This window comes from Molothrus ater, chromosome 2, assembly GCF_012460135.2.
Source record: "Molothrus ater isolate BHLD 08-10-18 breed brown headed cowbird chromosome 2, BPBGC_Mater_1.1, whole genome shotgun sequence".
In the NCBI taxonomy this organism is placed as follows: Eukaryota; Metazoa; Chordata; class Aves; order Passeriformes; family Icteridae; genus Molothrus; species Molothrus ater.
In genome coordinates this window covers 111,325,522-111,466,409 of record NC_050479.2, presented here as the reverse complement: position 1 = coordinate 111,466,409, position 140,888 = coordinate 111,325,522, and the positions used below count along the sequence as shown (strand labels likewise).

General features: G+C 48.9%; 2 protein-coding genes across 2 annotated transcripts; one reads left to right on the top strand and one right to left on the bottom strand.

Moving 5' to 3' along the window:
* Positions 1-28,437: 28,437 nt before the first annotated feature.
* IGSF3 (immunoglobulin superfamily member 3) lies at positions 28,438-122,583 on the top strand. Its single transcript, XM_036404292.2, has 10 exons — positions 28,438-28,854; positions 55,390-55,767; positions 88,579-88,989; positions 89,801-90,190; positions 91,869-92,270; positions 95,790-96,194; positions 112,240-112,650; positions 114,240-114,647; positions 118,403-118,846; positions 119,671-122,583. Exons 1-10 carry the CDS (start codon positions 28,812-28,814, stop codon positions 119,919-119,921), a joined length of 3,543 nt encoding a protein of 1,180 aa, XP_036260185.1. The 5' UTR covers positions 28,438-28,811; the 3' UTR covers positions 119,922-122,583.
* Positions 122,584-122,842: 259 nt separating this feature from the next.
* ADPRH (ADP-ribosylarginine hydrolase) lies at positions 122,843-131,459 on the bottom strand. Its single transcript, XM_036404515.1, has 4 exons — positions 130,909-131,459; positions 129,860-130,206; positions 124,734-125,094; positions 122,843-124,047 (listed from the first exon to the last, which is right to left on the bottom strand). The coding sequence occupies exons 1-4, from the start codon at positions 131,259-131,261 to the stop codon at positions 123,660-123,662; spliced, it is 1,449 nt and encodes a 482-aa protein (XP_036260408.1). The 5' UTR covers positions 131,262-131,459; the 3' UTR covers positions 122,843-123,659.
* Between the last annotated feature and the right edge of the window lie 9,429 nt (positions 131,460-140,888).

The following is a 140,888-nucleotide window of genomic DNA, read 5'->3' as shown; positions in this document are numbered from 1 at the left end:
AACTGATGGTGGGTTTTTTTTCACATCACTCTTTTTTGTGGTTTCCTTATATTTCTCTTTTTCCATTGGTGAAAGACCAGTGCTGTTGTGCTATCACCTAGCCAAAATGAGAATGCATGGCAATTTCTCAAAGCCTGGCACGTAAAGTGCCTGGTGCACTGGGATGGAGAGCTTGTGAGTTTTCTGTGGGTGTGATGAGGGAATGGAAATTATCTGAGTTCTTGGGTGCTTTCCCAAACCCAAGCTAGCCAGTTTTCTATGTTTAGATATGGTTTACTTAGCAGCACTGCTAGAGTGGAGAGGAGAGGATTGTCAGGCACCAACAATGCCTCCTGATGCAGCCTGAGACTGTTCCCTGCCCCAGCTCCTCGCACAAATCTCCCAGCCACACTGCTCTTGGCTCTTTACAGAAATGCACAATCAGCTGGCCAATCTCCTCCCAGGCAGCTGGGCCAGCTTGGCCCCACCGTTGTTCTGACGCCCTCCCTGTGTCCTCCAGGATGAGCCTCAGGGCCATTGTCCCTCTCAGCAGCTGCCTGGGCATTTACCAGACTTGAGGGTAGGGGCTTTTTTTCCTTCCCTCTGAAGTCATCAGAAGATTTTGAATTTTTGCAGGGCTTCACAATCATGTTTTTATTTTCCCCTGAGCTTTCAGAGAGAGCTGTGAGCAATGCTTCCCCCTACTTTTGCTGGTCTAACTGCAAAAAGGAGAGGGATGCTCATCTGAGTGTGACCAGGATGACCTTTATTCCTGAGACAGAGGATCACCCCACTTCCCATCAGGGCTGCCATCTATGGGCACTGCATGTTGGAAAGGGAGGCCTCATCTTTCTGTGGATGACCCACAAAAGGTGCTTAGAAATGAGGGTAGTCCCAAGGGCTTGTAGTGCAGGAAGAGGCCAAGCTGACCCTGGAGCTGGATGGGTTTCTTGGCTTTGCCCCACTGGTGCCACCAGCCAGGACCTGTCTGTGTGAGGGTGAGAGGTGTGACAAAGTCCCAGGGGTGTCCCAGGCTGGTCCATTGTGGCTCAGGGCACGGGGATGTCACCTCTGTGCTGGTACCAGAGCTTGGGGCACCTCCTGCAGGGGACTTGGCTGCTGTGCTGGATGCCCAGGGTGATTCAGGTGGAGCACCTGCCCACGTTGGAGAGGGAAGCTGTCCTCCCCCAGACCCACCCCAGAGGGGATGTGCCTGCAGCTGGGCTGGGAAGTGTAGCTGTTTCCACCTTCCAGGCTGGAGATGCTCACTCCTCCCAGGGGATGGTGGTGGATTTGATCTCACCTCACTCAAATAATTTGTTTTCAATGGGCATGCTGTCCTGGCTGGAGGTTCACACTTCCTGGGGAACTTCTCTGTTCAGACCCTGCTTTGAGACTGCTGCTTCTATGCATGCCCAAGAATGCCTGGCTAGAGAACAGCCTGAAGCTGCCAAAGGGCAGTCTGCGAGGGTTTTGTTCTCTTGGTTTTGTGTAGAGGGTTTATAGGCTGTTTTGCAAGGTTGCTTTTGAAGGACTGAAGTCTCTTCCTATTATGCTTTTTCTCAGGGTGAATGTTAAAGGGCACTTCTTCCATCAGGAGACTCCAAAGCTCTCAGACTTGGCAGTGCTGTCCCTGGAGAGGGCACAGTGCTGTATCCCATCATGAAATCATCCCTTATCCCACTTGCTGCCACACACAGGTGGGCATTGACAAAATAATGCTTGTGAGTGACTCTTACAGGGAATTACAACATCTGCTCCCTCCTTTATATGGGTGCAGTACTCTAAGGACCAAGCAATTCCATGTGAGTCTGGCCCCAGCTGCAGTGACTCCTGTGCTGGCAGAGATGTGAAGGCCATGATGAAGGTTTCAGGGAGATCATCCCAGAAGGGAGGAGACTGGAAATAGCAGGAGCACTGTGTGCTGATCCCTGCCTCCTGCAGTGGAGTCAATGTACAGAGCATAACGCCAGGACAGGCTGACCTCCTACTCTTGCCTTCTGCAAAGATGACCTCGGGACCAGAGCACTCCCATCAGCAATCCCTGCTGGTGCTGAGACAGGGCAGGGTCCCAGTCAGGGCCAGGATTTGATTTCTCTCCCCTGTTCTGGATGTACCTCTTGGCTGGGCCACTGCTCAGCACGGGGATGCCTCTCGCGAGTAACAAACAACCAAAATGCTTTGTCAGCATGGAAGCCCATCACACCAGCAGAGGCTGTGTCTGAGATGCAGCAGCAGTGCAGTTTCTGCTGAGGAGCTCCCCCAGAGACAGACAGCTCCTGCATTATTAAGCAGGGTGCTGATGAATCCCTGTTAATGAGCCGTGGGGCCGTGGCCGTGCTGCTCTCAGCTCCACACTGCAGGCTCTGCCTTGGGGAGCAAGGGAGGATTGCTCTGGGGAGCACTTGGCAAGGCTGTGCTGGAAGGTTTGGCTACTTTCCCCAAAACTTGCACATGTCCTGCCAGACTTGAGCTAGGTAGACGTGGAAATCCAATGCTGGCTCTTTGGTGGCTGTAAAAAGTGAGGTAAAATGCTGCCATCCCCATGGGCTTGTGACTAAAGAGAAAGATCTGCATTGTGTTTGCAGGGACCCCTGTGGCAGGGAGGAACGATGAATCTGACTCCGTGTTCTCAGAAGGCTAATTTATTATTTTATGATACTATATTATATTAAAGATACTATATTATACTAAAGAATCCAGAAAGGATACTTACAGAAGGCTAACAAGATAATAATGAAAACTTGTGACTCTTTCCAGAGCCCTGACACAGCTTGGCAATGATTGGCCGTTGAGTCAAAACAACTCCCACCAGAATCCAATGGAACAATCACCTGTGGGTAAACAATCTCCAAACACATTCCAAAGGAGCAAAACACAGGAGAAGCAAATGAGACTTGTTTCCTTTTTATCTGAGGCTTCTCAGCTTCCCAGGAGAAAAATCCTGGGAGAAAGGATTCTTTTCAGACCATGTGAATGCCACAGATCTGTGTCTTGGTGTGTGCTCTCTGCTCTAGAGAGCAATGCAGGCCATGTTCTCTGGTCTGTTCTTAAATGGCTCAGCCAGGGGAGCTTCCTTCTTCTCTTGCTCAACAGATTTCCATGCTAGGAAAAATCTTTATCCATTTTCCATTATTTTTTTAAAGTTAATTTCATCTTGCTCCATTTATCAATTCTCCTTTTGGCTTCTGGATGCAATTACTCTCCCACTGTGGTCATTATACCTCCTAGGATACTTGTAGAAGAGGATTTTATACAGCCTTAGCTGATGTTTGGCCAGGAAAGGCATCTTAAACTCTTTCAGTTTTTGTTAAATCAAGCCTCCTCTGAGCTTTCCTAGCTGCACAATACTTTTTTGGCTGTTTAACACATGGGATGGTATTTAGGAGCCTCTGTGTATACAGAAAGACTGGTCAACCTCCAGTGCATCACACAATGCCTCTCCAGTGCAGCCTGCTCTGATCAGACTGCAATCTGTGTAAATTCCCCAGCAGTGCTGCCAAGACCCTTCACTCTGCACTGCAGACACTCTGATGCCTTCCAGATGCCACAGATGATGTCACATTCCCAATGTCATTGTTGCCTTCTGCAGAACAAATCTGATAACCCAATCTGTTTCTGCTGCACCCTTCTGTCTGCTGGTGGCTTCCTGTAACGTGACGTCTTTGGTGTTGATCTCCAAAGTTTGTCTGTGCAAGTGGAGGGCAAAGCAAACTCTGCAGGGGCTGAGAGGGCTGGGTAAGATTGCACAGGAGTAATTTGAGTAGCATTTTTTTCTGTTGGTGGGGTTTTTTTATATATTGAAGCAGAACTTCCTGCAAATCTTGTAAGGAGTCTGTGGAGTACAGGCAATGTGGAGCTGCAGAGTTGGGGCAATGAAAAAGGAGCTGCACTGGAAGGGCACCAAATCTTCCAACAAGATTGTGCAACATAATTGATAAATTTAAAATATTGAAATTACGCCTTTTATACTTTCAGATTTTAGGTGTGTGACAAGAAGGGATGCTAAGGTAGCCTTGAGGCCCTGGTTTTGGCAGCACAGTTTTACAATGTCCCTCTAAGCTGACCAAGAAACCCTGACAAGATCTTGGAGAAGCCTGCAGCAACTGATGACCAGACCTAGAGGTGCTTTGGACTGACCCAGAGGGAGGTGAGATGGTTTGTTTTGGCATCAAGGGAGGCAGAGCTGAACCTTTGGAAGGGATCACAAAAGGAGAGATACACCAAATGGACTCTCTGCCACCTGAGAGGAAAACTCTTACCTGTGTGCAAAGTGGTGCAGCCCTGGGTAGAACATCACTGGTGTAGGAGCTGAACAGATCAGATGTGTAACAATGAGAAACAGCACTGCTCATTCTGCAGGAACAGCACTGCAGAGACCCTCCTGTGCTCACTCTGTGTCCCCCAAGCAGAGGTGAGTTCATCTCCAGAGCAGCCTTGGGCAGTGCAGGGGAAACAGAGCCTGAAAAGGAGCCAGGAAGTCCCCGAGGGTGGGATGGGAATGGGATTGAAGCAGAGCAAGAGCCCAGCTTTCCCTTTTGCCTGCAGAAGCTGTAACTGTACTGACAGTCTGTGCCACGTGTTGAGTCCTCTGCAGGACTGAAATATCTTGCTTAATTGGTGGCAGCAGGTTATGCTATCTAAGTTTTGCAAGCCTATTGATCGTGCTCTAATCATCTCAAAAAAGGATCAGGTTTAAACGAGGCCTGGCACTGATCCCTGAGGTGCCCCACCAGCCCCTCCTCAGTGCCCTGCCTCTCCAATTACCATCCCCTCCTGCTGCAGCCGTCCTGCTGGCTCTGTCACTGTGCAAAGCACCTGGAAAAGCCTCTCTGAATTCCTTGTGAAGGCTCTGTTTCACCAGAGGGAACATTAGCGCAGAGCCTGGGCTCTAATTTGGATATTGCTACTCGTGCATGCTGTGCAGTGGGGCTGCTGCCTGCCAAGGGTCACTGTTCCTCCATCGCCCTCCCCACATTTTGGCACCATTCCCCAGGCTTGTGCCAGGAGGGCTCTCTCTGTAGGGCAGGGGATGCTGTGGGCAAGCAGCCTGTCCCCAGCACGCCAGCTGAGAGGATGCTGTGAGGATGCTGTGGGGAGGTTTTGGGGCGCAGGAGGCCCAGAGGTGCTGTCAGAGAGCTGCAGCTGTGCCGTGCCCATGCACAGTGAGCCTGCTGGAGCAGAGCTGGCTCCGTGCGAGTGCAGAGCCCCTGTTCCCAATTAGCGCCGCTGTTTGGGAAGGGATATCCACTGCTGCCGATGTAACCCATGGCAACCATCTGTGGAACCGGCCTTCCTGCTGGCTGGGGAGGGGGAGATGGGGGCCAGGGCAGTGCGGGGGGATCCTCGCAGGAATTGGGAAGGCAGGGGGCTATGAGCATGCCCTCCCTCCGGGTGCCTCTCCTGCCCTGGCAGCGGCGGGAGGTGTGGGTGAGCCCATGGGCATCCCACGCAGCTGGATAATTTATGGGCAGCGGCAGCAGCTCACCGGCACTTTGTTTGCAATCTGCCTCTAAATATAGCCGTGTTCAGGGGGGGCCGTGCCGGGTGGAGAAGGGGCCGGGCAGACGGGTCACCAGCGTGGCACCTTCTCCATCCCGCATCCCACACACGCCCTGCCTCCCTAGAAAAGGGCACTGGTGAGACACAAACCTCTCGGGCTGGTGGTTAAACACTGGCGACAGCGTCCTGCCCGGCTGAGACTGGCGGCTTGCCCGGCTGCACCGAGCCCGGCCGCTTCCCAGAGAATGAGCTCCCATGGGAGGCTTTCCCTCCTTTCAGCAAAAAGTGCAGTAATTGCATTAGTCCTGACAGGGGTGTGACGCCAAGGCTGGAGTAAAGGATATCACCTCAGCTAACTCCCAAATCTGCTCTTGTCCATCCCCCTGCTGCAGGTGCCAGCCTTGTCGCAGGCATGGGGACACGCTGTGGTGACAGCACCCCGGTGGGGACACCTCCCAGCCCGGGACAGGGGCCAGGTGAGGAGGCATTCCATGGCCTGGCATGCCTCATCCATGCTCGTGCAGGTAAATGCAAGGCTCTCCTTTCCAGGTTGTGAATTCTCCCCAGCCCTGTGCTGCAAACCACGGTTCTGGCCAGGGTGACACACCAGGGGCTGAACCCAGCTCTGAGGCTGGTGGGAAAGGAGAGGCACTGAACTGCTGACGAGGCATTATAGTAAGTTTCGAGCAGAAATAAGAACCTACTTATGTTTTAAACATACCATTAATTAATAAGGAAAAGGGTATGCTGTAGATACTAAAAGCCCTCAGATAGCGAGGAGAAAAAAATCTCTTTTGCCCATAATTTAGAAACTGCCAGAGCACGGTTCCCTAGACCTAGATGACAGCACGGTTCCATCTGGGGAGGGGATCCCTCTGCAGTGGCACACTGGCTCTGCCCCACAGAAGAAGAGCTCTCAGGAAAGGGTGTGAGGGTGGAAGGAAAAGGTCATTTTCAGACCGCACCACTCCATCACATCAACATTAATTCCTGCTGGGCCGTTGCTTTGGATGTAACCGAATGCAGTGAAAAATGACTCTGTCCCAGTCTGGCAGTACACTTCAGCAAACCTATCTAATAGGTTTATTATAGTTTATTGAGCAAGTGTTAGCCCAGAGTAGATCAGAGCAACCGCCGAAATGCTAAATGGTCTCAGGAATGATGGCATTCCGGGAAGAATTATTGTGGCAGGATGGGTAACTCAGTGTCTAGGGCCCCATGCTACCTCCATCACTGTCAGAAGAAATAATGGCCAAATTTCCTCCTGAGCCTCATGGCCCATTGGACTAATCTATAGGGGCCAGCCTGTCCAGCACTTACAGTACCTTCATCTCCACCAGCCTGGAGGATCCTTTTCAGTCCCTTTCTGTGAACAGATTATTATTCTCAGCATGAGAATCCATGATCCTGCTTCTCCTGCTACACACTGATTGGAAATTCCCTTCTCATGGTGAAGCAGCGAGTGTTACTGGGCCACAACCCCTGTGGGGAAAATGTGAAACTTGTGTCCCAGCTCTTGGTAATGACACAATTAACTCTGGCTGGGAAAGGCTTGAAAAACACTTTACTCTTTCTGAAAATAAAATCTCTCTAAGCCTTGTAAAAAAAAATGGTCTTGAAAATCTTCTTTATAGAGAGACCATATTTTATTACCAGACAGAGTTAACAGCAAGGATAGTTTACTACACCAACATAAAAGTTAAATGTCCAATTACTGTCTCTGGAAACAATGTTAGGGAGAGAGGAAAGAGCAGAAGGCTCCACCAGCATCTGCCTGCAACCTTAACACCATCCTGCCCACCAGATCCAGATTTCTTTCATTCAGTGTCCAAACAGAGGGTTTATTCTAGGAACACTCTCCCTGCAGAGGGAAGTTGCAAGAAGCCACCCCTCCTTTCCTTACAGTCCATTATTTATGTCCCTATCTTTTCAGGAGAGCTGTAGAGTGAAAATAGAGTGCTGAATGGCATCGTGGGGATTTTACAGCAGCTTGTGATGTTCCAGTGCAGGTCTCCAGAATCCCCTTATTTTAGGCTAATGCAGGGTCTCTGTAGAGGGCTGTGGCTCCAGCCCCCCAGCATTTGTGAGACTCCTAATGCAGTGCTTGCAGGCTTATCTAAAACAGAGAGCTCTGCTGAGGAGAGGGACTCTGTAATCCTTATTCTCCAGCCTCTGCTTCCATCCCTTCTCAGCCAGTTGATAAACTTTCACTGCACCACTCTCCCAATTACTGAGGAGTGTATGAGTTCTCCAGCATCCCACAGCAGTTTCTCTTTTGGATGCTCTGTTTCTCAGCAGAATGACTTGCAACATGCTCTCCTAAGTGATTTCATAACAACCTGCAGAAAAATCCTGTACTTTTTTCCTGATTACAACCCCCACCTCCCCATAACTAATGCACTATTTCTGACACCCACAACCTGAATTACCCTAGTGCACTCCCACAGAGACTGCATCAGATGTATTAATGATGCCTCCAACTGATTCAGCCCCTGGCACAGAACCATCTCCCCCACTGTCAGGTTATAAGGAACAGAGGTTTCCCTCACATTGGCCCAGCTGTCAGCATCAGCCTGGTCTGAATTTTAAGCTCACTGCCCCTTTCTGGTGTGCATGTGCTACCCAGGAGTACCTGCCTTGAGAAGTTTCCACTTGAAATACACCAGGATCAGGTATGGTTGTATGCCAGAAGGAGTGCAGAGGGTGGCAGTACCGTGTGCATATTCATATAAAAATCCCAGATAACAAATTGACAGGACAAACTCAGCTGAGCTTTGTGCCTAATGATGTTTCCAAGGAGTGCTGTTGCTGCTGCTTGCAGAACTGGGGGTGCCAATGGGGCGTGTAATTGAGGGCTCTACTTGGTGTGCCTTGGTGAGTTATTCCAGGCAACTGAAGGAGAAGGAAGAAGGCCAGAAGAAATCAAACGTGACCACACTTTTTCCACATGTGACCATAATTGTAAATGTTACTTGAGTGATAGCACAGGGCCTGATGGCTTCTGGTGCTGCTCTGTATTAAGAACCAAAGAGGAACTTTGAGGCAAGTTATCCTCAAGCCTTGTCTTGTTATCCCTCATATCAGCAGGTAAGGGTATCCTTCCCCTCATCCCCTTTTTTTTTCTTTCTTTGAGTAAGCAGTGAAATTGCCTTTTTCCACCCCATTTTAATGACAGGAGCCACGTGACCCCTCCTGGAGCAGCTGCCAGAGACCGTACTAGTGCAAGATCACCAGGCCAGCAGACTGACAGAAAATATGTAAGTAGGTTACAGGGGGGTGGGGGAGGCTATTAAACACAGCAGGATCCACTGAACAGAGCACCTGTGAGGGGAACAGGCAGGCACAGCAGCACCTGCAGGGCCCTCCTCTTCCCAACACAGCCTGGCCCAACAGCCTGGCTTTAGGCCTGGGCTCCTTTGTAAAGGCTTTGGGGGAGTTCAGGCAGACTTCATCTTTCCTCACAAAATGAGTTTAAATTCAAACTTTTTAAGGGTGGTGTTTTGACATTTCACTAAATAGCTTAAGGACTGCCTTGTCTTTTGGGGAGAGGTTCCTCTGGCCACCTGGAGAGCATCCCTGGCATTTGACTACCTGGGTAACGTTTCCCTTCTCCTTACCAAGGTAAAACTGCTCTTAGCTACATGCAGCATGAGGAATTTTTTTTTTCCTTCAAATCTTGTATTTATATAAGCTGTCTGCTGACAGATATAGCCAAATCAAACATCTAAATAGGATTAATGCAGGCAGCTTATTACTGGCTCTTGAGGAAGGCCAGGAATTATGGTTATCAACCATAACAGTGAAGTTGGGGTGTCTGACCTCAACAACTTACATGTGAAAAATGCTATACAAATATCTTCTGAACTGGTGAAAAGTAATTTCATATTCACTGAATAACAGAGAAGAGTGCAAACTAAAATAGCTAGATCTGAATATCAGAGTATATTTTGGTTTTTTTTTCTTGGTGACAGGAGGATGAACATAATTGTAAGTGAAATAAGTTTTGAGCCATATTTAACCCTCTCAACACACCATCAAGACCAAACATAGCTGTGTCAATCTTTCCAAACATAAAAAATTGCCTGACCACAGAAAACTACAGGCTCTGTTTAGTTTTGGGTCCGCTCTGCTACTGCAAGGGAAATATTCAGTGATGTCTCCTGCCCTTGGATGGGGTTTAGCTGCAAAGCCTGTGGAAAAGCTGCCTAGGAGCCTCCTGGCTGACAGGGAGCCAGGTGGGGTGAGGTGTCCAGGACACTCCACATCAGGCTTATGGCTGGGTGTGATGGCCCTGCACAGTTTTGTGCTGGGGAATGGAGTGCACAAGGGCATGGTAACGAATGTACGTTTTCTCCATTCCAGATGGCTCACTCAAATTAATCCTGCAGTCACTCAGACTGGAAGTACAGTTCTTACCTCCTGGTGGTTACCAGCAGCCTGTTTGAACAGAGCTGATGACTCCCAGTGGTGTTCTTGATGGGCAATGTCTCCATCTTTTAACACCATCCTTACAGACAGGTGATTAGTTCCCTTATTGGCATTTTCACCTGCAGGAATGAGAACTGAAAGGGCTGAATGATCATTTTGCACAGTAATTTATGCATGTAGTCCAATCTAGCTCATACTGAGGATCTATTCCTCTTTTATAATTGGGACAAATTCCATCTCTAGAAGCTCTTCTTCCAAGAGAGGATGAAATATCTAAGCCATCACCTGTCTAACACCATTCAGCTGGTATTTATTTCTGACATGTTCGTGTCAGTAGAAGGCTTTCCAAGCTCACAGAGATATTGGGAGGTTTCATTTATACAATAGTATGAGATTGCCTGATCAAAGGCATACAAGTGGAAATCATTACTGTTATTTTCAGACACCTCTTTAATCACAGCCTCTCCCTATTCATGGCAATCATTGCAATTGTAAATCAGAAGTGAGTTCCCTCACCACCTGGCCACTTGGTGCTCTTTTAATTTCTGCCTGTTGCCTGTACAGTGAAATTTCTCCTGCATCCTCCTCCACCTCTCCGTGACACAAACATGTGCACTAAAATTTGCTATGATAGCTCCACTTTATGTGGATTTGTTTCTGCAAAGAGAGGTGATATTGAACTTTCTGAGTCTCTCCCACTAGGAAATGGGGATAATGCTTGGAGCTGTCAATGCAGGGACCATTCACCAGTGTCTGGCAACCTTGCTGAAGTGACTGAATTATATTCCCATCAGCAGAAAGTAGGAAATGAGTTACAGTGATTTAAACATGGGACTAGAGGAGTTTGACCTTCTTACTGCAAAAAGAATGAGCTTGTTAACACCCTGTTTCCTTGATGATGAATATACTTTTTGTCTGATCATGCACTGAGCCCCAGTGCTGGGGTAGCTTCTGGCCAAGAGAACTGAACTTTCTCCTTTCTGCTGTTTTTAGGGGATTTGTGCACCTGATATTGTGGTAGAGCTGGTCTGGAGTCTCCCCCCAAACCAAGGGGCCCCTCACTTCAAGAAAGGCATTGAAGTGTTGGAACAAGTCCAGAGCAAAACAATGGAGCTGCAGGAGGGTCTGGAGCACGATTCTGAGGAGAGATCTGGGGGTGTTCACCTGGAGAGCTCAGCAGAGACATTTTCACCCTCTACTACCTGAAAGAAAGATGTAGCTGGGTGGGGTTTGGCCTCTTTTCCCAGGCAGCAAGTGACAGGAGAAGAGGACATGGCCTTAAGCGGTACCAGAGGGGGTTCAGGTTGGACATCAGGAAGGATTTATTGATGGCAAGAGTGGTTAAGCATGGGAATGGGCTGCCCAGGAAGATGGGAAAGTTACCATCCCTAGAAGAGTACAAGAAATGGCTGGATAGGGCACCTAGGGCTGTGGTGTAGTTGAGTTTAGGTGCCCTAGGTGCTGATTGGTCAAGGGCTGGACTTTATGATCTTGGAGGTCTTTTCCAACGTTAATGATTCTGTCACTCAATGCACTGCCACTTCTTTTTTACTGCTTTCTCTGTCATCTGTAGAGACTTAGGGAAGTGTGGCAGGTGAGGATGGAGAACCTGCAGAAAGGCCTATGTGAAAGAGCCCATTAGAATAACCTGACAACTGTGCTGGAGATCCATTGGGGCCAAAGAACATCTACTGCACTCCTGAGGCTTTTTTCAGAAGCTGGATCTTTTATTTCCCAAAGGTTACAAGCACACAGAGTGGGGTGGCTTTGCCCAGCAGCTCAGGCCAATCCAGCTGGACAATGGCAGTGGAAATCTGGTTTGGTTTTGAGCCTGGCTTTGATCTGGGGCACCAGAAACCATGAGGGTGCCAAGAAAACATTGACTGCCTCAGATGAGAGCAAATCTCACACATCCTGACCAGGGAAGAGCCTCCCTCCCAGCAGCTGCAGGTACTGACTGCTTCCATGTGTTTGTCTCATTTGGTGAAGTCCTCTGTGCCTTTTTTTATAAAGGCTAAGGTGTTTCCCAGCTCCTATGAGCAGAGATCAATGTCTCAGGAGGACAGGAACGGGAGGTGGAACTTTCTCCTCTGAAATCACAAATTCTAGTCTGGGCCTAGGTCATCTGAAAGTTGTCATCACTTAGAATTTCAGTCTACTTGTATTTGCCCTGCATGATTAAATATTCATGCTGGGATATTGTGCCATGCACGATGAGAATATTCAATGTAACCTCACTGGAAAAACTATTCTGCAGATGTAGCCAATGTCCTGCTGCTTTCTGAAATGAATTCTACATTTGTCCATTCTCTAGCTTCTCTCTGATGAATGTCAGACTAGTCCCAAATGTCCACATGATCATCCCATTCTGAGAGTGTGACTTTTTTACACAAAAACACCCCTTTTCTTGCCTGATCAGGCAAAGGGGGTAACATGCCAAATATCCTTCTCATTCCCAGAGGTGGGTGATCCATGTGAGAATGAGGAGACTGCTGGGGAGCAAACCCTTTGCCCAGGATCACAGCAGAACAGCTTCCAGTGCAACTAGCTGATGGCTAATTTGCTTGGGGCTGGCAGCCCGGTGCTTTCAACTGCCTGAACTTCGCTTAAAAAAATTATAGTGATTAAGTAAACACAGCTATAATGGAAATCTTTACTCTGCATATTACAAACCAAAATGGCCATGAAGGGAGCAATTATGAAATCTCAGGACTGTGGTGAGGGGAGGAATCGTTTGAGCTGTGCTGTTGTTTGTTTTTGTTCATCATTTATTTCCCCTGGGAAACTTGGCTCTGAAGCAGTCTCTGCTGCATTGAGAGATTCCTCACATTTTTGTTAACCCAATTTCCCATCCAGTCTTAAGCAAGATGGGAGGAAATATAAGGGTTTTGCATGAAATCACAAGACATGATGAACTACCTCGGGAAGGATTCCTAGATCCAGCCTCCCATTCCTATCCTAAGCCCCCAGCACAAGTTGCAGACCAACTGCCCTCTCTCTTTTTCTGTTAGTCATCACAGTGACATGACTGATTTTACAAAGACTTAAGGGAGTGGTCAAGATAATGCAGGAGTGGCAGTGTTAAAGCTGTACTAGTGGGGAATGCAGTGATGATTCAGACGTGGTGGTCTCCTACCCTTTCTGGAGATCTGTGATTGGTCCTACTGAGTCTTTGTACTTGCCTGATTCAGGACAATTATAGTGTAAAGCTGCACCAGGCTTGCAGCTTCAGCTGAGTTTTGCTGATATTTGTTCAAGACCAGAGAGAAATTAGCTGGTGGACTAGTCAGCTGTTAGTAGAAAATTGACTGTGAAATAGAGAACACAGCAGAGAAATAGTTGGCAAATGATGGGATGAGTGGTAATTCCTAGGTAGCAAAAAGATTGGTGCAATCCAAAAGCCCAACATACTTCCCAAATGTATATAATAATAGAAGTTTAAGAGCTGCTTCAAGGGCAGAAACCAACTTGGAGACCTTTTCCTTGACTTAACAGGCTTAAACAAAGACAGAGAGTCCAGCATTTCCATTTGAGCCCTACTTAAAGCTGCAGATCTCTCAGTGTGGTGTACAAATATGACAGCTAAGCAAAGCTACAGGCTACCAACTGCTAATGGTCCAAGATCTCCATAGGAGGGCAAACATTCCCAGGTAAGGACTGAGTGGGCTTCAGGAATGGAGAGCAACCCACCCAGGCTTGAAAGAAGAGACCAGAAAAGTCTGGCAATTCCCATCACGTGGCTGTGTGTTAGCTAAGGAAGAACAGTGCCCAGGTACCCATCCAGACTTTCCCCTGGCATCATGGTGAGCACATCCCAGAGATGGTGGTGTGTGAGATAAGAGAAGAAACTTTCCCCTTCTCAGGCAAAACACTCTCACTTCAGGTGCAAGGCTTCAGAGCTGAGCTAGCTGGTTGCCAAGGCAGTCTGGAGAAAGTGGGCGGTGTCTAGGGAGTAAAGGACCGAGTTTGGTGGGAGAGGGACTGAGGGATAAAGGAAAGGACTTAATTTTTAGGGATGGGAGTAAACATGGCAGGATTTTGACAGCAGGCTTCGGCTCTTGCCTCAGCAAACCAAGCAAAGAAAGGTAACCACAGCAAGCACACGCTAAAGGAATTGTTACTATTACTCCTATTGCAGGGTGATAATAAAGCACATACCTGCAGGTTGGTCTGAAACCACCTCCCCTGCTCACCCTCACTTCTTGTGGAAGCCAATTAAGCCCTTCCCGAAGAGATGCTACATGAAACAGAGGTTTTCTGAGATTGGTAGTGGCTGTCACCCCAGCAATAATCATAATGAATCACACTTGGGCTCCTGTTGAGTTCATATTTTCAAAGAGATGCTGGTTCTCCATCCATTCATTAATATTAATTAGCATGAAGTCACGTTTCATTTCCCACTTATGTGCCCAACCTGCAGCATCCTTGTGTGTCCTGTGCTGAGGAACCAGATGCCATTTATGGCTGGCACAGAATAATTAGCTAATAGTTGAAGAATACGTAAGTTATTTAAATATTTATGCCAGACTTTTTACATTTTGGCTCCCAGCCCTCATCTGGGGGTTGCAATGCAATTTAGGGAGAATATGAGAAAGTTTTCACAGTTGTCTGCAGAAAGCTTTAATTATACATTCTCCATATGGGTGCAAATGTTTGATGTTATACAGATGTTGGCACCAAGCTGACCTCCAGGTACCAGAGTAGAAATAGCAAACTTCAGCAAGCAGATCAAAATCTAACTCCCTTGTTGGGAGTGGATGCTGCATAATGCATCAGTCATTCTTTCACCTTCTGATCCACCCTCTTTTGCTCAGAGACCTCTTCTGCCAAATACTTCCAGTCAAACCCTGCTCCCAGGGGCCTCTGGAGGAGGCTGGGACCACAGAGATGTTATCAGTGAGAGCAAGGACACCTAGAACTCAGAGGAGCTGGGATTCCTGGTGTTTTGAGAAACTGAGGAGCGTATCCCCCCTTCTGACTCACAGTGTCACACAGGGATGTTTGTGTGTGTAATTCCTGGTGTGCCTCCCACTGAGGGAGCAGAGAAGGAGGCTGGCAGACAGGAATGACACAGGGCTGTCAGCTGGATTTCTCCTTGAGGATATGCATAGAACATCTACTCTGTTTACTACTTTATATGTGAATGGCGTTGATATATGAGGTCCCACTGAAGGCTGATTTTTGCTTCACTCGCCTACCTCTCCTGTGTTCTGACCTTCCACTCTTAGCAGTGTAGAGATAATTTGCTTTTGTATAGTCAAAAGCTCAGAAACCCCGAATTATCTGTAATGTCTTGAGCACATAATTATATTGAGCTTATCTCTGAGAGTCCTCGGCACTTTCACCTTACTGTGCCCTCAGAGAGGCACTGTCCCTGAACCAGCTCTGGTGGAGATCCAGTTCTGCTGAACCTTTCATTTTTTGGAGCAGGTTTGGGCAGGGAAACGGTGGGAGGTGGGAAGGGGAAATGTTGGTTGATGCATATGTTAGATGTGATACCAGGGGAAAGAGCTCTTGTGATCAGTTCTCACATCAGGGGTGTCACACCCTCTGATCAGGTCAGGCGAGATGGCTGCTGTGGGAGCTGCATCTGGGCCCTGAGAGGGAGCAGGGACCCACACCTTTCCTGCTGCACCTGCTGCTCCTGCCTCTGACACTGCCCCTTTCCACAGGTAAGCAGAAATGGGCTTACTCACTAGGTGGATGAAAGGGCTTCTAAGGAACATGTGGGTGCTCCTGCAGGTAGTGTTGCACTTCACTGAACAGAGCCCTTCCCTTTGAATCAGTCTCTGCTTTGGCGATTCAGCCTTTACAGGCAGCTCCCTTTTTTTTTTTTTCTTTGGGCTAAGTTATGAAAACCGTGAAGGATTTCTCAAGGTTCCAGTTAAATTGCAGTTTTTGCCATTCCAATCCGCTGTTCCATCTCTGCAGGCAAAAACAACTGCATTTTCCCTGCCACTCCTTCTGTGCTGTGAAATAGCTGTCAAGCTCTACCCCAGAGTTAGCTGCATTGTTGCGGGGGAAGAAATGGGTTTTTTTCTGTCCATGCAGGAAAGTGAATAGATAAATCTCTTTAGATGAAGAGGCAGTTATTTTGTCTCAAAGAGTGGGAAGTGAATGGAGGAAACAGTGAGAAGACTACAGCACGCTACAGCTCAAGAATCAGTTCAACATATTTATTCCTTGCAGAGGCAAAGGAGAGCAGTCCCACAATTTTTCCTCTCCTAGGTCAGGAACACAGGAGTGACACCACAGTAACTCACTTCTTCCCTCTTGAGGGATGGCTGTAAAGGCAGTGGTTTTAACTTATTGTATTTAATAAGGAGCTGAGAGACAATAAAGCAACAAAATGAAACTTCTGCCCGCCATGTAGCGAGAAGGGGAAAGAGGTTAGACAAAAGTCCAAATGCCAAATCTGAAAAGTGGAAAGCAGGGATGTACTGGTTACAAATCACTTACTCCACAGAGCTGGCCCTGAACACGATGGATGCAGTCTCTTTTTGGTTCCCTACAGCTAACATCACTCCTGTCAACATTTTCTGCCATGCCAGAAGATCCGTGCCCTTTGCATTGCAATGCAGAACTGCAGGCACTAGGAAGAAGGAAACCAAAGCAGTCCTGGCTGGGGGGTGAGACAGCCCTGCAGGGCTTAGTTCTTAAGGACTGGTTTGTGTGCTTTAATGTGTCCATCGCTAATTTGTAGTGCCTTGCTGGAAAGGATGCTTGTGCTGCAGCACTCACCAGGGCACCAAAGCAATGCACAGGAGAGGCTCCTCAGGCAGGAGAGGCTCCTCAGGCAGGCATTGAGAGCTGCTCTCTGGATAAGGAGGTAGCCAGAGACACCTGGGAATGCTGTAAGGCAGCTTCTTCTTTTCTCATTGCTCTATAAACGTCTGTAAGGGTGCAAAATAGGCATTAGCCACGCTGACCACGGCATGAGAGGCCATGGTGTCATTTCACTGGAGGCCTGTGCGTGTTTCTGCTATCCACAGTCTGCACTCCAGGGCAGAATAGCTGATCTGCACCCCCAGGATGCTAAGCAAGAGCTAGGAGCAGGATTTCAGTTGGGTATGTGCTTTCCTGCCTCTTCTGGAGAGTGCCTCCTCTGCTCTTGGTTGAGTTGGAGAGAAGAAAGCATGGAGGGCCAAAAAAAGGGAGTTGACCAAGCAGCTCTGTAGGAGAAGTTCCTAAGTAAAGGAAAAAATCCTCTCTCTGAGTCTGGTGAGAATAACACACGGTGCTCTACTTACTGGGGGCACGGGTGAAGGGAGCTAGTGAGGATGCCAGAAAAAGAGTGCAGCAGGCGTCATTGCATGGTGGTGATCTACTTTTAAGTGATACCAGAAAAACCTATTAAATATATAACCTCAGCGCCCAGAAAAATGTGTTAAGAGGTTTATTCGTGTAGGAAAAGCTTCATCTTATAAATATAGATAAGGGCTTCTTTTTTTTCCCCTTCTTCTTCTTCTTTTGGATTTCCTATACAGAAAACATATTTGGGCTGTAATTTCCCTTCTGGGAAGCTCTACCTAGTTATGCTGCTTTCTGTCTGGCAGGACTGTAAGGTCCATGCAAATGGGAGAGCTCAGTGTGGTGAGCTCCTCCTAACATGTATCCCACTGCATCCCATTCCAGCCCCATCCTACAGAGCTGTATGCATGTGCTGCCCTGCAGGAGGGCTGGTAGTTTCACCAACCAGATGTAGGATTGCTGTGTGCTGAGGGTGACAGATAGCTCCTGTTCTTTTCAGGATGTATCTGCTGCAGGGCTGCTCCTGACTCCCCTGAAAGAGAGGGAAAGATCCATAAAATATGAAGCCACAGATCCCACTCTTAGTCTTTCCTTCTCTCTCTCAGCATAGGCCCTTCATCAGGTAGAAGTACTGTTGTGAAGATGAAGTAAACCTGCTATTCTCCAGGTTGCCACTTCCTTCCTCAACAGTTCTCTTTCCTCTTGAGAGGAAACAGGACCTCTCTGAGGTGCCCAACCTCATCTACCAACAAAAGTCCAACCACTATCTTTATGCTGAACACAAATCAACCTGTGTCTCACCTTTAAATCCATGTTCTCTAGTCCAAATCACAATTTAATTCTGTTTCTGTGTTGTGTCTTTATGGAGGGCTCCCAAAAGCTCAAGCTCAGCAATGCTATTGTTCGTGTCCACAATCCCCACTGCTTGTGGGGGATTGTGGTCTCCCCACGTGGCCTGCACTCTGGGCTACCAGGCAACTGGTCCTTCCACCCTGGCTGCCTTGCAAGCCATCCTACAACCCCATCCTACATCCCCATCCCTACAACCTTGTCCTGTCCTGCTGATGTGCAGTCTTGTCTCATCCAGACACCTGACATCTCACAATGGCCCATGCCCTTTCCTCTGTCCTTCATAGGGGAGTTCTGAAGAAACCCCTCAAAATGATGCTGGACTGGGTCATCCTCCTCGTGCTTGATTTTTTGGCTTCCTCTCACTTACCTTGACTTCCCAGCTCCTCAGCTGTTCTGGATTTCCCTGCTCCAAGTGGCCTGGGAGGCATGGAGGCCCGTGCCAGCCTTCCCTTGGCAGCTGCCCACACAAGCATTGTTGGGCTGTACCTGCACGACCGCTCTTGCCAGGGAGGAGCCTTCTGAGGACATCCACACTCATCTGCTGTCACCCCTTTTCACATCTCCTCTAAGCTCCTGAAATGTGTGTCTACAAACAAGTAAACTAAATAACTGCCAGTGTAGACACTCTTGGGGCTTAATCACGATGACTAACATTGCCTTATGGCTCCTTCATGCTCTTCTATGCACAACCATCTGCTGTTGCTTTGCTTACCAATCCATAACTCTGAATCAGGGCATTTCCTCTTCCCTTTTCAACCCCACCCCAATCTGCCTCTTTCTCCTAGGGGCTATGACAGCTTCCAAAATCACCCCATCACCACAGGCAGGGCAGCTCAGGTCCTGTTGGTACAAGGAAGCTTCCTTTTATGAATGTTAAGGACCATCCCTCCATGTGGGTTGTGAAACAACAAGATGACACCATGATTGCATTATAATGCCATTGTATTTGGCATTATGTTGGCTGAGGTGAAAGTGGAACTAGCTTATAACCTGGTTGCAAAACTCTTGCCTTGCTCCTTCTCAGGCACTGTGACACACTTCCAAAAATCCCATTTCTGGTGAAGTGCTTCGGATATTTTTTTCTGGTTAGTTCTTTGGGGGGTTGGGGGTTTTTTGTGTGTGGTTTATTGTGTTGCAGTTTTTTGGGGGTTTTTTGTCTTGGGAATATGAAGATATGAAATCTGGTCTTTCATGGCTTTGTCCAGACCTCTGAGGTGAGTCCTGTCTCTGCATCCATGCGTCCCAGATCAAGTGCTAGTACAGGTGCTGGCAGCTCTGCCCCTTCTGGCTGGGGTGCTTGCCAGAAAATTCATGAGACACTGCAGAGAGCATTACTTTTTCCTACTGGGGTGGAAACCAAGGCAGAGAGGGGTGCAGTATCCAGCTGATTATCCTAAAGCAAGCCAGGAGAAAAGGTAAGGTTAGAGTACAGGGCTTGGGGTGACTGCTGCCACTTGTGCCATGCCCTTTGGATGGGGGCTGGACCCTCTTTCGTCAGCTCCATTGTGGCATTAGCTCTGCCTGGTGAGTGTGTCTGCAGAGGAATTCAAACAGTACTTGAAAGAAAACAAGGCAGAGCAAACAGGCTCTTCTGGAAAAGCAGCCGGTGAGCTGCACTGGCTGGAGCCAGAAGCCCTTTTAGGGCAAGTGCTGGTCTCCCTTCTCCCCCAGGGAAGGAGGATCTGCCACAACAGAGGCTCCTCTGTAATGGGAGGGTAGCAGAGGAATCTGGCGAACGTTTAACTGGAGTAACGATTCAGATTTTCAGTTTACAGCAGCCCTGCTGTAAATCACATTTCCATGTGGGTGGGATGATCGGGGCAGCCCCACCACTGCGGAAAACCTGTCCATGCTGGCTGGCCAGGGCAATTTGGCCCATAGCAAGTCAAAGTCAGCATCCCTTGGGTGTTTGTGAGGGGGCCGTGACTGGGTACTGCCTCAGGGGAACCCATGGCCTCAGTTCTCTCCTGCTGTGTCCCCTGATCTGTCTTTTCCATCAAGGTAAAGAGGGAGGAAGATAATATCCCTAGGATTTGGTAACCATCTGTGTCAGGGCCAGCTTTAGTCACAGCAGTTGCTTTCAGGCAGGAAATTGCTGAGGACAGCAAATCATCCTGACAATAACCATCCTGCAAACCTGTTGCCTCTTCCCCAGCTTTGCCCTGTGCCTGTACCATCTCCATCTATGCAGCTGATGCAGAGAGGGCAGCAGCAGAGGGCTTCCCTGGACTCCCTCCTCCGTGGAGGAGTGACAGGGTGCAGAGAGGGGGATCACACCAGAGAAGCTTCCAGACTCAGGAAGTTATTTTTTCCTCATTCTTGAGAAGCAAATATCACATGACCTGTGTGATGGAAGAGCTCCTCTCAGCACGCGTGGAACAGCACTGAGAAATGAAGAGTTGGCACAAAACCTTGTTGGCAGCTGACATTTTGTGGGCATGTTGCCATCAGCTCAGCTGAGAGAGCTGAGGAAACCCTGGAGCAGGGTGGCCCCTGTGCCTCCCCCAGCCTGGTGCCTCTGGGGGTGCAAGATTTTATCATGTGGGCAAGACACAAAGCTGTGAACCAAGGTCACCCCTGCTCCACGCTGAAACTGGTGCCTTGTCCCCAACACGGTTTCTGTTTGTACAGAATTTAAGGAGGTGACACTTAAGGTAGGGGGTAAAAGGTATTCCTGGTCCTCTGGAGAGGGTTTTTGTCGTGGAGGTGTAATTGGGCTTTTCTATCCACAGCCTGCCCTACTCTAACTTTGTAAGGGTGACACAGGGATGCCTGGACAAGCCCCTACCATAGCTCACTACAAGAAGGGGCAATGCTTACCCTGCCAGTGCACTAATTTAAATTACCTGGCTGCAGCAGTGATGCAAAAAACCTGTTGCCCTCTTTGGGAGACTCTGGGAGCTCAGAAGTTGGAGGTGATGAGTCATTTGCAGTGTAGTAGAGAAGCCATTCATTGCCTGCCTGCATTGCCAGATATCTGGCTGCCTGTGCTGTGTGCTTTCAGTTCAGGTTGGAAGGGAAACAGCAAAGCCTGCTGTGTTTGGGGATGGCAACCTCTTGGAGTGGGAGATGAAATGCTAAGGGAGGAAAAGAAGAAGGTGGTGGAGGGATAAACAGGGGACCAAGTCTCGTAATGTAACATTCAGGAGCCTCAGTAGAAAGTGAGACTCCTGGGCTTTCATTCCTGCTGTCATGAATATTTCAAGGTTTCTATAATGATTCTTGAATGTAAAATGCAAAACAGTCGTGGGAGTAAGGGCATGGTGTCCTGGACTTCTCCCTCTTAGATGAATCCCCAGACCATTTCTTTATTACATAAAGGTGACCACCACCCACAGCAAAATGCGAGCAGAATTGCTGCTATCTTCCACTATCAGCTGCTACCTTGCTGTCAGGCCAATATTGAGAGAGGTATGAATTGGCTGTAGTCACAGAAATGAAGGTGTGGAGTCTGAAACCTAATGATAACATATTTCTTCTAGAGTAACAATGAAAGTGCTTATCATAGCTAACTGGATGAAAGAAATGTTTTAAGATAAATGACAGCAGCTGAGAGACTGCTTTTTTTTTTTTCTCCTTTTTTTATTATTGTACAGTTGCCCAGAACTGTTTAGAAATAATTCAGACACACCCAAAGAATCTCACATTGTTAGATTGGGCCAAGAAATTTAGAATTTCTTTTCCTAAAAATGATTCTATGGAAAAATGGGAAGTGCAACCAGGAGCTGAAAGTCTTGTGAGATGAGAGGCTGAAAGCGTACTTGGCAAAGGTGATTGCTTTTTCAATTTTTACTGATGAAACACCCTTTTTTTTTTTTTTTTTTTTTTTTGCTGGTTGCCAATGAAGAAATTGACAATGGAAATGTCCATTTGCCCCTTTTTCTATGTCACTTTTCTGGATGGATAGAAGACAAAGATAAATCCCTGTTCCGTCAGTGACCGTGAGGTTTGGAGTCAACCTTTTACTCACACACCTTATTCTGGCACTCACTCTAAGCATGGGAAGGTCTGAATTAACTGGCAAAACAGCACAAAACTGGGACCTGGCCTTGATTTCGGTAGGTAGGATTAGAAAGCAGCAAAGCTGTGTGTTCATTCCTGTGTGTACTCCAGGCAGAGCCTTTGGAAGGTCCCAGCAGCAGCTGCAGGTCTGGCTGGCCATGGAGCAGAGCTCACAGCAGCTTGCCAAGGAGTACCTGGGGCCTTGCCTCTGTCATCTCTGCCTAATGAGCCCAGTCCTCTTGGCCCTGAAGGGCTCTGCCCCTGTAATTTGTGCATGCTCCACGTCAGGACCAAGACATTTTAGCACTGCAGCACAGAGGAACAGCCTTATGGGCTGCTTTCTGCCTGTCCTCAGAGATGAAGGATGCAACAGCTGAACGCTGCAGAGCACAGCATCTGAGAGTTAAATCAGGAACAAGCAAAGCTTTGCCTTATTGTAGCTTTTTGCTCTTGCAGAGTGCTCGCCAAGCTGCACTGATGCTCCAGTCTCGGGGCCTTAGCTGGTCAGAGTGACCCTGAGATGCATTAGAAAGTCTCTTTTTCCAGCCCAGCGGTTGAAGAAGGAGTCAGAACTCTTCAGTTCTCGGTCTCAAGGTTGTTTATTGTTTCTTATCTATAAAATTCTTTCTCTGGCCTGCCAAGATCCTCTCAGCAGGACACTGAGGCACTCTGCCTGCCCCCAGGGCAGTGTTATCTTTTTATACTGAAAACTACGTGTACAATATTTGCAATTACTTTCCAATACCTATCCCCTATGTCAGACAGTGAGCTTCTACTATAAACCAATCTGAAAGTGCCAACATCACAGCAGAACATGGAGGCCAAGAAGAAGAAGGAGGAAGGGTGGACACGCCCAGATTCCTCTATCTTGCCCCCTGAACCCCCATTCTAAAAACCCAAAATATCTATTTTTTCACCCCATGACTAATTATTATTCTACTTATACTTTCGTGGCTTGCAGATCCTCATATAAGGTTGGTAATTTGCTCCATGAGTCATAATCAAAGTTACAGGTGTTTTGGGATCTGTGCCAGGGTCTCTGAGCCCCCTGGCAGGGGTCCTGGCAATCCAGGACAGCCAGAGGGATGTCCTGAATTCCAGCACTCCAGCTGTGTCTGGAGGGGACGTGTGGGAGGACTCCTGCGGCTGTCCAGCAGGGGCTGGAAACCAGAGCTGACCATCAGCCCAGCTGGGCAGCACCAGCCCTCTGCCCTGCACTGCCTTGGCTCGGCCTGGGAGGGAGGCAGCAGCCAGCAGGGGTGTTGGAGAACTGCAGGTATGTGCCAGGTAGCCACCTCGCCTCTGGCCTTCTTCAGCTTCAGGAAACATCTTTCACTCTGCACACACTCCAAAGCTTGAAGCTGCTGTGTGTTTGTGGGAGAGATGTTTCCCTAATGTTATTTCCCAAGGTGGTAGTATAATGTTTTTCCTTGCAGATAGATCATAACCTCAGGCTGAGCGCAACATCAGACGTGGGTACATTTATGAAAAAAATTGGCATACTCTTCTGTCAAGCAACAGTTAAAAGAAAATCTGCAAAGGGATTAGCTGCCATACACTCTGGGGCTTGCTGACAGATGTCCTGAAAATCTGGAAATGTGTCGATCTATCTTTACACAGGGTTTTTGGGTTTTTTTTTCTCATTCTATCTCCTTCTCCCTCTCCTCATCCATCTAACCAGGGCAAATGGGAATTCCTTCAAATCCATGGGGCTTCCTGGGAACTGTCCTTGATGCCATCAAAGGATTGGCATATGGGTCCTAGGGTGCAATCTGGGCTGAGTTAAACCCAAAACCTCAGTCTTGTTAGATGGCAGCTTCCCTGCAATGGCAGCAGTGCTGTTTTGTGCCAGGGCAGTTAGGGTTTTCTTTCTGTTCCAACTGCAACCTCTCAGCTCATTTTAAAGGAGCTTAAATGATGCCCATTAAATATAAATATCTTCTTTTTCCTCTGGGTGAAACTGATGTTCAAAACTTCACAGTGTAAATAAGGTCTGGAGAAAATGTTTTAGGCAATGATTCTGTCAAAATTAATGGCTCTGGCCGTTCCTCCCCACTTCAGACCAGAGGTTTAGGTGTGTCTCCTCTCCCTTTCACAATGTGTCTCATGTGGCAGAGGAGCTTTGACCTGGTTGTGATGCTCCCCCAAGCACATCTCCAGACTTAAGACCCTGAGTTCTGTGGATTGTGTTGTGTGATCTTAGGCAAATCACATAGGATGATTTTTTAAGTGCTTTCTGTTTCTGGGTGGTTTGACTCTGAGTGCTCAATCTGAAATGCTCAGGTAGCCTCTGAGAGGAAGGGGACGTGGAAACAGCCCCCTGTCTTTGAGCCACACAGTCTTTTCTGCTCTCCAGCTCTGGCCCAAGTCACTGCCCTCAGGGAGAGAGTCACTCCTGGAACTGTGGTTAAATCTCCCCCTCCTCTTCTCCCCCCACGATCTCTTTCCCTCCCCTACAGGAAGGAAATAATTTCTCCTGATTTACAGAAGAGTCAGGAGTCTCCTGCCTTGCTCTGTTGAGTCCAGTCCCTCTTTTTGCTATAGTTTGTTACCATTAGCACCCAGGTTACTGCCTGCTGTAAAATCTAAGGACTGCAAATCTGCTCTGTGCCTTGTTCCCTCTCCCACCTGCTAATCAGGAGCAAGGTAAATCCTCACTGGCTCCAAACTTGAGGGTGTGCAGTGTTTTGTCCTGAAAAAGGGACCAGCATTCCTATTTCATAACGTACATAAGTTGCATTTCTGCCAAACAAACCTCTTTTCTCTGAGGGCCAGACAAGAGTTTAACTTCCCTGCTCATCCGTGGGCCACGGGCAGGCTGTGCTCATCGGGCAAGCAGCATGTTCAGAGTCTGGATGTTGATGTCACTGTGCTTCCCTCGGGCGAAGGACGCAGCTCCTGTCACAGCTGTTGTACTACAGCAGCCTCTGGCAATCCCGAGTTTGGGATGCATCTACCCTGATGGCCCTCGGCCACACAGCAGCCGCCCAGCCTCGCCTCCCACTCAGGAGCCCCTTGGTTGTGCTTCTGCTAGAGAAGGCAGGAGCATGGGTGCTGGAAAATCCCAGCTTAACAGAGATGGGGCAACTGAGAGGCGTTTTAAAAGATCTTATTCCATTATCAGTCTCGTTGAAGGGTGAGACATAAGAGGTGTAAAACTCAACACCATTCTATCAGAAGCCAACCTATTTCCTGGTTACAATACCTTATGAATGTTTTTCAGCCTATTAGCTTTTGCCACACAATGCTGCTAATACTTCTAACACCAATCACCTATATTTTTCGCCCATGTGGTCTTGCTACAATGCATCTTTCACAGTTCTAATTCTCTAAAATATCTGGTCTTTTTGCAAGGCCATAGTTTGTAACTTGTTTCTAGTTCAATCTCTCTCTCAACAATGTCATCTCTATTCCATGGCCTTCCCAAGTCAGCACAACTTATCTCAGTGTTTGCATACAAATGTACAAGACTGTGTGAGCTTTCAGTCAGGTTTTGAGAATCCTTTCCAAATCCATTTCTCACACATGGGAAGTGTCTGTGACTTGGTATGAGCACTGAGCAGCCCAGCAAATGGCACCACGCGGGATCATTTCCCCATTTTCCCCGCTGCCCAGTCTCAAGCCCTGCCTGCCAAGGCAAGCCAAGCCATGGGGAAGCAAGTCCCAGCACACTGCTGGCAGTGATGGAGCACTGAGAAAGAAGCTGGAGTGGGTTGTGACCTAATGAGTGTATCATCAGCAAGGCTTGAGTCACGCCTGTCTGCCTCCAGCTCTCACAGCTGCCCCGCTGCCAAAGAGCAACCGCGTGGCCTGACCAAAATGATCCGGCTGCTGCTGAGGACGGCGCTCCTGAATGACTCACTTGTGCTGGGAGAACAAGGCAGCCCAGATCTGTCTTCCTGGAAAGCTGCTTCACGGTACCCTTGTGCTTGAAAGGGTTTTGTCTGTGAGGTGACTGTGCTGCTCATTTCCATTCGGCCGCCTGAGTAAACCACACGGACGGACAGACGTCCACAGGGAGCCAGAGCCCCACCACGTGAGCCTGAAACGCCTGCCTGCCTCCCTGGGCTAGAGAAAGCTGTGCTGCCCGAGCCTCAGTTTCTCCACTGATGCAGAAGTGAGGCCAATGTTTTCCCCAAAAGACCAGAAGGTGTTTGTGAAGTCCTCTGCAGAGGGGCTCTCTCGTGAACACCAAGCTATTTTTATTATTGGGGTCAGGGAGGAGAGCACGCGCAAAGGTGATGAAGCTCTTGAAACACAGGTTCCCATTAATAGTCTTCAGCACACACAGTTCTTATTATAATCTAATTTGACTGGAATTGGATTAATCTTATAATGCTATAATGTCATTTCCATGGTCTTTTTATATTTTTATTGTTACTATGCATTAATGCAATACTCTGTGAGAGCTCTGAAAAGAGGATGTGAGTTTAGTGAATCTCTGATAACATTTTTGCAGGGCATTTTTATGCTCCTGTTAGACTTGTATTCTATAAAGTGACATAGTGCCTGGGAAATAACAAGAATTCACATAAAATCATCTTGAATTATCTTCCAACAGGCTCCACTGGCAAAAGCAATGTATTCAGAGCCAAGACACCAGGCTTGTCCCTGTCCTGTCCCTGGAAATCACCTGAATCATGTCAGTGTTTTCGTCTCTGTCTCTTCATCTGAAGATGGAAATAATGTGTCCACATAGGAATGTCATGAATCTGAGGTCTATATCCTTTGCCATATAGAAAAACTATCTTGTGTATCATGAACCTTTAAGACCTCCTTTTTTATTGAGTTTATCCTGACCATGCCCTGTATTTCTTAATTTGCCTTTTTTTTTTTGCTATTATTTATTTCTCTAGTTGCATATCTTTTGAAACAAAATAGTAAATGATCTTTATCCTGCATGAGTAAATGATCTTTCTCCCGCACCAATTTAAAGATGTTGGACATTTACTTCAAAGTAGCTCCATGGTTCTTGCTCCCAATACTCACAGACTTGTCCATGAGGACATACAATAGGACAAATGTGACAAATATTGGGTAAGCTGAGCAATATTACACTGGATGACACTTCAGTCCTCAAATCACCTAAGAGAAAAGCCAAATAGACTGGTATTTTCTATGAACTCTTATCAACACCTCTGTTCCTTTTCCAAGTCTCACTTGAAGGCAGTCTCGATGCAATTAAAGCTTAAGGGCCAAAGCGTGAGCTTCGTTTTCAGTGCAAGTACAGCACTAACCCCTTCTCTCCCAGATCTCTGGTTATTCTGTTCTTTGGTTCCTCTGCTCAGAGAGCGTGGCAAAGCTTCAAATTAAACCTCCCACTCTGAAAACGGCACGCTTAACATTATTAGCCTGCAGAAACAGAATTTGCTGGGTCACTAGGAGCTGGCTACCAACGCATCTGCCACGACAGCCACGTCGGGAAGCAAGTCCATATGGTAATCCAGACAGCTTCTGACTTCTGCTGGGTACAGCCTCTGAGGACTTGGCATCTTTTATTAGACAGTTTGGGTTTGTGCTGCTTTCTGCCTTTCTGTGGCATAAAAGGGTTGGGTTCCTACATTTGCATCACCAACACTTCACTGGGGACACTCCGAACGTAGGCAGAAGGGTCTCCTGTAGAGGATCCTTGCAGGATGGAAGCACTGGGAGGGTACCTCATTCTGCTATTGCTGTCATTTCTGGCCTCTTTCTTATTTCTGTAAGCAAACAAGCAGCTAGGAGTTTCATTTGGAAGGAAATTAGAATGTCTGCACCCTTGAGAAAGGCTTTCTCATTCTCGGTTTATTTACAAACAACCTCAGCCCCAGCGCCTAGTGTTGCCATATTTATGCATTTCAGTGTTTACTTTCAAAGCGCTTCTGCCATTGACACACTGTGGTGTTGATTGACTGGGCAGCATCCCAAGTGCAGCAGTGCCCGCACATGGGGAGGGCTCACATCTGGCAACCTGGCATTAACGCCAGCCCTGATTTCGGGGCTCGGCAACAGCGCATCGCAGCGGGACGGTCACCACTTGATCGAAACTTGCAAAGCCCGGCTGTTATTTCTTGTTTGCATGGAAACAAAGGGGCGCATTTATACCATGCCCCAAGACGCCGGCTTTCCGAGGAGCGCCCGAGGACTTTCTGGTTTTTTTTTTCCCTTTACAACAAAGGAACCCGGTTTATCCCTGCACTCCTGCCACCACCCCTACCCCACTCCACAGGCTCCCCGAAGGCACTCGGCTCGGCAGCGCCGTCCCAGCAGCGCCGCTCTCCGGGGCGGCGGGCGGGCGGGCGGGCCGGGGCAGCGGGCGGGCCGGGGCGGGCCGGGGGCGGGCTCTGCCGGCGGAGGAAGCGCCGGGCACCCGGCGGCGGCGGCAGCGCTGAACGGGCGGGTGGGCGGGCAGGTGAGGGCGGCGGGCCGAGGGGAGCTGGCGGCCGCGGCGCCCCGCTTATTTTTGTAACTTTCCGGGGTGGGGTCTTTTTGTTGTCGCTCGTGCCTCCCCCCGCCTCCTCTCCCCCGCACCTTCCCCGTGCTCTTTTTCTTTTTTTTTTTTCCGCCCCTTGGAGGAGAGGTTTTCTTCTCGCTCTCCTCCTGCCTCTCCCGCGGGAGCCGTCGGCGCGGAGGGGAGGCGCGGCGGCCGCCCCGCTGCGGGGGCGATGCCCCCGCCTGCCTTGGCGCCTCCCCGTGCCGGCCCCGCCGCCTTCCCTTTGTGCCGCCGGGCCCGGCGCGACGCCTGCCCCGGGAGCCGGGGCCCCGCGGCGCCCCGCGGCGGGAGGTAAGGGCGGCCGCCGCCCCGCGCCCCGGCAGCCATGCGGACCCTGCGGCCGCAGCTCGCCTCCCTGCTGCTCCTCGGTAAGTGCCGGTGCCCCTGGCGGGGAGGGGCGGGACGGGACAGCGCGGGGCTGCCCCGGTGGGGCGGGACGGGACGGGACGGGACGGGACCCCCCGGTGGGCGCAGTCCCTCGCTGGGCGTGCGGGAGGATCGCCCCTTGTCAGTGCCAAGCGCCCGTCCCCAGGAGTTGTCACTGCCCGCGCTGCTCCTGTGGTCGGAGGGAGGAGTGGCTGAAAAAAATGAACAGCCCTGTAAATATGTGTATATGTATATACGTGTGTGTTAAATAAATGAGGGTTTCATGTCCAGCCGCAGTACCCCGGTGACCGCTCCTCGCCGTGCCCTGGGTCCGGCCGGGGCGTGGGAGCGGTGGGAGCAGAGGGGACCGGCGGCTCCGGCTCCCGGCGGGCTCCGGCTGCAACTTGGGAAGGGGAGCGGCCGTCCAGGGGCTGCTGCTGGGGTCGGGGCTGTCTCGGAGGGGAACCGTAAGGGTAGGGAGTTACACGGGTCTGTGCTGAGCTTGCACAATGAAAGCGGAGAAAATGCCTGGGGTAAGGTAGGCTGCAGAAACAAAGTGCTCTGCTTGGCTCTGGAAGAGCGCGTTGAAATGTAGAGGGAAGGCAGTCCCTGCTGCTGCCGTGAAATGCAATTTGATTGCTTTGTGCTGCCTCTCAAAGTCCTCCCGTAGTGCCTTCTCTCGGCCGGCGTTTTGTGAACCGTTAAACGTGTGGTTTGTCCCGTCCCATAAGTGCCTGCCCCAGGGATGACTGTGTGCAGTTCTCCAAAGTCCCTAGGGATCCCAGCGCTGGCTGAGAGATGCTGTGGGAACGCGAGATTCCTTCCTCCAAATTCGGCAAAAGCAGAATACAAGGCAGTTAAAACGCCTCTACGCTTTTTGCTGCAGACCGATGTGCGAGGCTTAAGTACTGATGAGTTGATAGGAACGTTTGTGGAAAATACAGCACGGCACCCGCACGCTGCGTTCTGCCTGTGTATGTGCAGAGCAACCTCGGAGCTGTTTTGATTTGCCTTTTCACGGGTATGATTGTCTGCTGGCATTAACGCTATTGAGGGAAGAAGCGGCAGGGCTGGCAATTTTACTGTCTTGAGAATTGTCACATACATACCTGCTCTGCCAATTTGGAAACACGATCTCTACTAGGATTGCAGTCATGCTTCGTGTCTGTAATTTGGGGCGGAGGGGGGGTTCGGTGTGCTCTGCAAAGAGAGAGAGAGCGAACTCTTTGAAATGGTTTTGGAGACGGTTCAAACTTCCCCTAACCACCAGCTTGCTTCCATGGGTTCCCTGCAAAAAAATCCATCTCCGAGCTAAGTTTATGCAGGCTGCCTTTGCTCCGTGAGTGCAGCGAGGCTGTCGTAGCCCGCAAGACGGGTGTAGGCGAAGGGCACAGCGCTTGCTGCCTTGGCTCTTCGCACGCTCCGTCTCTGCTGGTGGAAGAACAATAGCTCCATTCTGGATTAGGGATTCCTAATATGGAGCGCTCGGGTCCGTGGGTCGCTGCGCGCTCCTCGGAGCACGCCCAGCTGCTGCGGCGGAGGAGCAGCAGAGGGCATCCCTCTCCTCCCGCCCAGGGCATCCCTCTCCTCCTGCCCAGGGCTCCCAGCCGCTGGGACCCGCCAGCCCTGCACTCCGCACCCCGTGCTGCTGCTCCTGCGGAGCCCTGCCCGCTGCCGAGGCCGCCCCGACCCCCTGCTTGCAGGAATTACCTTTCTGCGTTTGACCTAAAAGCGGCCCCAACCTGCCTTGGTCCTCCCCGTGGGACGAGCTGCGCCGTGTCATCTGTCGCTTTGGAGGATAGGTTGCTTTTCAGTGGTCCCCAAATCCCACGGACGTGTGTAGTTCGTAAAAACATCCTGCTGGCCTCCCTGTGCTGAATCTGAGGCTGTTTTTTAAGGATAGCATGTGTACCACGTGTGTGCCTGGAGTTTCTTTTCGTTCTTTTCACCTGGACTTCTTCAGCTGGTTGCTCCCCTTTTGCCCAGCTGCCCGTTTTAATAAAGCTGGGGATGTGTGACAGTGCCTCAAAGCCACAAGTCACACAGAAGTGCTTTAGGTTGCCCCTTGTAAAAGTGAGACATCGTTTGATTTAGTTGAGTAAAAATGCACATTTTGTAACGTAAATGTAACTGACTAGGAAAGGACTGTTGCTTTCCAAACAAGTGATGTTAATGCTAGAATATGGGGATAAGATACTATGGGTCAAATATGCAGAAAAAGAAATGCAGCTCATTCTTTCCTTCCCTTTCTGCAAACTCATTAAAATCACTGAAGGAGGAATTGTGGTTCTGGAAAGAGATGGTGGGTGATTTAATATATCAAGCATTAACTACGTACCAAAATCCAAGTAACTGTGAAACCAGGGTCTGAAAACCCACATCTGGCATGTGGGTGTAACATTTGTAGATCTCTGCTGTTTTTTCCCCCTTCTTGCTGCAGTGTTTGTTACAGGATTCTTTAAACAAGTGGCACTTCATCACAACAAGTACAAAATGGGAAAATAGAGCAAGTGCTGTAAATAATCCTCATGCAGCAATGAGACCATTAATACTTGTGCCAGCCAGTGCTAATCCTATGTGTATTTGCAAGATTTACCTCCTTTTTTTTTTGCAGGGAGGGATGCAAAGTATGGTACTCCTCATATTTATAGTGTAATATATAGGAAACACAATAGGCTTCTGGGGAACGCTGAACTCATTCATGTCAGTGACTGGTTTATGAATAGTTCTGCTTCTGAGTCTCTTGCAGTCTCCAGAATACCACCTGTGAATGCAATTTACGGCTCTTTGTGTTCAAACATTGCATATGTATATATGTACATAGACTCATTACCCTCTTCCTCTCTCTATTCATGCATAGTAATTGGTGATTTATTTGCGATTCCTAGAGGGGAGCAGAGCATGCGTAAGGTCCTGAAACTGCAGCTCGCGTGGAAATGGCATGTTGGAGTGAAATACCCATGCCAACACCAAGGCGTGACTCTTGGAGAATGGAGGGATGATCTTCCAGGCCTCTCTCCAGAGGGGAAGGGCTGCTGGCTGGGAAGCAGCAGCGTGCACTTGGCTGCTGCTCAAGGGCTCACTTCTGCCTTCTCAAGAGTTCTGCTCCTGCACCTTCCTGCTCTTCTGCTCCTGCCCCGGCACACAGGTCTAGGTGTGATCAACCTGGGCACTGATGGGCTGGAGGGGAGCATATGGAGAAAACAGTGTAGTGGGTGTTTGCACACAGGGGCTTTGGGGGTCTTTTTGTTTACCACAGCTGGCGGCCCAGGAGCGCTGCTGGCGCCTCATCTGCTGCTCGGTGCATTGTCAGCGGCAGTGGCCAAGATTGTGCTTCCTCCATCTGCGTCTGCCCCGAGTCCTGAGCCAATTCCACTGCCCTCGTGCCTGTGCCTGCTGCCTGGGCATCACTGTGCTGTGCAGTGCTGGAGCTGCACTGATCCTGAGCGTGCTGGGGTGGGCTGTGACTCTGCTTCTTCTGGGGAACACGCTCTGCAGATGGCTCTGGCCATTGCCTCGTTCATGAGTTGGCTCTCCTAAGGTGGGAGACTGCTGCAGCCATCGGGGCTCCGCTCCTGCCCGTCCCCAAGTGCAATTCTTCATGGGCAGACTCCCTCCCTGCAGTCTTGGCCAGACTGTCTGACATCCTGAGGCTCCAGCAGATCCTGTTTATTTACACAGGAGGTTTTGGTTTATGCGAATTGTTGTCTTCTAGTTGACCTTCCGTCAAGTTAGATGTCTTTATTAAAGCAGTTTTTATTGCAAATCGAATGTGTACTTGGAACACTTCTACCAGACCCATTATATAAAGTGAAAGGGAAAATAAACAGTGCTGCAGACCACAGGGAAGGGGTTGGGAGAGAGAGGGTCATAGGGAGAGCATCACTTCAGTGTTGGGAGGCTTGTTGAGTTATTTTTTCTAACCAGGAAATTGCCTTTTTTGAAAAAAAAATATCTTTTAAAGTTTTTTCTTTTAGTCTTTCTTGTTTTCTTTCTTAACCATACAAAACTGGTCATGCATTCTGTCATTGATTTAAAGGTTATACAGTCTAGTTTGAAGCCAGAGGTGTTTTCATTGGTTCACCTTGGGTGAATCAGAGTGCTGTAACCTGAAAGAGTGCTCTTTTGCTGTCTGATAGTTAGCAATCTGCAGGATTCCTCCTGCCCAGGAACTTAAAGCACCAGGAAAATCACCTGAAAGGCAGGGGAAGATTTTCTAGCACAATAGGGTTTTCTTATTGTTGCTAGGGTTCCTCAGCTCATGATTTGACTTGTTATTGGTATCAAGGGCGTTTAGGCCCTCCAGCCAGTGTCTGGAAAACTGCTGTATTGTGATTTGCCTCTGGCTTTGAAGTTCCTAAATACTTCTTAATGGTAACCTGCTAAATGGGTTTTGACTCCATTTTCATATTGGTATTTCTTTCCTAGTCGTATAAAATCTTCTTAAGGAATAGTTCTCTGTGTTAGAATATTAGGAGACGTTTAGCATCTGTTTCTTATCAGCCATGGAGAGGCTAAAATGGAGCCTTTCCTGACAAAGCTGGGTTTGATCACATTGCAAGGCAAAGAAATGGAGTCTGCAGCTGCCTTTGGTTGGTCTGGGGTGTCTCTGTGCATCTATGGCATGTCCAGCTCTAACCTGTTGCTCACCCTGTCTCCATCAGGAGGAACATGTTTCAGATGATGTAAGTCAGTAAGCTTTTTCTTGTTAGGTTTAATTAGCAAGTGGCAGTGAGACAAGATGAAATCTTGCCTTTCTGACTGTTGCTAAAGTCACATTTCAGTAAGTAATTGGACACAAGCACAAAACCAGATCATCTCAGCTAAGTGATGGGAAAGGGAAAGGCTTTGACACTCAGGACTCATACATACCATTGCTGCACAGTGCTTAAACAAATGCCAAAAAACAGGGATGCTCCTGAAAGGAGATGTTCCAGCCTGGTTCTGCCCAGTGTGGCAGGCAGGGGAGGGAAAGGGAGCAGGTCAGGATGCTGACCTGAGGACCAGTTGGAGGGATGTGATTGATCTCAAAGGTAACTTGGCAAATGTAGTAAATACACAGAGGGCCTCTGTGTGTGTGTGTGTCTGCTGTGAAAGTAAATCTGTTTTTCACATGGTCCTGCAGATGCCTGTGGGATCCCAAGGGAAGGGGGGTGCTGTGGAGGCAGGTGGCTGCAGGGCATGGCAGGTTTGGCTGGCTGGGTTTCCCAGTTTGCTGGGGTGGGCATTCTCCATGTCCCAGGGCTTCATTACTGTGGGTCCAAGGATGTGGGACCAGTTACTCAGCCCTCCAGTCAGCCCAGTGTTTGATCCAGCCACTCTCTTAAATGTTACCATCCCCTGACAGAGGCTGCCTGCTCTGTCCTGCTTAGCATTTAGTCTGTAGTTTCTGGCTGAAACAGCTGCCTGAACCCTCCTATGGCTCCTCTTTCCTGATTTTACTCCTGTGCTGGTAGTTCCTTGGTGTTAATAGGTCTGTTTCCAACTCTTACTGGGCAATGATCCACAGGGAGGGAAAAGGAGGTGCCCTGCAAAGTGGAGGAGTGGGAAAAGGATCACAGACTGATGGAATGATTTGGGTTGGAAGGGATCTTAAAGATCATCGTGGACCTTAAAGTTCCACACCCCCTCCCTGCCAGAGGTGGGGATGCCACCCACTACACCAGGTTGCTCAGGGCCCATCCATCCTGGTCTTGAGCACTTCCAGGGATGGGGCATCCACAGCTTCTCTAGGCAGCCTGTTCCAGTGCCTCAGCACCCTCTGAGTTAAGAGTTTCCTCCTAACATCTAATCTAAACGTCCCCTTTTTTCATTTAAAACTGTTCCCCCTTGTCCTATCGCTGTCTGGCCGTCTATAAAGTTGTTCTCCATCTTTTTTATATGCCCCCTTTGAGTACTGAAGGGCTGCAGTGATGTTTCCCTGGAGCCTTCTCTTCTCCAGGCTGTAAAAAAAACCAAAAGATGAGCCAAGGGAAAGCATTAGGGGGAGAAGGAAGGTGAAGAACCCAGCTGATAAGAAAGATAAAGGAGAGCAGGCTCTGAAGGATTGATTTTACCAAACGCCAGGCCTTACAGCATGCCCATAGCATTTCAAGTGTCAAAGACTCCTGAGTACAAAAGAAGCTCAGGTAGTGAGGATCTGTCTGTATTTGTCCTATTCCTGAGCAGTGTGCTTACCACTCCTCTTAGCTGACTTCTTTCCAAACAAGATATTGATTCCATCTGGGACTTGGAAAATCATCTAGCACTTCTCCTGTCTCTTCTGATTTTGGCAGACTTGAGGCTTTGCCGGTCAGGAGGGGATGAGGTTGCTGCTGAAGTGCAGGAATAAGGAGCTTCCAGTGCAGTTTCTGGTGACAAAGTTGTCCCAGTTGGGATCCAGAGCAGCGTCTGGGGCAGCTCACAGCCATTAGCACTGTCAGGCATTTCACTAATGCCAGTTGTTTGCTCTGCTGTTCTCGATGTTGTTTTTCTGCCCCTTGCAAAACAGCTCATCAGGCTCTGATGTGTTTGGAGGTGGTTTTTGATAGCTGTTGTGGCACTGCTAAGTTTTGGGGGGTTTTTAACTAGTGGCATGAGTCTGGAATTCCTGTAATTTGCCTGGTTTTCCCTACTCTGCTCACAGAAGCTGGTAATTTTGATTCCCAGCAAATACGTTCCCTTTTAGAGTCATTGTGATTACAGGGGGAATAACAGGGAATGATGGTGGATCTGGGGGATTTTTGGGGTGTTTTTTTTTTAGTTGTTCCTCCCACATCTCATTCCTGATGTGTCTGCCTGAGGCCTGCTGTCACTTTTATGGCTTTTGGGCTTTGTGTGGAAGTTGATAAGCTTGTCAAAGGGAGATGGGAGCAGGGGGTGAGGTAGATCTATTTTTCAGCAGACTCTGTAGTGCTTTGAGAGTAGCTCAGCACTGACCCAGGCTGCTGTGAAATGGGTGGTTTCTGAAGCTTTTAGAGAAATGGAGGCTTGAAGATGAGATACTGAGCCCCAAAATAGAACTTTTGTTTGTTTCTCTGGGAAGGAAGGGCTCTGATCTCTCATGACAGCAAGGTTATTAAGATTTGGCTGCTAGATAAATTGGGCTTTTTTCATCTTGGATTAATCATTTTGTCTCCATTCAGCATCAGCACCATGAACATAGGAATCTGCCCAGGTTCCTTCAAGTCTCTGAAAGGGAAGCTGGATCTTGAGAATGAGTATGAGAAGGCAGTTGTTTGTTGCCAGAAGTCATCCAGAAGCTCAATACTCTGGAAAATCATACTGCTGGAATCTGGCACTTATTAACTCAAGTTACCCAGTACCTAGGATCCAGCCAAAGGGCTCTGGCTGGCTGCCAAGCTGAAATTACCAACCTGGGTGTCAGGCCTTGTTGGTTCCTTCTTGATAGCTTGAAATAAGAGCTTCCCAACCAGCATTTGTGTGCCAGCCTCTCTTCTAGTCATATTTCTTCTTACAGCTTTGTAAAGTGTTTGAGGTAATTATAGTACTTACTAATATTTATTCCATTCTGAGCAATTACCTGAATGCGTTTATCTCCGGTTTGCTTCCAAAGTGCTCTGCCCCTCTCACCATATCACCTCATCTCCTGACTCAGTGCTTTCTGCTCCTTCCCCTCTCATACACTCCTGGCCCCTCAGCTTCTTCCACCCTCCTGAATGTGCTGTCAAGCTTGGCTTTCCCCTCCTGGAGGTTCCTGGATCCTGTTTTCCTGCTCCGCTGTCTAATCCCATGACGGAGGAGGGATGTTTGCTCCGTCTTGTGGGGGATGAGTCCTTAAGCACCCTGCCAGGTGCTAAGGCGCTTTCCAAGGAAGGACATGGATACCAGGGGAAGCTGGGCTGGCATTGTGCCACCTCCCAGCTTTCTGCTGGCTGCTTGTGGCCTGCAGACAATATCTTGAGAGCTCCTGATGAAGGGTTTGACCTTTATGCCTGCAGCGTTACCCAGCGCCTACAGCAGGAGTCACGGCGTGCAAATTCCAGTGCTTTCTTCTGACTTGTGATATAATGGTAGGAAAGTCATTCTGTCTCTGTTCTTGGCTGCTTGAAGTAGAGAGAATGGCTTAAAAGGTGTCATGGGATTTTTTTGGGGAGGAGATATGCAGCGTGAGGGCTGAGGTCTTGTTGGCTGCTTTTTTTCTTATGCACGGAAGAAAACGTGGCGTGGACGAGATTGTTACAGCCTGATTGATTTCACTCCTGGTGTTGGAAAAAGAAGAAAATTGATTTTTACTTTGAGCTCTTTGGTGTTACTTACCTGCCCAAGCTCTCTTGCTTATCCTAGGAGAAGGAGAGCTCTCCTTGCAGCCCCATTAGGCTGGTGGGGCACAGCCCATGTGACTGTGCTGTGATTCATCCCAGCCATCAGTGTTACAGCAGCACAGTTAATCTAGGGGTCACTGGCACCTCAGGAGCTCTTACATCTAATCAGTCCCATGCCATGAGCTGGCTGGCAGTTAAATCTAATCTAGAGTGTGGAGCTGCCAAATGCTTGAAGTTTGCCAAGCACTTACTCCTGTCTGCTGTGAATGAGTTGGACTTGAGCAGGATCAGCTTCAGGTGGCTTTCGTGTGACTAGGACTCAGAGTCCAGCCTCAGGTACCTGTGCTGCAGAGGGGCAAAAGTTGTGCAGAGTCCAAAGGGCTACAAGGAGCATGTAAATCTACCTGCTCATCTTCATGTTTTCGTATCAAAACAAGCTTTTCTCATCTCATGTTGTTTTTTATCCCACCTCTTTCCCTTGCTTGCATGTGAGGAGAGATGTGATCTTTCAGACACTACTATCATTATTAGAGCATAGAGGGACCTCATCTTTGTTCTAAGTTTTGCCTGAGAAGTCTAGTTTTTGTTTTTATTTTCTATTTTCTGCTGCTTTTACACCTCATCCACTCCTCTAGAATTGTCCAGTTGTGCCTGCAGCAACCCTCTGCAGATGCTACCCTGTGGCTGCCAAATGAAGGAAGAGCAGCTTTTACTCAGTGGTTATTCTGATTTGTGCCTGGCTCTGGTGTTTGGGATAATTTTTTGTCTTTCAGTATTTGCAGGGAAGAATGTGGCTGCAAATATGTGATGGGAAGGAGGTTTGTTTCCTCCTGAAGCAGTGGGGAAAGCTATCTGAGACTACCCTGAGCAGCATGGGGTAGTTTAGGGGAGGCAAAGGGCTGATCTCCAAGAGGTTTGTCACCTCTTCTCACCAGCCTGCCCCTGTTAAGCTATTGTCACCCTTCTCATCTGCATCCCCTTGTTTTTTTAGGCTGGCTTGTTTTTGGGGGAGGGTGTAGGGAGGAGGGAGGTGAATGTGAGGAAGGATTTTGCTGTGTGTCAAATGCCTAATAGCTGCTCTAGCAGATCCACTGGGATACATTGCTGAAAGCATCCTAATGATCTCAGTGTAATGGATTTGAGCCTTGGAAGGCCGCTTGCTGGGAAGGGGATCTCAGAGCTTTGTGCTTGGCTCCTGGAGGTTGAGGGCTGGGCTCCTGGCAGCAGACAGGGCAGGCAGCAGGAGCTGCCTCAGAATCACAGAATCAATTAGGCTGGAAAAGCCCTCTGAGGTCCTGGAGCCCAGCCTGTGACTGAACACCACCATGTCAACCAGACCATGGCACTGAGTGCTGTGTCCAGTGGCACTTTGACACCTTCAGGGGTGGTGACTCCATCAGCTCCCTGGGCAGCCCATTCCAGTGTTTCATCACCCTCTTCAGGGTACCCATCCCTCTGTGAGGAAGTGTCAGAGAGGAGCCGTATGCAGGGCTTTGGTGTGGCACAGAAATGACTCAGTGGGAGGCTTGGCCAAGCACCAACTCCTGCTGTTACCTCAGAAATGTAGATTACCAGTGGCTGCAGTTGTGTGGGTGCCAACTAAGTCCCTGAAGAGATGTATTTTGAGGAAAGGGTAATTTTCCTTACAGAGATATCTGGGTGATGGTGGAAGAAGGAGATGTGCAGAGGAGCATGACCATAACTGATACCAGCAGCCTCTAAACCTGGCTGCTGATGGCACATTTTGGAGAGATGTGCTGGGGAAATGTGGCTCCCACCCCAGCTGCAGGAGCAGCACCCGCTTCTGCTGCTCCCATTCCTCCAACCACTGCTGGTCCTGAGGTGGCATCAAGCAGCCTTCTCCTCCTGGTGGTGGCCTGGGAAAGAGGGGGCTGTTTCTTACCTGCAAAAATTACAGGATCAAGGGTCACTTGAGAAAGGAAGGTTCCAGTCCTGGAATGTACCAGTGGAGCCACAAAGACCCCCTGCAATAAAGTTGGGGATGATGAAGAAGGGGTAGAAATGAGGGTGGGAGACAGCAGGAGTAGAATTTTCCAGTGGATGGACAGATGTAAAAGAAATGCATGTACGTGATCTTAAAAGTGCTGCAGTAGAGATTCTCCATAGTTACTGGGGTGATCAGCATCATTTTCTAAATCATCCTCCGTATGTGGATGCGAATCTTGAGTGTGGGTAGGGTGAAGTGAGGCTTCTGGGGAAGTGTGCTAGTGGGAGGCTAAAAATAAATTATCAAAAGAAAGAATTGAGAAATTAACAAAGCTAAACGGATGTATGCAGCTCTAAGAAAAGGGTGTCATATTTGAAAGCATATTTTTGAAAATCCATTTGCTTAGTCATCTTACAGATAACTTAGCTATTTTTGCCTTCTTTGCTCTGATGACACTTCACTGTCTATATAATAGGTTTAGCATCTGCATTCTTTTCTAGTGTAAAGGGAAAATATATCTGCTAATTTTGAGTTGGCTTTGTAGAATTGCTTTACCTCTTGGCTGTGAAATAAATAAGATACTGGTCCTAAAACTATTTTAAAGAGAATAGTTGGCATTATTTTCCTTCTAACTCATCTTTTTAACTCATCTGCCATGTCTGCAATCGAATTTGAATAGAGAATATATACCCTTGTTATTTCATGTGTAATAATAACTGTGCCCTGAACTGCTCCAGACATTAAAGTGATGATGTTTGGGTTCAGCACAGTAATCTACTGGGGAATGAATGCAAGATCAAGGGCATTTGCAGGTTTTTATTTCTTTGTGTTTGCAGGGGCTGTGGCACTGCTAGTGGGTTGCTCACAAATGGTGTCTTAGATTACCTCTTCTGCAGGCAGCAGGATTTGCATCTTGCCATTCCTATTTGATCTGCAAGTGGTGATGAGAGCTGTGTACTTGAATTCAGATTTTTTTGAGTAGCAGTCTGCAGTCATTAGGGCAGCACTTAGACCCCAGAGGCTTTTTCCATGTTTTCATCCTGTTTCAGTAACCGTGTCTCTTGTTATCTTGTTCCTGAATATTTTCTCTAGTAAGAGGATGCTGTTTGTTGCAGCTGTTAAACCTCAAATGTCTTGAATCTCCCTTAGGGAAGAGAGGGGAGAGTTCCTGAGGTTTCTGTGTAAGCAGACTATAGAAACACCTACATGTCTTTCCCAAATATACAGCCAGGAGGTATTATTGGTGCTGTCCTAACCAGGTGATGGAATCTGGCTGCTTCGGCCTGTGATTCCTCCCTCTTGCTGGCTCGCTGTGTTGAAGGGGTTTAGTAAGGAAACAGGGATAACAAGGATTCTTTGGGGTTTTTTTCTTTTTTTTTTTTTTTTTTTTTGGCATGCAGTGGTACTGGATGGCTCTGGTTGCTTTTGTCAGAGCAGTGTAGCTAGGAGGTGTCAAAGGAAATTATGGATGTTTGTTCGGTTTCCTGGCTGGATGTACCATGTGGGTTTTGGAGAAATGTGCGTTGAATAAACATTGGGTAAATCTCCTAGGACTAGCACAGCCTGGGAGTGGTGTTGGGAGCTGTGCTTATCTTCATGGCAGGATTTAAAAAGAAACGTTTGTATGAGAAGGGTTTTGCACCCTGTGTTTGGTTCCCATCGGTTCAGTGATTTGTGATGTTGCTCCGTCTGTTCCCTTTAAGGCCAGCTGGCCAACCTTAGGAGAGGATTAGCTGAGTAAAATTCTCCAAAGCCTATATTGCTGTCAGAATCCTTTCTTTCCCCCTCTTTCACAGTGCCAGAGGCCAACCCCAGCCCAGGTGTGACCACTGCCACATTTAAAACCTTGGGGCCAACCCCTGGGATTGCTGGAGCCCCTTGGGAGACAGGCTGTGCTCCATCACTGGGTGGCTGTGGGTGCGAGGGCATGGCCCAGGCAGAGCCACGGGGCATGGACACTGCCAGGATGGGTGGGAGCTCTGTCCCAGGTGGTGAAGCTTGGTGCCCAAGCCTTGCCTCAGGAGCTTGTGCAGGACATTTAATTTTGCCTGCAGCTCAGGAGGTGACATTTCACAGCTGTGCTAATGGGTGCCACCCATGCCAAGCACCAGTCTGCTGCTGCTGTGAAGTGAGGAGGGGGATGGCCTCAGCAGCTCCTTTGGGGTTGCAGTCCCAGCTTCCTGGCCCTGCAGCCCTCCCTTCTCCCTGTCTTTTTGTGGTCTCCTCCAGCTGTGTCAGTCCCCGGCAGATCTGGAGCGTGTGTGGTGTTTTGGTGCAGCTGCTGGATCTGTTCAGCTTGCATCAATCGGTCGCTGTTAAGGCTTATAATCAGTGTAAAAATCTCTGGGGTGCAGCTATTTGCAGGAAAAAAACAACCCACTGCACCCTTCCAGACTTGCATCAAACAAGAGTATTATTCTCATTAATTGAATTCCTCTAGAGTCTGATAACTTAGGCATGTTGAAATCAGATAAATAAAACCCTCCCTCCCTGGTAGCTGTGTAAGCCTTTCCTTAACTCCCTGATCAGAGGGGACTAGGCTTTACTAAGTAAGTAGCTGAAGATGAAAACTTCTGCATACGTCTGCTCATTGGGGAGTGTAGGCAGGAGGATGCTCAGAGTGGTGTATTTGGGAAAGGTCTACCTCATCCCCCACTCTTCCTTTTCTCAGTTCATTGGGAAAGGTTATTTTGTTTAGTGACAAATGCTGTTTAGTTAGTCACCCTCAAACACATCATCTGTGTCTAGAAACTGGGATTCTGCTTTCTTTCAGGCCTTCAGATACACCTGCAGCCCTACGAAGAGGCAAGTCTGCTCTTTCTGAAGTCAGGGTGTATGGCCTTTGGAGCATCTCTGGGGCTGTGCTGCCCCATCCATCTCGTGGATGCTCAGATCGGTTGCTCTGGGAGGCAGAAGGGCGTTTGGACCGGTGCCCGAGGTGTGGTGTGGCTGAGCTGATTCTGTAATCCTGAAAAAATCCAACTTGCAGCTTTTCCCAGACTCCATACATCAAATGAGACTTGCATTAAGTTAAGGTCGTGTCCCTTTCTGTGTTGCATCTCTCGTGTGTAGTTCTTGTCCTGGTGCTGAAGGCTGGGGCCCCTCTTGTTCAGCAGATGCTGTTGGTTAGTCCAGAGTCATTCGTCATTCCTCCCTGTGCCTGGGTCACCCATGCCATAGGGAGGTACCTGCCTTGCCAGCCAGCATGTTGCATTGGATTTTCAGTCAGCACTGCTCCTCCCCTTCATGGTCTTTCTGTTTTTCTCCTCCTCTGCCACTCCTGCTGCTGCTTTTTTTGTGCACCCTGGATTTGGATTTCCCCCGTTCTCTTTTTATCAGTATTTCTGCCCCATAGCTGTTTACACCACCAATGCAGTGGCATCTCCCCTCATCCCCAGGGCACTTTTTCTGCCCTCTCTCCCATCTCCAGCCCCACCATTTGCTGCTTCTGCTCCTGCTGTCATGCAGTGGTGTGAGGCTGGCATGAGTCCTCTGACCATGCTGACCTCCCCGTCTCAGAGCTTGGCCTCTCCCCTCTCTGCCTTGTCTCTTGTCAGCTCTTAATTTTTGCTTTACTGAATGCTGATAGTGGTATTGACCCCCAAGCTTGGATAGGCCCTTCTTCATCTTCAGATTTGCTTTTTGAACTGTAGCAACTTTATGAAGAGAGCTGGCATCCAAATGTTGGTCTGTCTTCACCTGTTGGTTTTCTCTGTCCTGCTTTCCTTCTCCATGCTTTTCACAAAGGTAGAGTTTCTAACCTTTCTGCTTTTCTTAAGGGTCCCAACTAATTTTCCCTTGTCTCTGTAATATTTTTCCTGCTCAGAGCCTCTCTCCTTCAATGCAAAGCTGCTTTATCCCCTCCTCCTCCAGCAGCTGGTGTGTCCTCTACAAGCCCCATGGGATGCTGTGTCTGGAGCTTTTGCCTCCCAGCTCTCTGCCAGTTTAGTCTGTCTCTGTGATTTACTTCACAAGGGCTTTCTTAATAGCCCCCACTGCTCTCCATCTTGGTTGTGATCAAATGCTACCTTTCTTGACATTGTAATTGACCTTGCACTGACTAGTTTTGGTCTCTTCCTTGAGTGATTTCCTCTAAGTTCTGTTGTCTTTGTCTTTTCCTGCCTCTGACAGAGCTTTTCTTAGGACCTCATGAATTTACCCTGTATACCAGCTTCACGGTTTGTTTTTGTGTGGCTACAAGGGGTCTATTCTATGACCTCAGAGCCCCTGCTGCTTTGTAATTTTGTCCACTCCTAAAACGTGGAGTGGCCTCTCTCTGCTGGTGTTACAGGCTCCTATTTCTGTTCAATTCAAAATTCTAACCTCTGTCTCTGGTGCTTACTTACATGCATGTGCACGCACCTGGCTCTTTCTGCTTAAGGAATGTAAGCTGCAGCATTTCCTAGCTATCCCTGCCTCTGAAATTCGTTGAGGTTTGGTTTTTTTTTTTTGTCTGCTGGTTCCCCTGAACTCTCAAATTAGTTCCTCCTCCTCCTCTGCTGTGCCAAATGCAAGATGCGTGTCTTCTCTTTTAAAGCCCTTCTACCTTTTCTTTCTAGTGCTCCTTCCCTCTGTGGTTTTTTGATTCCCAGCCTCTGCCTCTCATTGTGTTTCCTCAGGCTGGGTTCTCAGAGAAAGAGGCCTTATCTGATCATGCTGCCTCTGCCACCCCTTTCCAGATAACCTGGAAGCCCTTTGGCCAATTTTACGCAAATTTGACAGGAGCAGAGAGCTCGGTTGTAAACAAGTTCCTGCAAGCCTTGTGAAGAGTAGGTGGCTGAGTCAGGGCAGTGGCAGGGCACTGAAGGAGACCCTTTTCTTCAAGGGCCTCAGCAGTGCCTCCAAATGACTGTGCCAGCTGTAGGAGAAGCTCCAGCTGGAGCTTGCAGTCAAGTCATTAGTCTCAGAGACAGCCTCCCTCCTAAAGGCACGGGAAGCTAGGCTTCATTAAGTCTGCTGCTCTTAGGGTTGCTTGCTGAAAGTGGTGGCTTGGAGCCCTTTTATTTTACTCTGTGTGATAAGGAGTGACCTGCAGTGAGCATTTCTTCACTTGCTGTCTTTGCTTAAGGCCTGCTAGAGAGCTGCCATCAGGGTCTCCCAGCAGACAGAGACCTTGGCACTTGCTCCCACTCTGCTCTCCTTCCCTGCCTTCTCTTGACCCATCTGCTGGCTGGCTGAAGGTGCCTGAGCTGGTGCAATATCCCAACCCATTTAAAGGGTTGTTTGCCCCTGTCCCCCAAAGAAAAAGGTGTTCCTGCTCTCTTGGTGAAAACTCTTTTCCTTGGGTCATTCTTTTTTCAGCTCATGTAGAGGTCAAGCATGGGGAGAGGAGTGTGTGTATTTTGCTAGGAATAAAATGAGTGGGAAGGCAAGACTGCTTTTTTGCTGTGGCAGCTGCTACCTAGATCAGCTTAACTGCATTGTGAAACCACATTTTTAAACTGAATCTCCTGGGATGAGGGTGTTTTTACCACCTTTTCTCTGTAGCTGGTGCAGTGAGGTTGTTTTGCGTAGGTGCTTGGTGCTGAGCTAAGGTAACTGAGTCTACAGCAGTGGTGAAAATGCAGTTTTGGAGAGTCTTTCACAGAAAAGTTGAGGTTGGAAGGAACCTTTGGAGATCATCTGGTCCGAGCCCCTTGCAGGTTGCTTAGGATCATGTCCAGATAACCTTGAATATCTCCAGGGCAGAGACTCCACAAACTCTTGGAGCAGCCTGTGCCAGTGTGCAGTTACCCCTCACTGTTGTGTGTTGCTTTTGTTTGTTTGTTTGATATAAAAAGTGTTTTCCTGTGCTTTCCAGCTGGTCAGTTTCCCCAGTTTCCCCTGGTGCGTGGGCTTGTTCCTCCTCAGGGAGGAGAATTGCATGATCGTCCTTCTTACTCACTGATAGTAGTACTGTGCCTAAAAGGAATGACTGTCCCTTTTTCCCTGCAAGAAATAGTAACATAAATGCTTCTGCATCCTTTTGTTTTGTTTGTTTTGTTTTGTTCTGTTTTCCTTTCCAAATGCCAGAAAGCTCCCGTCCTCCCATTTGAAATGAGAGCCTTGGTAGTTTGGTGACAACTGCTGATAGTCTGTGTAGCATGTCAAACTAATAAATTATAGTGTATGCAGACAAGGAGTTCTAACATCTTAATTAGCAATAAAAGGGAGCAGGTAGCTGAAGAATCTCCCTGGATCTTTGTCTGTCTTTCAGGGATGCTGTCTGACTGAAGCACAGAAGTTTTGAGAGGCAGCATCTTGCTGCTGCTTAGTGAACAGGGAAGAATCCAGATGAATTTGTGGGGAGAAAATGGAAACTGTATGGCTGTACTTCATATTCCTGTGATCCTTTATGGTGGGGTGGGAAAACTATCTTGGAGAAATGCCTGATTTTAGCCAGTACACTGACTTTGGGGATAAGTCAGTTTGCTGTTTACCTGAAAACTCTTCGTGCTGAAGGAGTACAAGATGGCAGCTTTGCCTTGCAAATTGAATGTTCTCTCCTGCTAATGGTCGTGGCTGAGGGGCACAAATGTTTCTTCAGCATGGTGGAAGGAAGAGGGAGAGATTGCCCTGGCTGCATTCTTTTCTAGATATTACATTTTAGATATTTTTTTAGTGTTATTTCTGCAGAGCTCCCCACCAAGGAGGTGGGGAGCAGGTGCAGACCCATGCCTAGGGATGCAGCAGGAGTGCTGGAGGAATGGTGTGCCCTGGGAGGTAGGAAGGAATGTGCAGCAGGGCACTTTGTCATCAGCTCTTCCAGCCTGTCAATATTTAACAGATTGCTGTTCAGTTTCTCTCTCTAGAAGGTAATCAATTCAGGGTTAAGCAATTAATAAATGGCTGCCCGAGGTTTCCAGTTTAGAGGTTGGAAAGGAGATGCTCCAGCCCTGCCCAGAAGGACAAAGATGCAAGTAAAGGTTGTAGAGAAAAATAAGGGTGCTGAACTCCTAAGTGTCACCCTTACCAATGCAAGGGAAAATCTGGAGTCACTTGGAGAAAGGGGAAGGGCAGGAAACCAAATAAGCAACTTCAAGGAGTATGGAAAGATGGGCCAAAACACTGGTGTTTCTCTTTGGAGATGGAGGGAGGCACTTGCATGTCTGTCCTTCCTCCCTGTGTTTTAATGAAAGAGAACGAGAAGCTTTGTTTTTCTTTAGGAAAAATAAATTTGAGGGAAGGTAAGAAAGCATGCTCTCCATGCATCAGATCTATTTTAAGAGAGGGAATTCCTTTAATGAAAGCATGGGTAATAAATGCTGTTTCCTTTTGGCAAGGATAATGTGAAGGTGAGATTTGGGACTCCACACTCTTTTCTCCTGGGAGAGTATTTAAGCATCTGGCATGTTATGAGGTGAATTACAGCAATAATAGGGACGTTCTGTTTTTTGATATTGGAAGGGATCGCAGAGCACACAGGAAAACGAAAAAAGAAGTGACATTAAAACGTTATTGACTGTGAAACAAAATGAAGTTTCTTATTGTCTGAGAGTGAGTGATAGCACAGGGAATAATGTTTGACAATTCTTCGAGTGACCCTAGACGTTGAACATGTAGGACTTGAAGACTAAAGAAGGATAATAAAAAGAAATACAGGGGCTGGAGGGCATAATGAACTATGCCAGAAATTTCCTGCCTAGCTTTGATGCTCAAAACAATTTCATTTCACCCCCTCCTCTTGATAGGCTGGGAGCACATACCAGCCAAGGATTCAGCAGTCTAAAATGCTTCATAGTGTTGGTGCTCATAGCTTTGGTACTAAAATGGCAGTGCTGAGTCTTTTAGAGGTCTGGGAGCAGTACTAGAGACACCAGGGTAAATGGTGTGTCCTTACATGTATTTTAAGAGCTAGCTACGAGAACAGAAGGAAAAGCACACATAGGAATCCTCGGAGACTTCAATTTTTGTACAGGTCTGCACTATAACTTACAGGGAGTACATGTGGTGACAGCTTCAGTACTCAGGCTGGGGTTGCCCTAATGAAGCCATCACTGCTTTTCATTGGAAAATATAAAAGTAGGCATTGCCTTGGGCATTCCAGCAGGCTGCTGTAAATGCTGCTTTGTATTGTACTGCTTAACCAGACCTGGAACCAGCAGCAGTGATACAAGTCACTAGGGCACGGATTCAGTGGGCTGTGAGGAAGGAGAAACTCCTAAGGATAAGGCACGAGGAGCGGTGCAAGTCAGAAGTACTGCGTGGGCAATCCAACACTTCCTGCCTGCATGCTCCCAATATAAGCATAATCTGCCAGGGAGCTTCTGCTCTGTTCTTCCCTTAGTGATAAGAGTAGCAGTGGTACTGGATGGGAAGAACATGCTGATCTGGGAGATGGGAAAGGGCTGCAAAGGTCGTGTGCTGACCTTGGAGGAAGAGAAACAGTTGATTAGATGTTTCACAGGACAAACTCTACCTTAGGTACAGAAAAGAGCCAGCATTCTGTGGGGTTGGTCAAAACTTTGGTGAATACAGGGATTGCGGGTTATAAGGGATTCTTTTTTCTCATCATCTTGGCAGGATGTTAATACAACTGCAGTAAGCAGTAGGTGCGTTGCACAAAGATATTTGAGTCCCCAACCTTATGCCTCTGAAGCAGCAGGGCAGCAGCTCAGTCTGTCCCTCGTGCACCAGCATGTGTTGTTACCTTTTACATCCAGGTACATCCTGTGCCACCAAGTGCTTCAAAGCCCTTGTGAAGTAAGGAGGCTGAGCACCACGAGCTCCAGAGCTCAGGGGTGTGTGTGCAGAAGGACTGCCCAGCCATTCCCCTGCCTTTGGTTATTATGGGTATTGCTTTTTTTTCTGGCCACAGGCGTGTCTGGCTGGCTTCTGGATGCTGAGTACTTCGACTTCTCAAAGTAAAGCTGTACTAGATGAAAGAGTAGTTTCAGGCTTCTGTGCAGCAAAGTAACTTTAAATATACTTTCTGGTGGGATGATTGAGAATGATAGAACTGTAAGAGCAGGGAGATCTTGTGTCATGCATCCCCTGGGGCAGGTTCATCTCTGCCTTATGGTATCCTTGAAGAAAGTAAGTGTCTATTAGAGGAAGCTGTAGTGTAAGATGCCTCAGTCTCTCACAGAGCAGTCTCTGTGGTGCCTCACTTTCCTAGCTTCTGGGAAATGGAGCATTTAGCTAGCTCCCATGACTGGTCTGAAGTCCAAGCCTATTGTTTCTTGTCTTCACAGTGTCCAGTGTAGATAATGAATTATTACTTCATCCTTTCAGCATTTTTAGAAGTTTAAAGGTTGTAGTAATACAGCAACCTTGATCTGTGGCTCAAGAAATATGCTGTTCTAAGGTGGTGTTTAAACTAGCATATTTTAATATGCCTAATTGTAGAACAGGGAAGGAGCAGTTAGAGGAATGTGACATCCATATAGGATGTAGTTTGCTTAAAAAAGAGGGGGGGAAGAAATCACAAGGGCAGATCACATTGCACACTGTGCATCTGCAGAATACCAATGCCACACTGGGGGAAATAAGGAAGTCTTCTGTCAATATAAGGGCCAGATCTGAGAAGAACCAAAGGATGTAAAATGGCTCTGATCTTGGCGAGGGGGTCGGATGTCTGACTGGATGCATATTTATAGCAGAGGTACAAGACCTCTTTTACAGTCAGAACTTTGGAAGCTAGTCACAGGCCACAGCAATCTATGGTGATTAAAAGAAATGCCATCTCTTTCATATTTATTGAAAACATTTTCCTTAAAAGACAGTAAACATCTGCTGTGGAAGTGAGCGGCTGTGAGACGGAGCGGCGAGCAGAGACGGGGGAAGGCAGTGGTGTTGGAAGAACAAAGAGCTTCACTGGCAGCTCCTGTCTACTTTGCCCATGCTTTGATATTTCCCCACTGATTCTGATATTTCCATACCAATTATTGTATAAATTGCTCCTGGCTGACCTCGCCACTTAGCCATCCTTAGTTGGCTCAGTAGTGGGAAGAATTCAAATGAGGAGTGAATATGAGTTGGTTTAGGAAAGATGGTCCATGTGCTGAGAGTGGTGGGATGGTGGCAGGAGTGGAGGAAGGGGAGGATAGGGGATCAGGCATCCTTTTGCTTGCACCATTTAAACATTAAAGCAAAAGGGTGGAGGATGGGGTCAGAGTTGTTCTGCAGGTGGCTCCAGCCAGCCTTTCAGTACACTGAGCTCTCTTGGCATGAGAAAAAACACCCCAAGAAAACACTGGATTTTCCCAGAATGAGGCTTTACTGTATTGGGGGAATGGTGGGGGCTTACCACATGTTTTCTTCTGATAGCATTGTTTTTATCCATCTGGCAGCAGGTTGCAGTGTATGGAGATTGTTCCTGCTGTGACTCATTTATGCAAAAATTAAGCTCAAACCTAATTTTTGGTTGTGTACCTTAACAGGAGACTTCACAGAATAGCAGGTGTGTGTTGCTAAAAGGTTTTCTCTGCTTTGGTGTTGCCTGGTGGGGCAGAGTGTCTCCCTCAGAGATTTTATTAGTCTTCAGCCCATGGCAAAAAAAAATGATGGCTGCTTGGGAAGTGGCTGGACAATGGTGAGCTTGGAAGAGCCTTCCTGAATTAGTGTTTTGTGGGTGTCAGCCCTGCTGTGGAGTCCAGAGGAAAAGCAGGGACTAAATGATGGGCTGGGTTTGGCAAGAGGTGTCTACAAGCTCTGTGGGTGACAGAAGGGAGAGAGGAAGGGCCATCCCCTGGGAAGCCTTGTGCATAAGTGAGACTGAAAAATTAATCTGATTTAAGAGGGAATATGAGCTTGGAGGATGCTAACTGTCCCTGAGTAATTCACTGGCAGCAGAGGCCTGTGCAGGGCTCAGAGCTGCTGCTTTGGGGCAGGGGAGTCTGAGCACTGAGAAGAGGTGACGCCACAGCCTGCAGGACATGGGGAGCAGCAGGAGGAAGTCTGCTGGCACCTGCCTCACCTTAGATGACACCATGCCATGCACTGGAGTGCAGTGGCCAGCTGGTGGGTGGTCAGCCTGAGCTCCTGCAGGTCCCCTCAGACCTGCAGGAGGGCAGCAGTGGCCACAGCCTGTGGTGCACTTGCACCTGCTCTTGGGTTGAGCTTGCCCAGAGCATCTCTGCAGCTCAGAATTAGACTCTTTAGCATAACTGCCCTTTAGCACTTATGTCTGAATTGCCTTCATTACTGGGGACTTTCTGCCAGGTCCTGTGGTCTGCTGCAGATGCTGATTTGTCATAGCCAAGTAGGATTTATGCACGCTCTCCTTCCCTGAATAGGGGCACAAGCTCCCATGGCAGTTCTGAGGATGTTTTGAGGGAACCAGTTCAGATGTTCAGAGCAGAAATAGTCATGCTCTTAGAGAAGAAGCTGAAATGGTCCCTTTTTTAGCTTCTGTTGTAGTATAACCCAGGCAGAGTCTGCAGACCCACGTTGTTGAAGAGTACAGTCTGCAATGGCATGGATTGTGAAGGGGCATGAGGACAGCTGTACCAGTTCAGAGCAAATCCTGCACCTTGCTCAGCATCATGCCTCAAAAAGCTGTAGGCAGGTAGCTGTGCAATTGTAGCTTGTTTTGGGAGCCTTAGGAACATGATGTGATTTACCTGTTTAGTAGCCCTCTTTCATGGGCTTGTCCCACTCATAGTTTGACCCATGTAAATTTTTCCATACCCACAGTATCCTTTGGCAAGGGCATCCACAGGTCTGCTGTGTTCAGCTGCATAAACTGTCTCCCTTGTTATAAATCTGAATCTGACCAGTCTCAGCTGATGGCCCTTGGTATTTAAACTAGAAGAGATGGTCAAGGGTCAAATTCTTGACCATCTTCGCCATGGCATATATATTTGTGAAAAAACCTTTACCAGATCCCCTTCAAGTCACCTTTGTTTCCCTCCAGACGCCATTATTTCTGACAGAGAGGCCATTCCCTAGTGTTTATCATCATTGTTGTTCCTCTCTTGACACTTTTTCAGGAGTGCCTGTAAGTTGAACAAACAATAGCAGCAGCAACAAAGCCCAGATGTGTGCTGCGTATTTGTGAAAGGGAAAGGGATCTCCTTGGAAATGTTCTTTGCCTAATAACTGTAGTCAAAGCCACAAAGTAATTTTTAAAGGAAATTTAGGATTAATATTGTCAGTTATTGACAAATAGTACTTTAGAGATTCTCAGTGAAGGAAAACTTCTGTAAAGCTGCAGGGGTAGAAATATCCCCTCAAACCATGTAATCCTTTTGGTGTTCATCACTGTTAGCCCTGGTGCTTATAGAAGATATCTATACCAAGAAGATATGTATATCATGACTTTTTTAGTTGCTGCCTAGTGATTAAAGACCCAGGATAATACTCAAAAGAGCTCAAGTTTCTCCTTCACATTAAATGACTACTGGCAGTGATTATTGATATCGAAGATAACTTGGTGCAACTGCTGCAGTGCTTTTGGATGTGGTACAGACATATGGTCTGAGATGGAGAGAATATTTGTGCAAGAGGCTCTTCATCATTCTGTCATGAGTTTTTATTTGTTCTTTTGAGCTGTCAGTGCTGTGGCAGAGTTTTTGTGTGCTCAGGCATCCTATTATTACACCCACCTGTCCCTTGCAATACGCCTTGAGTCAATGTTCTCAGCTAAAATTTTGCACACATGTTCTTGTGAAAGGGACCTGTAGGTCCACCTCTTTCCCAGAAGGTAAATGTTTGGCACTTTCTGAAATGGGGCCTCTTCAAAGTACTTCAAATCAGGCACCTGAAATGACCAGTTGTGTGTGGAAAGCCTGAGCTCTGCATGTGTCTCTGTGGAAAGGTCAGATCTTGCCAAAATCATGAGATTGCTGTGAGGGTACAGATTTTGCAAAGACACCATGTACTCAGAAGCTGAGCTGCAGCACTGCTGGGGGAGATGCCTGGCTGGCAGGGATGCTTGATGCTCCTTTTTTTGCTCCTTTCTTTCTTGGAGAGGCATTGAAATCCTGGCTGTGATGTGACAAGGGAGACTTGAATGACTGTGTGACTCTGACATTGCACTTTTCTCTTGCCTTTCCTGTGCTTTTCAGAGCTGTTTCCCGTGACATTTGCAGTGGCCCTGCTGGGAGAGCTGGCATAGGGCAAGTGCAGGGACTGGGCATCTGAGGTTCCTGGGTCTTGCGCTGTCCCTTGCTGCTTCAGTCTCATCACCTGGCTGCACTGCCCCCTCTTGCCACTGCTCTTGTCCCCTGTGCACCTCCAGAGCTTGGGAGGTGGGTTAGCTGAGAGCTGCCTGGCTGTTGTTTGGCTTGCCCCTGGCTCAGAAGGCTGGCAACAATAGCCCTGATCCAAAGGGGATAAGGGTCAGGGGATGGCTTCCTCCTTATCACATGGGATTTGCTGTCTTTTGGAAAAAAAACAGATGCACAAACCTGCAATTTCTTATTAATTTTTAAGTAGCACTTGGCTCACTACCTCCTCCCTATCAGCCCTTGTGCTGTCAGTAAATTATATTGGATTTGCAATTAAAAGCCAGCTGTGCCAGTGCAGTACCAGCCAAATGCCACCATCACTGTCTCCTGGGTGTCCTAGGGAAGGTGTGGAGCACACAGCTCCTCCTGTAGTGAGCTCTTCTCTCACTTCAAGAGGGCATGATAAGAGTTTAAATGGGATCTCAGACACGTTATTTTTGTTAATCAGAGCACTTGCTCCCTAAGAAATGAAGTTCTCTTCTTAATACTGTGTATCATGGATATAGCAATTCCCAGAGCTTGCAAAATGCCAAACATCATGCAAAAGGTTTGAGCACAACATGTACTGCTGGATGTCTGCCTCAGGCTGATTGTTTTTCTTCTTTCCTTTCTTGATTAAAATAGTTTTAGAGAAGTACTTCTGCTGTTTGGGATTTTTTTGAAGTGTTGAAAAGCATTTGTGCCCACCCGTGTTGGAGCAGGAATTTGTAGCCAGGCACAGGGAACAGCACTGAGGATGTGCTGCTCCTTGCTCCTCTGGAGATGCAACCTGTTCATCCAACTTCTGAGCCTTCGTGTCTCACCTCTGGGACAGCAACCTGGTGCAAGTTGTAGCAGAAGCCTGACTGTTCTGTCTTCTATCCATACTGGAGCTGGGCAGGACTTTTTCTGCACTGTTTTCTTCTGTCCCTCAGCTTCTGGAGCCAGAATGGGAAGCAAGGAGCTCTTTGGCTCTCAACTCTCTCACTTTTGGCTGCTTTAGGAAGGTGCAGCAACCCAGTGCAAGGGAAGATAGAAGAGGAGGAATGTAGAAAGTGAGTCTCTTCAGAACCTGAAGGAGGACTCCAGGTTAGAGTTACAGTGAAGGTCCTAAAAACCACTGGGAAGGGAAGAAGGAAGCCCATGTCAGTGCTGGCTGTGAGGATGGTGAGATTTGACATCTACCAAAAATTTGTGCTGTGGGTCCCCAGGGTTGTGGTCTTCCAGTGAGCTTTGGAAAGTCAGATACCTATCTCTGATAAAATACTATTTTTTAACTAGATAGCTGGAAAACTCTTATGTAAAAAAATCCAGCACCGTGTTAAAAGACTGATAAACAAAGTGGTGCACTTAGCTGAGAAATAACTGATGGAGTGTTGTGTGTGGAGCTTTTAATTCCTACCACTGCATATTTGCCTTGTGGTGCAATTTTAATTGTCATTGCAGGTGGGATATGTGTGTGCTGTAGCAAGGCTAAATGTGCATACAGAAATTGGATTATGAGCTGTCTTTAGGTGTGTAATAAAGATCTTGTCCTTCCTGCTGCTTTGAAAACAGTTCACTTCAAAGGCTGTAATATTTGCTTTGTCCTTTGGCCTTTGTGGGGTGAGAGAAGAGGCTGCCTGCACCGTAGATGTGTTAGTTGTCTCTAGCAGTATCTTTCCCCAGGATGAAGAGGTTGGTACAGCAAACAGTGGGGGAGCGCTTGCCTCTGTTGTTCCTCTCCCTGTTTGTTTCAAATGTGCTAGCTTTCCCCGTCCTCCCCTTAAATCACATTATTTCATAAAGAGTAAAAAGAAACATAATTTGGAGCAGCAGCAAGCTGAGCCCAAGTTAATAGTTTGAATTGCACTCCATCTGTTCAGCTGCATGCCCTGATGGATGTGCTGAACCCATTTTTCACAATTTGTTTTAAGCTGCTAAGAACCATCTCTCCTGGCTCCAGTCCAGGCTGGCTGTGGTGAAAAACTTAGTTTCTGGACATCGATGTTCAGAGGGCGGGATTGAATCAATAAACCCCAGATTCAAGGCTACCTCTTCACCTGCAGGATGCCACTTTTTGAAAGCTTAAATTCTTCTCTGGACTTGAGCATTGTTATTGAAAATTAGAGAGCGGGGGGGAACCCCCAACATACAGACGCACAGAGAGGATGAAATTTGCAAACGTGATTATGCAGGACCTGCTTTAAATCGGCTTATTGCTGTTTTATGATGGCAAGCAAGCAGTCACAGAAGCCAGGGTGATTGGCCTTGCCATGTGTGCATGCTGCTGGTAACTCAATAACCGATGAACACCCACCGTGGTCTCCAGACCTCGAGCCTTTGATGTAGCAACAAACAAGATAGATTGCTGTAATTTATCTGGCCCCTGGAGGGCTGTGCTGGTAATGTGCCATGAGCCCAAGGGCCAGCCATCCATAATCTGTGTAAAAATCCGGCGGATCGCAGTCGCCGTGCTGCGGGGCTGGCTTTGTTTGGTGCCTTTGTGCGTGTACAGCGCAGGGCACTGGGCCCTGACTCCAGAGCCAGGGGCACTGAGCCTTACTGGAAAGTGCCCACTCCTTCCATTAACTTTAATTGGGTTTGTTATGTGCTAAATGCACACCTTTCAAATTGGCTTGGGAAGGCAGTGCTGGAAATCTGATATTTCTCTGTGGGCCTTTACAAGTGTAAGAGAGAATGGAGAAGGTGTGCTGGGTTTGGGGAAAAAGAAGGGGGTTTTGTACTAGCTGAAGCCTCTGGCTGGTTTGCTGATGGAGGATGAGTGCCTGGGGCATTGGAGTTGGGTGGCCCAGGTGCCAAAGGAGAGGGAGTGTAGCCCCCTGGCTTCTCTCCATGGGGTGATGAGAGTTGGAAAGTAAAAGTACTGAAAACAAAGGCCTGTCACCTTGAGTTGCTGATTTGTTACTGCGTGGTGCATTGCCCTTTCACGCCTGGCTTCTTACCGCTTCCAAACAAGGGGTTCATGTTACCTCAGAGCTGCTTCTTTCGTGGGGTGCTTTTTAAAACACTTCATTGAGTCAGCGAGAATTCTGCAGTGTGACTCGGGCAGTGCTGTGCCAGAGCCTGATGTGCCGGATGTAAAACAGGGTGTGAGGGCTTGCTTTGTCCAGCATGGAAGGGCAGGGACATATCTGGGTGCAGGTGTGGGGATTGCCTGCTGGTCAGTAACGCTGGGCTCCTCTCCTCCCACAGGCATGGCACTGGCCCAGCGGCAAGTGACAGTGCAGGAGGGCCCCCTGTACCGCACGGAGGGCTCCCACGTCACCCTGTGGTGCAAGGTGAGCGGCTACCAGGGCCCGGCGGAGCAGAACTTCCAGTGGTCCATCTACCTGCCCTCGGCCCCCGAGCGGGAGGTGCAGATCGTCAGCACCGTGGACCCCTCGTTCCCCTACGCCATCTACACGCAGCGCGTGCGCGGCCGCGGCATCTTCGTGGAGCGGCTGCAGGGGGACGCCGTGCTGCTGCACATCACCGAGCTGCAGGAGCGCGACGCCGGCCAGTACGAGTGCCACACGCCCAACACCGACGAGAGGTACTTCGGCAGCTACAGCGCCAAGATGAACCTCGTGGGTAAGCTGTGCTGCTCGCGCGCGGCTGGGCCCCTGGGGTGCTGCAGTTCGTTTTAGGGGTCCCCGGGGGGCCCCCCTAAGCTGTATGCTCGCTGGTAGCAGCAGGCAGGCAAGGAGACTCCACACGGCTTCAGAGGGTGCTAATGGGATGAGGATTTATTGGGGGTCCCACCCCCGGGAGCAGCATGGTTTCTGAGGGAGAAGGAGGGAGGGGAGAGAGAGAGCCTAGGGAGAAAAGGGCCAAGCTGGTCTCCTTACACAGCCTAACAGGGAGATTCAAAGTGGGCACAGAGTAAGACTTGGCCCATTGGGATTACAGATCCGTGATACTTCAGGGGAGGATCACAGGCTTGGAATAAACCCTACATTTTGGAGGGGTGAGACAGAGCATGCCATTTAACTAAAATGTAACTCTACAATGGGGTGTGAGACCCTTCCACCCAGTATGTGCAGTGTGGTCTGCTTAGGCTGTCAGATAAAAATCCTGTGAGGGAGAACTGGAGCAGGGAGAGCAGGTGGCACAGTGGTGGGAATTGCAGAAAATCACGGTATAGAGACACAGGAAATAGTGAGCTTTCTTCAGTAATAAGGCCTTTATGAAAATGAGACTCCAGGCAGCACGGCTGGGCAGAGGAACGTTTGAAGCCATGGCCGAAAGCAAAACTGAGACTGATTTACAGAGAGGGAAGGGGCCAGGGAGTCTGTGTAGATGGCACAAGTCACAGACCAGAGAGCTGCCTGCCAAAGGTGGTGAAATAACTGAGCAGGGAAGAGAGGAGTAGTAATGAGCAGCACATAAAAGGGAACAGGAGAGATGGTCATCTTCAGGCTCTTCCAGCAGTGCTGAGTACATCCTGAAAACACTGAGCAGATTGAGCTGTCTGTAGATGAGTATGGAGAAGCTGGTTTGGGATTTTTTTTTTTTTGGTTTGCGTTAGAAAAATCGAAAACAGGTACTTTTAAAATCTGGAGTATTTCCATGGCACCTCTTTGACTAGAAGATTTGACCTTTTCAAGCTTCAGCTTGCTTTCTGTATCTCAAAGCTCAAAGCAGTATTTGAAGTGTCTAACTCAGCTAACAGCAGTCATATTTAGCTTCCATCCAACTCTTTGGCTGAAAGACCTCTAAAAGAGCTCCTGTACAACACAAAACCCGTCTAGCAAATTCAAGCCCACAGACAGCAAGCAGGCTTGCTTTGCTTAGGAGGTGTCTGTGAGGCTGCAGCTTGGAAGCCACTTTGACATTATCCAGCCCATGGTGGTGTTGCTAGTTCAGGCTGTGTTGACACAAGAAATCCGGGGTGAAAGGAGCCAGGATATGATTTCAATCACAATAGCCTTCCTTCAGGTTGAGCTTCTTGCCTCCAGCTTTCATGGCCTTGGCTTTTTTCCTTCAGAGGTGCAAGCCCAGCCACTGTCCCAGGTGAAGCTCCACAGCATGGGTGTAAGTGCTTATTTAGGTGCCTTTTTTGCCATCTGATGTCCATGAGTGGTTGGGGGTAGATGCCTGAGTATTCTATTTTTCATCTGTAGGTCTGTAATTTGCTTTAGGTCTCCAGATTTGCAGTTCCCACTGCAGTTCAAACAAGGCTGAGTCAGCGCTGCTTTTGTTAAGTCACCTTGGGGAGTGAAACCCATTGAAACCAACACCCACTGAAAAAACGTGCCTGGGGGCAGGGTGGGGATGGATGGATTCTGGTGGCTCTGCCAAAGAGCTGGAGCTGAGCACAGTCAGCATATCCAGTGGCTGGGCAGTGGGAAGCTCTCCCAAGAGTCTGGGGAGCCAAAGCTGGGTTGATCTGTTTTTGCTCTGTCCTTCCCTTTCCACAGCTACAAACCAGTAAGATCTGGGAGTCTGTAGACACCCATGAACAGTGCTTGGAGGACATTGGCTTTGGGGCTTACATGTGTCAGAGATACTCAAGAAAATTGATCTAGAGTAACTTCTAGTGGATTTGTTAAATCACATTATGCCCCTTCGTGGATGCTTGCAGTCAGGATTTTGGGCCCTAATTTGGTTTAGCTTAATTCATTTCTGAAAATTCACTTTGGAAATGGCTTAGGGTCACTTGCATTTTGAACATGAGCATCTGTGTACATTCCCTTCTGTGGGTTAGCCAAACTCTTGACAGAAACTGCATTTTTCAGAGTGCTCCCAGCAATGACCTGTAGACAGAATGCCATTACAGAGAGCCTTCCTTCTGCCTCTCATTCATGGGAAGTGGTGCTGACTTCAACTTTGAAGGACCCTGAAATCCTTTTGGGGAAATGAGCTCCTCTCTGCAGACCTGGGCAGATCACAGATCTGTTTTCCTGTCTCAACTCTAGGTTGGGGGGTTTCAGGCTGGTTTTGTTTCTGCAGACAGTATGCAAGAAGAGGTGCAGAAGAGAGTTACTGTTCTCATTTTCTCAGAAAAAGAACCAAACTTTTTTTTTTTCGTTCATCCAGTTATGAATTTTTAATTGACTCATTAGATTGAGTGGCTCTTTTCTGGCAGCAGCAAAGCCTGAAGGGAGACAGGTTTGTTAGCATCTCTATTCTCTCCACTTATGTGTGAAGTGGATGGCTTTGAAGCAGTGTTGATTTTAGGCTTGCTGCGCTGGGACCTTGGAATTGTTGTGTCCCATGGTTTGAGGAAAGAGCTGAAGGACGAGTTTCTCCTCTTTTCCACCTTCATGATACAGCCCTGTGCAGGGGAGCTGCATGGGACACTGGTGCAGCAGGGACATGGGGCTGCTGTCTGCACTGGGGCATTTCAGCTTGCAGCAGAGCAGCTGGGATGTGTTCTGCTCCTGCCATCTGAGCATTGTTGAAGGCTGTGTCTCCAGGGCTCTGAGCCTGCTAAAAAATAATCTTGTCAGCTTCAGAGACATGCCAGTTTGGCTTGAAAGTACACTTCTCTCCACCTCATGAACAGCAAGCATGGTTAGTTGTCCCTCTGCCATTATTAATGTCACTGCTCCAGATTCCTTTTCCCTCGCTGAGACTTTGGCCACAGTCTAGTACTGCTTTGAGGACCTGATGTCTGTGATGGCCTGGAGTAAGAAGTGCTCCCCAGGCACTCTGTGGGACTCTTATCTGAATTTTAGGCATGCAACACAAGTGCTAATCTCACTGAAGCTAGGAATGAGGCCAGTCATGTGGTTCAAAGGCCTTCTGCCATGCAGCATGTGTATCGAGGCTTAATCTTCTTCAACCAGTCTTCAATTGCTTCAAAAACAAGCTTTTCTGTATCCTACTGCTCCTCTTCTCATCCCCCTCTGAGCTGCATCTTTGGGATGATGGAGTTATGCCTGGGCTGTGAGATGTGTTAGGAGAAGAATTTAGGACATCTCAGGTGCTTAAGGAGGTGGGGTAAAAAAAAAAAGACGGGGTGCAGCTCTTCAGGATGTTGTGGAGCCATGGCCTTGTGACTGATTTATGAGAAAGGATTAGCCCATGTACAAAGTCCACAACTCTGTTGTTTACCTTCAGATTTTAGTTCCCTGAGACTGACACAAAATTGCTGAGGCTAGTTAGTTCATGCTCCTTTACTCAGGGTGGCGGGAAAATATTTTGAAAGATCTCATGAGTTGTCTGCCACCCATTTAACACCAGACTCACTGCCTAAGGTAGATATCCAGGTAATATCTGCCATCAGAAGACAGAAAAATACAAATCTAGAAAGCGGTCCATCTTTGTTGAAAAAAATGTACAAAATTTAAATTGTACAAAATTTAAAATTTTAAAAATTTTAAAATTTAAAATTTAAAATGTACAAAATTTAAATTGTACAAAATTGTACAAAATTTAAATTAGGATGATTAAATTGTGGATCTGGGGACAATGCACACAGTTGTGTTGCGGTCCTGCTTGTTGCTGGCTGTATGTACTTTTTTAAGAAGTTAAGAGACAGCAAAGAATTTGCAGGTGAAGGAAAGCAGCATCTCAGGAGCACAGCATCACCACTGACAAGACAGCAGTATTTTCCAAGTTGCCATTGGAATTATCCCTTTTCTTAACTCTTGAAATATGGGCAGAAGAGGAGGTTTCTGTGCAGTAATTTAGCTGGTGAAGCTGCAGGAGTGCTATGCAAATTGAGGTGGTGGTTTGTGCTTCTCCTGTTGATGGGTAAACTTGTGTTTTGCTGCAGGGTAGAATTGAGCACATGGCAGTTCCTTCAAAGAGCGTGAGTCACTGCAAATTTGTACTCCACTGTATCTCTGCGATGAATTGTTTGTGTGCCTGTACCCTCACTTAGATAACAGTGAAGAGGCCCAGGTCTAACCTCTTCAGAAGTTTCAGACTTTTATCTCAGTGTTTTTTCATCTGTGCTCCCAAAAATGTTGAGATCTTTTTCACAGTAAGTGATTTGAGGGAAGAAATCAAGCTTTGAGGTTTTTCTTAAACAGGTAGCGATAGAGCGGGAGGAAAGGTTTCAAAGCACTTGAGGAGGTGGCAGGTCTTTTAGTCTTTATTTTGGGGGAAGCAGCTGTACAGCATCAATCCTAAACAAGTTAAAGCAAAAAAATGAAAGGGGATTGGATGGGAGGAGACCACAGTCCCCATGGTACCACAGACTGGGAAGAAGCAATGTCAGTGCAGACTTGAGAAACAAGGAGCACTCAAACACAGCTGCCTTTGCAGTGGGCAGGGGCTGCTGTGGAGCTGGTGGTAGTGCCTACAGGGATGGTGACCAGGACCTTCTTCCAGCCAGGCTTAGGTCACAGAGGGCAGAGAGGTTTCATGCTGGTTAGGTGCAATTCAGTGGCTGCCCTGTCAGGCTCCCCAGCAAAAGGCTGCCCCTTTTGCTCTCTGCTGTTTCTCACTGGTCTCTTCCTGCCTGGCTGGGTTGTTGCCTTGGCCTCTGCCCTGTTCTCCTGCATCCTGCATTACCTGTGATGGCTCCCTGGGGCTCTGTTGTGGTGTTTTGGCTGGTAGCCCCATTGTGGTGGAGTTTCTACACTGTGCCAAGCTTGGGAGTGGTGGAGGGCAAGGGCATTGATGGGTGAAGAGCCATCTGCATCTCTGCCTGAGGTCAGGGCTGGCTGTGGCTCTGTGTGGTGGGGTCTTGTCTCCTAATGCTGAGCTGCCCAGGGCACTTGCAGCTCTCTGCAGAGCAGGACTCAGTCTGTGGGCACTCAGACCATGCCTTTAGGAGTTTATCTTTAGGATGCTCTGTGCCCTGCAGCTGTGGCATGTAACTGTGTGGCCGCTTGCAAGCCTGTGGCTGGGACAGGGAGGACACACGTAGGGTGTGTCTGAGAGGCTTTGGTGGCATGGGAGGTGGAAGAAAAGCGTCTGGCCTGCATAAACCTAGCACTGGAAAGAAGGGAGCTGTGTGTGTCTCAGACAAGCCTTCAAGAGAAGAAAGCAGGTCTCTTTTGTTGAACTTGCCACCAAAAAACCTCCAGAATCTCTCTGCTGAGAGCGAAAGAGTGTGTAGCAGGCAAGAAAAAAAAAAAAAAAAAGAACTTTTATTATCCCATACCAGCTGCTGCTGCTTGTTGCCAGCAGCTTCCCTTCTTCTTCGTCAAGTGCTGCCATACGTGATGTGTCTCAACACAGAGCAGAGGGAGAAAGTCACGTCACAGTTTGGATTTGGGAGAGCACAGTCTGCTCCTGGCAGCCTGGATGAGAGCAGTCACTTCTCTCCCTGTGGGGCACATGGACCGGGGTGGCTGCTGGTTTATTCCTGCTGTCAGCAGGGCTGAAGGTGGCTTTGCTTGAGGCAGGTGTCGAGGAGAGAGATGGCAGTCTCAGAGACAAGGACCTACCAGTTTTGATAGAAGTCTTTGGGGGCTCTTCTTTCTGTGCTGCATTTTTCTTCTTTCTCTTCACCTGAGAGACAGGGAAAAGTGTTTGTCACTGTACTTGAGTGAGCAGCTTGTGTCCTGGGGAGACCAGGCTTTTTGCAGATGAGCAACAGCAGGGCAAAAATCGAAATAAGCAGTTCAGCCTGTCCTGGAAGGTTGCAAAGGCTTCATCTCCGGAGGCTTTCAAGACCTGACAGGATCAAGCTCTGAGTGGCCTTGTCTGACCTTACAGCTGACCCTGCTTGACCCTGTAGCTGCACTACAGACCCCCAAGGTCCCTTCCATCCTGAATTGTCCTGTGATGAGGTACTTGGCTGCACTGCAGGAAGGAACCACTGTTAGGCAGCATTTTGGAGGGTTGGTGCTAAATAAAGTAGTTTGGAGGGTCAGAGCTAAATAATGCCATAACATTGATAATCTCAACCAGGTGAGAACGCCAAGGACTGATTTTACTGATCCCCAGATTCCATTTTTTTTTCTGGCATATTTTTTATATTTCATATTGTTCTTATTTCTCTCGTGAGGTTGCAGGAGTTCGTCTCTATTGCTCTGCTCTGGTGTTTGAAGGTGGAACTTGGAAATCCTAAGCACAGATGTCCTAATCTCCCTTAGTCTGTCTCGGCAGCTTGGCTACCTCCATAACACGTGTGTGTGCCTTATCTGGCTAAGCTGTGTGAGTTAACCAAAGTGAGCTGCAGGATTGGTGTTGTGTGTGTGAATTGCATTCATCTTCGCCTGTTTGGGCTGTGCTTGTTGCAGTAATTAGCTCCCCAGAGGAGCAAAATGTCCTTCACTTTCAAATTACCCTTTAGCTGGCATTAAAAAGGGATTTAAAAAAAAAATCAAATGCCTTCTTATAGTGGCCCTTTGCATCTAGACACAGGGTATTTTGTTCTTACTGTCCTCCTTTATATGCCTAATTCTCTCTGTAGTAACCTTCACAAAATAATTGACCTATGCTCCTCTGCTTTTTCTTTCTGTTCCTGCTATGGATGGAAAAGAAATATTTGTCTGTTAATGGGGAAGGAGTGGGGAGGGGTAAACATATTTACCTCTGCCAGTTCCTGTGGCCAGGGCCTGGGGAATTGCACCTGGTTTGAGACGCTACAGGCATTCAGCCCTGTGATGCTGCCAACTTGCTGCATGTCCCTGGATATGGCGCAATCCATCTCCCTCCCCATTTTCCAGCTGGTAAAATTAGGGATAATAGCACACAAGCCTTTCACAAAGTCTATGCTAAATAATTGTGATGGGCTTTGAGCTCCTCAGATAGCGGGAGTTAAAAACAAAGGCTTATATTTCAGCTCTGCCTGGTAATAATGCTGAATAGGATTCATCTCCTGTCCTGCTTAGTCATTTCTGCTATCTTGGAAGTGTAGCTGCCTGAGCTCACCCGGTTTTCCCCTGGCAGAAGCTGTGAGGCTGATAGGCACTGCCAGACTGGGGGGCCGCTGATCCGCAGCGCCGTGGGCAGGTACGTGGGAGCCCGGCACAGGCAACCCTGTGCTCTAGTCATCTACAATCTGGCAGTGAATTCCATGGGCTGGTTATTCCTTGTGCTTCCTAAACCACTCTTTTGTAGACAGCAGTCAGGTTAGAGCTGATGGCTTATGACAGAAATCTCTGTGTGTGCCCTCGCATAGGGGGACAGGGCTCACTCCTTTTGTGTGTCTTTATCTCATCCCATGTTACTGTGTTTCCCTGCTAAACACTTCCAGTTATTCCTGTTTCGTTGCAGTATGCCATCTCCTATTCTTTCCTGTTGAAATTGCTTGCCTGGTCTTTTCTTTCTTATTGTTGTATTACATTGCATCACTTCTGTACCTCTGAATGTGCAGGAGGAATGGAACAAATGGTGGGCAGTCTATGCCTAAAAAATGGGCAATCCATTGTATCCACTCCTTGGTTTCTTTCTTCAGTTTATTCTTCCCCTCCCTCGCCTCTCTGCCCTGTCCCTCAAAACCTCAAGCAGCTTGGTGGCATGACATGCTTTGTGGGAAGGGCTCTCAGTTGGGGATCTGATACTTTCTTATTTTTATGCCATCCACCTACCCATTTCTCAAAAACCTGGCATTAGACGCATTTGGAACACATCACTGTATTCCATATGTTTTTCCTATATTGTCCCCTTTGAGGCAGAGGTACTTTTTTTAAATTTAGCGAGCATGTGGAGAACAATTACAATGAGAATATGTGTCCTTTTTTGGACATACCTGTACGCTTGTGCCGATGCATTCATTGTAAGAAAAAAAACATATTCTTAAAAGCCATTTCTAAAAATGTAAATTAATTCAGCCTCAGGCAATTGCACGGCCCTCTGCTCACAGATCTAGGCTTGTCTCTAAAATGAGCCCTCTTGTTTCCAGACTTTCTACATCCCTTCCTTGTCAGGAAGGCAGGTGTGGAACCCTGAATGCTGACTTGCCTTCAGACTGTAAAGAGCTGCAGTGTTTTGCTTGGGTGGCTTTCTGTGCAGCGCTGAGCCTGAATTGTAACATCAGGACAGTCAGCTAAAATGATCTTTGAAAACTAAGCAGCCTTTCCTGAAAAAGCCTCTTTTCTGAGGGCTCTGAGTCGTGCCCTCCAGTCTGCTCTCGAGCCGTGTCTGGCTCCTCTCAGGCATCCCTCAGGGTGATGGGAATGTGCCACTTGCTTTTTGCTGAGCCCTGTGCCTCCTCAGTGTCAGTGAGGCTGCAGGGCTTGGGGTCCTCTGCTGCCCTGAAAGGAATTGCTGAAAACACAACCCTGCTCAGGCTATGTCTTCTTTTTGCTTCTCCTGCTGACTCTTCCCATGTGCTTTGCCCAGTTCCTGGTAAAATGAGGTATTTGGTAATCATAATTGTTGTGTTTTATAGGATGCCTTTCAGTACGTCCCCCAGAGTAGAGGGATTGGTGACATAAGTTGTGTATATTGGCATAATGTGCTGAGAGAGGTAAAGGATGCAAAGGTTTTTAAGTAGGAAAAAAGAATCAGTCAGAGAACTTGGTGCATTTGAAGACCAGCTCTACCACAAGTGGGTTACTCAGCATCTTGGGTTCAAGCCTGGGGCAAAAGGTTGTCTAATGTTGGAAACAGTTTAGTGCTATCTCCCATCCTGAATTCAACATTTCCTCCTGATGTTGTCTAGGCAGTCCCAAACCCTTTTTTCTCCCCCCACAAATTACTACTTTTTTCACTACATGCAAAACTAAGAGAAGCTCTGAAATATAAGAAAAAAAATTACTGCACACAAAAGGAGAGCCAGAAGGAGCTGGGCTGGGTTTCATGAGCAGGTGGTGGAGCCAGCAGGCTGCAAAGTGGGATGGACAGAGCCTGGTACCTGCCTCCTACCTCCTGTGCACTCGGCAGCTTTCCAGGGGCTGGAGGGGAGCTCAGGGACACCCATCTCTTCTTCCACCTGCACCTCCCCACCAGTGCTGGGTACTGAGCAGCCAGCACGGCCTGGTGGCTCCCTGGCACGGGGACCATCGCCCAGTGGCACTGGCAGAGCCTGTTGGCATTCCTGGCAGCCTTTTTGGAGAGGCTCACAGTGTGCAGGGTTCTGTGCTCACGTGCCTCCCAAGCGTCTCTCGGCGTTAAGCGGGGAGAGCTGCGGCTGCGAGCGCAGCTGGTAACATATGGCACCCGTCCCCTGCCTTAGCAATTGCTCACTGAACTCTGACAGGGAATACGGCCCCCGTGGCTCCAGCCAGCTGCAGCACTGAGAAATCCTGCAATGGAGCGGCCCCTTATTCCATTACCAGCTAAAACTTCGCCTTCCACGTTGCCTATTTTGCCTGCTGTGCTTCCCTGGGGAGGTTTTTGCTGTGTTTACTCTTCCTCCCACTCTTCTTTCTTTTTTTTTTTTTTCCTTAATTTGTTTTCCCTGGAGGATTGTTTTATTTGTTCTTTAATTCCAGCCCCTCAGACTTGGTTGCTGTGCACTGTTTGAGAGTTAAAATGATAACTTAGGGCTCTCCAAAGAAATGTAGAGCTAGGGATGCCTACCCTGGGGAAGTGTGTCATGGCAGGCAGGGTTTTCTGGACAGGAATGCCTCTGTGCTAGGCACAATGTGCTCTGAGCACTTAACTTTCCCAGACCCTGTCATCCTTCATTTTTAGCTGCCTATTCAAGAGAGCACTTCTGTGGGTCTGCTGCCCTGTCTCTGCTGTTGATGTGATGCTTTCCTTGAGTTCTCTTGAACAAATAGGTCTGGTGATGAACAGTGGAGTCCCCACGTAGCAGAGGATGAGTGCAGTGCCCATTGCTCAGCTCTGTGCCACAAAATGCTCCCTGTGGTGTGGATCTTGTTGAAAAATTGCAAAACCAACAAAGTCAAACTGGTGGCTGGTGCTCAAGCAAACTGCAGAGCAGCACAAGTTTCTCCTAGGAGCATTACCAATCTACATCAGATCTTTTCTGTCATCTCAGATAAGATAGCACTAAACTTGAAATCCTGCTGCTTCTGTCCCACCCCTAGCTCTGATGATTCGGAATCCTTATCTCTAATTAGAGATGTTGCTATTGAGAATCAGGGGGAGAAGGGTTGGGGGAAGGGGGAGATGGGGAGAATCCTTTAGATTTAAAGCTCCAGAGGGTTTCTGCCCTGCTTTTGCTACCCACAGGAGAGGTGGGAAAGGGAAGGCAGTTCTTTGGTGCTTTAGAGTCCCACAGCAGCCCATTCCTCCTCCTCCTTCAGCCCAAAGCCCTGGCAGGACTGGCCTTTCTCCCCTCTCCCTTCAGCTCCAGGTGGTGCAGGGCTTTGCTTTATGTGCTGAGAAGGAAACCTGACCTGCACTGGGACAGAGCTGCCCCTTGGTAAGGAGGAGTTGGGGAGAGAAATTTTCCATCTTGATTCTGTGTCTGCCCTGTCAGTTTAGCCCCCTAACAGTTTTACAATCTTTATCTGATACAGGTTTAAGAGGATTTCCCTGGCGCAGTGGGATTATTATAAGTCAGAGAGCAGTCTCCAGCTGATATTCCTTCAGCAAGTATTTATTTTAAGTGGGTTTAACAGTATTTAATTTTAAAAAAACCAAAACTTTCTGGGTTGTTTTTTTTTTTTTTTAATGGGTTGCAAGTAAATTGTTTGTGCTATCAGAAAAGTAGAGCCTGACTAAAATGAAGAAATGTATTATTGCTTTCCAGGCTGGGGGTGGTGGAAGGAAAGCAGCAGCTGGAGGTGGGGAGGATAGAAGATAAAATAGTAATGTGGTGGGAAAAGTAACATTATTCCATGCAGCACTGATTAGTAATACTGCCAAACAGCTGTTTATAAATGGGAAATGTAATGGGAAGGGGGGCTGCAAGGAACATGAGAGGGCTGCAGGCACTGCTGGGTCATCATATGAGGAGGGGATGGCTTCTGTCAGCCTTTTATCTGCCCCCTGGGGTATCAGGGGCTGTGCTGTGCACCCCCCAGGAGCATGGGGGGCTGGGGATGTCCCCTTCACCCTCCCTGGCCCTTGTGGGAGGGTGCTCAGTTGTTTTTGTACATAACATGCTCCCCCCGATTTAGGAGTTTTGTGTCACCTTCAGAAAGGAGGAGCACCGGCGACCTTTGGCTTTGGGAAAGCTGTTCCTGTAGGAGAAAAATCTCCTTTCGAGCCACATGTGGGCTGTTTCTTTATCCTCTTCCCCCCTCTGGCAGGCTTTATTGATGGCAGACGGCTCTGGGGCTGGATGTGTGTGCACGCATCCAGAAGTCAGTGCTGTCTTACCGAGAGCCGCCTTCTGGCCACCTGCACCCAGGCAGCATCCCAGTCCTTGGAGCATTTCAGAGGATGCTAATGGAATGGGATTAGCCGCCCCACTTGCCCTTGCCATCGACAAGAGATGCTTCTGGAGAGCCTACAAAGAAAAGCCGGAGCTAACAGGGCAAACCCGAACAAAGGCGCTTTAGAATGCAGAGAGAAGCGTGATTTTTACCCTGAGGAGGCAAGAGGTGGGGCTGCTCTGCTCCCCATTTGAAGTCTGAATGAGCCTCTGCCTTAAGGGATCGTGGATGATGAGTTGGTGCTAATGGGCTGGATGCCCTTCAGTGTCCGGCTCTGCCCTGCTCCGGTTCCTTGACATTGTGGTTCAACATATTGCACCCTTCAGGGCTTTATTCCTTGCTGCTTGAGAGTTAAAATAATAACTTAGGGCTCTCCAAAGAAATGTAGAGCTAGGGATGCCTGCCCTGGGGAAGTGTGTCATGGCAGGCAGGGTTTTCTGGACAGGAATGCCTCTGTGCTAGGCACAATGTGCTCTGAGCACTTAACTTTCCCAGACCCTGTCATCCTTCATTTTTAGCTGCCTATTCAAGAGAGCAAGATTTTTATGAAGCCATTTCTTACCAAAAGCGTTTCCTGATTGTAACTTGTAATGCCAAACGTACTGAGGGGTGAGAAGGTTTAGAGAGATCAGTTTTCTTTATGGCATTGTGCTGCTGCATGGAAGTGAAGAGATTCAAAAGCAGCAGGTTGCTTATCAGAGGGTTAATGTTGGGCTCTGTGTCCACTGAAAAAATTGCAAAAAAATTGTATCAGCGTGCCACAGATGACCACAGGTGCTCTGGCAGTCTGTTGTCACCTTTTGAGCTCTCTCAGGTGTACTGATGCCACCTGTCCACAGACAGGAGTCCTTGCAGAGCTGCAGGTGATGGTTGTGCCTGATGGGTGGCCCACCTGGCACTGGGGCTGGAAGGGGGAGCGCTGGCACAGCAGTGTTTACCTGTGGGGAAGGGAAAGTGGCTGGAGAGGGGGTGTTAGCAGGGGCATGAGTCCATATTTTGGAGAGATTCTGTGCTTTGAAGGAGCTCCTTTGTTGTGGGTGCAGGCCAGAAGGGCTGCCCTGCGAGGGGCAGGTGCTCTGGGACAGAGTGAAAGGTGTGCTGTGGTCACAGGGGTGCTTCCAGAGTCTTCCATTCTGCAGATCTTAGGAACACTGCCTATCATCCAAACGGCCCCCGAGTGTATAACCATATCCAGAGGAGTGCTGCAGGGAAAAGCATCCCTTTGCATGAGAGGTTCCTGCCTCCAGGCAGAGTCCTGGGATGCAGGGTAAGCTGAGCCAAAGATAGAGTCCTTTGTGGGATAGGAGATTATGGCACCCCTGCCCTTACTGAGGAAGGGGAAGGTCGTGGTCATCCCAGTGCTGGGCAGTGTGAAGGAGAGCAAATGAAGGCATGCAAGGCAGAGAGTGAGTGGGCTGAGGGAGATGGAGGGGTTAAAAACCAAACAGAAGGTGAGAGGAGGGAAGAAAGGGATCAGGAAGAAAAGCAGGAACAGCAGCCCTGGGAAGGGAAGAGGGAGAGGGAGTGTAGAAGTGGCAGGTGGAAGACCTTGGATGGGAGTTTTTGTGCTGTTAAGAGCAGTGGGGTGTGTAGTTTGGCATCTTGGAGGTACTGAAGCAGGGAGAGCTGAAATGGGGATGACCAGAGAGGGGCTGTGGTTGGGGTGAAAGGAGTGTCCCTGCTCCCTCCTGCAATGGGAGGAGGCCCCTGAACTGCCAGAGACATGGGTCCCTCTCCACCTGGCCTCCTTCTGCAGGGCTTTGTGGGGGCTCTTCCCCTACCCTTTCCATGTGTCCTTCGAGTGCCCTAGGTGCTGTTTCAGGCTTTTGACTTTGGAGCAGACAATGGGGGTTTCAGTGCTGTCTTCCATCAGGGCTGTCAGGATGCAGTAATTACCTTTGCACTGCTGCCTCCTACCCTTTATTCCTGTCCCTTTGTGACTGGGATGTCAGAGGCAGTGATGGTGCTTTGAGGAGGTGCTTTTGAAGTGACTTTGTGAGTCACAGGACTGGTGAGCAGTGGGGAGTGAGGCGCTGGTGCCCGACACTCTCAGATCCTCTCAGCTCCCTCGTGTCTGTGGCCAGAGCGGCGTGTCCTGCGTGCCCACCCTCCGAGACACTGGGCTCCTCAGATCTCATCTGCTTAGAGAGCCCCTTGGTGAGGCTTTGATGTGGATGGAGGGAAGGGCAGAGAAGGAGCAGGACCCCAGAGGTGTGCTGGGTTGGGCAGCAGTGCTGTGGTTTTGGGGTGTGCCCGTGGGGCCGGGCTGAGCCAGAGCCTGTTGCTGTGAACAGCGCAGCGCTGGCTCAGGGTGCTGCACGGGTGCTGAGCTGCCCCTGGCAGAATTGGGATGAGTTTCTGCAGGCAGCCCTGTCACAGACCATCAGAGCAGCAAGATGGACTTGCTCTCTCCTGTGGCCACAGGATGCTCTGGTAGGACTAAGTTCAGCCAGATAACTGTGGGCAGTTTGCACTAATGAGATGTTTTATATGACAGAGGTGCCCCCAGGAGCCACTGTAGAACCTTCCCCTCCTCAAATCTCTCACTGAAAGGCTAGAAGGTGCTTTCCATCACTGCTGAAGTGTCATGAGTTGGAGCCAGGCACCACAGTCCCAGCCCTATTACTGGTCCACTGAGCTGATGCCCACGGGGCCACCCCTCCTGTCCCTTACTATCTTCTGGTTGAAGTTGACAAGACTGAAATGTGAGTCCTCTCGTTGACTGCCAGGACTTAGCACTGCTGTTGAGCGTTCAGGGATGCTGTGTGGAGCAGCAGGACAGCCAGCCAGCCTGTCTGTGAAACCCCTGTACGCCAGCAGAGCAGAGCCTGATTAAGCTTATGAAACCTGACAAGATCACAGCCCAAGGTGGTATTGCTGGAGGCTGCTTGACTGGGAACCATGTTCCTATTGCAGCGGCACGAGCATTAGGGATATGTCACTGGAAGCCTGTCATGACACACAGCTAGCCCCTGAGTAAGGAGCACGTCTCTCACAGCTGTTATCCTGCCACCAGAGTGCAGGAAGAGTCTGCTCCCAAAAGGAGCACTGGCTGCATCTGCTTGCAAATGAGGAGCAGTTCCTCCTTCTCTGCCATCTTGGCTTGGAATGGATGGTCCCCTGAACAAGTAAATGCTGACCAGGGCACTGGTCTTTTGGCTCTGCAGGTACAGCAACCACTCCAGCTTGGCTGTTGTGTGTGTGTGTCCCCAAAGTAGTGGCTTTGTGACCTGTAAAGGACATCCCCATAGCCCCACTGCTCCATCAATGGCCCACCTGTCAGGGCATGGCAGTCAGTGCCCAAGAGTGCTGTGTGCTGTAGGTCTGGGAGCTGGCAGAGCAGGGACTGCTGCAGGAGCTCTGTGCTCTGCTTGCCATCAGCTAAAATAAGCTCTGAAGCGCCATGCATCCTGTGGTACAACCTGGGTGGGAGGCTACCTGACTCACTGCCTCTGCCTAATGGCTATTGCAGGGATCTTTGTGCCACTTGTTGTGGATCTGCATGAAATCAGAGGCTTCTATTTCCTAGCAATCAGTATTTCTCACGCAGGCACTGCCCTCGGATTCCTCCTGGTCGGATTTGTGCTCATCTGGGAGAAGCAGCAGCAGCAGCTTCTTAAACAGACCGGCTCTTATGCCTTTGTTTCCTTCAACCCCACAGGGTTAATCTCTATCTTGGCACCTGATTATTTGCTGCTGCAGGGTGTGTGTTTGAAATTCTCATTTAGCTGGCTTTAATCCCCATCTGGGAGCTGTGTCCAGGTCCCAGGGGCTGGGGGTGGGTTAATACCTGAGCCCCCCCTGAGCAGCTCAGTCGCCTCTGCCTCTCCCCGCAGCTGGTGGCTCTCGGGTATCCCCAAGAGAGGTGTTGAGGTGAATGGATCACTTCCCAAATGGTTACCAAGCGTTTTGTGTTCCTCTGTGAGCCTGGTGAGCATTGGTGTTGCTGGCTTAGCAGCAGGCCTGCTGAGAGGTGGGGATGGGGGCTTGCAGGGCTGCATGGTCAGGTGAGAGATGGAGCTCCCCTTCTGCTCTTGCCATGAGCTCCTCTCCTTCACCTCTGAAGCACATCAGGCATTGACACAACTGGCAAAAATCACTATATCCCCACAAGCCACTAACTTCTCTTACCCTTGTGCAGCTCCAGCTTTTTGCCTGCTATTTCTGAAGGTAGTGGCACCCAGCCAAGCCATTCAAGCCATTTCAAGCCATTGCTCCATCTTGCTGCCTTCTCCTTGCACCCCAGAGATGCCCACAATTACCTGTCCAGTGTTCCTCTGCCACCCACTTGCCTTGATGCTTGCTCCAGGCTGTCACCCTGCCACCTTCCCCTCTTCCAGTGTCCTTGCTCCTTTGGCTGAGACCATTCCCAGTGGAGCTCAGGGTGCTCTCTCTCCCAGCCCATGTGCCCTCCCGTGGGAAAGCAGCTCTGGTCTCCCTAACTCCTGCCGTGAGTTAGCGATGATTTTTTAGGATGCTGGGTTTCCTCTCGCGTTGGCTTTCCCCCCTGCAGGCGTGTAATGAGCTGGCACAGCACACAGGAGTGGCTCCCCAGGGTGCTCTCTGGCTGACACCATGAGCAGCAGACGGTGACTAAAGCAGAGCCAGCCCCGTGCTCGCTTTGTGCCTCCCGTGCTCCTGTGAAGGGATCGCAGATGGGGAATGAGCGGGAGCGCTTGGAACAAGTGGCGCCGTAATCCCTCCCTGCCCCCGCCCCTCTGCCCCCCTTTCTGCAGACATTAGTTTGATTAAAATTGCATGAGCCCACACACGGGTGTGTTTTATTTTATTTATTTATCTCCTCCTAGTGAGAGACTGGTTTGAGGTCTGCTTTGTGGGAAAGCAGCCAGAGGGATGCTGGGGAATTCAGGGTGGTTTAAAAAAACTTTCCCTCTGCGGAGCTCACAGCTGGCTGCTGTGGGGCTGGTTGTACTGGTGAGACCTGCTTTTCCTGTGGGATGCTAAACTCAAGCACCTTCTTCCCAGCAGAGCCTGAGGTCCTTGCTGGTAGTGCCTGGGTGTGTGCTGGGCAGGCAGGAGCCCCTTCCAGCACTGCTGGAAGGGTGCAGTAGGATTGCTCCAGCCAAACTTCACCCAAGGCTTGCCACATTACTGAGGGCATCTCCATGGCTGAGGGTGGGTGTAAAGAGCCACTGTAAAACACAGGGATTAACTCACAGTATAGGTAAAACAAAAATAGATGCATTCTCTTTAGCCAGGTTTGTGCACCCAGATTGGCCACAAGTAAAGTCTATGTTACCACTTGAAACAGCTCTCTGTCTCCTCTAGGAATGGGCAGAAGGCATGAAGAGTTTGATGACTTTGTTCTGCAGCCCTGTTCCACTCTGTAAATGCAGTATTTTTGCCAGTGCTGTGGCAGTGCTGTGTCAAAACTCCTTGGTGGGCATTAATAGTATAGGCTGTTTTACTGCCTCACCCAGGGGCATGTGTGGTTCAGCTTTTGTGTGTTTCCTCCCATTGTGGAAAAGAAAGATGCTATTTTCTTCCCTTCAGGAGGGTTTACTTTTAATGAAATGTTGCAAAGTGCAGTATGACTCCTGTGAGGGCTCTTTTACACTCCAGGAGTGGTTTCCTTGTCTGTATCTTTGTTGTGCCCTCTGCATTTTTCCCCAGGCAGAGCAGTGAGCGAAAGGGGCCGCAGCTTCCAAGTATGCTTATCCCAGGGCATTGTGAGCTGCCTGGAGGTTTAATCTTTTCTTCTCAGACACCACTGTGCAGCACAGGGCTCTGGGGAGATGGGCTGGGATAGCTGGTGTCCCAGCTGGCTGCTCAGCTCTGAACTTCACCAGCTCAGCTGCTCTGTCAGGTCTGCAAGCCCATGCACTTGTAGAAGGTGGAAATGCAGTGGGAGCTGTATGTTCCCAGCAGGAGATGGCTTGGATGAAATGGTTGTGTAGTGTCTAAAGGATAGCAAGGTTTCGTGCAGTAGCAGTGCAGAACCCCGATGGGTGCTCTGTGCAGGGGGTTCAGAACCCCACGAGGTCCTGCCCCTCTAGGGCAAGAGGAGCCCCCCAGAGCCCTTGCCATAATCTGGTGCAAGATGTGGCCGTCACCTGGTGCCCCCTGGCATGGAGTGCCTTCAGTGACACCCCCATGTCTACCCTCCTTTAGGAGGAATGGCCCCTCTGTTGGGCAGTGGGACCCTACAGGAGTCCCTGTCAATGCCACAGGTCTCGCTGCAGGATGCACCAACTCCCAGGTTTGATGGGAGTGTCACCTGCAGGACACAATTCCCTGGGTTTCTTGGGAGTGTGGCTGCTTGCCTTCCCCATGGACTGGAAATCTTTGCTGGCTGGTAGGGGTTAGCATAACAAAGCGTCAGGTGAGAGGGAGGCATTGAATTTCAATAAACCAGCAACTGGGGAATGAAATCTCCTTGCTTCTAATTCGAGCCCAGGCGTCCCTCTTGCTTACCTTGGAGCAAATCTGCTCTAATGCATAGGAAACAGCTCAGCAACTGCAGCTCCGGCTGTCATCGAGGTGCAGGCTGAGGTTTATTAAAGACCTGCAGAGGTCTGTAAAAAAAATTTATGATCTTCTTGGGTTTAGTCATTGCAAGTTAAATATTTGAATAGGTAGGGGCAAGCATTTTGCTGGAATTGGATGATCCCTTTCATATTTATGTTTGGTTACGCTTGCTCCGCGTGTATTTGGATGCTTGGCCAGGGGCGGAGAGGGAGGTGAGGGATGAAAGGGACTTAGTACAGAGAGGGGAAAACAGGAACAGGGAGTGATTAGAATGGAGAAGAAAGCAAAGGAAACTACTGAAGGTTAAAAATAATAACAATTAGGCTGGGGGGAAACCAAGAAGAGGCAGCAAAATAAATCGGGGCCTTTGAAGAAAAAAGGGGATAGACAGTGAAGCCTTTTATTAAAATCTAAATGGCTGACTCTGAAGATAAATGAGGTTGTGGAGAAACAATGGAAATAATAAAAAGTGGAAGACAGGAAGGAGGGAAATATTTAAAAGGAAAATGAGAGGTTTTCACAGGTGCGTGCGATTGAGCATGTCAGCAGAGATGCTCTGTAATCTGCTCTGATAATGTGACAGCCACTGGGAGCTTTGGAAAAACAAACACAGCCCAAACCTTGCAATTATTTTCCCAGTGAGGTGAAGTTTCCTAAGGTATGTAAAGCTGATGGTGTCCTCCTTTTGTGTATCTCTGGGCTGCAGGTTACAGTCCAGCCTTTCCTTTCTGGGATGTGTCAGAAGCTGCTGCACGGGCAGTAAGCAAAGCCTCTCCCAGGGCACTGCTGGCTGAAGAGGCAGTGATTCAATGCTTGCCTGGGGTTGCACAGCCATTTGATCACACCTTGGGAAAATCCTGCCATTTTCCACAGTGTTGTGCTGCAGGGGGCTGTCTGCCCTGTTTTGGTCTGTTTTGCTGTGTCAGTGGAAATGGTTGGTGATTTTGGGAAAGAAGGAAAGAAGGGTTGTGTAGTGTCTAAAAGGATAGCAACGCTTCATTCAGTAGCAGTGCAGGACCCTGATGGGTGCTCCTCCACTTGCTAAGGAGGAGCCAACCTCCTGTTGGGCTACTGAGAGGATTTGTAAGGTGGTCACCCGGTTTTGTGTAGGGCCTTGGCCCTGTGGGAGGTTTCTTGGCTTGGTAGGACATGGCTCTGATGGATGAAGATGTCAGACTCTGCTCTGGGGAGGTGTGATGTTGTTTGCATTTCTGGGAGGTCAGGTCTGACTCATGGACAGGCAGGTGCAGGAATGTGGTGCTCCAAACCATCCTGGGATTTCCAGTGCTGCCCATCTCCATGAGTAGCTGTGCACTGCAAAATGGGGAAGGACTGAGTTCGTTGACCTTGCTTTTCCTCCTTTCCCAGTGGAGCAATTTTTGAAGCTGTGCCTAACTCCCGGCAGGGACAGTCCTGCTGCCATCCACCAGCCATGCATGCATCAATCCTTCTGAGGAAATAACATTTCCAGGAGGGAGCCAGTTCATACTTCAATGGAAAGCCCTGTCTCAAAATCTCTCTGAGCAGTGTATTGGTCTGCACCTAGGGCAAAACCACAGCAGTCACCACAAACTGTAGAGGTGGAAAACAGATACATGACTCTTTTCCTTAAAGGAAAAATGTTGAATCACAGGGACCTAATTGCTTAAAATAAATGCAAGGGAGAAAAAGGTAGGAGGAGACTGGTGGAGGTGAAACTCAGCAAGCCAGTGCTGGTAGCCCCTGTTAGGCTGCACATCCACCCACCCTGTCTCTGCTGCCGTGTTCAGGGTGAACATGACACATTTCTCAGGGATGTGGCTGCCTCTTACCCACTCTCAGCCTGTGTTTCCACAGGTAAAGATCTCATGGGCCATAGGAAAGAGTTCCCAAGCCAGGCTTATCCAAAGCCAGTGGAAGGCTGTGCTCTCAGTGTTCTCAGTGTGGTGGTGTGCACCTCAGCAGCTCTGGGGATAAAGGAGGAGCTTTATTTGCCAGCCTCCTAGGAATTTAATCTTCACATTTTTCTCATATTGTTTCTGGGTACTCTTGGGGGGCTGAATTTGCATTGGTGGCATGATAGGAATTGGCTTTTCACTTGCAGTGTGTGAGGTAGTGAGGTTTGCACTTTGCCTGGGTATCTTTTCCACAGTCTTATTACCCCGACCTCTTTGTGGATACCCTTGAATTCATGAAATTATCAAGGTGAACTGCATGGATTAAAGTCTGCTACAAATATCTGTTTTAACAGCAAGCATAAGAGGCTGCATTAGTTTAACTGAAATCACTTTGTGTGGAATTCTCTGGCATAAACCAGACCTTAATAGATCCAGAATGTTTGAGGATGATCGAGTACTCAAACTTGCAATGAATTTTATGGGAAAATAGCTTTCTCTCTCTTTTATGTTGTGGTTTTTGTTTGAGTTTTTTTTTCAGTGATGGCTAGAATAATGAACATTTTTCTTAAACATGGTTTGGTTTTTTTAAAATCCCTTCCCTGCTTATTTTGGGGCAGCAGTGTACAATGTTGCTATATAGTTTGTTTTGCTGTGGAGAGGTGGCATTTCAAAGAGCCAGGCTAAAGGAGCTGTTTGGAGTCTCAGGTGTGGCCATCTCTGCTAACAGGCCACAGGTAAGAGAGTGTTTCCCAAGGAATTTCTTTCCCAAGTGTGCCTGTTAATGGGAGCTGTAAGAGTCCAACTGGAGCTCCCTTCCCCTATGCATTGATTTCCCCACTCTCCCATCTGTGCTGTCATGGTTCCACTAGTTCTTCAGTCACCCTTGAGTTTGCCAGGGCACAGGAGACTTGAATACCTAATGTGCTCAAGCAAAGGTTTTACAATACAAAAAAAAACCCCACCAGAATAATTATTTGGAAAAAGAAAAAAAAAAAAAACCCTTCATACCATTTTAATGTAACAGAAGAAAAGGAACAGTCTAAAGCTCTTCCCTTCCTTTTTGAAGGCTGTGTTTATAGGAATTTAGCTGTGATCTGAAATATGATGGCCTTTAAAATTCTCCTGCTTTGTTACAGGGAACAAAACAGTGATGAGCAAGAAGGGAGGATGTGTCCTAGCTATGCCACAAAACAAGGCTCTTGAGTCTACCTTCAGTGGGTTTTTTTGTTTGAGTAGGTCCCTTGTTTTAGACAGGATAGAATGCTGATACCAGTGCTAACTTTGGAGATTTTTATAAAAGAAAGAAGAATAAATGTGGGCAGAAGAACTACTGAAGTTTGGTTTCCTGTGGGTTTTGCTTCCTGGTTGAATTGCTCAGTATCTAAAAAAGTGCAATCACTGCTTTTCCCTGATTGCCATATTGGCATGGTTATTTTCCAGGTGACTTCTTTGGTGTCTAAAGGTTGACCAAACATTTCATTGTTTTCCACAGAGAAATATTAGTATGTGGTGGGTATCTCTTCTACTTCTCCAGCTATTTAATGAGATCTGCAAAACTTATTCTTGAACTGCTGTCTTCCCTCTCATTTTGAGAACTTCAGCCATTCTCAAAGCAGTAGCCACTTGCTGAAGTTAGGTGGGAGACAGGTGCAAACACTGCACTGCCAGGTGGGTGCTGTCTCCTCTGGAAGACTAAATATCTGTAGGAAGAGGTCAGTTTGAGAACATTTACCAGCCAGAGGCTGGTACAAAAAGGTGAAGATGGAAAAAAATACTGTCCAAGAGTCTTGCAGTGCTGAGAAGCCCCTCCTGAAGATTCTTATCAAAAGGATTACCTTAGGATTGCTCCCTCAATTTTCTTTCATAGCAGCCCAGCACATTTAGAGATCCCTCTTTCTGTAACTGCTCAGAGCTTCCCTCACCCTCCTTCTGCTCCAGAGTCATTTCAGGCTGATGTGAGTTGGTGGTGTTTCCATTATGCTGTGCTTTCCTCCATCTGCTGAGCTGACAGCCACCAGCAGAGTGCCTGCTGCTGCTCCCAGGCTTTTCTCCCTGGGTGTCTCAGCCAGTTAAACTCCAGAGCCTGCCTCTGCCCAGGGCATTCCTGGGGAGCAGCCTGAGTGAAATGCTTCATGCTGGCCATTTTGCCATTTACCTGCAGGCTGGGGAGCAGCAGCTGGGAAGCTGGCAGCTTGCAGAGCCTTTTGCACTCGGGTGCAATGGTGAGACAAGCACAGAGTGGGAAAACTGTGGGAGCTGTCTGTGGATCTGAGGACAGGAGTGTGTCAACTGTGCTTGGCTCTCATTCAGAGGCTTTACCAGTAGAAGGGCTGGAGGCCCTATAAATAAAATGCTGAATTCTGCTGGAGTCGGTGCTATTGATCCTGCCCTGTAGACATCATGGAAACTTCCTATTTACTAGTTTATTTTGTGACTTACTTTCTTTACTGTTTTGAGTGGGTTTCTTAATGCATGGCTTTGATGCGCTGTGTGCCTTTGGGTTAATGGTAGGTGTGCCAAAAGCATCTTCTCCTTATTTTAATGAGAGATTTATTTCCTGAAGAGTTATTTTTAAATGCCCACAGTCTCCTGCAAAGGATTTGGGGTGTCCTGGAAAACTTGGAGCACTGTGCTGTAGGAGACCTGCCTGTATTTTGAAAGACTGAGCTTTCCCTTCTGGCTGTAACCATCCCTGGCCTGTCTGTGCTGCTGAGATCAATGCATATAAAAATAAACTCATTTATTAAAAGGTACTAATACAGAGATGCCAGACACTCTCACACAGGAAGTCAGCTGGTTGTACATGCCACATTAGCTTTTCCAGACTAGCTCATTGCTACACAATTACATTTTTTTGCAGTCTGGAAAGCCCAAAGATTTCAAGCAGAGACATTTCACCTCCCTTTTACTTGTCCTCTGTCCCTCAAATCACCACCACCTGAACTAGGCAAAGCTTGGAGAGGAGAGATGACCATAGCCATGTGAGTAAGAGGCCAAACTGCAGAAGTACAGTAGAAAATAAACTCCTCAAGGAAGCAGATTTGCAGAAGTGGATATTGCCTTGTTTTATCTCTGCTACCTTGACCAGATGGCAGAAGGCTGTCAACTGTTTGGCTGAATTAGCTTTATTCATCTTAATTCTGCTTTCCTCAGTTTCTAGTAAAGGAGAAGAGCAGGTGGTCTTTCTTTGTGGCTGGGGAACTTGGACTCCATCCTGCAAGAGCCAGACTGTGCCCTTCATTCATTATGAGGGTGCCAGCTTCAGAGTAACAGTTCTGACCTGCCAAAACCTTGTTGGAAGAAAGTAGCTTGGAAATATGCAAAAGAGCCACCACCCTTCCTTCCAACTTCCAGAAATCCTTCCAGCTCATGCTGACTTTGTGGCTCCTAGATGGTTATTGTCTGGTGAAGGTGTATGTTTGTATAATATGTCACAAATAATTTCCATGCTTTAAACAGGATGGATAGATGAGGAAAGGATTTCCACTGTCTTAGTTTGTATGGGTTTGGTTTTTGCCTTAGGTTTCAAAACTTCTTCTCATCTACCTATTAACTATCCTATGTTTCTCAGTAATCTGCATGTGAAGGATTGTGATTCTGTCCTTCCCTGTCTGTGCATCAGGATGCCAGTGTTCTCTCCTTGTCTTTCCATGGGAACTTGAGACCCAGACCTGGGCTGAACAGGAATTTTAGCTGTAATAAAAGAGAGTAAAACCTAATTCTGTGCTTTCTTTGCTGCTTGTGGGGGTTGAAATGCTCCATTCTTGTGTGTTCAGCAGAAGAGTAGGTTTTGGAGGGAATGGACTCAGATTCTGCTTGCAAAAACCATCTCCTGGGTGTGCCTTGGTCTGTGTTGTCTTGTCCTGGAGGCAAAAATAAAGCACTGCTGAGCCTAAGGAGTAGGACAGAAGGGGATACTGGAAGTTGTGATAGTGGGCTTTGCACCTCTGGGGACAGGTTAGGTGCCCAAAGGCAGAGGGGAGAAAGGTGCTTGCTGGTCTCAAAACCTTCATTATTGAATAAGTGAAGGAAAACCAGCTCTCACGTGCACACCTTGACCTCCTGTGTGATCTCTGCCGAGCTCTTGCAGCGGGGGCACTAATCTCTGAAAGCAGCTCTTGCACTCTTATCTCCTGGTGTTGCTTGTATAGCCGAGGTAGAGGAGAATGAATCCTCCTTGAAAATTGATTTTTGAGAAGGGTGACTTACCTGACTATAAAGCACCACAAACATCATTATAGTCCGGGGGGAATGTGGCCTGGGATGTGTTTTGAAATGATAGTACACGACTCTCCTTGTTCAGCTGGTCCTATTGCCTGCCTGAGTGCACTAGGTGGAATGAAAGCAGGCTTCTCAAAAAATTGGAGAAAAGAGGATTTTCTAAGCTTCCTATTTCTGTCATTTCTTAACTTCAGCTTCAGAGGTGTAAAACATTAAGACAGTGTTGCCTGCATAGCTTCAGAGGAGCCCGGGCTGCATCAGCTCCGTGTTTGCTCCTTTTCTGCTTTCCCTGCCTGTCCTGCAGGCTCCAGGAGGCTGTGGCTTAGCAGGTTGCCCTGTGCTGGTTTAAGCCACAGCAAATTCCCACATCCCTGCTCTTAGCTCACAAGTGCTGTTAAGTAAAACACATCAGCTTAACCCTGGGTGGAAGAGTTGCGTGCTGATGCGCTCTGCTCTCGTGTTCGCAGTGGCTTAGGCTTGCCTTAAGCTGCAGTAGCTGCTGGTGCTCAGGATCAGTGGGAGAGCTAAACCCTCACTGAGGTGGCATTGTGGAGCAGGGAGGGAGGCAGAGGAGGGATTTGTGGTGTGTCTCACCTTGGCTTGCTGCTGGAGGTTGTTGCCTCCACAGGTGAGAGGTTGGTGTGGCACATGGTGGTCTGCAGCCCCCACTGCTGCCCTCCCTGGCTCTGTTTTGGAGGGGTCTGTGAGGTGCTTGGTGGGGCTGGGCTGGGCTGCAGGCTGGCCAGGTGTCACTGAGCACAGCAGCTGGGGCAGGGACAAGTCCCAGGGCCAGTGTCACCCAGAGCAGAGCCAGGGTGTGAGTGTTACCTTTGGGAGAGCTGTAGTGTGCTTGGATCATGTCTGGGGGTTCTGTGACCACAGAGCCCAGCCAGGAACCACCTCCTGCCAAGTGCTGGGTAATCAAGAAGGGACACCCAGCCTTTTACTGAGTACAAGTTCCCTTGTTGCAGAGAAGCAAACATCCATGTCCTTTTGGGTGTCATCTCTGCCACCTCCTCAAGGCTATTTTTTACTTGCAGACTGATTTGCACAGTCCCTGCAGAGCACATCTACCTCTCAGAGCAGGATTGCAAGAAAAAAAGCCTGCATGTGTAAGGGAATAAAGGTTTATATAGGTTTTCCTCCCTGAGCTGGCTGAGCTTCTGCAGTTTTGGCTGGGAGATGACAGCAGGGATGAATCCTGTGTTCTGTGCCCACACCCAGCTCATGGCACTCCTTGGCTGCCTCTCTGTCCTCAATGTCTTTGCCCTTTGGGCTGCTGTCATCAGGGTTCATTCCACTGATGCTCCAGATAATTTTTGCTTAATGAACAAATGATGACTCTCACTGCTGGGTGCCGTCTTGTCCTTTTACCACCCCTTTCTGGTTTCTCCTCTTTTCTTTTCTTTTCTTTTTTTTTTTAATTTTAATGAGGTTGCTTGAACTTTTCCACCTAAATTAGCTGTCCTAATAACCAGATGCTCCTTGGGACAGGGGTGGATAGAGGAGAAGGAGCTTGTTAGCAGGAGCCTGGCTTCTGCTGTTCCCAAGAGCAGCTTTGGCTGAGGGCAGGGGCTGTGAGTGTGCTCCCAGCACCTGCCACACTGCACCCAAAGCAGTCAGGGGAAGGGGGCTAGCATTTTTGGAGGAACATCATTCCTCCAAAGGAGGAAACAACATTCCACTCAAAGAAATGATCTGAACAGTGCTGTGCTGGTGGAGCTGGAGCCCCAGAGTAAAGCCCAAGGGAAAAGGGGTGGGCAGGTGTCCTTTTTCCTGCAGCTGAAGCACTTGTGGGAAGTTCAGAAAGCTTCAGCTCTCCCAGGTCCATCAAGGACAAGCCAGACCTGGGGCTGAGCACGTCTGCTCCCCTTGCACGTGTGCCCTGGGTGCACAGGGAGGGGGTTTCTGAGGGGGTCCTGGAGTACCTGCTGCCAGCCCCTGTGGGTTTGTGTGGGGCTGGGGAAGCTGCAGGAGAGCACTGCTGTCCCATGTGCCTGCGGTGGGTGTGATGCTTCTGTCCATGACGTCTGAGGGGTCTCACAGAGCTCAGATGTGCAGGAAGCACCTCTTGCAAGGGGCATTGTGGAGAGATGGAGCAGGTTGGGCAGTGGGACCCTCTGCCACTGCCTGGGAGGGAGCACAGCCTCAGATGGGTATGCTGGACATGTGACAAGCGGAGCCCTCGACAGGCACGGAGAAGTTCAGGCCCCGAGTCGGAAAGCTGACCTAATTTCCACTTTTTGCATCTTCTGTCGGATTCTCTTCTCCCCTTTCTCCTACATTAGTTACTCTGTTTGGTTTTTTTCACTCTGCCCTTTCTCACTTGCTGCTTGAACTCACCCAGTTGCATTGGGAGATGCATTTTCTATTGGCACAATCATTCCAGGCAGTCGTTAATGTACCAACAAGGATACCATTGTAATCGGAGGATTTATTACTGCTGCTGTGAAACAACTGCCATGCTGTCTCACTTAACTCTTCAGCTCCCCTCCTGTCTTCTGCCAGCAGCTCAATCAGTAGCAAAGTGCCCTTTTAGAAGAGCTGCAGGCATGCAACCTGGGGATGGGTTATTTTATTCTGTTTTTTCCTGCTCTTACCATATGAGGCTGCAGTGATATGAGTGAGAGCGAGTTCAGTGCTTCACTATCCATTTCTGGATTGAGTTGCAACTGAAAGTGACTTTGTTAAACTTCTCATTTAAAATAAGGTCTAAATATTTCCATAAAGATGAAAAGTATATTTTGACTGCTTTTCTTTAGGCCACAGCAGTCGTGCAGCCTAAAGAATCTTGCAGGACCTTGAAAGGAATTTTAGAGAAGTATATGACTTCTTTTTTAGTTTAGTTAAACAATTGCCAGTATTTTATCTGCCTTTAACTGTCCTTATTCTTCAGTGCAGAAGGGGCTTTGCTGAAGGAAAGTAATCCCCAACCAACCAGACTATTAATACTTATTTTTCCCTGTGGTAGCCAGAGCCTGTGGCTATATGTTGGTAGGCAAGGAAGAGAAGAGTGAAGGTTCTGCACAGAGACCCTGCACCCTCAGTCACAGTGAAAATACCTCTTGGGGTGGTAGGTTTTACTTCTCAAATTCTGATCCTCAGGTAGGACCTTGGGCAGTGGAGGGAACTTAGAAGCAGCAACAACAGAAACGCAGCTTTCCTCTGCCTGCAGCCACCTGAGAGTTTCTAGCTGGCACTTAAAAATAAAACAAGCTGAAGAGATGCTACCAGTGGCATGATCAGCTCAGATTTTTTTTTCCCCCTTGCAAAGGTGACATTGAGGGTCTTCATCAGTTCTGCAGCGTGCCAGGGTGTGTGTTTGCTCCCTGCTGAAGGCACTGCACGTGCCCCTGACTGACAGAGAGGAGTGCCTGCTGCTGCAGCAGGTATGGATCAGCATGTACAGCTAATTGCCAGGCAGGAGGGCTCCAGAGGATCACACTGCTAATCTAGACACTGCTCCTGCCTTAGCAGCACCCCCTCCCTCCCACTGCACGCCTGCACACGTACCTGGATCCTGGATGGAGTAGGAATCAATAGGGCTGTGGGGGAGGGATGTGAGGAATGTGGATCCCTGAGAGCTGCCAGGGAGAAAACAGGGCCCTTCAGCTGCTCCTGTGTCTCTGGTGGCAGACCCTCCCTCCTTCCCTGGGGTGGCATGGGTGGTCACAGAAGGGTTAGCAGATTTTGCAGAGTCTAATAACAAAGTGCTGTGTTCCTGTTCCTCATATTCTCACCCTCATTGCCATTCAGGTGCCTCCCAGTGCTCACCTCTGGCTTCACCAGGGTAGCTCTGGATTGCTTGAGCATCTTGTTTCTGTCTTGCACGCACAGCTGGAGGGCTGTGGAAGGTTTGTTGGTGCTGAGCTGTGATCCCTATGGGGCACAAGATGTTGTGGGGCAGATGGAAACATCTTTTGCACTAATTCCCTGCAAAATCCAGGGTGTATTTCTTTGCCAGAAACAGCTTCTTAGGGGTGGGGAATACATGTATTTGTTCTTCCTAAATAGCTCACACCTGATACTTGGTAAGCTTAGCTCTGTCCAGGTGGCATGAAGCAGGCAGCTGGGGGCACAGGGTGGCACCATAGAGTGTCTCTAAAGTTTATCAGTGGGTAAAAACTATAAGGGAATCCAAGGGAAGAAGAGGTTGCTGGGTTTTGCTTGTTCTGCAGTGGCCCTGAGATGGTCCAGCTGTACTGGGTAGCCTATCTAAGTTGTTTTACCCCTGAAGTGTAAGGCTGCTGTGGTGCTAAGTGATTTTCACAGCATTGTTTCCCCAGCCTCTGGCTCCCAGCCTGATGCTCCTCCTGCATCTCTTAGCAAGGAAAGGGAGTCTCAGCCAGGTTTGCTGCCTTGCCTGGGAGTAGAGAAAACACTGGTAGATCTCTGCTTTGTGTTGGCTCATAAAAGCTTTCACAACCTATCCTTTGGAGATGTTTGGGGTTTTGGAGACCCAAGGATGAACCAGAGCCAGCCTGGGGAAAATTGTGACACCTGGATCATCCTTGTGTGCGTGGGCAGAGTTCAGCATGGCACTGGGAGCTGCTGGAAGCCTGGAGCCTGTCCTGGGGCTTGGAGAAAAGTGTGTTGAGGTGTGCACACCTGGGAACTCCAGTCTCTGCTCCCTTCCTGTTTTCTGGGAGACTGTAAGCCAGCTCCTTGTCCTGAAATTAGCCATAATTAGCTGACTGAGTTCTCGTTGATGGTGTGTTACTGAGGTGTGTGCATTTGAGGTGGGTTTAACTGGAGCCGGGTGTGCAGGCTGCCTGAGGAGGGCTGCCCTGGCCAGTGGGGAGCAGTTCTGAGCTCCTCCTCCTGGGACTCTCCCTGCCTGAGTCCCTGACACCCTCTAGTGGAAATACTTATATTTAGTATTTCAGGAGCTTTCAAAAGGTGGTGGTGGTTGTGAGCACCCTGTGCTCAGCAGCCCATCCAGCACCCTCTGCAGTGACCTGTGGCCTGGGGACTCATAGGAAATGCTGTATTCCCTGCTCTTAAGTGTTGTAAGTACAAGCTCAAAGCTGTCAGCTGTGACTTGGTGAGGGATGACAGCACAGTGGATTTGCTGCCAGGAATTGCTTTTCAGTCACTCCTCTCCTTGTCCAGCTGCTTGCTGCCAAACCTAACCCTGATGCTGGAGAGAAGGGAGTTCTACTGACACTTGCAGAGAGTCATGACAGCTGCAGGGATGGACTTGTGTTTGGGAACAAGGAGGAAGCAAGGCTGGATGCTGGGGGAAGTGCAGAGAAGGCTGCCTGGATGGCACATTGAGAGGAGAAGAGAGGAGAAACAGGCAGGAGCTGGGTGAGAAAGAAAGAAGGAGCAAAAGGATGTGTCCTGCAGCATCCCACTTGGCTCTGATTCAGGTGTGGCTCTGCTCCCTTTGATACAGGAGGTGACTCTCATCTAAGCTTGTCCTTGCTTTCTAGTGGAGCTCAGCTTGCAGAGTGTCCCCAGAAGCCCTGGTGCTTCCTGTGGCAGGTGGCTGCAGGATGAGTGTGGGTGGCTGGCGGCTCCCAGGTGAGCTCTGTGCTGAGACTCACTCGTGTCCTGATTTGCAAAATGATGTCTGTGCCACCTGAGCAGGGTGACTGGCTTGGGAGGAGCTTCTCTTCCAAGAATGCACATCCTGCATGCTCTGTCCTGCCCTGGTGAGCACCTTCCTGGTGTTCCCTTTTTTCTCTGTGACTTGCTGCCCTAGTCTGCTCCAGCCTGATGGGCTAAGCCATGCCTGTAGCTCTCTAGTCACATGGAGGCACAGAATGGGTGAGATTGGTAGGGACCACTGAAGGTTACCTAGTGCAATCTCCCTGCCTGAGCATCGTGCCCCAAAGCACATTACTCAGGATTGTGTTCAGAGGCTTTTGAGTATCTTCAGAGAAGGAGCCTGCACAGCCTCTCTGGGCAGCCTGTTTCAGTGCTCTTGTCATCCTCACAGAAATGAAGTGTTTCCTCATGTTTCTCTCCTCCTACTGCTCAGCACCACCTTGACCCCTGCCCTTCAGACACTTGCATACATTGATGAGGTCCCCTCTCAGTTACCCCTTGTCGTTGCAGGCCAGTGGGGTCTGTCCCTTGGGAATTGCATTTTCTCTTCTCCTGCCAACTTCCCCCCTCACTGAACGCAGCACCGAGGCACATCTTACAGTGTAAATAAAACAGCTGTTTGTGCATCACTGGCCAAGAATGAGAGTGATGGTGTGAAGCACAGAGCCTCTCCCCTGTCCCAGCCACCTCAGGGCTCTGCCTTGTTCCTCCCTGATCATCTGATCCTTGGAAAACTGGGCTTTCATTTATCAAACAAGTGTCAAGTCCTCCTGGTTAGGAAGGTGGCAGTGACTGAATATCTGTCCCTGCCATGCTGAGGTAAGACAACAGCCTGAAGGCTGTGTGTGACCCAAAAGGTCTTACCAGTTCCTCTAACCAGGAGGATCTTGGTTGGCTTTTTTAAGTAAAGTAGCAGGAGGAGTGCAGCACAGTGTGTCAGGTGTTACCACAGTTAAATTACAGTGTTAACCACACGCTGACACCTCCTGACTTTTCTCCAGGAGTGCACTTCGCAAAAACTTGCCTATGTGGGATAAAGGATGCTAACCCTCCAGCTGGGTTATGACCTGGAAATCTGAAGTCATGGTTCCAGCTGGAAAAATGATGTCTGTGCTAGCCTCCAAGCTGCTCAGGGAATGGTGTGGCAAGTGCTTACCTGACACCCAGCCTTCAGACATGCTTCCCATTGTATTACTCCTGGGAAGTAGGCAGCTCCACGTCTGGCAGGCCAAGTGCCTGTCCCCTCTTGGAGCATGACCTGGCTTGTCCTGCAAAGCCAGACAGGCTCCTGGGATCAGCAGCTCCCTGTGCTTACCCAGAGAGCAGCTGTGCTGCTGAGCAGGGCTGGGGGGCACACAGGAAACTGGTGGGGTACGCAGGGCTCTCAGACCAGAGGAGAGAGGACAGGCACATTTCCTTCACAAGTACCTGCTTTCACCCCTTGAGCTGTTGCACAGAGGCTCTGAATTCAAAGCATCTCCTCAGGAAAGTCACTCCAGCAAGATGATGATGAGGCTTAATTTATTTAAATAACATAGGAGAAGTTGTAAGAGCCCATGGCTGGAGGGCAAAGAGAAAGGAGCTGTGCATGTGTGAAAATTGCTCAGTATGGTTTGAAATGAGAAGTTTAAAGCTTGTGCAGTGAACTGGCAAGGTTAGTTGTGCTGTCACCACTGTTTGGGAGGCAGGGATAAGGGGAAAGGTGAAGGAAGAAGAATCCTGGCCAGAAAGTATTGCCAGTGAGCAGGGGATGGGGGTTCCAGTGAGAGAGATGAGGGGAAGGGAGGGAGTAGAAGACATGGTGGTGACAGGGACAGAGAAAATGACCCGCCATGTGAGCAGCCTTACAAGGTACTTTTCATGGCAGGCAGTGACTTGGGTGGTGAACGTGTAGTAAAAGGAAATGTTCCCATCAGGACAGGATGTGGGAAGATTTCCCTCTCATTTACTCTCAGCTTGTTCCTTTTTTTCTTTGCCCTTTTCTGATTTTGACTTTTCTGCCATAAATAATCCCAGTGGTTGTCTTCACTGCAGCTCATTGCTCTCTGTAGCAGTGCCTGAATGAAACAGATGCAGCTTCTGGCAGCTCAGCTAATTTTGTCAAACCATCCAGAGCTGTCAATGAAACCAAACTGAGATATGTTAATTATATTCCACTGGTATGTGGCAAAACCGTGGGCATTAGCAGGCTCACTAACACTGCCTTGCCTGCAGAGCTGGGGAGAAGGTTTACATTCTTCTTTCCACATGATGTTCCTTGAGACAGCAAAGTCTAGAAAGGCTTCTTTATTAAAAAGTCTCATCTTCTGGTGGTAAAGCCTCTCTCTAAATCTAAGCAAGGTCGGAGGGCTGCAGTTTTTGGTTTTCATCCTGATTTTAGCAGCTATACTTCCTTTCCTCTAGTTAATCAAGTGGAAAAGTAGCCAGCAATTTTACTACCAAGTGCCTTGAGGTGGCTGTGTCCTGGGAGTGAGCTCTGGTCAGGATGCAATTGTATTGCTGCCCTTAGAGGAGCCAGTTTCCTCTGAATGCAGAAGCCACTTCCTTTGGCCTGAGGGGGTCATTAAAAGAGGAAACACTATAAACTATGGAGAAGGGAATTGGATCTCCTGACTTTTTTATAAGGGAAGATTAAAGGAACTGAGTATGTTTGGCTTGGTCCCACCAGTGACTGAGGAGGGGTGAAGACCATGCCAGGGCTGAGGAGTGGCTGAAGGATGTGGGCAAGAGGGGGGTCACAGAACGTGCTGGGGGGGCACATGATGGAGGAGAGGCTCCTTGTGACAAAATGCCTTGATGGGAAATGGATGCAATAAACTGTGCTGCTCTGCAGCGTGGTGGAAAACCTTGTTCAGTTGCTGGGGCCCACTGAGCAGGAATTTAAGCATCACACTTGGAGTTTGTGCTTCAGATCATGGTCTTTCCCAGCCAAGGGCTTTGGGGACAGTTTTCTTCTTCTTAGGAGCGAAACATGAGTTAACCCAGCCTTGCTAATACTTAGTGTTTAATTGCAACTGTGAAAAGAAACTTCTCCCCCAGCTCTCTTAAGGTGTTTGGCCTTTGCCCTGAGCATTTTGGCGTTGCTAACTCTGGGCTGTTTGTGTCCTGCTCTGCTGCAGTGATCCCGGACTCGCTGCGGGTGACAGCGATCCCGCAGACGCTGAACAAGGTGGAGCACGACTCCCTGGAGCTGAAGTGCGAGGTGTCCAAGAGCACAGCCCAGCACAGCCACGTCTCCATCGCGTGGTACCGGCAGCGCGGCAGCGAGGCGCCCGTGGAGATCATCTCCCTCAGCCGCGACTTCGTGCTGCGGGCCGGCAGCGCCTACGCCCAGCGACAGGCCACGGGGGACGTGCGCTTGGACAAAGTTGGGGAGACCACCTCCAAGCTCACCATCTACAACCTGCACCCCTCAGACCAGGGCGAGTTTTACTGCGAGGCAGCGGAGTGGATCCAGGATCCGGACGATTCTTGGTACGCCATGACCCGCAAGCGCTCCCAGGGCGCCATCGTCAACGTGCAAGCCACCGGTCAGTGTCTCCTCTGCCTCTTCTCCCTGGGCTGGGCAGTGGGAGGAGATGGAAAATGGGGCTGGGGTTTGGCTCCCTGCTTTGCCATGTGCCCCACATGGGGGGCTGCTGGCAGGGTGAAACAGGGCAAAGGAGGGCCCAGGCACTGCCTGCAGCCAAGGGAAGTGCCAGCAAAGGGCAGCAAGGGAGCTTGGGTGACACCTGTCTCCTGATGTGGTCAAGGATCTGGGGCTGGCACAGAAGCTAAAACATACTTCTTAAGCACTTGCTGCTAGCACAGACAGTGAGGATTTTGGTAAGTTAGGAGGTAAGAGTGATACAGCAGGGAATAAAACTAAAAATTTCAGCAAGTGCTTTTGTATCTCACAAGGTCCATTTACAAGTCAAAATTCTTCTCCTAGCCCCCAGCACAGGTTCCTGCTAAGGATCTAAAGACCCTGGCTGAGCTCTTTGTTCCTCTGGGATATCCCCAAAAGTTCTGCCTTTTGACTCTGGCTGAGCAGGATGGGAGTATGACTCCAGGTCATATTCCACAGTGGTACTGGGTGCTCCAGAGCTGCTACCTGGAGGACAGGGATGTGACTGAGGAAGCCTTTGCTTGCTCTTTGCTTGATGGGCAAGAAGATGCCTCTCTGGCAGCACAGCCCATCTGGTCTCCCACAGGAAAAACAAGTCCTTAACCTTTTTACCTCTGAATGTGCTTGTCTGAGGGTTATTGGCTATGCAGGGAGTAGCAAGTTGTGAACACCTGACATGAGGTGTGCTGGCTGTCCTGGTGGGCTTTGCCATCCTGACACGACTCTCTCCCCAGACAAGGAGTTCAGCGTGCGGCTGGAGACGGAGAAGCGGATGTACATCGTGGGCGAGCCGGTGGAGTTCCGCTGCATCCTGGAGGCGCAGAACATCCCCGACCGCTACTTCTCCATCTCCTGGGCCTTCAACAGCTCCCTCATCGCCAGCCTGGGGCCCAACGCCGTGCCGGTGCTCAACAACGAGTTTGCTCAGCGCGAGGCCCTGGGCCAGCTCAAGGTGGCCAAAGAAAGTGACAATGTTTTCGTGCTGAAGATCTACCGGCTGCGCCTGGAGGACAGCGGCAAGTACAACTGCCGCGTGACCGAGCGGGAGAAGACTGTGACAGGAGACTTCATCGACAAGGAGAGCAAGAGGCCAAAGAACATCCCCATCACTGTCATGCCACTCAGTAAGTAGGGGCGTGCCCATCCCCTCCTGAGGGCATTGCTGTACTGGGCAGGTAGCTGGGAAAGATGTGATGTGCCCAGACCACAGCAGTACAGGAGAGGGAGGATGAGAGTTCACATGCTGTTCGGGCTTGGAATCCCTACTGGCAAGATGTGTTTCTGTTGTTGAGAAGGGGATGAAAAGGAGGGGTGTGTGTCACGTTCATAGGTGGGGAGGCATGCTCCCACCTTGTAATGACACCAAACTGGCAGTTCCGTTCTTGAGCTGAAGGTACACGTGACAGCCTCTGACTTGCTCCTCATGTCCGCTCCTGGCCTTGCTCTGCGGGGAGCTGGGTGCTCTGTAAAGTACTCAGCAGGCATAGTGGGGAGACCAGCTTGGCCTTGCTTTATCCTAGGAGCCGCCAGGTTCCTGCAGGCTGTTATGTGATGGTGATTCAGCTGTCTTGCAAGACAGCTGTACTGGAAGAAACCAGGTGTGCTCCTTGAGCCGCAGTGCTCTTCAGCATGGAGCTCCATCCTGGTCACTGTGTGTCAGCCAGCTCTGGTGAAAACAACTGGAGGCTTGCCTTGAATGTCTTTTATATGTGTGAGATAAACATGGTGAATACAGAAATAACAGGTTGAGAGGAGAGATTCCACTGACTCATTCCTTGTTCTGAAACTCTGGTGGCCATGGCATGGTGAACCTTGCATGGGTTTCCCAGGCTACCAGTGAAGTGGCAGTGGGCTTGGAACAAGCAGAGGGTAGCTGCAAGAGGATTTTGTGCTTTACTGGCCTCCTATCTCTGAGATTTGTAGGGAAATGCAGCCCTTTCCTCTAGCTTTTTTTTTCCCCTCCTCATTTCTCCAAAAAATTCTATTTCTTTTCTGTCCTACCAATATTTGGTCTCATTTGTTTGGCTTTTAAAATCAGTCTAGCTAGAAATCTTGCACTGGACAAATTTCCAAAATGTATTGTTTCTAGACCCAGCCACCTTTCAGACAGATTTGATTCTTGCCTTTGATAAATCACCAGCTGTAGGAACAAACGTGATGATTTTTTTAAGGGTGCTAAGTGTCCATAACTGTGATGGAAGGCAGCAGGAGTAACCAGCACTCAGTATCTCTGAAAAACCCAGCCACAAAGCCTTACACCTCTGGGAAGCTCAAGATACCAGATTTTTTGTTGAACATTACCAAACAGTGATAGCTACCTATAAGTGGGAGTTTTGGGAGAGCTTCTCCCAAAAGTTGTTGGTAGGAATGGATGTGGCAAGATGGTGGTCAGGATGACGTGAATTGAAAAAGCCACAGGGCACTGGAAGCTTTTTTTTTTTGGCAGAGCCAGTTGGCATGCAGTGCATATTGTAGCAACAGAAATTCCCTCAAGTTTTGCCAAGATCCCATCCTGGACCTGTGACCAGAAGACACAGCAATGTCTCCTGAGCCCTAGGCAGAGATTTCTCCCAGCTTTGGCCTACACCTGCCTTGAGTGTGCAAGTCACCAGGAGCAGCTCGCTGCCCACCAGCTGTTTTTGGATGTGGTCACGCGTGAGGTTAAGACGTGCCTGGACCCAAACGCGTGGGCAGTCTCCTGCACCTGGTGGAAAGCGTCTCTGGCCAGCAGCGTCCTTCTTGCAGCCCGAGCAGTGGCGAGTGTGTATCATCTCCCCTGTGTGTGTGCGTTTCTCTCCTTAGAGACCAGCATCTCCTTGGAGATAATCAACAACGCCACCAATGTCTTGGAGGGAGAGAGCCTGCGCTTTGGCTGCAACGTGCGCTCGGGCTTGGGGCCCCAGAGCCGCCTGTCGGTCGCCTGGCAGCTGGTGGACAAGCTGAACCGGCGCAGCGAAATCGTGCGTCTGGACCGGGAGGGCACCCTGCACCCCGGCCCCGCCTACGCGGAGCGCAGCAGCTACGGGGGCATCCAGGTGGAGCAGGTGCGGCCCGGCTCCTTCACCCTGGAGATCTTCAACAGCGTCAAGGCGGACGAGGGCCACTATGAGTGCCGGGTGGCCGAGTGGACGCGGACACTGGATGGGGAGTGGCAGATGGTTGGGGAGCGGCACACGAGCACCCCGGTGTCCATCACTGCTCTGGGTGAGTACTTGAGGCGTGGGGGGCCCTGGGGCCACGGTCCCCCATGCGCCTGGCCGTCCCCCAGGAGGTCACCTGCAGATCACTGAGCGTTCTCAGCGCTCCTGCCTGTGCTTGCCAGCAAAATGGAGGCACCCAGCAGCCTGCCCGCAGCTCCTCGTAGGTTGGTGCAAAACGCCTGCATGTGCCCTTGCGTGTGGGGGCAAAGTCTGAGGGGTGGCTGTGGCAGGAGCAGAGCAGGGAATGGCTGAGGAGATGGATAGGGCTTCCAGTGTCCTTCAGAGGAGAGAGGCTACCAGTGCCACGATGTGTCCTGGCAGTACTGGAGCTGAGTTTTGGTCAGTGCAGTGGTGGTGCTCCAATGGCAGCCCATGGACATTGAAGCCTCCTTGCCTGCCCTGGGTAAAACTTACCACACCAGATCAGGAGTGCAGAATGCTGGGCATCTGTTGGCCCAAAAAGCAGAAATGATGAGCATCTCTTGGCAGAAAGCGCGAGTCAGGAATGGACCTTGCTGTCTCTGCAGGGAGGCACTGAGCTGCTGGCCCAGAACCACCATGTTGCCATGACCAAAGTAAACCAGTACCTGGGATCACTGCAGCTGGTACTCTGCTCTGCCAAGGGGCTCCTCTGTTCCAACACAGTGAAACCACATCAGTTTAGGAGAGGGCGGGTAGGGAGTTTGACAGCGTGCATGGATTGTGAGTTACTTTGGTCCCCTTGGGCTGGTTCCAAAAGGGATCTGCAGAAGGCTGAAGAAGGGATGACTGCTTCTCTGAGGCCACTGATTTTCAGAATGCCAAGGCTAGGGCAGTCAGGGAGCTCTATTGAAAGGTTGAGATGGGAATTTTGGCAGGAGGGTGGGGATTGTGTGGCTCTTACTGGTACTCTGAAGTATTAATCTTAAGCTTTGACAAGATGTGTTTGAGACCAGACTTCAAAGTCATATTGTATTCTGATGAAAATCTTGCTTTTTTCCTCCTTTCCTCTCCTTTACTCTTGACCTCCTTTCAGAGGCTGTTTTGTCTGGAGTTAGAAATCTTTTCTGTATAGCTTCCAAAAGCAGGTAGGGATGTTCTTTTGAAAAGAACTAAAGCAAGATTCTCATCTAATTTCAATGGTGTCTTCCTCATGAGGTCAGCAGCATTTGTCCTGCTACAAGTCCCAAGTGTCAGCCCTTCCCTTTACTCTGGCATTTGTAAAAGTCTTGAGATTGAGCACTAAGATTTTAAAATGTGTCACTTCTACTCTTGTTAAAATTAAGGATGCTCAGAAGTGCACAGCAGTTCCAGAAGATGTGATGGAAAGGTTGTTTCATCTCCTCTGCTCCTCAGTCACTGGCTGTTGAGCATATTCTGCCTAGGCTTAAGAAATTCCTAGGTCTCTTTAACTAGCAAAGCTGAAGTACCTCATAAAAATATAGTAGAGAAACTATTGAGTATATTGAGTATTGTTTTGCTGCTGAATCTGGTTGGTTTGTTTTTTTTCTTCAGCTTCATGTTTTTGAAATGTCCTGAGAAACTCAAATTCAGGGTACTAAGAAAAAAGCAAAAGAGGTTTATGGCTTCAGAAACTGCTGTTCTAAAAAAAATGCAGTAAATTTAGTGACACATTTCAAGTTAAGGTCTCATTGTTTGCCAGCCTGCTGGGGTAGGAAACTCTTTAACTGATGATGTTCAAGCCCACAAATCTAACCACAGGGTGGCTCAGAAGCAGCAGCCAGAAGAGAGAGATGTGCTGGCAGAAGAGACCAGATGTTCCTGAACTTCTGAGGCTCTTGAGTGCGTGGCACAGACTTAAGTCCCAGTCTGGCCACAGAAGGAGGGGTTGAGGGAGTGGTGTATTTTTGTAGGGCGGTTTTACAGAAAATCAATCCACTTTTACGCTGTTTGTACCAAGTCCTAAAAGAAGAAGGGCTTTTGTTTGTTAATTTAAGTACCATGACCATGTTGATGGAGTTGAAGACCTGAGAAACACACCTGGCTTCTGCATGACTTCATGAAGCTTCCTTGCCCAGGCCAACTGGAGAGTAAACTTGATGAAGTCACCTGGTGTTGGTGAAATTAAGTTGGCTTTCCAGGGCCTTCTCTGGCTCAGGGTTTCTCTGAGCTGGGCCTGCTAACACACTTACTGGGGCCGGAGGGCTGCTGTGGGGTCTGAAGGTGAGGGCTTGTGTGGGGCTGAGATGCAACAGCTCTGCAGGGGAGGCAGCCTGGGTCTCACACTGCCCTCCTGGGTAATCACTGAACATGCTGTGAGAGGCTTTAATCCCGAAGATTGACCTGTTTTCTCAGTATTTACACGTCCTGGAGCTCTGGCACAGTGACGCCGTGGGGTTGCAGAGGCATTTGCTGGAAGTGAGCAGATTTGGTGGGCTCCATGCTGGGCCTGGTCTGCCTGCAGCAGCAGGGAGCTCCTGGCTCATCTTTTCGAGCCAGTGGCATGCTGAAGCTCCATGCTGATCCAGAAGATATTCCTTTTTTGACTGTGCACTGTCTGGGGTCTCCTCAAGCAGTGGCAGCTCTGCTGAGAGCTGGGGTGGTCAGCACTGCAGGGAGAGGGGGAACTGTCAGCCCATGCGGGGATGCCCCATGGAGCCTCTGAGGAGGGGAGCGCTTCTTGGGGACATTGGCAGAAGAAAACGAGGTCCCTGCTGAGTCTGCTGGCCACACTGAAGTGATTGGAAGAGAAGAAAATGTTTCTCTCTGCAGCTTGGTTCAAATGAACAGTGGAAATACTCTGCCTGAATATGTATGCCTGACTGGCTAACTGGAAAATGTTACTTTTTAATTACTAATAGACTGTGCTAATTTCAACTCCTCTAAACAAACAGAGTGCTGGGGGTAAACAAGTCAAAGTGTATTGACCAGCTTGCAGAGTGGCAGACACGTGAGAATAACTGCATAAAGCTGTCCTGGAGTTGTGATCTGGAAGAGAGCAAAAGCTGTGCTGTGTGAAGAACAGGAGCAACCAGCTTTTCTTTCAGTTTGCCTCCATCCTGGAGTTTTGTAACCATTGCCACCTCTACAATGCATGTTTTGAAGGCTGCTACATCTTGCTTTCCTCATTCTTCCTCCAGCTGCAGCAGCCAGAAGCAGACCTGGGTTGGGGGACAGGGTGGGACCCCCTGCTCAAGAGGTGGATGTGAATCACAGGGGGCTGCTGCTGAGTTGCTGTTCTGCCAGGTGCTCTCCCTTGCCATTGTGCTGCTGCATTTCCATACAGGGTTTTGGCAGCCTGCAGAGGCTGTGTCTCAGGGGAGTTCACTCCTCTGGGCAGAAATCAAGGGCAATCCTGCTGTGGCTGCAGTCCGTGCTCACTCAGGCCATCACTGCTGCTCAGGCCATCACCACTTACGTGTTTTTGCCTCTGCTTTTCACCTCACTTGGCCATAGCAAATGAGAAGCTGACACAGCTCGAGTGGCTGATCACACCACTGGATGACCACGCTGGCTTTTGCATGCTGACAGCAGGGCCCCCTCGGGCAGGTGTGTCTCAAAGCCCTCTCCTCTCTTCCCACAGAGGCCGGATTTGCCGTCACCGCCATCTCCCGCACCCCGGGCGTGACCTACAACGAGTCCTTCGACCTGCAGTGCATCATCAAGCCCCACTACCCGTCCTGGGTGCCAGTGTCGGTGACGTGGCGCTTCCAGCCGGCGGGCAGCACCGAGTTCCACGACCTGGTCACCTTCACGCGCGACGGCGGGGTCCAGTGGGGCGACAGGGCCGCGGCCTTCCGCACGCGCACCGCCATCGAGAAGGCCGAGTCCAGCAACAACGTGCGCCTGAGCATCAGCAGGGCCAGCGACACCGAGGCCGGCAAGTACCAGTGCGTGGCCGAGCTCTGGAGGAAGAACTACAACAGCAGCTGGACCAGGCTGGCGGACAGGACCTCCAACCTGCTGGAAATCAGGGTCCTGCGGCCAGGTGAGCACCAAGGGGGCGTGGAGGGGGCTGGGGGGGATGGGGTATTCTCTGAGTCTCTGTGGTCAGGATGACCCGAGATGTGTTAGAGAGTCTCTTTTCCCAGCCCAGCAGCCGAAGAAATCAGGATTCTTCTGTTCTGATTTTCAAGGTTGTTTATTTATCTCTAACATTCTTTCTCCGACCCACCAAGGTTTGTCTGGCAGGTTGGGTTGAGGCACACTGGCCGCTCTCAGAGGTGGTGTTATCTTTTTATACTAAAAACTACGTGTGCGTTATTTACAATAACTTCCCAATACCTATCACCTATGTTAGACAGTGTGTTTCTACTCTAAACCAATCCAAAAGTGCCACCATCACCCTGTAGATGGAGGCTAAGAAGAAGAAAGACAAGGCAAGCCCAAATCCCTCCATTTTGGCTTCTGAACCCCCATTCTAAAAACTCAAAATTCTACTTTTTTCTATCTTGTAACAAGCTATCATTCTACTTAAACTTTCGTGGATTGTGAATCCTCATGTAAGGTTCATAATTGTTTTCTCCAATGGCTAAAATCAAAGGCACAGGTGGTTTTGACTCCATGCCAAGGTCTCTGAGCCCCCTGTCAGGGGCTTGAGTCCTCCAGGGCAGCCAGAGGAATTTCCTGGGTTCTGACAGGGTATGTGCTGGTGCTGCAGGGATCTCCTGTTGTATTTGTGGGGTGCCCTGTGGCAGGAAGGAATGATGAATCTGCCTCCATGTTCTTAGAAGGCTAATTTATTATTTTTTGATACTCATTATATTAAAGAATAGTATACTAAACTGTACCAAAGAATACAGAAAGGATACTTACAGAAGGCTAACAAGATAATAATGAAAAACTCATGACTCTTTCCAGAGCCTTGACACAGCTTGACCCTGATTGGCCATTGAGTCAAAACAATTCACATGAAACCAATGAAACAACCACCTGTTGATAATCAATCTCCAAACACATTCCACATGTGAGCACAACACAGGAGAAGCAAATGAGATAAGAATTTGTTTTCCTTTTTCTCTGAGGCTTCTCAGCTTCCCAGGAGCAAATCCTGGGCCAAGGGATTTTTCAGAAAGCAAATATGACTGCCACAGTCTCCCCTGAGTTAGACCTGCTCTTCTGGCAGTGAGTGATGTTTCTCACTTGTAGCTGGCTCAGCTCTTCAGCTGTGATTATGTTGGAGCTCCTTTATCCATCTCTGGGGAAGTGGGTCCTCTCTTTGCCTCTTGTATGCTGTTCCTGGGGTTTTCTTCTGGGAAATGAGGTGGCTGAGCTCAGTCCAGTGAGGAACACTCAGTCTGGAGTGTTCCTGTGAGGCAGAGGTGGTTTTCAGGTTGCCAACTCCATTTATCAGGGCAGACTTGGAAAAGAGAGAAGAATGGGGCAAACAGGATCAAAGAGAGAGATGTGTTCCCATAGGTGGGGTGCTGCAGCTCTGCTCTAATAACTGGGTGCATCTCTCATTCTGCTGGAGGCACCTTCAAAAACAGATGGTGATCAAAGAGCCTAATATTCATCCTCACCAGAAACTGATCCCTTTTGGCTGAAAGCCTCCATGGCCATGGGTGCCCACACAGAGTGTGCAGCAGATTAGCAACAGGCACTCATGGCAGGGGCAGTCAGAAAACCTACAAGGTGCTGTCCCTGTACAGCCACTGGAGTGAGTGAGGGGCCTTCTGTAGGCGTTGTCACTGATATTTTGGTGGTGTCCCTATTGTGCATGAAAGGTGCAAACATACGTGGGTGGCCATGATAGCTGTGGGTTGTTGCTGAGCTGAATGGTGTATTGCTGTCTTAGCCTTAGGGATGGAACTGGTGTTTGGAGTGAGGCTTTTAACACCTTCAAGACTGTTGGCTCAGGTCCTTGCTGCCTGTGAGTTCTCCTTTTGTGTTCCAGTGCAGAAGGACTCCTTCCTAGGGTCTCTGCTGGTTGGGCTTTATGTTTTTCCCATCAGTATCCCTCTTCATAATCCCTCCACCTTCCCCAACCCTGTCTTTAGACAACTCAGGGGATGCTGTGAGCTCGAGCCACCTCATGAGCCCTCCATCATTTTTCTTCCCTCTCTCTCCCTTGCCCTCATCTCCAGGTTAATCTTCTCCATTTATCTTGATTATGCTGCCTTGTAATACATGTTTTACTGCTTGCAAGGTCGAGTTGGTGATGTTCATCATTTTAGCTTACTTCCTTAGGAAGCACTGTTGAATGGATGTGGTCCCTGGAGTAACATGCTTCTTCACAGCCCCATGCATGCATATCTGTGTGTGAGACAGAGAGGGAAAGAGAAATCCTTGATAACAGCTTCAGGAAGAGCCTGTGTGTCACAGCTCAGGGTGGCAGGCAGCTCAGTTAAGCCATGCTCTGGCTGCCTGTTGTTCTTTACTGGAGCAGTAACACTCAAGTGATGTTTTAACAGAAGAAGTTGTCCAGGTCTCCATGGTTTTCACCTCTCCCTGTCTCCCAGCTGCTCAGCAAATGACTGCAAAATAAATCTTAGCTGTCAGTTCAGTGAGCCTTGCATACTATTTGAGGCTTTGTGGCTCACAAGTGGGGATGGAAGAGAAGAGGGACTCTAGAGCTCTCCCAGCACCATGGCTGCACCCTCTGTGTGTTTTGTTACCGTGTCCCAGGCAGCCTCTGGGAGCGGGTGGTTGATGTTCTCCATGAACGAAATGTTGGCAGTCAGACCAGGGACTGCTCTGGTTCTCTCTGGTTTTGCAGGTGGCAGAGGGTTGTATTGTGTCTTTCCTGGGTCTTTGGCTTGCTGATCTCCAGAGAGGATCCAGGATGACATGGGAGACACCTTCCCCAGACACTTCTGAATGGTCCTAGAGCCCTCCCAGTCAAACCTGTGCTGATGAAGTGGGTGCTGGTTTTTAGATAAATATGCAAGGCTTCTCCAAAAAGGGTCATTCAGGACCCCAGAATTACTAAACAGCTGAGAGCGCTGTCTACTTCTGTTCCACTACAGTCACCTTAATCTGAAATAACTTCAGGCTGCTCTTTGGTGTCTCAGTCCTAGCCTTTCCTTTGCCATTAGCCATGTCTGCCTGCCTTGACCCATATGCTTGGGGTGACCTATCTCCACTAAGGGACACCATAAGGAAGGCTTGTCTGGAGGTCTTTTGGCAAATGGAGCCGGCATGTGTTTCTAGACTGTAAGTTAATGTGGGGATTCTAGTTCCTCTCAAACCCCTGTTCCCTGTTTGAGTGACCTTTCTATTTGATAGGTTCCAGGTGCAGACATGGAAATCAGTATACATCAGCCTTTGAAGTGTGTTGAGGAGAGAAGGGTAAATTAGTGGTGGCCTTCTTGCTTTGTGAAATCCAAGAAGAAATGAGCAGTATTTTGAGAGATAAAACATGTAGGTGCTGAAGGAGGGAGCAAGGAAGGCAGGCAATGGCAGCATTAACCCAACTCTGAGTACAAAGTCTGTGGGCACAATTGCACAAATCTCCTGTGTGGCATCTGAGCCAGAGTTGGCTTTTGAGAGTGATGTTCCTGATCCCTTGAGATCTTTTTGTTCTAAAGACTGGCAGTGTGAGGAAGTCCCCTATGAAGGGTGCTGGCTGTGTGTGTGAAAGGTTATAGAGAATTTAGTTATCATGTGAGTTGACCAGCAGTAGCCCTGGGATCCAAAGCTCCCTTTCCTGGCCTGCTGCTCAGTGTCATGCAAGCCTGCACACCTTGGGTTGAGAGCTCATGTGTGCTTTACAGGGACAGAGGCCTGCACTGCTTTAGGGCCACTGCTGAGTTTTATCTTCTGTAAGCTGGGGCAGAAGTCCATGCTGGTGTGGGGGGCTGTTAGACATGACTGGAGACCAGACTGGCTAGATACCCTGTGGCTGTTTCATTTCCCTACAATGCAGTGCTCTCCTTTTTACTTCCATCTCTCAAGATGCCTGTTGTTTCTTTCTTGGTGAGCTCTTCTTGCAGCAGAAGGGGAAGAATAATAAAAGTACATCTCAGTTCACACCAGCTGCTTTCCTGAAACCAAAGCTGGCAGGAGACCATGCACAGTAGTGCAGTGTGAACTAGAAGTGAGCCCTGAGTGCAGGAGTAGAGATTTCTTTTGTGTTTGGGGCTCCCTTTCTGCTGTGGTATCTGGTCTGCCTCTGAAAACCTGAGTCTGTCATCCCCAAGGCTTTCATCCCTTTCCCCTGAGGGTTCACCACCATTTTCCCATCTAGAGACATTGCTTTGCCCTTTGCCTTGCCCCTTTCCAGGTTGAGAAGAGCATCCAGCATGCAAGGCTCAGTGTACTGATATTTGAGAGATCCATCAGGATTAGCTGTGTCCTGTCCTTGGAGAGGACATGTGTGGTGGCTCCCTGGCACTTAGAGTTTTCTTGGGTTTTAGGGGAAACAGAGGTACCTTTTAGGGGAAGCAGGGGGCTCCTGTTGAATCCAAGTGGCCCTGGAAACATTTGGATTTCAGGCTGAGCTCTCAGTGCTCACTGAGATGCCAGCTGACCTCACTGTTCCCTGCCCCTGTTCTTGCACAGCACAGAGGGGACACAGCACTTGGGCTCTGGGTCCTGCCTGAGGGAGGAAGGTGGCAGATAGCTTCAGACAGGTCAAGGGGAAGACCCAGTGGGCTGTCAGGCAGGCTCTGTTCCCGTCTCCTCCTTGGATCTTGCTTCCCCCTGCCAGGTGTCCAGGGATGAGACAGCAGGCACTGTCTGGGAGCAGTGCGTGTCCATGTGGTCTGCAGGACTCAGACAAGGGCAGCAGACAGTGCACAACAGGGGCTGTGCTGCAATCTGGGCAGGCTTGGGTGTCTGCAGAGTGCTCTCTCTTTTGGCAAGGAGGCTTGGGGCAGATTTGTGCTGGTGTATTAAATTGCCATTGTCATTTTGTGTGTTACTGCACTTATCATTCCCCTGCAGCACAAATGAGGGGGTGATTCAGCAAAGTCCTGGGGTCTGAGTGCTGGAGAGTGTGTCTGGCAACAGCAGAATAAGAAAGCAGGGCTTTCACACAACACCCCCACCCTGAGAGCACCTTCTCACCCCTTTCATAGTCTTGCAGGTCCCCACCCCTCCATCCTTGTGTTGTCCCTTGTCCTGTTGCTTCGTGACTAAATCTGGATCGGGCGCTCAGGGAGAAGCTGCAATCGCCTCTATAAATCTGTGCTCTTGCTGCTGGGATTTTGACAGTAATGAACATAGGAGGAGGGATGGCAGGGGATGATAACTGAGCAGACTCCAGGGGTGCTGGGCTCCTCACTGCTTTTTTGCAAGCCAGTCTACAGCAGATTGATTGACCTGGGAGCCGTCGAGCAAGCAAGGCAGTCATGCTCTTCATTAGAGCATTAATTATCTTCCAGAGGCTCTCCAGGGACTGCTTCTTAAAGTTTGGTTTATTAGGAGCTGTCAAGTTGAAACCATCATGAGGTGGGGGGTGGAGGCTTGTCAGGCTGGCCTTGGAAGAGCTGGAGGTGGCTTCTTCTGAACCTCACCTTTAGGAGTGGGGTGAGCCAGAGCTCTGCTCTCCTTGAAGCCCTGCATTCAGGTGGGTGCAGAGCCCTGTGCTACTTTTCTGCTCTCCACAGGAAACCAGAGAGTGGCTGTGCTGGGCTAGCAATGGCCAGAGAAACCTAATGAGTGGAGAATGAAGGACTCTTACTTCTTTTCTTTGTCCAAGCCCATCCATGGCAGCCACAAGGAGACTATTCAGTGTCATGCTCCTCCTTCTCTCTGAAGGCTCAGTGAGCAGCCAAGCAGTGGATGGTTGTGACTGTGCAGGCTTGGGATGCTGGGAAGATGAAGAGAACCGGAAAAGGAGGCTGCTTTATAGCATACTTAATGCTGGGAGAAGAGGACTGATTTTCAAATAATTAGCTACCAAGACATTTGTGGAGTATAGTGAGAAACTTTCCTTAATTCAGGAAATTTCTGTTAATTTCTGTCATATTTCTGTAAATGCCTTTATTTCATCTCATCTTAGTAATTCTTAGTAATTTCAGCGTTTAAGGAATCCTCTCAGGGATGGATGTGAAAAATGCCTTTTTTACTACAGGTGGCCAATGGAATACTGACCAGACTCTTGAGTGGAGGCTCAAACAAGTGTTTTCAAAGGCCACAAAGTCTGTGCTTTAACCTGACACTTTTTGCTTCTGGCAGCATCCAGCAATAAAGTTAAGCAAGCAGAGTTAATGAGCTGGAAACTTCCTTACAGAAGTGAAGTCTGGAAACTGAAGTTTGCTGCTTGCTTGATCCCAGAGTGGTTTTGCTCTGTGGAACAGCACTGCTTCCCTGCTTTACAGTTGCCTGCTCCATCTGGCAGATGGTTGTACTCCTGCTTGAGTGCTGAAGGAGTTCAGGAAGAGCTCAGAAGAGAGGAGCTCATTCCTCAGCAGCAGTGGCTGTGGCACAGAGCAGCCTCCTCTTCCCTGGGTGCTCAGGACTTGCTCCTTTCCCTTCACTGCCAGTGGGGTAAGACCTGCTGTTCCTCCTCAGAGCTGCTGCTCCTTCATTCCAGCACACTGAACGCATGAAATGAAGGGGCTCAGTGTTGCATGACCCAGAGCTGTCCCCTTGCATGGACCTGCATTAGTGACCCAGCCTGGAGCCCTTTTTCTTCTGCAGATAGCAGAGCTAGGGTTAATTCTCCTACCTTATACCCCAGGTAATCTCCTACTCCTGCCCATTTGCCTTGAGGAGCTCTGTTGCCACACTTGCCTGGTCCTCTGGGACAGATTCTCCACTGTCACTTCCTTGGGACAGTTATAGATCCCAGGCCAGCACCTCAGGGTGCTTTTTCTCTACATTTAGCCATCACTCCTTCCTCCAAACATGCCTGTCCTCCTGGGTGTAGGCAGCAGGGGAGGGAGCTCGTGCTGGATGTGCTGCTGCGTTCCTGGTGCTGTATTGGGGATGATGACACTGGCCTTGTGGGGTCAGAGCTGTGATTCACCTCTCCCTCCATTTGTTTTCCTTCTGGGAGTGGTGCTGCTTGGCTCCTCTGCTGCTTACCTCCTTCTGGAAGAGCCAGGTGTGTTGAGCTGATTGCAGCCAGTTATGTTCAAAGTTTCTCTTGGGACTCCAGCCTGGAAAATGCACCCAGGAGCATGACCTGAGAAGTTGAACTTTAAATGGATGAAGCATCTTAGATGCATTACACAAGGGTGAGGAGTGTGGGAATGCATCCTTGCACCTAGTGAGACCTTAACCTGACTCAGCCTGCTCTGTGTGTGCCCACTGATCTTAGTGCAGGCAGTCTTTCTTTTCAGCCTCCTGACAAGGCTGACAGTGCCAGGAGACTTGGGCCATATCCAGGATATGCTGCTCTCTTCAAATTAGCTCTCTCCATGGTTACTTTTTGGATCCAAATTTTTCACTTCCATTTCAGAGTACTCTCTGTTTTCTCTCTTTGATATCTCCTGAGCAGTTTTCCACTCCTGCTTGCAGCGTGGATGTACAAAACCATGGTGTCAGCCTGTTTGCAGTCTGTGCACATGCACCTTCTTTGATGTTGTCTTGATCAGCTTCTCTCTCTCCACACCCTTTAGCTTCTCATCGATTCCCTGTTTGCTTTCCTTAGACTAAAACACTCTGCTGTGAGCAGTACTTAGATGGTGTCCAGCTCTAAAGCTTTGTACTCCTCCTGCCCTTGAAGATCTCAAAAGCAGAATCAGCAGGGGCAGCCCTTGAGGGAGAGGGAGGCTGGTGATGAGCAGCTTTGCAGTCAGGTGCTGACCACTCTTGTCCTGTCCCTGTCTCTGCATGGAGCCCCAGCTCTCTGTGAGGTGAGTGGCCTTGGGGCCAGCAGGCTCAGTGCTGCAGCAGCACAGTGTTGCTCTTGTGCATTCTCAGCCCTCCAGTCAGAGCAGAGTCCCTCCTCATATGCCCAAGCAGCACCTTTGGCAGTTCATTCCTGTGCATGGCACCTACACCATTTTTTTGTGTTCTGTATCCTGAGGAATGCTGCTCCTGGCATGAGAAGCTGCATGTTCTGACATTGGTCAAAGACTGATTCCTGGGTTCACTGAACCTGAGATCTGCTTCCTTACAGCAAAATGGCTGCAAACATGCTGAACCTGTGGCTCAGGTTCTTTTATTTCAACATATGTATGTATACATAAAAGTTTTCTCTTAAGGCCATCTTACTTTCTTAAATAGGCATTTGGGATGCTGCTAAAGAAAATTACTGTAGTTTTCCTTGTCCCAATTAACAGAGAAGCAGGGAGTTCAGATGATGATGGATCTGTAGCCCATTATGCTGAAATATGTCCTTACTCCTTAAGAAGTTCAAAAACACAATTCCTTCAGAAATGACAGATGGCTCATTTCACTTGGTTGTTCTTCCAGCAGTAGTTGTACTCACTAGTTGTGGAAGCAGCAGCATCCATGAGTGTTCAGTTTTGGGGAAATGGTATCTTCAGCTGCAATTAAATGTTGCCATTCCCAGGACTTGGTAATAGTGGCTCCCAGGTAGGAAATAAACTCCTGCAGGTGGAGCTGGCCTGGCACTTTGCTGCACAGAAGGAGCTGATCCTCATGGTGATCCTCATCCCCAGTGTGGGCTGCCGGCTGCATGGTCCTGTCCCATTCCTTGTGCTGGCACAGGTCCTGCTGTGCCACACAGTTCAGTTTAGTACACCTGCAGAAAGCTAGCCCAGTGGAAGGGAACAGTTAAAGGTGAGTGGAGTGAGCTAATGCTTGGATGAATTCAGCTGGGTCTTCTCAGGGGACTTCTCTTTGCATGGAGAGCAGTACCTGACACTGGTGGGGCTAGTATGGCAGTATCCCAAAGATCTCCTGATCCTGCCTGAGGTCTGTCTGGAGGGCTTGCTCTCTGGGTGGCAAGAAAATGACATATCACACCACCCTAGGCAGCTCATCTCTGTCTGCCCAGCACTCAGATTTTCAGCAGGAGCTGCTGAAAATGGCCAAGTCAAAGGCAGCGTGTGTGAAAGTCAGCCCTGCACTACAGGGTGCACTTGTGCTCTGAGCGTGCAACTGCACAAAACTGCCAAGTTGTTTTGTGAGGGAAGAAATATCTCAGGAAATCCAGCCTCCAGCATGGCATGGGAGCTGGTGTGTGGTGCTGCTGTGTGTTACAACTTGCTCTTTGGGTGCATTTAATTACTTTTTTTTCCTAATTGACAGAGCACTCCTTTGTTTGAAATCTTTCTGACGAGGAGTTGATTAAATATCTTTGCATGTTATTTTTTTATTTCTTTATCTTCGGTGTAGCTTGGTAGTGAATTTATCTTCCAGTGATCCTATCTCCATATTTTAATTTACAAGTGATCACTGAGCTGTATATTGTTTTCTGACAGCAGGCACAACTCATGCTGGGAATCTTTTATTCCTCCCTCCCCTCTTCTCTCTCGTGCAGAACTTTTATGTGCATTTCAGGGTTTTGCAGGAAAGTTTCTGATTTTAGGTTTATGAGGCCTTTTGCTTTGGGGTACATTTGTTTCTTGCTATTCTTTACACTGACTTGGTTTCTGTTTCTTGGGGAAAGCCTTGTTCTTCCAGGCCAGTGGTACATCCCAGCTGGTGGTCTCTGCCTTAGCCTTGGCTGGACCTGGGAGGCTGTGAGGTCCCCAGCTTTTTCCATCCTTGCCTTTTCTGTATGTGCTGGCAGATGTATGGCTTCTGGGCTTTAAAAAGCCTTTCTGGATCACACATGATTCCTCCCCAAGGCCCCACTTGGTTACCTGCTGGTTTGATTGCTGCTCCACAGGCTCCAGCACGGCTGGTAATGCCAGGCTGCTCCCTTGCCAAGCACATGTCCTTGTCACTGCCTGCAGTCTTCACATGCAGAGATGCTCCCAGAGTGTTTGGTGGGTCTGCAGTCTGACTGTGCTGCTTTTGGGGAGGGGCAGGGCATGGGGCCACTTGTAGGAACTTTGGGATGATCAGACTTGGGGCTGGAGCTGGTGGGGGTGTGAATGAGCAAGAGGATCCACCCTAAGGTTTGAGGAGAGGTGCCTGTTCTGCTTTGCCACAGCACCCTCTGGCACCATTTTGAGAGCATCGAACTCCATTCCCCAGGCTGCAGTAGCACAGTGTCCTTCAGTCCTGTGCCTGTGCTGGAGGCTGAGTGCTGGGCAGGGCTGTTGGACAGGTGATGGTCAGCACGGACGTGCACAGCTACTTAAATACCCAGCTGGTCTTGCTGCAGCAGCAGCTGCTGTGAGGCTGGGGAGTGTCTGGGCTGCCTGCTGGGCTGTGGACTTCACAGCAACTTGCTGAACATGTTGAAATGCAGGTCACTTGGTAGTGAGAGTCACAGCCTCAGCTCTTTTGTCTGACCACATGGGAGGGGGCTGAAGCTGAGCCTTCCTCAGGAAAGGGTTAACGCTGTCTTTCCTTCCCACAGAGCTGCTCTCCCAGTAATTCAATCATGTCAGCCTGTTTGCAGGCAATAATTCATTGTTATAGGAACACTACAGTAAAGTGACAAGTTAATAATGGCAGTAATAATGGCAGGCAAAGTCTAATGCTATTTCCCTTTCTGCTGCTCCTGTTGCACCAGCAGCCGCCCATGTTGGCTAATGCAATTTGCAACCTCACTAATCCAGTTTCAGGAGGAATTGTGTTCAGTTAAAAGAGACTAGCCAGAGTCGGGAGCTGTGCTGCCATGTTCCTGCCTTCTCTGGGGAGGTTGCCCCAGTGCTGGAAGCCTTTGTCTTTGCTTTGCTGTGATTTCTGTGCTGTGGTTAGGCTTAATGAGCACAGTCCTCCTAGGAGCATCTTGTTTTCTTCCCTTCTGCAAATGCCTTTCTTCTGATGCCTCCTCTCCAAAAGGACTTGCACGTCTTTCCCTTTTGAATGTTGGTTTGGTTTCAGCTAACCTAATGAACGTGAGTCACCCAGCTCTCAGCATGCTGAATCAGTAGGCTGGGCGTGTACTTGCTTGACTCTGCTCACTCATTAAAGCAGGAGTCCTTGCAGTGTCTGGGGAGGTGGAGGAGACTCCTCAGCCCTGCTTTGTGGAAGGGAGAAGAGCTGGCAAGGGTCTGAATGTCAGTACATGTCTAAGGCTGTGACAGTAACCTGCACACTGGTCTCTTAAATCCCAGGCAAACATCCTCCTGGAGGAATTCAGGCACTGAGTGTTTTTCAGGCCCTAGTGAGGGAAATGATGAAGCACCTCTGGGATGTGACCACAGGCTGAGGGCATGGCTGAGTTTGTGCCAAAGGCCTGGCCAGTGCCCTTCAGGGCTGTACACTGAGTGTGCTGGGGAGAGAGGGGTTCCTTGTAGGAGTCACCGTGGGGCTGTGCTGCTGGAAAAGAATCTCTCCTGACTGGCCTGCTAAACCCACTGTACGGTGTTAAACCAGGGCTGGGCTCAGGTTGGGCTGGCCTCATTTCTGCTCCCCCTGCACACACACCTCAGCACAGTGAAATCTCGGTGGAGGCTTTTAAAATTAGGACATTTCCCCAGAAAACTTTTTGCAACATTTCATCAGTTCTTTCCAAGCAAAAGTGTTCTCTGGAGGAGATCTCCCCAGCGAGCAGCAGCCTCCAAAGTGGGACACTGCCTTCCTGCTGTGGTGACAGGACTTTCTGGGGACTCTCTGGGATGGTGTTGGCCACCCTCCTGCCCTCCTTCTGGCTATCCTCCTTCTGTGCCACAGCTGCTGGTTCATGCAGAGCTGGCTCCTTCCCCAGCGGATGGCCCCCTCCTCCTTTGCTGCAGGGGCAACATTCTGGGGTTTTATGTGGGGCTGTTTTGAGGAAATGGTATCTTCAGCTGCAATTAAACATTGCCATTCCCAGGACTTGGTAATTGTGGCTCCCAGGTGGGAAGTAAACTGCTGTTGTGTTTTCTTGCTGCCTACAAGGCATAATGATGTAAGGTGTTTGAGATGGAGCATCTTCTTATTACAGCATTTTTAGGTACAGGTTGCAAAGTGCTTTGCTAAAGGTAAGTGTTGTAACCCCAGCTTGATGATTAGGAAACAGAGGGGAGGGAGCCAAGAGGCAGCAAGTCAGCAGAAAAACCATGAATCACATCACTGTCTCTGTCCTCCTCCTCTGATGACTGCTCTCCCTTCCCCCAAATATTTGTGTAACTGTGCTTACCACATGCTCAGCTTGAGGAATGCATGGTGTGGAGAAAACATCTACTACATATCAGCTTGTAGAGGATCTGGCTGTGTCATAGCTTGCTGTGGTTGTAAGGTGTGTCTGACCTGAGGTCCCAGCCAGAGGTGCAGGCTCTGAGGACCAGAAGCTGCCACAGGCATCTTGAGATAATCAATGATAAAAAAAACTAAGAGGTTTCTAACCATGACTTGTTGCCAGTGTAAATTGAAAGCCTTAATAGCATATGTAGGGCCAATTACAGTACATTAAGGTACAATATCCTCTTTACTGGCACTCTCCAGGGAGCCAGGAGACATTGTGGCAACAAGGATTATGGTTTGCAGATGATATGCACGATAACTTCACCTAGACGCAGGCACCTGTTCCTCTCACAGAGCAGATGTTTGGGAGGCTGTTAAGAGAACATCAGCCCCTTGACAGCCAGCAGAAAATGCTGGGTAACTGTGTCTGTTCACACTGCTCTGCCCACCACCTCTGCTGCCTGACATAGGGCTGGAGCAGCCCTGCCTCACCTAAACCCCAGCCCCTGGGGCACAGCAGATCAACTCAGCATTGGAAGGCAAAGCCCTTTCCTGGCTCTCTGCCTAGGCAAATCCTCAAGCCAGGAAAGGGAGTTTCCCCCTTGTCAGTAGGGTGAGGTTTCTCTGGCTGGGTGCCTGGGGTGTCAGACTTCTTGCAACCTCACTGGTGCACCAGCAGCTACAACCATTTCCATGTCATGGCAGCATCTCTGAACGTGACCTAGCAGGCTGCACGTGGCAAGGAGAGACTCAGTTTGCACTGGAATAGGCTTACCACCAGAATGGGAAGAGATGGATGGACTCCCTGGCATTGAATTGTGCCATTCCCATTACCCTGGACCACCAGCTTCAGTATTATCTGTTTTCTCCTTTTTAAATAATTTTTCCCAAATGCAGAATAAGCTTTGTGGATTTGTTTGTATATCTCTGAACAGTGGCTGATGGTAAGCCCCGTGGCAGAGCAGAAGTGTGAGTTACCCCACAGAGCTTCCCATGTCTTAACCAGGATCTTTCCCCTGAGGGTGAGGCTGCCCCAACCTGTGTGCCACAGGATTTCCAGCTTAGCTGTTATCAGCCTGTGGTCCATAAAAGCCTTGAATCGCTACTGTAGGATCTGTAAAAGGTAATGAAGAAGAGATGGGTGCCTGTGTACTGTGCAGGAACCAGCCCCAGCATGTGGAAGCATTTGGCATTCACAGAATTGGAAAAGACTGAGAATGTCCTCTCTAATTCTGTGGGAGGGAAACAGAACCTGCACTTGCATCTTCTGCGGTGTGCCTCCCTTAGGAAAATAATTCATGTCTGATGAAAAGTGCATTTGCAGGGATGTCATTACATATCACTGATAGCTCTAATCTAGAGGAAACTTCGTGCACAGTGTTATATGAACCTCTGCAAGAGTATAGTCTGGCAAGGAGAAGACCTGTGATTCCCTGCCAGGGCTTGCTGCTCCAGCTGGGAGCAGCTGTAGAAGCACTACCTCATCAATATCTTAGGGGCTCAGTGCAAACGTGGGCAAATTCCTGACTGCTGGCTGCAGTGGCTGCCAGGGATGGCTTGGAAGGATGGAGGGGGGGTGAAATTCAAGATCTCATTTTTGCCAGAGTTAATAAGATTGCTTCCCCATTACTCTCAAAAAGATTTCTTCCCAAAGGTTGCATGGGAGCAGGGAAAGCCGCTGAGGGGCCATCTGAGAGTCCCTGGATGACCTCAGGGGCCCATGCTGTTTGTACACAGTGACAATTACTGTGATTATGGTCTGGGAACAAGCCCTCACTGCTTCATTGGAATACATCTGTCATGTACAAGGTGGGTCTGTTGCCCCAAACACTAAGATTAGAATTACTCAGTGTCAGCCATCCTCATTTCATCTCCTGGAGGTGCTGCAGTGTGAGAAGAGCACTGTGAGGGAGGGGTGCTTGCCTGTCAGCAGCTCTGGTCTGTGTGTACCCTGGCTTTGTGTGTGTGTGTGTGTGTGTGTGTTGATATTGAGCAACCACCACACACAGTGTGTGTGTATATACTGCATTTTAATAGATATAGGGCTACTGACTTAACATACACAGTTGCTATAGTAACAAAGGTTTCCATAGTAACGGTTGCAGAAAATAATCCAGTACCAATTAAAAATAAACTGTTTGGAAAGGGGGCTGGGGGAGAAAGGAAACTGCTGAGAACCACCTCCTCCTTTATTGGTTCATCTCCTAGGGACTTGGAAGATTGATTAATGCTCGAAATAACCGTTCTTAACCAATGGTGAGCCAAAAAGGTGGGATGTGGGTGGGTGTGGTGGCTAAGGCTGTTGTCCTGGAGTGAAACAAAGGGGAAAGAATGTGTCTGGGGTATGGCAGAAATACAAGAGGGTGACACTGACTCTTTCCATTAGGTTGAAGTCCCTGAGGAGGAAAAACAAGGACAGTTTCCCTCCTTTCCTTCCTCCAGTGTCTGCATGCCATACCACAGGCACCAGGCACGGAGTCTTTATTAGCATACTGATTAAAGCCACGGGCAATCCAGGCTCCAGGGGAATGTCTGATGCGATACCAGGATGCCTATCTCAGATGTGATAGCGCAGAAAGCGTTGCTGTGGTGGGAGTTCCTCCCATTTGAAGTTGTTTGTGCCCATCCTCTCCCTGGGCACTGTCACTCATCACTTGTGCCGACAGGCATCCGAGGCCCTGGTGCCCAAGGGAAGCTGGAAGCAAAGCGTGATGCAGAGCAAGGAGCCTGTGCCTTGGTGAGAGAGAGAAGACAACATTGCTTCCTCACAAACACAGGATGCGTGGGATGTGTTTCCAGGGTGTGGATGGGCACAGGTCCCCTGGCAGCCTTCAGCTGTTTGTGCCTGTGGTGCCACACTTTCGTCGTGCCACTTGTACCCGTGCGCCCTTCAAGTTTTATTTCAGAGATTTGCAGCTTGTCAGCAGCAAGGCAGCATTCCCCCTTTCAGAGGGGAACAGGGCTGTGAGGAGAGGTGAAGGAGGGGAGGCCCATGGTGGCAGAGCTGCTGGGAGCAGGGGTGTGTCTGGCTGGGTGGGAGCTGCCCCTCTCCCCATCTGTGGCTGGCAGGGACTCCAGGGCACACCGAGCACAAGTGTCACAGGAGGGCGCCTTGTGTCTTCCCCTGCCAACAGGAGTGCCCTGGCTCAGGGCTGGGGTGACAAGCACAGTGTGAGCACACACTGCAACAGAGGCTCTGTCTTGTGTTTGTACAGGGAGAGAGGAATTGGGAATCTGTGTGTGTCTCCTTACAGGAACTAGAGCTGATGATTCTGCTGTATCATCCTCAACACCATGGGACTGCTTAGCTACAGCGTGGGAACTGCACTTGTGCTTGGCAAGCCAAGAGAGGTGATGGGCCTGTGGCTTGTCCTAGGCTGTGCAGTTTGTGGTGGACTTGGAGCCAGATCTCCTGGCTGTGGGAGCAGAGCTTGCTCCCTGCTGATCCCTTCCAGTCTGGTGCTCTTTCTCCTTTTCCAGCTGTGCCTGCACTTCCTCCCCTAGCTATTGCATGTCTGAGGGATACATCTCACTGAGATGGCTGGCATGTGACAGCAGTGGGGTCTCATTTAATTTGCTTTCTCAGAAGTGGTTTTCTCTGGAACTGGTCAACAGCTCATTGCCCTGAGGTAAAAGTGGTATGATTTCACCATGAGAAAAACCACTGAGTTTGGGTGTAGTCATCTTACTAAGTCTGGTGCCTTAGACCACTATGAATTAAAAAGAGTCTTTTAAAGGTCAGACTGTGAAAAAGCAACCTCTCTTGCTGAGGGACACAGTGGGAGGATCCAGGAGTGGATAGGGCTTGAAAGAAGAGATTTGAGTAATGTCTTAAAGGTACGTGGGATCCAAGCAAGAGAGCACTTTCTGGTCCACCCCAGATCTGGTGAATTTCTTTCCTGTGTTAATGACCCACCTCTCTCCATCCTTCTCCATTCCCCTCGCAGTGACCAAGCTGCAGGTGAGCAAGTCGAAGCGCAGCATCACACTGGTGGAGAATCGGCCCATCCCCCTGAACTGCTCGGTGAAATCCCAGACCAGCCCCGACTCCCACTTCGCCGTGCTGTGGTACGTGCACAAGCCCTCGGACGCCGACGGGAAGCTCATCCTGAAGACCACGCACAGCTCTGCCTTCGAGTACGGCACCTACGCGGAGGAGGAGGGGCTGCGGGGCCGGCTGCAGTTCGAGCGCTCCGCCTCGGGCGGGCTCTTCAGCCTGACGGTGCAGCGGGCCGAGGTGCGCGACAGCGGCAGCTACTACTGCCACGTGGAGGAGTGGCTGCTCAGCCCCAACCACGCCTGGTACAAGCTGGCAGAGGAGGTGTCCGGCCGCACCGAGGTCACCGTCAAGCAGCCAGGTGGGGTCCTCTTGGCACGGCCCGTGAGATTGCCACCCTGTCCGCACATCCCTGCGTGGAAGGAGGGTTTCCCTCCTTTAATGTGACTCCTGTCCCTCCAGACTGAGCTTGTGTGCCTTTCACTGTCCCCATGTTAAGGTTGTCCATCCCCCACAGTCTGTAGGGCCACTGCATCCAGCCCAGGTTTCATTATCCTTGAGAGCATCATGTAGCAAGAGTGTCAGCTAGTGACTTACTGAGAGAGAACCCCTGTGTGTGTGCCTGTCTGGGAAAGCATTTTTGTGTCTTGCACACAGTTTAATTTTACTCTGTGCCTGTGTGCTGGCAGGCACAGGGAGACTTGTGTCTTTTCCCTTTGCACATGAGATGGGAATAACGTTTAATGAGGTGGGGAAGCTGGCTGCCAGGAAAGGAGAAATCTGCTCTGTGGGTGGTTTCCGAGCAGTGGATGACACTGATAAAGGTGAGCTGGTGGAGGAGCTAAATATAGCCCCCACAAGCTGGGACAGAGGGGAGAGGCAGAGAGGCAAGTACTGTCCAGAGCATTGGTACTTCATGAGGAAGCCTGCCTTGTCCTTGCTTGCTCCAGCTGCCTGTGTCTAGAAGATAAAATCCCTCAGGCCAGATGGGTATCAGGGCTGGAGTAGGGTATTTAGTGCATTTTCTCTGTCTGGATTTGGCTGGCTAGACACAAGCTCTGTGGACAAGGGTGCCAGAGGGATGTTGGACATGGGCCCCAGTGCAGCTTTGCCTGGTCACACACACTGGAAGCACAGCAGGGCATGGCTTGCTGCCAGTGCCAGCTCCTCATTTCTGTCTGCAGAGTCCCAAGATGGCTGAGGGGTGGTCAGGACAGGGGGCTGTGACTGTCCCCTCATTTGCATCACCCAGCTCTCTCTGGGAAGTACAGTGCTTCTTGCTTGCTGCAGCAGCAGTACCAGGGAAGTCCAGGCTGGCCCTGGAAAGAATTGTGAGGGATTTGGGAGAGTTGGACACGTCATTTCGCATAAAAGCGATTCCAGTCACCCTCCCGTGTATCAATGAAGTTGTGGAGCACAAACCAGGGACATTCCCAAGGCAGCAAAACACTGCGTGTGACTGTGCCCTCATGCCACTTCTTGTTTTGCAGCGGGGCTTCCCTGTAATCAGCTGTCTGTTCTCTACCTTGCTGGTTTTTTTCCTTTTTCCATAATAGGGGGCTTACTGGTTGGAGTGTGATGAGGCTACTGCCTCATCCTAGGAGGAGAACAAGAAAAGAGTGAGGTGTGATCTCCCTTCATTGGGTCTCTGTGCACTTAGGACCTCCCAGGTCCTGGTGGGAGATTGTGGGTTTTCAGTTCTCTCCACTGAATGGGTTATTGTTAGTGACTAGCCTGAGATTTTCAGAAGACCCTAAAAAACACAAGCCTTATTTTCTTCTCCTCCTCTATTTTTTTTTTGTCCTTTCTTTTCTCCGTCATTTTTTCCTCTACTTCCGTATTTCTTCCACCACACCCCAGGATCGTGGCCATGCAGGAAAGGCTTGTGGGGTGACAAAGGGCCCTTGCAGCCCTTGGTCACGTTGCATTTCTAACGGGCTTTTCCCACAGATAACCGCCTGCAGGTCAGCCAGACGCACAAGAACATGACGGTGCTGGAGAACGAGTGGGTGACCCTGGAGTGCCTGGTGAAGAACCGCAGCAGCCCCTCATCCCAGCTCTCGGTGGAGTGGTCCGTGTGGCGGCCGGGCCGCGCCGACAGGGAGGTGCTGGCCTGGCTGAGCCGGCAGAGCACGCTGCACTACGGGGAGCCGGCGGCGCTGGGCGACCTGCGGGGCCGGCTGCACCTGGAGAGCCCGGCCCCCGGCCTCTTCCTGCTCTCCATCCACAACTGCACCGTGCGCGACAGCGGCGCCTACGGCTGCCGCGTGGAGGAGTGGCTGCTCGACCCCAGCGAGCGCTGGTACAAGCGCGCCGAGCAGCTCTCCGGGCTCAGCACCCTCACCGTCAGGCAGCCAGGTCAGTGGCATCTGGGGCCATCTGCCCTGAGCAGCCTTGTGTCCTCTGGGGCACACACGAATTGCCGTCTGTCTGTCAGTGACACTGGGTCCAGGCACAGGGCAGGACCACGGGACAGACCACGCTGATTCCCTTTTCCATGTCTTCTTGATTGCACTCCTGCTTTTCTCGAAAGGGTGTAGAGCAAGCTCTGCAACTACAACTAGATGGGCTTGGCATTTTGTCACTGCATTTACTTTTTTTTTCTTCAGCACTTTTGGCAGATTAAATAGGGTAGGCTCCTGATTTTACTCACATTTTGATTGAGAATAGGATGGAAGAAGCTACCTGTGCTTGCCAGGTGTGTGTCCCAGGGGCGAGGTCCTTTCATGAGAAGAAGCCAGTGGAGGCACACTGCTGAGTCTTACTGAGCTTGCTGTCAACCAGCAACCCCAGATCCCTTTCTGCAGGGCTGCTCTCTAGCAACTCCTCTCCTAGTCCTACTTGTGCATGGTGCTACTTGGACCTAGGTGTAAAATCCAGTCAGTTCAACTTGTTAAATTCCATTCCATTAAAGTCCAGAGCTCCAATCTATCTAGATCACTTTGTAAGGCCTCTTGTCCTTCAAGAGAATCAGCAGCACCTCCCAGTTTGGTATTGTCAACAAATTTGCTAATGGTGCATTCAACTCCTGTATCCAGATCTTCGATAAATATATTGAACAGCACTGGCCCTAAAATTGAACCCTGAGGAACACCATTGGTGACCAGTTACAAGCCAGAAGTAGCCCCATTCACTGTATCCCTTTGAACTCTGCCCCTTCAGCCAGTTCTTCAGGCAATGCACCATGAACCCCCCCCATCCCACAGCTGGAAGGGTGCTGTGAGGGACAATATGAAAAGCCTTCTGAAATTGAAAAACTGCATCCGCTGCCTTCCCTTCATCCACTGACACAGCAGGTGACACAAGGATATTAAATTATTTAACCAGACTTCCCCTCTGTGAAGCCATGTTGGCTGTGTCTGATGACTGCATGGTTCTGTGAATGCCTTTCAGTAGTACCCAGAATATTCTCCATAGTTTTTCCAGGAACTCAGGTTAGACTGACACGTCTGTAGCTGCCTGTGTCTTCCCTCATGTCCTTCTTGTAAATTGGAGTATATACTGGCCAGCTTCCAGCCAAAAAGCACTTCCCCGGACTCCCAAGGCCCTTGGATATTTTCAGGAGGAGTTCTGCCATAACACCTGATGAGTCCCATCAGGCCCCATGGACTTGTGGACACTTGGCTGACATAGCTGATCCCTCACAATTTCAGAGTCTGTGGATGGAAAAGTTACTGCACTCATGGCCCTCTGACTCATGGAACTGGGCAGCCCAAGGTCTTTCAGTATTATTAAAGACCAAGGCAAAAACAAGGCATTGAATGCCTCTGCTTTTTCTTCATCCCTATTAAATAGGTAACTGTCTTCATCACGTATCAGTTCAACATTTTCTTCAGACATCTTCTTGCCATTAACAGCTTTAAAAAAGTGCTGATACTACACTGACCAATTTCAGCTCTAATTGAGCTTTGACATTTGTCTCTTCTCCCTGCATATGTGAACTACAGCTCTGTAATCTTCCTGCAGAGCCTCATTTCCAGAGATCATTCAATTTCTTTCTCCTCTTGAGCTCCACATGGAGTTGCTGTTGAGCCAAAGTTGCTTGACTTAGGACACAGTGGATCTGTCTGCTCCTGTGCTCCCAAAAGGTGGTTCTTAAAACTGACCACCACTGATGGACTCCTGAACCCTTAAAAGCAGATTCCCAGAGTACTCTGCTAAGTTTTGCCTGTTTTAACCACAGATAAGATGCAAAGGCATTTTACCTTGGAAAATACAAATTCTCTAGTTTTTGAGGCATATGACTCAAGGTTAAATGTCTTTCTTAAGGGCTGTAGGACAACAGTACAGTCCTCCTTCACTGAGTACTTTCCAGCTTCTAAAGCAACCACTCTGCCTGTTCTGCAGTGCTTCGTGGCTGCCCATTGCAGCAAGAGATCAGCCTTGTAACTGTGCAGCAGAGCTGGCAAAAGCATGAGGTTCTGGAAAGATTTTAGTGGTCACTCCTGGCAGAGATTTGTACTGTGGAGGAGGAGCAGGGGACAGCAGAGCTCTTATCTGCCACGTCTTTGCTTGGGAAGTTTTGCTGGCCAAAGTGGCTTGAGCAGAGAGACCTCCCCAGGCAATCCCTGTGCCTGCTGGGTTGTCAGTACAGCTCTCCATCCAGTGTGATAATTGCCAGCCCTGATGGAGGGGATAATGAACAGCAGGAAAAATCTCTGAGGCTCCTCTTGAATTGCAGAAGAATGAGGAGTGGGAAGAAGAGAGGGAGTTGGGAGTTCACTAATTGAAGATTTTTTTTTTCTAGAAGTGCTTTGTTGTTGTTTGTTTTTGTTTCATAGCAGTCAGTACTTAACAAAATGACTAACTGTGCTTGTGACTCATGTCTCATTAGTGAGGATCTCCAGCCTCATCTGTCAGGGCTATAATCATCAGCAAGGGGGAGAAAAACCTCTCAGCACCTTCAGACATCAATTCTCCTCTCTCTGTTTAACCCCTAAAGGTGAGGGAGGCTTTGTGTTAGTTTTGATAAGCCATTTCTTCCCCTTCCTCCTTTTAACCTTCATAGTCCCCAAAATTTCATGACTTAACTCATTTCTGTTTCTGCTCAGGAGTCTTTGGGAAGGTGTGAACTGCAAATACTCATATTGCTTATGGCCTGAAGAGCTCTGGCCTTAATTGAGGTTTTCCTCACAGGACCATTTAAAAAGGTTTGGGTAGGTGCTGTAATGAGAAGCCCACTGGGCACAGCAGCTCTGTGGCTGATGAGAGCTGAGGGACAGCAGCTCCCTCCTGAGAGATACCCAGGGTCTGCACAAGGGAGGGCTTGCCCAGCTCTCCTCACCAGAGAAGAAAGTGCCTCTCTCTTTGGTGAGCTATCGACTTGCCCTTCCTGCTCAGCTCCCACTTTGGAAAGGGCTTTTTAATCTTTAAATGAGAGCTTAGATCCAGACTGATTGTGATCCCTGGAGTATGTGCTCCCTGGCAAGATGACTAAACCAAATGTTAATTGCTCTTGAAGTCAGCCTTTAATCAACTCATCATGGGTTCTGGCCACTGTGTCTCTGTTAGGTAAAAACATCTCTTTAGCCTTGCAGCAAGCACTAGAGGAAAAGAAAATGAGGAATACTTCTGGAGCATCCTTGCTGCATCAGTGTTGAGACCACATCTGTGGAGGAACCTCTTAGCTAAATGACTTTCCAAGCTGCTGGAAAAGGTCTTCTCTTCTGTCATAATGATTTTCAAATCCTTTGAGCACTCTCAAAGAAATTAAAAGCAGGAAGTGCAATGTTCAGCAGTAGCTGGGGAGGAATAGCACATGGCTCCTCAGCACATGCACCAGACCTTGGTATCCTGACACATAGCATGTCTGGATGAGCTGCAGCAGCTTTCTCCTTGTTTCCCTTAGCTGGGGTGAGGGTGGGCAGGGGTAGGATGGTGCTCGCAGCCAGCACCTGTTTGACCCCGTGCCAGATGGTGCGTGGTGAGGTGAGGATGCTGTGCCTGCAGGGTTGGCCTCAGAGGTCCCTGTGAGTCTTGGCAGGCTGCATCTGGATTTGTGTTTTGCTTGGATTGTTCCCAGCACCAGAGTCATGACAACTTGTGTTGAGATAGGGTGGTTTTGATGATATCTCAGCACTCACCTCTTGATTTTTGTCATCTTGTCATCTCAGATCCCACCTTGCAGGTGGACACAGCCACGGCCAACCTCACAGTGCAGGAGAAGGAGTCCTTCCCTCTGGACTGCAGCATCCTGTCCCGCTCCAGCCCCGAGTCCCACTTTGCAGTGACGTGGTACAGCCTGCGGGCCAAGGAGGCAGGCGACCACACAGAGCAGGGGGAGGAGGAGGAGGAGGAGGAGGAGGAAGAGAGGGAGGCAGTGCTGAGTGTGGGCCCTGATGCCATCTTCAGCCCCGAGGCTGGTCGCTGGGAGGGCCGCCTGCGCTTCCAGAGGCTCTCGGCGGTGCTTTTCCGGCTGACGGTGCTGCAGGCCGGCAGTGCCGACACGGGCAACTACTCGTGCCGAGTGGAGGAGTGGCTGGCGGATCCCAACGGCGTCTGGTACCGGCTGGCCCAGGAGGAGTCAGGGATGGTGGCTGTGCACGTGCAGGATGCAGGTGAGAACTGGTGGTGACTGTCTGGGGCCGTGGCCCCAGCATCCCCTGCGTCTTCCATTCAATCGAGATGAAAAGACCAAGGAGTGAGTGGGACTGGGGCAAGTCCGTGGTGCTGGTACTTCTCCAGTCAGCTCAAGGGTTTATAAGATACTATAAAATCTCCACCAGGGAGGACTGTGGTATTTTTGGGGTTTTTAGGACGAAGGAGGGATTGAGAATTTGACTCTATGTTTTTAGAAGGTTAATTTATTATTCCAGTCTACTCTACTCTATTCTATTCTATTCTATTCTATTCTATTCAAGAATGTTATACTAAACTTATATTAAAGAATAGAGAAAGAATACCTTCAGAAGGTTATAAAGAATGGCATTGAAAATTCGTGATTGCTTTTAGAGTTTTGTCACAGTCGGATGGTGATTGGTCATTAAGTTAAAACAATTTACATGAAACTAATTAAACTGCTTGTTGGATAAACAATTTTTAGCTACATTTTAAAGTGGTAAAATACAGGGGAAATAGTTAGATAATTATTATTTTCATTTTTTTCTGAAGCTTCTCAGCTTCCAAAAAAAAATCTAAACAAAAAAAAAAATTCCAAAAAATACAACAATAACAGAGGACTCTATCACTTATTAAAGGGGGATAAAGCTGAAACATGCCCTGTTAGAACTTTCTTCTGTTCTAACACTATTATTGTTCCCAGAGCTCCACCTCCTGCTTTGACATAGAATAATGAGCATCTGGTTTTCTGTGTTTCTGAGGAAGTTTGCATGCTCTGATTAAGAGAAACCATGAAATGTGACCACCCTGTGTCTCTTTCCAGGCTCCACGCTGCAGTCTGTCATCTGCTCCAATGACGCCCTCTTCTACTTTGTGTTCTTCTACCCCTTCCCCATCTTTGGCATCTTGATCATCACCATCCTCCTGGTGCGGTTCAAGAGCCGGAACTCCAGCAAGAACTCGGAGGGCAAGAATGGGGTTCCCTTGCTGTGGATCAAAGAGCCTCACCTCAACTACTCTCCCACTTGCCTAGAGCCACCAGTCCTCAGCATCCACCCGGGAACCATGGACTAGAGAGGCAGAGACACCTGTAGGGACGCACAGAGGGAGAGAAGCTGAGATACACCGGGAGCCCTGAGGAGCACAGTGGGGTTTGTTGTTCTTGTTTCATTTGTTTCAGTGTCTGTGCTCCGACACAGTGGCTGAGCTCTGCCCAGCCAGCAGGAGCAGGAAGGTCCAAGGCTTCCTCCAGCACCTGTGGGAACCCTCACCCCAGTGGACAGAGGCACTTGCTGTACATAGCAGATGTTCCTCTTGGACTAATTTGACTCACATCAGTTGCTGTCTTTTGGGCTGTTGCTTTTTTATCATTTATGTTTTGGTCATTCAAAGAACTGTAGACTTTCCCTGCCCTCCACACAATGTGGAGTTCCTAGGGGATATTTGGTCCTAGGATGATCTCTTCAGAAGTAAACATATATGTTTTCCATACCAGACTGTTTTTCCTTCTCGGACTCAGTGCCACAGTGAAGAAGATCTTTTCCCAAGGAGTACTGAGCTAGCTCCTCTCTCTTCCAAAACAGACAAAGCCAGGTCTGTCCCCAGAGGGGTTAACTGGGCTGTCTGTCAAGAGGTCCATTTCAAAGACTGGCTGTAGCTTCAGCATCTTCTTGCCTCCACCTTACTTGTTTTCTCAGGAGGGAGCAATTCACTTTTTGGGAGTGTTCCCAGGTCTTGGAGAGACTGAATATTGAGCGTGCTTGCGGTCAGGACAAAAGCAGTTTAGTTTGTCTCACGGAACTGAAGGGGGGAAAGGAAGGACACCTGAAAGCCCTGACTGTGTTGTAGCAAAGAGGGTCCTTGTAGGGTCTCACCAGAGTCATGCTCCTCCCTGGTGTCCATGCTGCCATCTCTGATGAGGCAGATCTCCTCTGTGCCCCAGTCATTTGGGAATGGGAGGCTTAATCCAGTCTCTGAAGGCTTCAACATGACCAAAGTAAAGACTCTAGGAAGGAGGAAAGGAGAAGCTCCACGGGTCAGGTTCACAGTCCCTGGATGGTTCAGCCAAGGAGCCCAGTAGCAAACATGCCACGTAGTGGGGACGTGCAGTTAACCACCATGTGTCACGAGTGTTCCTGTGGCTGCGATGCTCCCCAGTGTGAGCCTGGACAAAGCAAGGGGCCTGCAGCCCATCAGCACCCTGGGGATTTCCCTGTCCCCTTGGCCAAGACAAATCTTCCCCCTGCGTGTATGTCCATCTGCCATTTGTTTCTGAGACTTTAGGAAGAGAATCCATTTCTCTATAAGCTCCCCCTCCTGGCAACGTCACCTGCCTTGTAAGAGTCGCCGTGGCAGGAAATGCTGTTCTTTCTGTGAAAGATATGGCTCTTGTGAACCAAACCGGGGCTCTCGCCACGTGGGGCACCTGACCTCCTGCACCCCTAATGCCAAGAACCCCTGCCCTGTCCTGTGGAGGAACCGCCTCCTCCCCCGTAAGCGTTCCGTCTGGCGGAAGAAAATGTTTGCCAAAAATGGCCTTTTGTTGTCTTCCTTGATGTCTTCCTGGCAAATCCGGCCATTTCTTTTTTTGCAGCATGGCTGAAGCCAAGCGGGGGCGGACGTGTGCAGCCACAAGACCCCCCCTGCCTCACGTGTGAGAGGTGCCATACCCACAGCCGTTGTCCTCTCCGGAGGGTCGGACTGCTCTTTGGGAGCAGAGGGGACCTCAGCAGATGCTCTGTAGCACTAAGTCAGTTAGACCCTGATGCCTTGACGTTTCAGAGGTGGTGAAGCTTCAAGTAGGAGATCTGCACCGTGAAGCCTCGCTCCTGTCTGGGAGAGGACCCACGTGGCTGCAGATCGTCCCGTGCTAAGGTGTTTGAAGTTGGCCACCTCTGCACCTCCACCAGAACAGCACTGGTTTCTTCTTCTGCTGGGAAGCCCCAGTTTCACTCGCCCTCTGTGAAGTCTGCCTCCTGGAGAAGTAACTGCTTCCTGGCCCCAGCATATGCATACAATCACATTCCTATATCTGTATGTATCGCACACCCGCACACTTGTCTTCCCTTTCTGGCTAAGACATCTGCAAAGAGAGGAGTGGGAGAAGTGAATGGAAATGAAGAATTGAGGTGCCAACAGCTGCAGCTGCGAGCCAGTGGGTATTGTTTCCTAACTGTTCTGTCTCCTGTATGTACTGCTCCCGGGCAGGAACCACGACTTGCTTCAGCTTTAAGGAAGGAGAGAGAATGAAGTCGGCGGGAGCCGTTCTTCCCTGGGAGAGCTCTGCTCTGCGCCTGAGCCACGCTCCTCCTCGCCAGCCTGTCTGCCCCAGAGCAGGGCTCTCCTGGAGGCCTGCCACAGAGCCCAACCACAGACCCAGCCTTTCCTGGCAAGTGGCTCCCACAGTGGTCCCTGAATGTACCTTGCTGGTGACATTTCTCCATTGCTCTGGCAGTGTGTTGCCTAGTCTCAAACTTCTCTCAGTTTTTTTAAGGCAGCCTCTTCCTGTAATGTTTTAACACAAAGCTTTTCAAAGCACTCTCTCTGCAGTAACTTTCTGTAACGAACCCAAGAAGAAAGAGACCCTATCCATGCATGATGTGGAAAAATGTTTGGGATTTTTAAAAAAAGAAAAAAGTGAAAAAAAAACCCAACAAAAACTTTGTACTATGTTGCACTAAAACATGTTTTATACAACACACCCGAGAGCTGTAGTAAACTGTGTTGAAATTGTGAATCCTATTGCTGCTGGTTTTTGTCAGATCTGGGCTTTTATTATGCCTTTATATGCACTCACAGCTTAAAGGTGTGCTGAGGCCCTCCTCCTGGGAAGCCTCTCCTCTGCCCTTACTCCTTGATGCAGTAACTTCTCTCCCTACCACTGGTAGCACATCCCCTCTCTCTTGCAGCTGGAGCTTGCAGACACCAGGCACCTCTGATTTCATACCCCATCCAACCCTCAACCTATGCCATAATAGAATAGACATTTAACAGAGGCCTGTCAGGACTTTTTATTGAACACACTGGTTTTGAAATTGTTCTGGAAACAGTAAAAGTACTTTGCTGTGTGATAGTCTGGATTTCAAGAAAAACCTTATTTTAATAGAATTGCGCATAGCAAATGTTAAGCAAATTACTTTTAGTACCCTTGATGAAAGCAGAATATAGTTCACTACAGAAGCTGATGTACAATGCAACCTGTTTAATTCTCCTTACCCACTTTTGCCTTAAGTAAGGATTTGGTCAGGAGTCTTAAATTCTCCCATATTCACATATTCATATCCTACCTGTATTGCAGGAGTGGTGTAGAATTGGGTAAAATGCACTGCTCACACAGCTTTAAGGTTGGGTTTGGGGTTTTTTTCCAACTTTATTTGAAACAAAAAACATCCTCTGCAAAAATAATTTTATAAGAAAGCTCTGTTGTCCCCAGACACAATGGGCTGCTTGTGCTCCCTGCTCCCCTTGTAGGGTGAGGATGCTGGTTTGGGGGGTTTGAGTGGGGTTTGCTGCCTGTGCTGCTGCTGCAGCAGGACCAGCAGGGCAGCTGTGGGTGCTCCCGCTCCTCTTGAGGACCAGACAATGTGCAGCCAAGCTGCAGTGCAGGAGGGATGTCTCGGGTTACCACTGTGTGTTCCCATCAAACCACCAGCCCCAAACTGGCACCGATGTGGCCTCCCCACTGAAGCCAGCACACAGAGAAAAGGCAGGCCTGGCTCTGGCTTACATTCTCAAGATTTAATCCAGCGGCTTTGCAAACCAAGCGAGAGAGCACAGGTAAGTGTGCCAGTGGGTTGCTTTGCCATCTCCTGCCTAGAGTATGCTGGACAAGTCCTTGGCCACCTTCTCCAGGCGGTCCTTGTACTCCAGGTGGGCGTAGAGGTTGGGGGGAACGCCCTTGAAGGCGTGGATGACGCCCCACCAGCTGGCGGCGATGGCAGCCGTGGAGTCGCTGTCCCCGCCGTGGAAGAAGGCGCGGTGAGCCAGCTCTGTCCACGAGTCCCCCGCGCCCAGCAGGGCGTCGTAGGCGATCATGGGCGCGTCGTGCCCGCTGCTGCCCCCCCAGCCGCTGTAGCTGAGCGAGGTGTAGAACGAGTCTCTCTCTTCCACGCCGTACTTGGCCGGGAATTTGGGCGATGAGACCCCGTCCGAGATGCCTCTCTCCTCCAGGTATTTTTTCCACTTCTCTTCGAAGTAATACCTGCCAAACAGGATGGGATGGAGCGGCTGTAAGTTGTCCCAGGGCAGCAGCACGCAGCTGAGCACCACGCGGGCGCCAGCGGAAAACGCGCCACGTCAAGAGCCCGGAGCGAGGGCTCAGCAAAATGGCAGGCGGCCCCCGTTTGTCAAAACTAGGGGCATGATTTACGGTAAGAGGCACAAGAACAAGTTTCAGTGAGTTAGATTTCCCCTCCCTCCAGTCACACGGGAGAAGGCAGCCCAGCACCTGCAGGATTCAAAGGCTCAGAGTGAGAACTGAGTCATCCTCCCAAATTCAGAGCAGCTCTACCTCTGTGTGTGCCCCTGCACACAGAGGTGCAGTGAATATGCAGATTTGGTTATAACTTTCAAACTGAGCTCAGCCCTAAGCTTGATGCTGTTCCCCAGCCCTGCTTGCCATCTTTCATAAGATCACAGTTGCATGAGATGACAAGTCTCACCTACTTCATACTGGATCCAAAAAATGGTCACAAGCACCTGACCCAAACACAACCTGCCTTTTTTTTTTTCCCCGAAGGTACTGTGAATTGATTTGATCCTATGGCAGGTGTGTGCTGCCCTAGGAGTTTGCCTTAATGTGATTACTGAAACCTAAGTATGAGCAGAGAGCCTTGTACCCTGTGGTACAAGGGCTTTAAGAATGTCAGTGCAGGGCATGCAGCTCACCATTGCTCCATGTTCTCCTTCACATAGAAGCCAGATTCCTGCACGTAGGCTTTTGCCTGTGGCAGCACCTCCATGAGCCTCTTCCCCCAGGCCACGGGGGGCACGCTGTTCACCGCACAAGCCGTGAAGAGAGCTGAGGCCAGGGCCCCCAGGTAGCCGGTGGGGTGGTGGTGGGTCATGCGGCCGCTCTCGATGCTGACTTGGATCAGGGTGTCCAGCTGGGCGGGCCGGTAGAAGCGCAGCCCGATGCACATGGCGCGCATGGCGGCCCCGCAGCCCCCTGCCCGCGGGCTGAACGGGATCCGCCAGCCGTTGGGCTGCCCCGGAGCCAGCTTCATGGTGCTTTCCACAGACATGGCACCTGGTGACCCGAGCCACAGAGCCCAAGGGAAGGGAGAAACAGAAACATCAGCAGGAGGTAGCCTGGGAACAGGAGGAAGACAGGCAGGGCAGTGGGGAAGAAAGAATCGCTGTGTGTAAGGGATTTGAGCTTCCTTTTAAAACCGTAAGTCATCTGCTCACATACATATCCTGCCTTAAACTACTGGAGCAACCTGCGTCCTCCCCAGCAGACCTGATAATTTTTGTTTATGAAAATTAAAAGGTCTAGGGGTTAGGAAACACTTCATTGCTCATTTACTGACATGTTTTATATTTACATTTTGTGTTATCCAAAAAAACATATCTACTAATAGAAATATACACATATACCTAGATATCTCTCTCTGTAAACAGAAAGGTTTGTATGATCTGTGACACAAGGCCAGTCTAGGTAACTGCTTTTTCACAGGACTGCTAAAGGCAGAGACCCCACAAGCTCCTCATTTGCCTCACTAATAGAAAATGTACTGGTAGAAGATGTTTTCCAGCTCTCCCTTGCTGCAGTTTAGGTTCGTCAGAAAGCCTTGAGTGCAGCACCTGTCTCACCTCAACACGGTCTGCATGACTGGCTCTACTGTACTCCTCTTTCATAAGCTGAGGAGCAGCTGTACTAGGTGAGACCAAAGCTTTGTCCAGCTCACTAGTTCATCTCCAAACACTGCCACTAAAGGGTAACTACAGAAAGACTATAAGAAATGAGGCAAGCCCACCTCCATCTCCTTCATATTTTTATGTACTTTTTAAAGAAATTACTCTGCTTCTTCCAGTGCTGCTGCTTCAGACTAACACTTGTTAGTCCAACACATTCATAGGACAAAGAAAACACACCCTGATTTCAGAGCCCAGCCAGCTTCCCCAGCCAAGACAGTGAAATGTTTTGAGAACTAAGCCCAAATGCTTGTGTGTAAAGAAGAAACAGGTTTGGAACATTGAATTATCTTTGATTCTCTTCTACCTTGCTTTTTTTTTTCTCCTAGTCTTCTCTTCTGGCCCAATTGTAAATACTTCTTTTCCAGCAGGAAGGTAAATCGAGGCAGGTTTTGAGCAGCTGCATTTCAGTTTTAATGTGCTGGACAATGACAAAGGTGGACTCAGCAGACTAACCCCCAGTGTGCTGAGTCCTCTCTCAGACTCACAGAGTAACAGCAGCAGCTGGCTGTTACCACACCCCCAAAGTTAGACTGTTGCTCCTACACTTGGTTCCCTCACTGGGACAGGTAGCTGATGAACTTGCAGGTGCTCTGTTACTCTGGAAGTCAAACTAAATAGAACAGAGTAGCAAGGAAGAAGCCTGGTCAAGCAAATTCACCTCACTTTGGTGCAACTCAGTCACCATGATCTGTGACCTTGCTCATCACAGCCAGGCACTGCAGAGTCCCCTGCAGGGCTCTTGGCTTCTGCAATTCCATGTACATGTTTGGCAGTAGGGTTTGGTTTATGGCAGCCTGTTTTACCTGCATTTACAGCCCCCTTGTAACTGAAGAATCTCCAAATCCATGCACAGCTTTAAGACTGCCTTCTGGACATATGCTAAAAATAACTAAGAGCTCGCCACTGTCAGGAATAATGTCACATGCTGGGCCAAGTGTCTTTAGCTATACTGGAACCAGTCACAACCAGCCTCTAGCTGAAGTGTCTGGGAGTTTGCTTTTAGGATGTCTCAGTGTGGGAACGTGTCCAGGCCTCTAAATTTCATGTAGTTTACTAATTCAGTGCTGGCTAGTGTGTATCAAAATTGTTAAGAGGGATAGCAGCATAATTTCCAACTTCATGATGACTAACAGAAAATTGAGGCATTTTTCTAAAAATCTCACCATACCAAGCATTGTACCCAGTGACCTGTAACAGGACATTAAAATGAACCTGTCAAACAAAGCCACGTTTTTAAAAAGCTGTTCCAACTACTCTGTTTGTATGTTCTGGTAAAAGAGAACTTCTTCCAGGAAAGCAAGGGGGAAGGGAGAGAGCACAGGGACTAAGGAAGCTTAAAATCAAAATCTGCATGACAAAAGCCAAGATTACTCTTGCTGAAACTTTGAGAAAATCATTTCTTCAAGACCTGTCTGGGCAGGCTGAGACCACACACCTCAGTCCTTGATAAAAAGTGAGATTGTTCTTGCACTAATTGTAGCTAAAATAAAAGGGAAGATGACAAGGCTTTAAATGGAAAGAAAGACTTGTTGTTTTGCAATACAATTTACTTGCAGCTTTATGCCTGTGCATATTATTTTAGGAAATGACTACTGATAACTTGCAAGTGGAAAAAATTGTGTAAACCAGTGTATGATAATGTGTATACCAAACCAGTGTATGACAGCTAAGATTTACAATTTAGGAAGTACTACAAGTAGTATCCCTCACACTTTTAAACAGTTAAAATATTAAAACATTGGAAAGCCAGTTTAGGAAGACTAAGATGGAATCACATTAGGTCTTTTTTTTATAAATAGATTTTTAAAAAACTGCTGTAGGGAGTTTTTGAATTAGCAATTTGTTTTGGAAATCCTTTACGTCCAGGTTAGGAATCCTTTGCACTAACAACAGGAAATTAAAAGTAACCTAAGCACGGTACTAGTCTAAAGAAAGAAGAAATACAAGGAAAAAGTGGCATGTGAATTAGGGCAAGCTGAAAAAGTTTCAAGAACAGCTAGACTCAATTTTTGGGATAGGACCAAGACTCTTCAGGTAACAGTTGTTTGGGATTTATCAGTACACATAAAAAAGGTTTGTTAAACAAACCACACAGTGGTAAATAATTCCAAAGGGAGAGCACTAAGACCCATTTTGAAGCAGAAGGTTTCCTGAAGAAGTGCTTTAGTTGTACCATGAAAAAAGAAGTATGTCTGTGCTTGGGTTGCTTAATTCACTGGCTTTGTCATCTGCAAGGAACAATGAGTTTGCGGCACATCACAAATAGCAATAGTGGGTGTAGGGATTACCTTGTCGTTGAATTACTACCCCCAGAGTTCTCTCCTGGGGCTGTGTCTCTGAGGGACCCTGCTGTGGCTGTCCTGTGACTCAGAACGTTGTGGGAATCCCTTTGTCACTGCAGCTTTGGGTTTTCAGGTCTGGACTGCCTCATGTGAGCCATCAATGTGACTTTCCCCCACTGTTCTAAGGAAACCTCGTCTGTGTTGGGCAAAAGTTCCAACAGCAACTTTCCATTCTCAGCCTTCAGGGCTGCAATTCCCTGGTCAGTACTAGGCCAGAAGAGCACCACCCTGGCTTATGTTCTCAGTTAAAATCCATTTATTCTGAACTGCCAAAAGAAGTTATTGGCATGCAGCTTTTATCATTAGGACTTACCAATATGCCATGGAGAATCCAGCCAGCTTTTCAGGGTATGGATAGGTATTCCCTTTGGAGGGAATTAAACTGCTAAGGGTCAGGATTTAAACTCTCAAGAGCTGAATGCCTTTCATACCTGCAGCAGGAGCAATTCTGATTGCAAAATTTTTAATTGTCTTTGGACCCACTAAACAATGTGTATTTCTTTTTTTACCTAGATTATCTGACCTGACCTTGTCACTCCTCTTAATGTCCATAGCAAGTTTGCTTTCAAATTTATCACTTCCAGGAAAAGGAACTGCTTTTGGGCATATTGCAGCTCAGTTCAGTCACAGAAGGAATGCAGTAGGTGTCCTATTATCCTTAGATACTATTTACTAATATTTAAATTTTAGGTTCTTCTCCTTTTCATCTTAAATCCTTCCAGGTGCTGTCTCACTGGCAGCTGTGGTTAGTCCATCTTGGCTTGGGGAACTAAACTATGCTGCTTCATCAAAACTGCCATGAATCTCTTGGAAGTTTGATCTGCCACCTTCAGCTGTCCTGACAAGCATCATTACCCCTTCCTAAATATTTTATTAATTAGGCCACTTCAACAACTGGGAATATGGGTGTTAAAAGAAGACTGATAATTTAGTTCTTTACACAAGGACAGGAGCCCACTGTGGAAAGGTAAGCAGAATAAATTCCTGTTCAGGTTTCCAACCTGGTTTATGCATTTGGAAATGCACAGCTCCCATACACTATGCTCAGTGGCAAGATTTGGCCTTTCCCATGTTTAATGTCAAGACAGAACACTCTTGACATACTCTGGCCACTCCAAATAAGCACATCTAAGCATACATACTATTTCAATGTATAAACTTTGCACAGGACTGCTGAATTTGAGTGTTTCCTGGATACTCCATGCCTCCTGTGCTGGTCAAATTAGAGGCCCAGCCTAAGCAGCTCCAGTGTAAATGTAATCCAAGCAGACTTTGGGTTTAATAAGTGTAATTATTCCAAGCAATGATCTTTATGCCTTTAATATATTTTATATGTAATTTGTTGTGTTTATGATGAGAAGTTCTGTATTAATTCTGTGGGGTGCATCTCAGGGTGTGCATTACACTAACTGAATGTGAATTTTTTAGCCACTGAATGTAGGAATCCCAAGTTCAAAAGCTATCACCCTTCCCGAGCTGAGGCTAGGCCTCAAACATAAGAATGTTTTGTAAATGTGAACGAAACAGCATCTTTTTCATCTTGTTCAGAGAAGCCCAAAGCACTTCAGCTTGCCTTATTCTGTTCTCTTTAGCTCATCCTGAAACAGGTACTACTGAGTGTGGAACACTTTTCCTTTATGTGAAATACAGTAAACAGCCAAAAGCAGAGCCGGGGCCAGCCCCAGCACCAAGCTGCAGGAGAGACAGGAGCAACAGCAGAGCTCTACCCAGACAGCAGGATGGAGGGGTTACCTGGAGCTCTGCCCTTCATGTCATTCATGCACTCCTTGTAGTTCCTTGCAAGCAGAGTGTAGAGATGTGGTAACGTTGGGTTTTTCCCGGCTGCTACCAAGGCCTCGGCCGTGGCCAAGTGCATCACGGTGTCATCGCTGACTATCCAGCCCTGGAGGCTGATGTTGGCCAGCCCCCCCATGTCTGCCAGCTCCTTGTGGATGACTGGGCCACTCTTCTGGAACTCCCATCTCCCGTTGTAATATGCCACCGTGTCACCAACTGCACTCAGCACCATGGATGCTACATAGTTTTCCACCCCCTTAGGACACATTTTTTGTCCCACAGCTACTCCACTGTAGAAGACACTATGAGAAAGAAAAAAAGAGGAGAATGAGAATTAAATCTTTCCCATTTCAGTATGGGCTTGTCCTGCTAAGCTCCAGCAGGCTGGATACCGTGCCTGCCACACGACTCTCACTCAGAGGATGTATTTCTTCACAGCACATGGACCCCGTGCATACCCATACCATGGGTGGGTGTGTGGCAGCTCCTGGGCAGCCCAGCCCTGGGCCAGGGGCACCTGGAGATGTCCTGCTGGGATGCTGGCAGGATAAAGCTGCATACCCTACCCAGCTCAAAGGCCAAAAACCAAGGGCAAGACTGCAGGATACGTGACGACAGCCACGTTCTCCACCTTTCTGAGTGCATGAGCAAGCTCACATCATCTCCAGCAGCTTTTGTGCCCTGGGGTAAGGCGAGGCTGATCCGCAGGGGTACAAAATTAAGGGGTAAGGTTTGGCTGACCCGCTCAGCTTCGGCAGGGCCAGGCCATGGCAGTGACACCTGTCCCTGCTCCTCGGGCAGGCTACAACAGCGGCTGCTCGCACAGGCATCGCCCCCACCCCGCAGGTACTTCAGCCATGAAATACCAACCACCCCCTCCCCCAGAAACCCTCCCGCAGCTCAGGCCTCGCTTCTCCTTTTCTCTGCTGAGAAGCAGAAGCGGCGAAAGCCGGCGGCCCCGCCTCAGCCGGGCCCCGGGCCGCTGCCGACCCGCGGCTACTCACACAGCGAGCGCGCCGATCGCCGCCAGCCCGGCCAGCATGCCCACGGCTCCCAGCAGACTCCACGGCAACCCGCCCCGCTCCATGGGGCGCGGTTCGGACTCCGCAGCTCTGGGCGCGGCCTGTTTAACGCGGCCCGGGCCGCTCCGCTCGGCCAGTCCCTCCGCGGCCTCCCGGGGCAGTGTCACCGGGCCCGGCTCCTCCTCGGCAGCCCCGCCGGACCCTCCCTGCCAGCCCCAAGGGCGCTCCTCGGCAGCCAGGCCGGGCTCTCCGCCGCAGCCCCCCGGGCTCTCCTCGGCCGCCCCGCCGGACCCGGACTCGGTTCGGCGCAGGCGGAGGGCCTGGCTGGCTTTCATTTTTGGGGCCGCCCTCAGGGGAGCCGGGCTGAGCCCTCGGACTCGAAAGTGAAACAGGGGCAATGAAATGAACTGTTTCTTTTTTTAAAAAAGCGCAGATAGCATTTCCCGTGGACGAGCAGTCACTCCTCGTTCCTGGCTGAGCAGCCCGTTCCTGATACTGGCTAGATCCCCCTCTGTATCTGCGCTGGGGACAGCTTTTGGGAGGGCTTTCTCCACCTTTGGATTGTGTTTCCCCTCCTTGCTGCAGCCTGAGCAGAGCCTCCAGCCTTTGCCAGGAGTCTCTGCCCCTGTGCCAACCCCTACAGAACCACAGAATTGCTGCTGAAACTGCAGGGGAAAACAGGAACTCTCTGACAACACCTTTTCAGTGTTACAAAATCACAGCATTACTTTATTCTGCCAGGATGTGCAGTAGAAATTATCATCCACATGTGTCCGGGTTGTGCAATGAAAATCATTCCACCATACGAGGTTCTTTACTAGACTTTTCAGCTATGTATGCATAAAAATAACTCCAAAGACATTCATGTTCATTGGTCCTAAATTACACAGTTCTTAGTATTCAATCTCCTGTTGGTTATTGAGCTCTTTGATGCTGGTTAAATCCTCATTCTTTGGTTCTCTTATCGATCTCTTCTGACCCCACCCTGTGTAATATTTGTTAATGTTCATTTTCCTCCTGTGTGTTTTCTGGCAACTCCCAATCTGTAGACATTAAACTCATCAGACCTCACCCAGCCTCTTTGAACAGAATCTTTTAAAGAGAAACTTCAATTCCCCTCCCCCTGGGCAGAGGCGAACAAACCTAAAGTTACATAAAAAGTTTTTTAAGTTGCATCATTTCCAACAGACTCGTCAGGGTTGGAAGAGACCTTCAAGATCACCAAGTCCAGCCATCCACCCAGCACAACACTTTAACCCCTTAAGCACAAAACCATCATCCAGACACCTCTTGAACATTGCCAGGGATGGTGACTCCACCACCACCCTGAGAAATCTATTCCATTGCCTAACCATCCTAACAGTGAAAAACCCTTTATAATACATAGTTTGAATCTCCCTTGTCCCAGATTAAGGCCATTTTCTGTAGGCATGGTGGAAGAGACTGTAGAAGAGGTAGTAGAGACCAGTGAGGTCAGCCCTGAGCCTCTTCTTCTCTAGACAACCTCCTTCAGTATTTGGGGGCAATGCTCTCCCCACAACCCCAGCATGGCTCCCTGGTGACCCCAACCCCTCCCAAACCAGGGCTGATCTTTGTCTAGCAGTGCTGCTTTAATAGTGTCCTGAGGCACCTTGTGATCCCACTGCCTTGTTTTATCCTTTGTTTTTATTTTTGGTAGTGGTTGGGCAGCTGAAGGAGTCTGGTCAGTGGGTGAGGAAAGGATAGGAGTTCAACACAGGAGCAAGAAACAGGACTGAGCATGGCTGGAATTGCACTTTGTAGAAGCTGAACTTTTTTACCAGCTGACAATCCCCTCCACACCAGGTCTCCTTGTTCACTCCAGAAGGTACCAGCACCTCTCACATGGAGGGAAAACAAAAATTTCCCCCTTGGTGCCTATGGGAGAAAACGGCGGTAGTTTTTGAGCTGCAGCCCTGGGGGATTTCAGGGCAATCACAAATGTAGTGCTGGGTCAGAGCAGAGTCCCTGGGGAATTTGGGGGCAAGTCAGAGTGGAGGGGGCTTGGAGGGGCCCTGGGGGAATTCAGGTAGCTGGGAGCACAGGTCTGCATGGGAACATCAGCCCCAGTGGTCTCAATGCTTCATCATGCCACGTTCATTCCTACATCTACTCCTCCTCTGTGCCCTGCTGCAAATGCAGAGTTTGAGAAGCATCTAGCAGAAGAAATAGTAACAGAAAAGGAAGTGGGAAAAAAAGCTGCCGATGTTCCAACACTGCCAGCAGTACCTGATGACCTTTTTTGTTTCTCTGGTTCATTTTGTTTTCTCTAGAACAGCTCTGAATTTACCCAGGTTGGTGCAGTGCTCAAAAGCAAAGCGGGGTTTTTCGCTCCTAAGGTTTGGGCCTGTGAGAGGGAAAACCCCTCGTGTTTCTGTCTTGTGGAATGGCTGCCAGTGAGGAATGGCTTCTGCTCCAGCCTCAAGGACAGAAGAGTGGAGAGGAAGGTCACAGAACTCCTCAAACAGAGAAGGAAGATGGGACAACATCTCTACATTGGCAAAAAATTGCCTGCGGCACTGAGATGTTTGGTTTTCATAATTGCTTCCAGCTTCCTGAATTCTCAGCTTCCTAAAAAATGAAAACATGATGTGCAGTGCAGTTAAGTGACATCCAAGAGATGTCAGAGGAAAGTGTTGAGGGCTCCTCACAGACAGATGGAGGATAATGATTCAGCAGCAGGAACCATCAGCAGGAGCCTGCAAACCTAACGTGGGCAGAGCAGCAGTCTTCAGCTCAAAGGGATGCACTGATCCCAAAGGGATCTCTGTGTGTGAGTCCCATGGGATGTCCTCAAGTGGTGAGGAGAGCATTCTCCATCAGGGAGCACCTCCATCTCCAAGATGTTGCAGGGAAGCATCAGACTGTGCTGTGGGGAGCTGGGCACGACTCTCCCCCTTTGCAAAGATGGCCTTCTGATGCTGAGCACTGCAAAGAGTTAGACTCACCATGTTGCACCATTCTGGGGGCTTTGTTTTATCTTTTCTTAATGAAAATTTAGGCTTCTGTGCACCAGTGGCCAGGATATGCCTTCTGGAAAATACCATGTTGGAGCATCTTGCTGACCTGCCCCTGCCATTTGTTGGACACTGTGGTTAGCACTCATTTAGATTTAGAATTTTCCGTCACATTCATCTGGAAAAAAAGGGTAATTCTTTCTGACTAAAAAAACGTGCCTTTCTAGATGAGCTAAGGGTTGAGGGCTCCTGTTCGAGGGGGCTGTGAAGGGTAGCACTGCAGCACAGGAGCTACAAACTGGTTGAGACCCTGTAGGACATTTCCTCAGAACTACAAGAGCCCTTCAGGCCAGGAGTTAGGAAAAAAGTTGAACATTAAAAATGCATGGTGCACTTAAACACATCAGTGTTCCTGTTCTAGATCCTACAGCTGTCCCCAAAATGGGACTGCAAAGGCACATCTGGAATTCGCATTTTTCACCTCCCCTATTCATCTTCTCTTTGCTTGCCCAGACTTTCCACAGAATCTTTTTGGGCCCTAAAAATATGTTCATTTTGGACCGGTGCCAAACTCTTACCAGTTTCTCATTCTTTTAATAGCACCTTTTTCTCTGTAACAACAGCAGACCTTTTTTTTTTTTTTTCCTTTTTGTTTTTGAGTGGGGAATATTTCTGGGCTTACCCCGGTTCTCAGTCCCCTGACAGTGGCCAGTAAATAGCAATGCTCTGCAGCAGGGGCATTCCAAGCAGGGGCAGCAAGTGCCACGTGAGGTCTGGATCTCTGCAGTGAGCCTGGGCAGAGTCCTGGTGGGGCAGCAGTGCCTGACCCTCCCTGCCTGCCTGTGCAAGGGAAGCACTCACCCTTGCAGGATGCCCTTGCAGGACCAGAGGTGCCTCTGGGCAGCTGGGTTACAGGGAATACTGGACTTTGGTTTCCTGCTGAGAAAACAGAGTTACTGTAGAAATATCAGCCTTGTTCTTTGCAGGTTTATCTGCTACCAACTGTGAAGAGTGGGCCCGACTCACTCTCCAGGGCAAAAAGGGAAATGGTGGAAAATTGGTGTGTTCTCCTCTTTGTGGCACCTACTGCACTCCTTGTGATTCTTTCAAAAGCTGTCTTTAACACAGATTTTAAAACAAAAATGTAAAAAATACAACAGAGTCTGACTGTTTCAAATAACTATAATTCTGAAGGGCAGAAGATAAGCAGGGTAATTTCCTTACCACAGAGAGAGGCACTGCAATGCCAGCTTGGGGCAGCCAGGAAGGTCAGGGACACAGGGAACATCTCCTGGAGTGTGATCACCTTTCCCTTGTCCACATCTATAAAATGGAACTGCAAACTCATCTTTACTGCCCTTCATCAGGTTCATAACTGACATGTTGGTAAAGGGAAGAGTGTGGGCAGGGACCTCCCTAGTACACTCCAAAACCTGCTTTTGAGCCTGGGAACATCAGTGAAGCTCTTGTGGAGCTGATACCTGGTTCCAGTGGTGGATCTGAAGCTCCAGGGCTGACAGGCTGGTTACTCCTTGCTGTGAATCAAGTGACGTTTTCTTTTTGGATTGTGTGTTCCCCGCTTGCATGGTGGCAGAGTCTGAGGGTCGGTGTTGTTGTCCCTTCAGGTGCTTTCTTTGCAGGAGCTGCTGGCCTTGAGTCCCTATCCTTTCAGAGAGTACCAGGGTGGAGGGAGAGCCCATCAGAAGTGGGTCATGCAAGCAGAGGCACCCATCGATCCTGCCTTTCAACCACTCTCAACTCACCCTACAGCACCAGCAGGCTAAACTTGGAGATCCTTGGCACTTGCCAATGAAAATAAACCCTAATGGAATGTGGTGCTTAGCAATGGGAGGGGTGAAGATTTCATCATGCTGTGGGTTTTGAAACAGTGATGCTCCTCCTGCATTGTGCAAGCAGTGATGTTTGAAGTGTTAGATGTGCTTTCCGCTTTGAGAGCAGGTTTCTCCTTTCTGTGGGAAAAGAGACAGTCTGGGCAACATGATGAGTGCAGCCCACAGTGTAGAAAGGCTGTGCCAGGTGCGAGGAAAATGAAGAACAGCTGTAGGAGAAGGAGCTCAGATCTTCTGGGACAGAAAACCCCCCCAATCCCAGACAAAGCTCTGCTGAGGCTCCTGGTTTTGCAAGGATAGAAGTAGTGTAAAAATAAGGATGAGAAAGGAGCGAGGTTGATAAGTAAGGGCTTCTCTTTCTTCTGCCAGCAAGTTGCAAGTGTGTTGCAAGGTGTCTGAGGAAATCATGGGTTGTGTACGGGCACAAGAGCTAAGCTTGAGGGAGGGAGAGTTGGAGGCAGTAGTTGAAATTTAGGAAAGCAGGTGGATGGGAATGATACTCAGAAATTCCTATTAGCTTATTGGGGAGAGCTTATAGTACCAGGACCTGGCAGGCTGAAGGATGACTTTCCTCAGCTTGAATGACTTAAACTGAGAGTAGGCGAAATTGTAGGTATGATAGGTTAGGAAAAGCCCTGTGGTGGCTTTGAGTTACTTTACTGGGTGGTTATATTCCACCACAGGGATTTCTTTGATGCTGGGTTGTGACCAGGACCTTCTTTCTTGTCTTTCTCTTGTGGCTATTTCTTCACCAGCTTCCTCTGTAATATTGCTATTCTTGGGAATGACTCCTGCTTTTGAACATGTACCAGAAGAACAAAAGGGCATGAGAATTCATGAGAAAGGGCTTAGGAACACCAAAAAGCTCAACATTTGAAAAGTTACTTCTGCATTTGTTTCTTCATGAATTGAATTTCAGAGAATTGGGAAGTGCTGGTTTGTGACGGAAGAGGAACATGTGAGCAACATCACTGAATGCTCTGTTTCATCCATTGGTCTGACAGGGCTTAAAAATATCTGCCTATGTTTCCATTCTCTGTTTACATGCTTTGTGTGATGCAATTCAGTGGTGACATTGTTTTGATGCATGGAAAAGTCTTCCTGTAAGGATTGCTCCTCCTTCCAGGAAGACTTTTCCATGCATCAAAACAATGTCACCACTGGATTGCATCACATTGGCAGTGGCATCTGCTCATCCAGCTTAACCCTCGCCCTGTGCACGTACCCAAACTTGCAGGGCAATGAAGGCTTTAGAGGGGTCACCAAAGACACTGGTGCTGTGGTCAGTCCCCTGGTGTGTTCCCAGGATGAGCCTGCTCCAGCAGAAAGGGCAGGCAGGCTCCTGACAGCAATCACTAGGCAAAGGAAGCTGCTCACTGTGTGTCATGGTTTGATGCTGGCACAATGCCAGTGCCCCCATGAAAATACATTTTCCCTAGTGTCTGCTCTGAGATGTGACCAGGAATAGAGCAAAGCAGGCTCCAACTTAGGAATAAAGAAAAAAAAAAACCAAAAAAACAAAAAAACCCAACTTTATTAAACTACAACTATACTTAAAAAGAAACACACACAGAACTCGGAATGAAAACCTTCCCAAAACATTCCTCCTCCCCCCCACCAAACTTCCAATACATCACAGTAGGACAAAACCTTGGATTCTCAATTCAGTTACCACCCCTCAGATCACCAACTCTCAGTCCATCACCACCCTTCAGGTAATCAATTCTCAGTTGTACCATAGGCTTCCCCAGGAAACACAGTTGAAACCTCTTGTGTCTCAGAGGCGTATCCATGTCCTCAGTGGCCACACCAGGTGCCAGTATTCAAATCTGAGCACCTATTGGTTTGACCACAGCATCCCAAAAAACTCACTTCCTTTTCAAACCAGGACACTGTGAAACCTCTTGCTCTTAAAGCTGAGACAGCACTTGAGGTCTAGGAGGACGTGGCCACTGATCTACCAGGTATGTGGCTGCACAAAGCTGGCAGACGTTGTAAGAGAATCCGGTTTGGGGGGAAAAACTAAACATATTTGATGTGGTGTCAGACCTCCTGTTGTTGAAAGTTAATAAAATAACTCCAAGAGACAGAGAGAAGCACAGGAATAAGGGTGCTGCCCTTCTTGTAGGTTTAGAGTTGCCGTGATCCGTACCTCTCCAATGACAGTGGCTCTGCAGTGCCTCCAAGCACTCACTTCTGCTTGGAGCAGAGAGAAAATCACACTTGTGCTTTCATCCTGTATCAAAGACCCCATCCCTGTGTCTCCCCCAGCCCCACAGCAGCAGGAGCACAGGACTGCTCCTTGTTTGACATGGATGTGACAAAGAGCATGAGCCCAGGGCTCGGGCTTTGTGTCAGCACAGACATTTGCTGGGTGTGGGAAATGTGTTGGTCTCCAGTCTGTCAGTGCAGCCGCCACTCTGGAGTAGCTGGGGAGCTGCAAGAGGCAGAGGAGTGTGAGATCTTTGTGCACGCTGTTCATGCTCTTCAGTCACCTGCTTGCACTGCACTTGGAAAGTGAAATGTTGCTTATCCTGTCCTCAGTCCCCAGAGCCTTCTCATTTCCTTCTGCTGAGTATCCCTGACATGCCAGCCGCTTTGATGTGACCTGCTCACGCGTGGCTCGAGCTGTTTTGGCTGTGATAGTGAAACCTGCGAGGCCACGCTTGGAGTGACATTGCTGTGTCCAGCCATAAACCAGGCTGGCAACGAGGAACCCCTGCGAGCCTTGGGCTGTGGCCAGGAGGAGGCAAACCAGAAGAGCTGCAGGAGGAAGCAAAGCAGAAGAGCTGCTTGCACTCCTTGCTGAAAAGGGTGTGGGTGGTGGTAAAGGGAAATGAGGGGCAACATAATTGCCCCGTTCAGGAACTGGCATGTGAAAACACACTCAAGTGGTGAGACTTTCTACCAGTAGCAAAGGTCATTGCTACCATTAAGAAACTAAGGCTGGAGAGCTGTATAAGCTGGGATCCCCAAGCAACCAACCAGCTTGACCTCAGTAAATGGGAAATGAGATCAAGTGCAAAATGAGTTTACCAAGGCTATCTGAGGCCCAGCTATCTTAGTAGGTTTATTTTGATAAGATAATTGACTATGTAGACAGTGGACTTCAGTAAGGCAGCACTTAGAGTGCTACAGGCAAAGCCATTAAGCTGGAGAACCAGGGGATTAATGTGAGCATTGTAAGGATTTACCTAAAGAAAGGATGTCAGGAGGTTGTGCCTCAAGGGAAGCGAGCTGGGTAGAAAGGGGTTATTAATGATGCTCCTCAAAGGGGTGGTCCTGTTTACCCAGCAGGAAAACAAGCTGTAATCAGATTTGGTCAGATTTGAAGGGCTAAGTCACTGCAAAGATTTCTCAGGCTACAGGAAGAGAAGAACTGATGGCATCGAGGACAGGAATAGGGGAAATAGGGTAAAAAGCAGCAGCACAAAGTGCAAGCTTTCATATGCAGACAGTAGCTATAAGATGTTTTACTCACAGCTTGTCCTCTGCCATTTGAAAAATACAGAGTAAGAGGACACTTGGCTCACCAGTGTAGCCAAGAAAAAGAGGAAGGTGAGCACATCTGCTGAAGAAGCCAAACACAGCACCTGTTCTATGGCATTGCTTTGTCTCTCCTGGCAGATTTTCATGGGCACGTTTAGATAGCAGGCCTCCCCTCAGTCGTTGCCCTAAGTGGAAGACAAGATACATTGGTGGAGGAGCTGCAGTGTCAGACAGCTTCACCTGAGCCTCACAGATAGTGGCTGTGGCCTCTGAAGAAAGGCAGATCCAAGCCAAAGACGCCCCTGTCCCAACAGCCTGAGGATTTCCATCAAAAAAAATTGTGATACCCATTTAAAAGGGGAAATCCCACAGGTCACACTTACAGAAATTACTCTCTTTATGTTCAAATGGAAAAGAAACAAACCAAAGCTGGACATCACATTTAGGTTTGAGGTTCTGAATGTTTTCAGGTTTGGTTCTTGTTTTAGGTTTTGGGGGCTTTTGCTTTTGTTTGTTTTCTCCTGAACTCCCCCTCCTACCTCCAAATGTCAAGCTGGCAGGTTTCTGGAATTGAGTCCTTCTGAGCTTTGCTTCCTGAAAGCCCTGAATTTGCACTTCCCATGTTGCTGTCTGATCTGTGTGCACACTACAGTGAGCTATGTCTACTGATGCATCAGCAAGGACTGATACATAGCTGTCTCTAAGAAAGCAAATCTGCCAAGAAATGTTGTGTTTGGCAAGAAAACTGGCCAGTCTGTGGGTTGCCAGCACAACCTTGCTGCAGATGGAGGTTTTGGAGGTTTTCTATACTGATCCCTCTCCTGAGCAGGATTTGCATTTCATGCAAAATGAAACCAGCTAATGTTTCCTTACACACATATGGGCATAATTTTTCAAAGGGCAAGCTGCCCTTACCCACTGGTTCCAGAGGACAAGAGCCACCAGATCTTTCCTATGGGATCACCACTTTGACAAGACCATTTCATCTGGACTGCTACCATAACTAGCAGGGTGTTGGGTTGTATTCTGACTCTGTCAGTGGTTTTTCTTTTGTATTATTGCATGTATTCGGGGTTTTTTTTATCCTTTTCCTAATAAATTGTATTTCTGACTTGGAGTCTCTCACTGGTTTTGCTTTCAAACCAGAGCAGTTGGAAAAAGCAGGGGCCCTGACAATGCTCTTCTGACCATTGAATTTCTTCTTCCGAGACAGCAACAAGCCAGAGCCCGATAAGGATATAACAATCACAGCTCAGCAAAAGGAAAAAAACCCTTTATTTTCTTACTATTAGTGGTTGAAATACATGTTTATTTTCTTCTTTTTTTGGTGGATTTCTTAATAGATCTGTCTAAACCATATCTGATGGAAAAAAAAAAAAAAAGAAAAAAAAATTCATCCCAGCAGGTTACATTTTTAAAATGAAGCCTAACCACAGCCAAAGCAGACAACAACAATGCCTAGCAGCACTGATTACAGGTAGTGCTTTCAGCTCAGCTTTTAACAGAGCGTATAATTCTGCTTTTTTGGGCATGATTTCCACTAAAAACAGTGTTGCATTTTTATATATAAATCTGTGTCAGAATGGCATTCACACTTACAAATATGGTGCTTGTCCATATGGGCAAATTGCAGGTAGGAAGCTGGGCT

Excerpts from the sequence above, each read along its gene's own strand:
- IGSF3 (XM_036404292.2), top strand. The coding sequence starts at position 28,812 with ATGCGGACCCTGCGGCCGCAGCTCGCCTCCCTGCTGCTCCTCG. Across the intron at positions 92,271-95,789 it reads GGTGTCCATCACTGCTCTGG|AGGCCGGATTTGCCGTCACC; the intron begins GTGAGTACTTGA and ends CTCTTCCCACAG. Across the intron at positions 112,651-114,239 it reads GGTCACCGTCAAGCAGCCAG|ATAACCGCCTGCAGGTCAGC; the intron begins GTGGGGTCCTCT and ends CTTTTCCCACAG.
- ADPRH (XM_036404515.1), bottom strand. The coding sequence starts at position 131,261 with ATGAAAGCCAGCCAGGCCCTCCGCCTGCGCCGAACCGAGTCCGGGTCC. Across the intron at positions 130,207-130,908 it reads GCGATCGGCGCGCTCGCTGT|TGTCTTCTACAGTGGAGTAG; the intron begins GTGAGTAGCCGC and ends TCTTTCTCATAG. Across the intron at positions 125,095-129,859 it reads CATGAAGGGCAGAGCTCCAG|GTGCCATGTCTGTGGAAAGC; the intron begins GTAACCCCTCCA and ends TCGGGTCACCAG.